This window comes from Macaca mulatta, chromosome 7, assembly GCF_049350105.2.
Source record: "Macaca mulatta isolate MMU2019108-1 chromosome 7, T2T-MMU8v2.0, whole genome shotgun sequence".
NCBI lineage: Eukaryota > Metazoa > Chordata > Mammalia > Primates > Cercopithecidae > Macaca > Macaca mulatta.
In genome coordinates, this window is record NC_133412.1 from 37,227,212 (window position 1) to 37,371,390 (window position 144,179).

Below are 144,179 nucleotides of genomic sequence, written 5' to 3' on the forward strand. Positions count from 1 at the left end.
TAGTGCACCATTAATCAATATGACACAAAAAATAAAATTGTTTTAATTGGTATCATTTTATTGTGTCTAAATATTACTACAGTTGGTTTAGTTTGTGTAGAATTAATCTAGTTAGTCGGTGCCTGTTTTATGGAAACATAAATCCAGTTTATATCCATAAACATCTAATGGCAGGACAACTTGACCTTTTTTTTTGTAACATTACTGTTTACAGATAATTACACCAACTCTTTAAAAGGTTATTTAATAGCTTTGCATTCATCACAGTAAAATGAAAAACATGCAATATTCTTTAACTCCAGTGTGTTCTAAGGAGGTCTCTGAGACCCTCATTTACCCCTGCTGAAAAGTAAGCAATATTAATGTGTGGGTTTTTAGGAAATGTCTGAGAGCATTCTTTGAATGTGTACAAACAGATTTACATGTTTGGGTCTGGATCTTTAATGTCTAATTTGTAATTGACATGGGGGTGCGGTAAGGAAGAAAATATTTCCCTTTGTCACAACTTTTCATTGCTGGAAAACGAGAGGGTGGAGGCTTTATGATTCTGGATCTCAGAAATGGTATTAATTTCCCTACAAAACCCAGTAAACAAACATTACAAAACTGGAGAAATTACTATGATGAAGCCTAATTGGTTGCGATATTGACTGTAGACACGTTTTTTTCTCTTCCATTTCTAAGTGTTGTTTGGGAATCTACATTTATAATGGAGAAAGTCCCTATCTGTAGGCAAGTTTAGGACAAGAAAAGATCTACAATATTTAAATGGATAACATTAATCATTCAATTAGAACAGGTCATGAAATGTGTTGAAATCTCTGCTAAATTCAGGACAAGATGCTTTATGGAGACCATTTTGCAATATGCAAAATTAAATAGACGCAAGAAAAAACTCTTTTTGTCCTACAGGGGCATTTGGAAATTCTGAATCAGGGCAAATTTCAGTTCATTTTTCTAATCATTCAAACTAGTTGATTCATCAAAGTGAACCAACTCTATAACCATAAACCATGGGGGTAAGGATTCCCCTCAGCTACTTCTTGTCACTTTACTACAAACTGACAGGTTTGTAGGGCATTATTATTGGACCTGATGTGTATCAATTGCTCCCTTTTACTAAACCTTCAAAATCATTTTAACTTTTATTTTTTATCTGCTCTCTTAAACTAACATCTGAAAGCAATTTGTAGAGACCACTCACCATGAAATAGTTCATTGCTGCAGGTCAGAGTAAAGATGTCACAGGAAGTCCTGGGTCCCTGGTCCTGCCTTTTGTTTCTTTCACCTGAGAAAAACCATCTATGTGTGAAACCCTCTGTGAGTAGCAGAAAACCTCCCTGGGGACTGGGCAAAGTGTAGACCACAGAAATGACTGGCCCTGCTGGCAGAAATCTGGGGTACTTGTTCTAGAGAAATCTGCAGAGTCCTACCTCTTTTCCCTTTCATGACCAGGAGTGTGATGCACCTGCCCCACGGGGAGGACGTGGAGGAAAACGTTCATCACCAAAGAGACCCTCGCTAGCCTAAAGGACCCTATCATCTTCCTTTAGGGAAGCAGTCAGAGTGCCAGAAAAGGCTGGGGCTTGGAAGCCAAACACACCTAGGCTCTCATCTCCCTTGGCCTTAGTGAGTAGCTTATGTAGCTTCATCTCTCTGAACAGTAGTTTCCTTTTCTGACTGGGGATGATCATCTCCCCTTTGCAGATAGTTGTGAGAATTAGCCACACGTGCATAGAGCTTAGCATTGTGCCAGGCACAGGAGAGACCAGCACAAAAGGCCTGTAATTATTATCACTGTTATATCTCTCAAGGAAGAGCGTTGGAAGTTCTACCATTGGACAGTCATTCCTTTGAGATAAACACCACTGTCTCAAGGCTTTAAAAAATGCAAATTGTGTACTTTGAAAGGGATCCCGGATGAGGTCACTGTTATTCACAAAATTCTTAAGGTGAGTTATGTTCCAGTCCCCTTTTTCTGTAACAGGGTCATATAAGAGAATACTAGATAGGTGAATCAGAGTAGAGGGGGGTGGAGTGAAAGGGAAATGCTGAAATGGAAAAGGAGGATGTAGAAAGCCGAGGTGCAACTTGTGAGGAAAAAATGTTATATATGTCTGTACTGCTCAATCACCAATGTGTGGCACATGGAACTCCAAGGAAACAAAACCAAAACATGCTATGGATGTGGATTTCAAAGTTCTTGAATTTAAAACAAAAACTATTAAGGGCATGATGGCCGTGTGTCCCAATTTTTCTAGAACTGCTTAATTTTAGTTATTCTGCCCTGAATCTATCAGAATTTGGTTGGTTGAGGGAACAAGGTAGTCTATGTCATAGATTGTCATCATCTAAAGGTTCCTTTCATAATGGAGCTTCAGAAAGAAAGAGCACACTGTCTTCAGTAAACATTTAATGGGTGTCATCAGATATCTGGCTTAAATACCAAGTGCCCAAAGGATATACGTATAGCTTTTTCTCTCACCTCTCTTCTCCACGGTACATAGTAAATTGTCAGGAAAACACCCACATAGATCTTACCTATAGCCGTACTAGGTTGAAGTAGTTTGAGGAAAATTTTTGGTGTTTACATTCTCTGGTCCTTCTCTGGAAAGGTGTGGAAAAGAGAAACCTCAGATTGTGAGTTAAACAAATTCCATCACCTTCACTTTACCAGGTAACTTACCTGATCTTTCAGAGTCTCATGTAGAAAGGATGGAGACCACCATGCCCTCCAGGATGATGTTGAGGTTAAATTACATAAGGCTCGGGGGCACAGTAATTGTCCATAGCAATCCCTTTTCCCTATGCCAGAATCAAGCCAAAATCTCCTTCCGGCATGAGGACTAATTGCTGGAGAAGGGATTACATAGGTATTTCAAAGTTCTTGAGTCTAGTTCTGTAATATGACATTTACCATGGGTATTTGTGTGTGTGCTTTTTTTTTTTTAACCAGTCAATCCAGATTGTCGAGGTCAGTCCTTATTTCAATGCGGTAGACCAATAATCTGCCTAAATTGTTATAAAGATTAAATGAATTGGTATTTGTAAAACACAACAGAGTCTAGTACATAGCAAGTGGAAAAAAAATGGTTAGAGCCTATCCTCTAGAAACCAATCCATTCTCCTCTGGCATTCCTCCTTCATTTGCCCATCACACTCCATTAGTCATAAATGGCAGACAAATATGCTATTTCTCACCTTCGTGGCTTTGCAAATGCTGTTTTTTATTTGGTTGGTTTTGGTTATTTGCCACGAGTAACTTTCCCTTTCCACTTGGTGGCCTATTAAACTCTTACTGATCCTTCAAAACCCAGCTAAGCAAACACTTCTTCCGGAAAGTCTTCCCTCATGTCTCCTTTCCTCACCATTTTCTTTTCTGTGCTTCCTCATAGTGTGCCCACACTTCTATTACACCTTACACACAATGCTATAATCTATTTATGTTCCTACCAGGGAAAGACTGCACATTCTGTTTGGACTCCCAACTCCTAAGACCTGCAGGGCACATATTGGCCTCCCCAGGTGTTTGTTGAATCAAATGGAACTCAGGTGACAAACAGCAATTCTATCATTATATATTTACATACTTGAAAATCAGAATTTCAATATACCTCTCATCATAATGCAGTATTTAAGGAGCAAAGTGTTTTTCTTGGTTTTGCTTTCTTGTTTTTGTTTTTTTTTTTTTAATCAAGAGGCAAGAAAATGATGGTAATGAGATGAGAGTGGAAAAGTGAAAATGGAATGGATATAGGAAGAGATAGAGAAGAAAGTGATTTGTGAATTATAAATAGCAATTTCCTACAGGTTAGGATCAATTCAGAATGAACTATTCATTGGCATTATCGATGGTTATTCTGTAACAAATCTAAAATTCCTGTCTGAATTTTAATTAAAAGAGCCACTTAATGTTCCAATTCAGTTGGCACATAGGTACATTTTTTTTCACAGTTATAAAATTGTCTGTCAGGATGTTGAGAATTGCCTGAACTCAAGAGAGCTTCTGGGCTGAAATGTTGACATTCCAAGAACCAGAAGGGTGCTCGGTATGAAGTCAACAACCAGCAACATTTATAAATCAAAATACACAAAATGCACCATAAATATCAGGCAAAATGTCCAAAAGGTAGACAGGTGGGTTATGCCCAAAGCAACTGACCAACCACGCCATCTTCAGAGCACCTTCAGCATGCCTGACACGTCATACCAAGAGGTTGCTCCTCTTCCTGAAGGGGCGAGAGTCTTCAGCAGCAAAGGCTTGTGAAGTCAACAGCTACTGCTGGAGTTTAGAAGTGACAGGGCAAATCGCTGAGGATATAGTACTCTTTGTCATCTTTTCTCCTAAAAAGGTCTTCACTGACCACCTCCTTTGAATTTGTTCTTAGCCTTCTCTTCTGTCAGGAGCAGCTGTTCGTAGCAGTTAAGAGCTCAGACTCCAGAGCAATCTTCCTCAGTTCAAATCCCATTTACAAGCTGTATGATCAAGGTCAAGTTACTGCATCTCCTTGTCTCATATCTAAGATATGAATTGTTAAGAGAAAAAAGTTAGAGAGTAATATTTTAGTATATAACATTTTTTAAATTGGAAAAAATACCCCTATATTCTTGTGAGAATAGAGAAAGAGTGGTAAGATACAAATAATGTATTAACACGGATTATCTGGGTGGGGATGTAGGGGGAGGGAGGGAAGATATTTTCTTTACATCTAAAGAAAAAAGAATTTCTTTAAAGAACCCTAAAGAAAGGATTTATTAACATCCTTTAACTAGGTGTTAATATTTTCTTTATTTGCTTTGATGTTGCAAAAAATATCAAATAAAGTAAATACAAAGAATGGAAAGTTGATGGATTGATAGCTCTTCTCTTTCTAAGAAGGATTTTTGATAAACTAAAGGAAAAAATAGGAGTAGCATAGTGAAGTGAAGCTAGAGGCTAAATTAATACCAGGAATTTTCTGCAATAAACATGCATCACTCTCATAATATGAAAAAAATTGAAAGTGAATGAAAATTTCCTCCACCAAGTGATGCCACTCTCTACATTAATCTTATGTTTATTTTTAAGTCTGTATGAATTATAATAGCTATTTTTTTTCCTCAAAGAAAATCTGGGAAATTCACAGCCATGTAAAAACAAGGAAAAAACATTTCACCCATGTCGATATTTTCCAAAGGCAATCACTGTTGACATTAGAATGTTTTCCTGTCTTAGGGATGCCCTCTCTCACCACTCCCATCCAACATAGGGCTGGAAATTCTGGCCAGGACAATCAGGCAGGAGAAAGAAATAAAGCGTATTCAGTTACGAAAAGAGGAAGTCAAATTGTCCCTATTTGCAGGTGACATGATTGTATATTTAGAAAACCCCATTGTCTCAGCCCAAAATCTCCTTAAGCTGATAAGCAACTTCAGCAAAGTCTCAGGATACAAAATCAATGTGCAAAACTCACAAACATTCCTATACACCAATAACAGACAAACAGAACCAAATCATGAGTGAACTCCCGTTCACAATTGTTACAAAGAGAATAAAATACCTAGGAATCCAACTTACAAGGGATGCAAAGGACCTCTTCAAGGAGAACTACAAACCACTGCTCAACAAAATAAAAGAGAGCACAAACAAATGAAAGAATATTCCATGCTCATGGATAGGAAGAATCAATATTGTGAAAATGGCCATACTACCCAAGATAATTTATAGATTTAATGCCATCCCCATCAAGCTATCAATGACTTGCTTCACAGAATAGGGAAAAACTACTTTAAAGTTCACATGGAACCAAAAAAAAAGAGTCTGCATTGCCAAGACAATCCTAAGCAAAAAGAACAAAGCTGGAGGCATCATGCTCCCTAACTTCAAACTATACTACAAGGCTACAGTAACCAAAACAGGATTGTACTGGTACCAAAACCAATGGAACAGAACAATATAGACCAATGGAACAAAACAGAGCCCTCAGAAATAATACCACACATCTACAACCATCTGATCTTTGACAAACCTGACAAAAACAAGAAATGGGGAAATGATTCCGTATTTAATAAATGGCGCTGGGAAAACTGGCTAGCCATACGTAGAAAGCCAAAACTGGATCCCTTCCTTACACCTTATACAAAAATTAATTCAAGATGGATTAAAGACTTAAATGTCAGACCTAAAACCATAAAAACCCTAGAAGAGAACCTAGGCAATACCATTCAGGACATAAGCATGGGCAAGGACTTCATGACTAACCCACCAAAAGCAACAAAAGCCAAAATAGAGAAATGGGATCTAATTAAACTAAAGAGCTTCTGCACAGCAAAAGAAACTACCATCAGAGTGAACAGGCAACCTACAGAATAGGAGAAAAATTTTTACAAGCTACCCATCTGACAAAGGGCTAATATCCAGAATCTACAAAGAACTCAAACAAATTTACAAGAAAAAACAACCCCATCAAAAAGTGGGCAAAGGATATGAACAGACACTTCTCAAAAGAAGACATTTATGCAGCCAACAGACACATGAAAAAATGCTCATCATCACTGGCCATCAGAGAAATGCAAATCAAAACCAAACCATCTCACACCTGTTAGAATGGCGATCATTAATAAGTCAGGAAACAACAGGTGCTGGAGAGGATGTGGAGAAATAGGAACACTTTTACACTGTTGGTGGGACTGTAAACTAGTTCAATCATTGGGGAAGACAGTGTGGCGATTCCTCAAGGATCTAGAACTAGAAATACCATTTGACCCAGCCATCTCATTACTGGGTATATACCCAACGGATTATAAATCATGCTGCTATAAAGACACATGCACATGTATGTTGACTGCAGCACTATTCACAATAGCAAAGACTTGGAACCAATCCAAATGTCCATCAATGATAGACTGGATTAAGCAAATATGACACATGTATACCATGGAATACTATGCAGCCATAAAAAAGGATGAGTTCATGTCCTTTGCAGGGACATGGATGCAGCTAGAAACCATCATTCTGAGCAAACTAACACAAGGACAGAAAACCAAACACCCCACGTTCTCACTCATGGGTGGCAATTGAGCAATGAGAACACCTAGACACAGGGTGGGGAACATCACACACCGGGGCCTGTCATGGGGTGGGGGGAGAGGGGAGGGACAGCATTAGGAGATACACCTAATGTAAATGATGAGTTAATGGGTGCAGCACACCAACATGGCACATGTATACATATGTAACAAACCTGCTGGTTGTGCACATGTACCCTAGAACTTAAAGTATAATAATAATTTAAAAAAATGTTTTCCTGTCTTTTCTTTTTCCTGGATGTACGTGGTTTTGATAATAATACTGTGACTTACATCGTACCAGTTAACTCCTGGTTCTTGGCTGTCTTTCTTTTCCAAGCAGCCTCAGCCCTCCTGGGGAATGGGAAGAAAAGGAAGATCAATCCATTCAATAGGCTGTTACAATTGCTACAACCCCTGCCAGCTTATGTGGGAGGGGGCTTTTACAAAAGGTGCCTTCCAGGTGACAATTCCATGCATCTGACCAGTAAGGCCAGGTGCAGGGGAAAATATCTGATATGTTGCAACTAAACTAAGGGAGAAATGAAACAAAAGGTCTGCAGTCTCCTGGCACATATGTACACACTGTGTTCCGAGTTATAAAACTGTGTGTATGATGTTGGGAATCACCTGAACCCAGAAGTATCCTCATGTTCTTCTTAAGCAAGTAACCTCTGGAGCCTCAGTTTCCTCATCCATAAAGATAAGTGAATCTACGTTGCCCAATTCATAGAATTGTACAGAAGAATAAATTATATAACGTATGTAAAAGTACTAGGCAATTAGGAACTATTATTACTGTATTGTCATGATTTGCAAAATGAACAAGGAGCATGATTTCTTTGGACCTGGAAAATTAAGAATACCAAAGACAGGACCATTCTGAGAATTTAATCTTAGACTTATAAGTACTTTTTTGGGTAGAGAAGTAAATTAAAAAAAAAAAAAAACCATCCTCTGAAAAAGCAGGCATTGTCAGTTTTCCAGAAAACTTTTTCGAGCCTAAATTTACCTTTCCAGGTAAAAGAAGTAGAAAAGAAACTTGAGTGTGATGAAGCATTGGCCCAAAAGTCTTTCTTAAGAGTGACTTTATTAATTAAGTTAATTAGTTATAACAAATTGAACATTCTTAGTTGCTAATTACAAAAGCAGAGAGGGCTGTACTTGAAGATGGAGGAGCTGAGTAAAGCCTGGTTTAAGGACTCAAAGATCGTTAGCACTGGATGGGATCTCAGAGAAGACTAAATGAAAAAGAAGGATCAGTAAAGGCGTAAAGTCGCTCACCCATAACTTTATTGCTCGTAGCAGCCCCTGACGATGCTTTCCTAAGGCTCATGCTTTGGTGTCCCGGTTTTGATTTCTGAGCAGGATCAGAAGAGAAAATAAGGTAAGGAGGAAAAAAAAGGGAAAAGTAGAAAAAAAGTCTGTTGACTGAAAAGACATCATTTCCATTACCCACCCCCACCAAATAATCTAACACATGCATAAATATGTCTCCCTTACACTCCTCCCAGGACCCAAGGTGGCTTTACTTTTAATTACCATTCACCAAGTTTGCACATGGTATTTCTCATCATAAAGCGAGTATCTCTTTGTCCAAGCCACCGGGAGTGGGCAGCACTCAGCACGGCCTATCTGGAAACTGTAACCCTATTCAGGTAGCCCCTGTGCTGTTCTTAGCTTTCTCACTCCTGAGGTCAAAAAAATACAAACTATTCCAGCTCTGCACATGTCTCCTTAATGTGTCTGTCTCTTTATAAAGACTTCTTGGAATTCACATCTTTTTATAATTTACTAATTAAATTCATTTTATATCTATAAATCTACTTTTCTTTCCCTTCTCGAGAACAATAGATGACTACTTGAAATCTTCTCTCTGATCAATACTGTGCCCCCAACACCATCTTCCCTCCGTTATTTGCTTATTGTATTTCACAATCATGGTGAAACCATCCGTACTGGTTGTATAATGTTTGGTAGGCTTTGTCATAATTTACTTAAACATCCTCTTGTTTACGGAACACTGCGGTTATTCTGATTATTCCCTGTCGGGAATGGTGCTGTAATAAACATTTTGGAACATGAAAGTTTTTTTACCTTTTAGTACTTTTTTCCCCTTAGAGTAGAGTTAAAATAGTGGCCATTTCCATGTGATACCCTCCATTAAAAAGCAAGCATTTCCCACACATATTTTTGCATGTGTTAGATTCTTTGGTGGAGGTGGGTAATGGAAATGATGTCTTTTCAGTCAATAGACTTTTTTTCTACTTTTCCCTTCTTTTTCTTCCTTATCTTATTTTCTCTTCTCATCCTGCTCAGAAATCAAAACCAGGACACCAAAGCATGAGCCTTGGGAGAGCATCGCCAGGGCTGCTACGAGCAATAAAGTCATGGGTGAGCAACTTTACACCTTTACTGATCCTTCTTTTTCATTTAGTCTTCTCTGAGATCCCATCCAGTGCTAACGATCTTTGAGTCCTTAAACCAGGCTTTACTCAGCTCCTCCATCTTCAAGTGCAGCCCTCTCTGCTTTTGTAATTAGCAACTAAGAATGTTCAATTTGTTATAACTAATTAACTTAATTAATAAAGTCACTCTTAAGAAAGCCTTTTGGGCCAATGCTTCATCACACTCAAGTTCCTTTTCTACTTCTTTTACCTGGAAAGGTAAATTCAGGCTCGAAAAAGTTTTCTGGAAAACTGACGATGCCTGCTTTTTCAGAGGATGGTTGTTTTTTTTTTTTAATTTACTTCTCTACCCTAAAAAGTACTTATAAGTCTAAGATTAAATTCTCAGAATGGTCCTGTCTTTGGTATTCTTAGTTTTCCAGGTCCAAAGAAATCATGCTCCTTGTTCATTTTGCAAATCATGACAATACAATAATAATAGTTCCTAATTGCCTAGTACTTTTACATACGTTATATAATTTATTCTTCTGTACAATTCTATGAATTGGGCAACGTAGATTCACTTATCTTTATGGATGAGGAAACTGAGACTCCAGAGGTTACTTGCTTAAGACATGACAAGCCTCTTGGACTTGGATCCAATGGCTTCACATTCAGTATTCTTTTTCAGACATTTACCTGGGAAGCAACCACATATTCCAAATAAACTGTATAAACTGATATGTATAAACCTCAGAAGGTTTAGGAAATAAGATATTCTAATTCAGAGACATTTATGGTTTTCTCCAAGATTACGTAGGAAATATTTTTGCTCCATCCTGTTAAGAATGAATCTATACAATAAGACAAGAATAATTTACGTAATTTAACTTAAAATACCTATTCAGAATTTACAATGTACCACTGTGTGTCAAGCACATTATACGACCTACAGCACTTTGAGGAAGAGACCAACGCTATTCCTATTGTACAGATAAGGATACTGGGATCTGCAGAGGTTTAAAAATTGTCCTGAGTCAGGGAGCCAAAGGTAGTGGAGACAGGATTGAAACCTGGGTCTGTTCGACTTGATAGCTGGGGTTCACAGGCACGGTTCTACATCGCCTCTCCTGGTCTCTCATGACTGAAAATCACAAGTCAGGGATCAAATGACAAACTTGGATATTCTCTGATTAGGGAGTGATGGGCTGGAAAATGGTGTTAGGCACCACACTGCCCCCATCAACTATCTGTCTCCTTTCTCACTATTTCCACCAGGCCCTCCAACATCTATTGGAACCAAATAGGTCCCTGGAATCTCCACACTAAGTCATTTTATACCACTCTTGGCAAGCTCTGATAGTTCGCAATGCCTTCCTTATTTTGGGCTAAACCTCTCTCCCGAGGTGACTTCTACCCACTCACTTGTCCTGGTTTTAGCTTTGAGACTCCATAGAAAAAGTCTAAGTTTTGCTTCCATGTGACATGAAATTTGGGGACAATTATAGTGTGTCCTTTGGGTCTGCTCTTCTTCAAAACAAATAAGTATAGTTCCTTCAGCTATTTCTCCAGTGGCATGATTTCAACCTCATTACCTTGGTGAACATGCTTGTTTTAAACTGAACGTGATTCTCCAGTTAGGGTCGACATACAGAAGAGCAGGATAATCTCCCCTCCTCTTCTAAAAGCTCTAGACCTGCCTAAGCTACCCATTAGCTTTCTTGCCCCTATAGCATTAGATTATATTCAGTTTACAATCTACAAAAATCCTCTACCTATTTCCTCCTGCCCTCCTTCCCTCCCTTCTTCCTCCCTTCCCTTCCCTTCTCTTCCCTTCCCTACCCTTCCTTCTTTTTTTGTTTTTGTTTTTGAGACAGAGTCTCTCCCTATTGTTCATGCTGGAGTTCAGCTGCATGACCTACCAGGTTCAACAGACTCTCCTACTTTAGCCTCCCAGGTAGCAGAGATTACAAGTGTGTGCCACCATCCCAGGCTAATTTTTGTATTATTATCTCTCTCTCTCTCTTTTTTTTTTTTTTCAGTAGAGACGGGGTTTCGCCATGTTGGCCAGGCTGGTCTCAAATTCCTGGCCTCAAGTGATCTGCCTGCCTCGGCCTCCCAGTGCTAGGATTACAGGAGTGAGCTACCATGCCCTTACCCATTTCATACAAGGTGCTATTGAGTTATGTCGCCCCAGTATTGAGCTCGTGCCAATGTCTTTTTGGATCAACTACAAACACATGTTTTCACTTTTCCCTATATTACTTCACCTTTCATTAAAGTAGATTTGGTTCCCAAATTCTAAGCTGTTAAGATTTGAAGACAATTCAATTCAGATTATTGTAGAGAAATCTAATTCATCCTTTGTAATAGGCACATAATGGCTTCTACAATCAATGAGTCTCAATTTATACAAGTATCCTTTTATTGATATATATAAGGGCATTGTCTTGATTTGAATTTGTTTTGCCAACTGTAAGCAATGCTACAAGAAATGTACTTCCATATATACACTGGTGTTTTATTTCAAAAAAATTGTCTTAAAAGCTGGGTCAGAGGGTGTGTGCATTTGTAATCCTAACGGCTATGAAAAGATTATTTTACCAAAGGTTTTAACAGTACAGAGTAATGCTGGCAGTGTGTGAGGTAGCAAGAAGAGTTAGAAATAGATTAGAAAACAAAAGAGTAAAAGATAAAAGAGTAAAATAAAGCTAAGAGTAAAGTATAAGTGTATGAATTTTTTCCATATCATACATGTATTCCTTTGATAAGCAGGAAAAAAAGGTTTAAAAAAGCTAGTGAAAAATTCCCTCCTGAAGCTTTTTGTTATTAAGCCTGTGAAAATAATGGTCTTTTTCTCTGCACTGCTGAAGTATTTACTATTTGCAAAACTCACTATTTGTTCCACTCATGAGGCAATTAATCACAGAGGATCCCTGACCATCAAGCCTTCTATTGTTATAAAGAGCTGTCATTCAAAACTTTCATTGCCACCCACATCTTCATGACTTAAGAGGTCAGGCTTGGAGTCAAACACACCAGGGTTCAAATTCCAGCCATTTACCCACTTACCAAGTGTGTGGTTTTGAGGCATTACTTAGAAGCCTTAAGTTTCAGCTTCATCTGTAAAATGGGTATAATACTTCTTTACTTTCAAGTATTCAGAATTAATAATGTAATGTATACAAAGCCCCTGGAAAAGCACCTGGAACACACTACTACTGGATGATTAATATTTGTACTTACTACTACTATTGAATAGTTAGGTGCCAGGCTTTGCAAAGCACTTTACATACACTGTCTTTCTTAAAACCAGAACTATGGCAGGGCACAGTGGCTCCTGTCTGTAATCCCAACACCTTACGAGGCTGAGGCGGGTGGATCACTTGAGTCAGGAGTTCGAGACCAGCCTGACCAACATGCGAAACCCCATCTCTACTAAATATACAAAATTAGCTGGGTGTGGTAGCGCTTGCCTGTAGTCCCAGCTACTTGGAAGGCTTAGGCATGAGAATCACTTGAATCCAAGAGGGAGAGGTTGCGGTGAGCTGAGATCATGCCCCTGCACTCCAGCCTGGGTGACAGAGTGAGACTCCGTCTCAAAAAAACAAAACAAACAAATTAAAACAGAACTATAATTCACACATGTAGCCACTCAACTAATAATTTCAGAATAAAGTAGGTACTATTATGACTCCCATTTTATAGATGAGAAAATGAGGATCACAGAGGTAAAAGTAACTTGTCTAAGGTCAAACAGCCAAAATTAAGCCTTCATTCAACGAATGTTAATTATAGTAATTACTACTAATCTTGAGATTGCCTCAATATATGCAGCTTTGAACATGGGACTTGATAAAACTTTAGGGTAGCTACTGGGAGAATGAGTGAGTGAAGGAGCTAACCCTACTTTAGGCTGCAACCAGCGCCTACGTCCCAAAGGGCTAGAGCGGCGTGGGCAGGCATTATATCTCTCTGCAGAGTGTAGCCATAAAGTGGAGAGGGTGGGGCCAGAGCCGGCTGAGAGTGAACGTATCTGAAATGCCAGAAGGTGGCAGTGTGTGGTGGTACCTGGAGAGGTATGACGGGGGTCAGTGAGATGGCTGGGCCTCACAGGGAAGGGTTTGGGAAGGATTCAGCTGTATTCATGATGGGACTTCAGTCTCTCTGGGACTGGGGTTCAAATCAGAAACAGGATAAAGGTCAGTAGTGACAACACAGTCGCAGCATGGGGACAGAGGGGATCACAGCTCTCAGGGTCCTAGAGTGCCCTGGGGGCTCACCCCACAGGCTTATGGCCCGAGGACCCCCAATATCTGGCCAAGGGACTAGGGGCTGCTAAGCCAACAGCTCCTGGGCCTCTGTGCCTGCTGCCAAGGGAAATTGCATGGGGAAGGAACCTGCATTCATTGGGTGGATTCAAAGCTTATGTTAGTCCATATTTAGGTCCCGAGAACACACTGACATTTCAAACTTAGGGTTCCTTCCCCTGTGTTTTGTGTTCTAGCATAAGTTTTTTGCTTTTTAAAACCTTCCCATAGCTCTTTTGATTCAAATGAATACATCATTTAGAAGTTAAAACCAAAGGACATAGATGAACAGCAAGGACGCATCTTTGAGGTCTGCTGTTTCGATAGCGGTTTTGCCTCTGTTCTCTGCACCAAAATCTGGTCCGTTCCTCATCTCATACATTCTCTCTTTGCTTTTACAGTTCAGAAAACTGCAGCAAGTGACCCTTAGTGTGTGTCTCTCCATAAAGCATTCACTCACATAACTTTTCCTACTATTATCTAAAAATATGTCAGCGCACTTGGCTTGAGAATGGTTTTTAGACTTAAATTTACACTCAACACTTCAAAAGTATCACAGTAAGCCTGTTGAAACTTCCAGTGTGAAAGCCTAGAAATTCTGATAAGCACAAGACTACGCTCACAAATAAAAAAACATTCCTTCCAATCCTCCCCTGAAGGATTCAGGGAGAATAATTAGAACAATAGAGATAATACTCTCTGAAATTAAACCAATTTCAGCTCTCTCCAAAGGTTTTCATTAAATGAAGGGGAAAGCCAGAAATGTGAGCTGGAATCTTTTCCTAGCCACTTGCTAGCTGTGTAATGTGGGATCACTTGGCTGATCTTCCTGACTCTTTGTTTCCTTATTTGTAAAATGGGAGCATTTGAAAACTCATGGAGTCATTGAGAAGATCAAATTCGATTATGTACCTGCAGGCTACAAAGCTGTTGTACACCTGACAACTGAGCGCCTTCTTTTCCTTTTCCTTCTTTTTTTGTAATTTATGTATTTATTTCAAATTTTTAAAAGTAGAAATGGGGTCTTACTACATTACCCAGACTGCTTTTGAACTCCTGGGCTCAAGCGATCCTCCTGCCTCAGCCTTCCAAAGTGCTGGGATTACAGGCGTGAGCCACAGCACCCAGCTTTCTTTTTCCTTTTATCTTAATTGTGCTGTGGTTAGTTTTTGAGACTGGGACATTTGACAGGGCTTTGGGATGGGCTGCATGGGGAAGACCAGGAACTGAGACTCTAGTGTGGCTCCACCTCTCACTGCGTTGCCTCGGGGGAGCAACCTTCATCTCTGCATCTGTTTCCTTTTATCTGAGAGATGTGGATCTTGACCAGATAATCATCAATGTCTCCTCTCAATCTACGATCTAAGGTTTAACCTTTACATTCAGCAGCACCCTTTCATGAATGATCTGAGCCAATGACGAGACAGCAGCATTTCTTTTTTGGTACTGGCAGATTAGAGGTCTCGCTGGTGGGTTTTGACTCATACTTGTTTTTCTTCCTGCTTTGCTCTATGCTTTCCACAGTGGTGATCTCATTCAATTCTCACAAGAACTCATGAGTCAGGTAAGGCAGATATGACTGTCTGCATTTTACAGATGATGAAAATGAAGCCCTGGGAGGGTGGTAAGATCTGCCCAGATCACCCAAGTAGTTGGAAAAAGTCAGTTCTCCAGAGGTTGAAAGGGCAGCAACTCTCCAGGGAATGGGGAAACCCACAGAGCCACTTCTCACCATTCCCCTGCATCCGGCCTTGTCTGAGCCCCCATCCTCTCTTGCCTGGGGTGTTGTAATAGCATCATAACCAATCTCCCTCCTTACGCCCTTCCCCTACTCACAGTTGTTTCTCAACACAGCAGCCAGAGTGGAGCTTTAAAAATGTAAGTGGGGGGGGGGGGGGCGCGGAGCAAGATGGCCGAATAGGAACAGCTCCAGTCTCCAACTCCCAGCGCGAGCGACACAGAAGACCGGTGATTTCTGCATTTTCAACTGAGGTACTGGGTTCATCTCACTGGGGAGTGCCGGACGATCGGTGCTGGTCAGCTTCTGCAGCCCGACCAGCGAGAGCTGAAGCAGGGCTAGGCATCGCCTCACCTGGGAAGCGCAAGGGGGAAGGGAATCCCTTTTCCTAGCCAGGGGAACTGAGACACACAACACCTGGAAAATCGGGTAACTCCCACCCCAATACTGCGCTTTAAGCAAACAGGCACACCAGGAGATCATATCCCACACCTGGCCGGGAGGGTCCCACACCCACGGAGCCTCCCTCATTGCTAGCACAGCAGTCTGTGATCTACCCGCAAGGCAGCAGCGAGGCTGGGGGAGGGGCGCCCGCCATTGCTGAGGCTTAAGTAGGTAAACAAAGTTGCTGGGAAGCTCGAACTGGGTGGAGCTCACAGCAGCTCAAGGAAACCTGCCTGTCTCTGTAGACTCCACCTCTGGGGACAGGGCAATAACAAACACAGCCGAAACCTCTGCAGACGCAAAGGACTCTGTCTGACAGCTTTGAAGAGAGCAGTGGATCTCCCAACACGGAGGTTGAGATCTGAGAAGGGACAGACTCCCTGCTCAAGTGGGTCCCTGACCCCTGAGTAGCCTAACTGGGAGACATCCCCCACTAGGGGCAGTCTGACACCCCACACCTCACAGGGTGGAGTACACCCCTGAGAGGAAGCTTCCAAAGCAAGAATCAGACAGGTACACTCGCTGTTCAGAAATATTCTATCTTCTGCAGCCTCTGCTGCTGATACCCAGGCAAACAGGGTCTGGAGTGGACCTCAAGCAATCTCCAACAGACCTACAGCTGAGGGTCCTGACTGTTAGAAGGAAAACTATCAAACAGGAAGGACACCTACACCAAAACCCCATCAGTACATCACCATCATCAAGACCAGAGGCAGATAAAACCACAAAGATGGGGAAAAAGCAGGGCAGAAAAGCTGGAAATACAAAAAATAAGAGCGCATCTCCCCCGGCAAAGGAGCGCAGCTCATCGCCAGCAACAGATCAAAGCTGGACAGAGAATGACTTTGACGAGATGAGAGAAGAAGGCTTCAGTCCATCAAATTTCTCAGAGCTAAAGGAGGAATTACGTACCCAGCGCAAAGAAACTAAAAATCTTGAAAAAAAAGTGGAAGAATTGATGGCTAGAGTAATTAATGCAGACAAGGTCATAAACGAAATGAAAGAGATGAAAACCATGACACGAGAAATACATGACAAATGCACAAGCTTCAGTAACCGACTCGATCAACTGGAAGAAAGAGTATCTGCGATTGAGGATCAAATGAATGAAATGAAGCGAGAAGAGAAACCAAAAGAAAAAAGAAGAAAAAGAAATGAACAAAGCCTGCAAGAACTATGGGATTATGTAAAAAGACCAAATCTATGTCTGATTGGGGTGCCTGAAAGTGAGGGGGAAAATGGAACCAAGTTGGAAAACACTCTTCAAGATATCATCCAGGAGAACTTCCCCAACCTAGTAGGGCAGGCCAACATTCAAATCCAGGAAATACAGAGAACGCCACAAAGATACTCCTCGAGAAGAGCAACTCCAAGACACATAATTGCCAGATTCACCAAAGTTGAAATGAAGGAAAAAATCTTAAGGGCAGCCAGAGAGAAAGGTCGGGTTACCCACAAAGGGAAGCCCATCAGACTAACAGCAGATCTCTCGGCAGAAACTCTCCAAGCCAGAAGAGAGTGGGGGCCAATATTCAACATTCTTAAAGAAAAGAATTTTAAACCCAGAATTTCATATCCAGCCAAACTAAGTTTCATAAGTGAAGGAGAAATAAAATCCTTTACAGATAAGCAAATGCTTAGAGATTTTGTCACCACTAGGCCTGCCTTACAAGAGACCCTGAAGGAAGCACTAAACATGGAAAGGAACAACCGGTACCAGCCATTGCAAAAACATGCCAAAATGTAAAGACCATCGAGGCTAGGAAGAAACTGCATCAACTAACGAGCAAAATAACCAGTTAATATCATAACGGCAGGCTCAAGTTCACACATAACAATCTTAACCTTAAATGTAAATGGACTAAATGCTCCAATTAAAAGACACAGACTGGCAAACTGGATAAAGAGTCAAGACCCATCAGTCTGCTGCATTCAGGAGACCCATCTCACAAGCAGAGACATACATAGGCTCAAAATAAAGGGATGGAGGAAGATTTACCAAGCAAATGGAGAACAAAAAAAAGCGGGGGTTGCAATACTAGTCTCTGATAAAACAGACTTTAAACCATCAAAGATCAAAAGAGACAAAGAAGGCCATTACATAATGGTAAAGGGATCAATTCAACAGGAAGAGCTAACTATCCTAAATATATATGCACCCAATACAGGAGCACCCAGATTCATAAAGCAAGTCCTTAGAGACTTACAAAGAGACTTAGACTCCCATACAATAATAATGGGAGACTTCAACACTCCACTGTCAACATTAGACAGATCAATGAGACAGAAAGTTAACAAGGATATCCAGAAATTGAACTCATCTCTGCAGCAAGCAGACCTAATAGACATCTATAGAACTCTCCACCCCAAATCAACAGAATATACATTCTTCTCAGCACCACATTGTACTTACTCCAAAATCGACCACGTAATTGGAAGTAAAGCACTCCTCAGCAAATGTACAAGAACAGAAATTATAACAAACTGTCTCTCAGACCACAGTGCAATCAAACTAGAACTCAGGACTAAGAAACTCAATCAAAACCGCTCAACTACATGGAAACTGAACAACCTGCTCCTGAATGACTACTGGGTACATAACGAAATGAAGGCAGAAATAAAGATGTTCTTTGAAACCAATGAGAACAAAGATACAACATACCAGAATCTCTGGGACACATTTAAAGCAGTGTGTAGAGGGAAATTTATAGCACTAAATGCCCACAAGAGAAAGCAGGAAAGATCTAAAATTGACACTCTAACATCGCAATTAAAAGAACTAGAGAAGCAAGAGCAAACACATTTGAAAGCTAGCAGAAGGCAAGAAATAACTAAGATCAGAGCAGAACTGAAGGAGATAGGGACACAAAAAACTCTCCAAAAAATCAATGAATCCAGGAGTTGGTTTTTTGAAAAGATCAACAAAATTGACAGACCACTAGCAAGACTAATAAAGAAGAAAAGAGAGAAGAATCAAATCGACGCAATTAAAAATGATAAAGGGGATATCACCACCGATCCCACAGAAATACAAACTACCATCAGAGAATACTATAAACACCTCTACGCAAATAAACTGGAAAATCTAGAAGAAATGGATAATTTCCTGGACACTTACACTCTTCCAAGACTAAACCAGGAAGAAGTTGAATCCCTGAATAGATCAATAGTAGGCTCTGAAATTGAGGCAATAATTAATAGCCTACCAACCAAAAAAAGTCCAGGACCAGATGGATTCACAGCTGAATTCTACCAGAGGTACAAGGAGGAGTTGGTACCATTCCTTCTGAAACTATTCCAATCAATAGAAAAAGAGGGAATCCTCCCTAACTCATTTTATGAGGCCAACATCATCCTGATACCAAAGCCTGGCAGAGACACAACAAAAAAAGAGAATTTTAGACCAATATCCCTGATGAACATTGATGCAAAAATCCTCAATAAAATACTGGCAAACCGGATTCAGCAACACATCAAAAAGCTTATCCACCATGATCAAGTGGGCTTCAACCCTGGGATGCAAGGCTGGTTCAACATTCGCAAATCAATAAACATAATCCAGCATATAAACAGAACCAAAGACAAGAACCACATGATTATCTCAATAGATGCAGAAAAGGCTTTTGACAAAATTCAACAGCCCTTCATGCTAAAAACGCTCAATAAATTCGGTATTGATGGAACGTACCTCAAAATAATAAGAGCTATTTATGACAAACCCACAGCCAATATCATACTGAATGGGCAAAAACTGGAAAAATTCCCTTTGAAAACTGGCACAAGACAGGGATGCCCTCTCTCACCACTCCTATTCAACATAGTGTTGGAAGTTCTGGCTAGGGCAATTAGGCAAGAGAAAGAAATCAAGGGTATTCAGTTAGGAAAAGAAGAAGTCAAATTGTCCCTGTTTGCAGATGACATGATTGTATATTTAGAAAACCCCATTGTCTCAGCCCAAAATCTCCTTAAGCTGATAAGCAACTTCAGCAAAGTCTCAGGATACAAAATTAATGTGCAAAAATCACAAGCATTCTTATACATCAGTAACAGACAAACAGAGAGCCAAATCAGGAATGAACTTCCATTCACAATTGCTTCAAAGAGAATAAAATACCTAGGAATCCAACTTACAAGGGATGTAAAGGACCTCTTCAAGGAGAACTACAAACCACTGCTCAGTGAAATAAAAGAGGACACAAACAAATGGAAGAACATACCATGCTCATGGATAGGAAGAATCAATATCGTGAAAATGGCCATACTGCCCAAGGTAATTTATAGATTCAATGCCATCCCCATCAAGCTACCAATGAGTTTCTTCACAGAATTGGAAAAAACTGCTTTAAAGTTCATATGGAACCAAAAAAGAGCCCGCATCTCCAAGACAATCCTAAGTCAAAAGAACAAAGCTGGAGGCATCACGCTACCTGACTTCAAACTATACTACAAGGCTACAGTAACCAAAACAGCATGGTACTGGTACCAAAACAGAGATATAGACCAATGGAACAGAACAGAGTCCTCAGAAATAATACCACACATCTACAGCCATCTGATCTTTGACAAACCTGAGAGAAACAAGAAATGGGGAAAGGATTCCCTATTTAATAAATGATGCTGGGAAAATTGGCTAGCCATAAGTAGAAAGCTGAAACTGGATCCTTTCCTTACTCCTTATACAAAAATTAATTCAAGATGGATTAGAGACTTAAATGTTAGACCTAATACCATAAAAATCCTAGAGGAAAACCTAGGTAGTACCATTCAGGACATAGGCATGGGCAAAGACTTCATGTCTAAAACACCAAAAGCAACGGCAGCAAAAGCCAAAATTGACAAATGGGATCTCATTAAACTAAAGAGCTTCTGCACAGCAAAAGAAACTACCATCAGAGTGAACAGGCAACCTACAGAATGGGAGAAAATTTTTGCAATCTACTCATCTGACAAAGGGCTAATATCCAGAACCTACAAAGAACTCAAACAAATTTACAAGAAAAAAACAAACAACCCCATCAAAAAGTGGGCAAAGGATATGAACAGACATTTCTCAAAAGAAGACATTCATACAGCCAACAGACACATGAAAAAATGCTCATCATCACTGGCCATCAGAGAAATGCAAATCAAAACCACAATGAGATACCATCTCATACCAGTTAGAATGGCGATCATTAAAAAGTCAGGAAACAACAGGTGCTGGAGAGGATGTGGAGAAATAGGAACACTTTTACACTGTTGGTGGGATTGTAAACTAGTTCAACCATTATGGAAAACAGTATGGCGATTCCTCAAGGATCTAGAACTAGATGTACCATATGACCCAGCCATCCCATTACTGGGTATATACCCAAAGGATTATAAATTATGCTGCTATAAAGACACATGCACACGTATGTTTATTGCGGCACTATTCACAATAGCAAAGACTTGGAATCAACCCAAATGTCCATCAGTGACAGATTGGATTAAGAAAATGTGGCACATATACACCATGGAATACTATGCAGCCATCAAAAAGGATGAGTTTGTGTCCTTTGTAGGGACATGGATGCAGCTGAAAACCATCATTCTTAGCAAACTATCACAAGAACAGAAAACCAAACACCGCATGTTCTCACTCATAGGTGGGAACTGAACAATGAGATCACTTGGACTCAGGAAGGGGAACATCACACACAGGGGCCTATCATGGGGAGGGGGGAGGGGGGAGGGATTGCATTGGGAGTTATACCTGATGTAAATGACGAGTTGATGGGTGCAGCACACCAACATGGCACAAGTATACATATGTAACAAACCTGCACGTTATGCACATGTACCCTACAACTTAAAGTATAATAATAATAAATAAATTTAAAAAAAAAAATGTAAGTCAGGGCCGGCACAGTGGCTCACACCTATAATCCCAGCACTTTGGGAGGCCGAGGTGGGTGGATCACCTGAGACAGGGAGTTCAAGACCAGCCTGACCAATATGGAGAAACCCTGTCTCTACTAAAAATACAAAATTCCAAGCGTGGTGGCACATGCCTGTAATCCCAGCTACTCTGGAGGCTGAGGCAGGAGAATCACTTGAACCCAGGAGGCGAAGGTTGCGTGAGCCGAGATCGCTCGGGCAGCAAGAGCGAAACTCCATCCCCCCCCAAAAAAAGAAATATTTACTGCTCATTGTCTATTTCCCTTTCTAGAATGTATGCTCTGTGAGGGAAGGGGTGGGTGGGTGTTTGCTGACATATTGTAAGTGCTTAGAACCATTCCGGCGCACAAGTATAGGATAAGTATTTGTATTTGTCGAACAGATGAATGAACCAAAACAGGGCACAGAAATATGGCCAGATAAACATCCAGGAACAAGTCATGAAAACTTTTTGTTTGCCAAGCTATGAGAAACGGCTATGAGAAAATAGGTATGTTGCCAGAGTTACAGGATGGGGTTTTATTCACTCACTTGAGGTAGCCTGAGCTTTATTCCGGGGGAAAAAGCTTTTCCAGTGAATCAGTATGTGCAGATTCCTGAACTTTGTTGCATTCAGAACAGAGCAGTTAGGGTGTCTGCATGTGCATGTATCTTCGTACTTTCACATCCGCTTTTCCCTCTGCCTTCAATGTTCCTCTTCTTCATCTCATCCTCCAGCTTGGTGAAGGTCTATCCAGCCTCCAAGGCCAGATTTAGCCTCATTTTTTCCTAATCCCTCGGGATGAATTAGCTGGTTGCTTGTGTTAGGCCATTTTTGCATTGCTATGTAAGGAAATACCTGAGGCTGGGTAATTTATAAAGAAAAGAGTTTTAGGCTAGGCACAATGGCTCATGCCTGTAATCCCAGCACTTTGGGAGGCCAAGTCGGGCAGATCATGAGGTCAGGAGTTCAAGATCAGCCTGGCCAATATGGTGAAACCCGCCTCTACTAAAAAAATGCAAAAATTAGCCGGGTGTGGTGGCACACACCTGTAGTCCCAGCTACTCGGGAGGCTGAAGCAGAAGAATTGCTTGAACCCAGGAGGTGGAGGTTGCAGTGAGCTGAGATCATGCTACTGCACTCCATCCTGGGCAACAGAGTGAGACTCCATCTCAAAAAAAAAAAGGAAAGAAAGAAGAAAGAATGAAAGAGAAAGAAAAAGAAAGAAGGAAAGAAGGAAAGAAAGAAAAAGAAAGAGAAAGAAAGAAAGAAAGAAAGAAAGAAAAGAAAGAAAGAAAGAAGAAAGAAAGAAAGAAGAAAGAAAAGAGTTTTAACTGGCTCATGGTTCTGCAATCTGTACAGGAAGCATAGCTATAGCATCTGCTCGCCTTCTCGTGAGGGCCTCAGGAAACTTACAATCATGGCAGAAGGTGAAAGGAGAGTCAGCATATCACATGGCAAAAGTGTAGAAAGAGAGAGAGAGAAGAGAGAGAGAGAAGGAGAAGGTGTCACACATTTTTAAACAGCCAGATCTCATGACAGATCACTCAGTATCTCAAAGACAGCACAAAGAAATTCGTGGGGGAGCTGCTCCCCCCATGACCCAAACACTTCCCACTAAGCCCCACCTCCAACATCGTGGATTACATTTCGACATGAGGTTTGGAGAGGACAAATATTCAAGCCATCTCACTCCTCCTCTGCCCTCACTAGTTGTATATGGTTATTGGTCTACATGTCTTTCCTCCCTGATAAAGTGTGACTGCTAAGGTCACACTTGCAGTTCTGGGAGAACCAGGATGATGGTTCACCCTCACTGCGAGCTCCATAAGAGATCCTGTCTCACTTTTCTTTGTCTTTCCAGAGTCTAGCTGGGACCTGGAGCACCAAAGTGTTAATTAAATGAAAAATGTGCACATGCATACTCCAGCTTTTAGGGGCTGGACTGTGTTCACTTTGAACTACTTTAAAATGAACTCTAGGTTGGGTGCGGTGGCTCATGCCAGTAATCCCAGCATTTTGAGAGGCCGAGGCAGGCAGATCACGTGAGGTCAGGAGTTGGAGACCAGCCTGGCCAACATGGTAAAACTCTGTCTCTAGGAAAGATAAAAATAAAATAAAGTAAAATAAGCTCTACACATCTTGGAAAAAAGTGAGAAATATCACTATGAATAAATCCTATTAGAAACAAGTCTCTTTATGCTCCCTGGCAGGTTGGTTGGCCCATTCAGAAACACCTTAAAATGTACAAATCAAATACACAGGGTGGCCCTCAGCCTGTAGTGTCTTCCTGCTCAAAGCATGGTCCATGCACTAGCAGCAGTGGCATTGCCTCAGAGCTTGTTAGAAATTCAGAATCTCAGGCCTTACCCTAAAACTGCTGAATCGGAATCTACATTTTAAGAAGATCCCAGCTCATTCATATACACAGTAAATGTCAAGAATCATTGCTTTAGGGTCCATCAGAAACACCTGTGGATCCACATCTACTTTGCCAGCCTTACCCCTGCAAATGTTGCTTTGGAAGATTGCCGGGTAGTAACAGGCATCTGATTTGGGGGGAAAAAAGTGTTTATTTTGACATGCAGCAAAGATTGAGAATGGGTAGAAGTGTGTTTTTCTTATTGCCCTTATTTCTCAGAATATGGTACTTGGACCACCTGTATTTCATGCTTGCAGAAAGGACTGATTTCCAGACAATACCTCAGAATATGGAATCAGAATCTTAGAAGTAGGGTAAGGCCCTGAGATCGGTATTTTCAATAAATTTTGTGGGGGATTCCTATGTATACCAAAGTTTATAAACCTCTGCCCTAGGAAGAGAAATGATGGACAAGTGATATGAGAGCTCCTGGATTTTTTCCTGTCTAGAATTCCTTCACTACCACCAACACCCCCATTTTGTAACATTATTCTTTTAGAGACCCACTTCTCCTGTTTTCAGTCCACCTGGCTTAGATATGACTGATCCCGCCTCCTTCCAGAAGTGAACATGTAATCTAGGCCTGACCAGTGAGAGAATTCCTTACTCCTGCACACAGCCATTGCTTGAAGATTGAGCACAATCAGGGTTTATCAGTGAGATTGGCACCACTTCTAGAATTATTGGGGAAGAGACGCTCTTTCTGCTGGATTCCTAAGCAGAAGTCTGGGGCTGCTGGAGGTCATCTTTGCCAACCTTTGGGGGACCCTGTCAACACAGAAGAGGGCTGAGGCAGATAGAGGTGGCAAGAAGGGGACCCTGCCCCTCACAAAGCCCTGAGAATGAGTTGTGTGGATTCAGGTCTTTAAAGCTGACTGCAGCACAACTTGACGTTAGGTATTAAATGAAAAATGAGCCTGGGCAACATGGCGAAACCCTGTCTCTACCAAACAAAAAATACAAAAATTCACTGGGCACGGTGGTACATACCTGTAGTACCAGCTGCTTGAGAGGCTGAGGTGGGAGGATCACTTGAGCCTGGGAGGTGGAGGTTGCAGTGAGCCAAGATCATGCCACTGCATTCCAGCCACGGCAACAAAGCAAGACCCCATCTCAACAACAACAACAAAAACAAATCTGTGGTCAAATAGCTTGTGAAACATTGCATTGAACACAGTTCCACAGAATTTATTTCTCAGGACCTCTCAGATTATTTATTTATTTATTTATTTTTAGAGACAGGGTTTCACTCTGTCACCCAGGCTAGAATGCAGTGGCATGATCATAGCTCACTGCAGCCTTGGACTCCTGGGCTCAAGGGATCCTCCTGCCGCAGTCTCCTGAGTAGCTGGGACTGCAGGCACATGCCACCACACCTGGCTCATTTTTTTATTTTTATAGAGACAGGGTTTCACTATGTTGCCCAGGCTAGTCTCGAACTCCTGGGCTCAAGTAATTGTCCTGCTTTGGCCTCCCAAAGTGTTGGGATTACAGATGTGACCCATTATGTCCGGGCTCAGAATCTTTAATATGTCAAAGTATATTGTAAGTTTCTAAGATGTGGCATTTAACAAGCGTAGATTTTTTTAAAAAAAAGATATAGCGGGTTATGGTATAGTGTCCCTTGGGGAAAAAGGGCAGGAAGCATGGGTTAAATGGTTTACAAAATAATTTCACACATATCATTTTATTTAATGCTTCCAAGAGTTTCTGAGGGGAGCAGTTTTGGCACAGATGAAGAATATAAGTCTCAAGGAGTTGGGTGAATTGCCTAAGGCTGCCCAGCCAGCTGGTGGCTGCCCTAAATCCCTAGGGGTCAGTGGCAGAGTATGATAAGGGAGACTTGGCAGCTCCTGACCCCAGCACTGGTCATTCTGATGTTCCCCTCTGCCGCCCGAGATGGCATTTCCTGGAATGAAAGGGAGCCAGGGAGAGTTGGTTTCTGAGGCTACAGCAAGATTACAATGAATTATGCATGTGTTAATTGATGCCGATGTGGTACAAATAAACTCATGTCCCCTATTGTAGGTGGTTCTTCAAAAAAATCTTTGCAGAGACCATTGCTGTCGGAAATTAGAAGCAAGAAAGGAGTTGCCCCAAGAACAATACAAGGGAGTCCTAACCTTTATTTCCAATTAAATCAAGGCTCCCTTGAGATTAAAGAAACGTAGGTGCATAGGCTTGGAGAAGCTCCTCTCTCTAGACAACATTAATCCCATTCCCTGGTGCTTCTACCTTCTGATGCTGTGCTAGTATAATCTGACAGTCTCAGGGATTGATTTTAAAAATAAAAATTTGGAAGTTTTAGCCAACTCAAACTTAAGAATGGCCTCAGATTCGTCATGTGCTGAGGCTAAATTTATCTATCAGTTCATGAAACATTCAAAATTATAAAACCAGAAAGTAAAACAGTGTTTTCTGATCTAAACATCATGTTCCTTCTTCTATACCACATGAGAATTTACAGAGAAAGGACAAGGTTGAAATACTATCTTCACTGAGATTTAGCTGCATGATTTTAGCCAAGACAAAAAACCACCTCTCGAGCGGTTTCCTCAGCTGTAAAATAGAGGAAATGATGTCTATTCTGCAGGAGTCTTGTGGGGATGAAAGGACACAATTTATGTGAACCGCACTTTGAAAATTCTAACATGCAAAGCAAATGTTACTTACAATACTTGACTAAGTATTACTACGGCCACTACTACTTGCCACTCACTGTTAGTACTTTTACTACTACTACTGTTCTACAATAATAATAATCTCACAATAGAAATAGTGGAGTATTAAATTGAGAGAAGGCAATAAAGAGAGAGATGATAACATTGAATCTCTTTCCCCTTTGTGTCGTCCCTCATCCAGATCTTGGAATAACAAAGTAATGTCTTTCTTAACTAAGACTTGATTTAGGAAAATGACAACAGACATTTCCACAGTGTTTCATCATTGACAGAGTGAGTTCATGCCCATTATGCTGTTTCGTGAATTCACACAGTGTTTCTAACTATGCGCCCTGTGTCAAGCCCCAGGTTGAGGACCTGTGGGTCCTTGCATCATCAAACACTCCCACAGTGAAGGACAAGGAGTGTGAGGCAGATCTCTGCCAGGCATCGGCCCTTAACGCGGCAGGAGCTTGCCTGCATGTCTACGCCCAGCACAGAACTGCACAGTAAAATCATTTTTTTGGAAAAGGGTAATTTTACAAACTAAAAGTACTGTTAGGGGACAATTCTGGTTCACATCTTTTCCCCCATTTTCTCACCATGGGCCTTTTAGGCTGAAAACACAGCATAATTTTCATCACTTTGAGATTTCTCCTATTTTTACAAATCTAATGTGGTATTAGCATCTGCCTTTCAGCTCTGAGAGTCGAGATGCAGATACAGGCTCTAAGATGAATTTACCAATTTAGTTCATCCAACATTTATTGAGTGCCTTTGAATGGGAGGCAAATTGTGAAGTGCCACGGCCTTTGCCACATGGGTCAACAACCACGTTTGGCCACACAGGTGCTGGAACACGGCCAAGTGAAACAGCCTTCTTTGCTGGAGATAACATACAACCTAAAGGGAAACTTCAATCCTTGTTATTACAGGTCTTTCTTTTCTGCTGGGCCATGTGCACAGAGAAACACAGGAATCTTTTTTATTTTAATTGTGAAACATTCCAGCTAAAAAACATCCTCATGGCTGGCATGTTTAATTGAGCTCCTGAGAGGCTGTGTCGGTGAGACTTCGGGATGAATCACCCGCAGTCCCATTGGTCTCACCAAGAACCCATTGATGTTTCATAAATCCAAGTCGGTACAAATCTAATTGAGTTACCATGCTGAATTAGCTTACATCTAAATGGCATTCATGTCTACAAATGGAATAATTAGAGTCTAGAAAATGGGATATATCAAGTGGCATCCCAAGTGACAACAGAGAGGCATTTGTATTCATTCAATCAACTGCTTTAAAAAAAAAAAAAAAAAAAAAAAAAGGCTGCTGTAAGACTTGACTTAGGCCGATGATTAGATGCGGTGTTTGGGCGTTTGGTTTCTTTCTCTTTTTTTTTTAATATTTATATTTACCTCCAAGAGGTCCCTTTACTCATTCTTCAGACATATGAAAGAGAAATGTCAGGCCTGAAGTTATTTTTGACCACATGGTTTAAAAAAACAAAAGAAAGAAAAGAGGGAGGGGACAGTCTCATTTCGACCTACAGATCTGTTTGTTTTCGTCGATTGGAAATGGCTTCCTTATTTTATTCCTTTTGAGCCTCATTTTTTCCCTTCTACATTTGCTTCTAAGTACACTAGCTAAGATGAATTCACACCCTGGGGGGCATATGGATTTGGACGTGAATGCCAGACCATCCTCTATTTGAGAAGTACCTAAGTACCCATCATAAAAAATAAAGCTTACTCTTTGGTCCGGAAAGGATCTGATTAAATGGCTTTATTTCCAAGTCATTTTAGTTCTGAAATTTTAGGATATCTGAATTTAACGCTCCTTCGATTAACAGTTCAACTCAGCAAATATTACAGAACAGGAAGAAGGCATTTTGACTAGGCAGGCTAATGGCCTCCTTCTAATTCACACAGTAGTCTTCAATCTAATTTACATGCTTAGTTTATTTATTACCCCAATTAAGTTTTGCAAATAGTTTGCAATGAGGTCCCCATGACCTCATAACTCACAATTACTCTTGGGATCTCCTGCCCACTTTGGCACGTTTTGAATAATACTGCAATATCTTCCAGGAAAAGATTGTACTCAGGAAATGATGGATGGTGATTGTGAACACCTTGTCCATAAAAGACAGAATCTGAAACGTTTCTTTGGTCTGCTACCTGGTGTCCAGGTCACAATCTTAAGCATTTGGACTTTGGGTTATCAACGCTCCCTGTGGCCACTGTTTTTCTCATAATTGCAGCTTCCTATGTCTGTTGACTTTCAAATCAAAGATGAGGATGCTTTGGTGTTAGTAGTCTGTATCTGCTGTAAGGCCAGCCGTACATACACATCTGTGCATAGTATTACTTGATGGGGGCCAGAAGACCTTATATCTATGACCCTATTCCAACTCAACAATTTACTCTAATTAGTCCATTAAAATTTGAACTGGTGAAATCCAAATTAAGTCTGTAGTTTAATATTATTATACCAATGTCAATTTCTTAGTTTTGACAAATGTACTATGGTTGTATAAGATGTTAACATTTAGGAGAAGCGGGGTAAGAGGTATACAGGAAATCTCTGTACTATTTTTGTAAATTTTCTGTAATAGAAAATTATTTCAGAAGAAAAAGTTTAAAAATATCTTTGTATGTGCAATTAATCCCAAATGTTAATTATGTCTTTACAAGAGTTTTTCTTTTAAAGTCTATTCAAGCGTGGACCTAATGAACACTGCAGCATGTTGGGGTGGAAAGATTTGTGTGTGTAGGGGGTGAGATAGGAAGAGGACCTGGGTATGAGTCCCAGCTCTGACACACACCAGATGGGAACCTTAGGCAAGCCCTTTACTCTCTTTATGTCCCAGTTTCCTCATCTGAATGGAGGTGTTATCAATAAGGGCATCATTTTAGGGCTCAGTAAGAAACAAATGGGTGCTATTTCTGAGGCCTCTGTTCTGTTACATTGGTCTATATATCTGTTTTGGTACCAATACCATGCTGTTTTGATTACTGTAGCCTAGCAGTATAGTTTGAAGTCAGTTAGCATGATGCCTCCAGCTTTGTTCTTTTTGCTTAAGATTGTCTTGGCTATATAGGCTCTTTTTAGGTTCCATATGAAATTTAAAATAGTTTACACCATGGAATACTATGAAACCATAAAAAAGAATGAGTTCATGTCCTTTGCAGGGACTTGATGAAGCTGGAAACCATCATCCTCAGCAAACTAACACAGGAACAGAAAACCAAACACTGCATGTTCTCAGTCATAAGGGGCAGTTGAACAATGAGAACACATGGGCACAGGAAGGGGAACATCACAACCGGGGCCTGTTGGGGAGTGAGGAGAAAGGGGAGGGAGAGCATTAGGACAAATGCATGTGGGGCTTAAAACCTAGACGATGGGTTGATAGGTGCAGCAAACCACCATGGCACATATATACCTATGTAACAAACTTGCACATTCAGCACATGTATCCCAGAACTTAAAGTAAAATTAAAAGAAACAAATAAGAAAATAATGATTATGTTTTGGGAAGCTAAAAAATTGTACAAATTTTTTAAAACACCTCTGATGGAGAGAGATGTCAAGGGTAAAATAAAGTTGGTGAGTGATCAACAATGTACAATAGAGATCATGGAAAGAAAGATCTACAAGAGTCTTTGTGATTAATGAGTCCTATCTACCTTTACAGATGAGAAAACAATATTGCAAAAAGACTAAGTGACTTTTCCAAGGGTCACATTACTGGTCAGAAAAAGAATTCGCATCTTCTGATATCCAAGCCAGTGAGCTTTCCACCGGGCTGTGGTGTTTCCCAATGTTGTGTTTAAAACTGGCCCAAACAAGGGGCAAGCAAAGTGATCTGCTGGGTGTTTCCTTCCAGTTTTGACTTGAAAAGCACCCCGTCACTCCTAATATTTTATTAGTATGTAGCTATAATGAATTTCTAAACAAAAAGGCTTATCTATTAAGGATGGTCTAGTTATTAATGTGAAGAAAACTCGTTAAAATAAATTCAACTGGAGTACTACGTAAAATTCAAACAGCCTCCATCCTGGCTAACAGGCTGAAACCCCATCTCTACTAAAAGTACAAAAAATTAGCCAGGCATGGTGGTGGGCGCCTGTAGTCCCAGCTACTTGGGAGGCTGAGGGAGGAGAATCGCTTGAACCTGGGAGGCGGAGGTTGCCGTGAGCCGAGATTGCACCACTGCACTCCAGCCTGGGCGACAAAGCAAGACTCCATCCCAAAAAAAAAAAAAAATTCTAATAGCCTCATGGTCTCCAGCTACGTAAAATATGTCTACAGATCGATCCTGCAACATCTGAAATTTAACACCCTAAGATCCAAGCTCATCTAAGGACAGAAACACCTCCCTCCCCATGGCCCTGTTTCCCTCAGTAGCGTCATGCCCCTCACATTTCTCAAGGAGCAACATCCTGGAGTCACTTTTCTCTTTTTCTGTCACTATTTTAAGTCAGTGTCTTATCTGGATCCTCGTGGAAGCAGAATCTAAGTCTAATGCATCTTCACAAACTCCTCAGCACCTGACAAAATGCCTGATGCCTCTCACATATGAGGTGTTCAAGATTGCTCCATGAGTGTATCTACATAAACTCTTAGGAAACCTTTCAAAAGCGTATGTCAGTCTTCCTCAAGGTCTCAAATTTCTCTCTGCTTCTTTTCACACCTGAAATCAAGCAATATTGAGGGACAAATTAATCCATTTCACTGCAAGTTGAGCTAATACATTGACTACTCTGCATAAGTTAGACCTCAAAAGAACACTCAGAAAAGAATCACCCCAACTTCCAGATTAGTTGAGACTGCACTCTTAATGTTAAATATTCCCACTGTAAGTTACTATAAATTTCATTAACTGGTTACATGCTTCTTATTCTAGTCTACGGATAAGTCCTTTTATCTCCATATTGTAAATTACATTGTGCTATTTACCTAGTTTATGGTAACATCTCATTGGTAATTCAATCCTTGAGTGGGTACTTTTTGAAATAATGAAATAATAAAATGCAAATTGGCTTAACATTTTAAATGCTACACCCAGCAAAAGTGCGGAGGTATGGAAAAGTGACCTGGGTGAAATCTTAAATAGGCTTTAATTCCAAACTTGGGCAGGGCAGGTAAAAGTTTGCATCTAAAGGAAATATATTTATTCTTTACTGGGACTCTCTGCATGAGAAGACAGATGTGGGAACACTGGCTCAATCCACTCAGCTTTTGGGAGAAAAGTTTTCCCAGGAACTATGATCCAGTTTTGGGGAAAAGGCCATCTTGGCTGACAATAATTGAGAGAGTTCTGGTACAGTTTTGTGTAACTACTAAGTTCTGGATTCATTTATTCAAGCCATTTATTCATCTGAAAAATAGAGACATGGAATCAACTGGCACGATGAAAATTCCAGTGTTCGTCCAGCACAAACGCAGGAAGTGTCCAAAGATCTGGGTTGCATAAGGAAAAAAAGTAGTCCCTTTGTCAAGAGGAAAAGCTCCTGTTTTTTTGTTTTTTGTTTTTTTGTTTTTTAGACAGAGTTTGAGTTTGGCTCTTTTTTTTTTTTTTTTTTTTTTTGAGACAGAGTCTTGCTCTGTCGCCCAGGCTGGAGTGCAATGACTTGATCTTGGCTCACTGCAACTTCCACCTCCTGGGTTCAAGTGATTCTCCTGCCTCAGCCTCCCAAGTAGCTGGGATTACAGGCACCCGCCACCACGCCCAGCTAATTTTTTGTATTTTTAGCAGAGATGGGGTTTCATCATGTTGGCCAGGCTTGTCTTGAAGTCCTGACCTCAGGTGATCCACCCGCCTTGGCCTCTCAAAGTGCTGGGTTTACAGGTGTGAGCTACTGCGCCCAGCTGTCCTGTTGCTTTCATCTGCACAGAACATGAACCTTAAGTCAAGTGGCTTAATTTAAAAAAAAAAAAAAAAAGTGTTACATGATGAGGAAATCCTGAGTTGGGCAGCTCCATCGGCAGCTGCTCAGTGTAGTCACGAAGTGCACAGGTCCCTTCCATCTCTTCCCATTGCCTTCAAGTTGATTTGGGATGCATTTCCAAAAGATGGACTAGGAGTGGGGTTATAGTTGATAAGTCATTAATTAATGTCATTGCATCCCGTTAGGAGGAAGAGGTATGTAGAGAAGGGTTTAGAAGAAATATAGAAAATTTCAAACAGAAGAATCGTGGCTGTTGTTGTCTGTGCCTATGGCCGTGAAGCCTTCTGTGAAAAGGCTATCCTTACAGTGGGAAGAGGGTCCCATGCCATCTTAACTGAGAAGTTCTCCCTAATATCGACAAGCATCTGATAATTGGGTAGTGTTAGCTTTTCCTACAGGAAATGAATGTACTGGGCAGGTCTGTGTGAGCATGCCGACCTCTAGACAAGTATCCTTCCCATTGTAAAGTATTAAACCAACTTCCTGAGAGTGTAACAGACACTAGGATTCCTGCTGTGTGTATCTGGGAGAGGAGAGCTATGTACTAGTACACACACCTGAATGCCTATAAATATATATATATATATTTCAGTCACTGTCATTTTGCCCTGAAAAGATAGATCCACTCCAGGTCAGTGGACAAAATCCAAATGTGCAGTCTCAGACCATGGTGAGTTCACGGAAGCAACTGTCACCTGCACACAGTCTCTCAGTTGATTATGCGGTCACTTGTTTTTGTCTTCTATAATTAGGAATTCTGTCAATCGCCAGTTGGTAATTAATAGAAATATTCTGATGATTTTTGCTAAGGCAAGAAAACTTTTCAATTTTTATGCTAAATTCCTTCAACTGATTCAACTTGACAAACTCTCCAAAGCCTGGCATCAATCACTCAAGTAGTTCTAGCCTATAATTTTTATTTATTTTTACTACTTTTAAGTTTTAGAAGAAAGAGGACAATCAGAGTTTCCTTTGTAAAGCTGTTTCTCTGGGATCTATAAGGACTCATTTCAACCTCCTGCACCTTCTCCATCTTCACCCACCAGATTCTGTGATGCTAGTTCACATCCAGACTGGGGAGCTGGCAGCTTGCAAATGTCTGTGAGCATACAGAAAAAATTCAAATACTTTCACAAGACTAACATGAAAAAGTAATCTAAGAAGCATGTCAACAAAAATTGCAACCAAAAGTGTTTCTGATGAACTTTTAGGCAACTTTTCAAAGCCCTGCGCAATCCGTTTCTAATGTAAAGCTGTTTTGTGTAGCCACGCTATTGTTGTTGTCGCACCAGATGGAAACTCTTCAGAAGGGCCTACCCTTTCTAGGAGCTCTGTCTTTATTAAAACACAGTCTGTGGTCCTAATTTGTTTAAATTTGCACTCTCTAGCCCCTGGCACACGGGGGGTACTACTTATCAAACGGCAATGAATAGTTATTGCTAAAGGTTGTGGGATTTCCTGTAGGGATAAGGTGTTTCTTGCTATGAACCCACAACACGCAGGAAACCAAATGTCAAGACAGGTTCATTGAGTAACTGAGAAAATTAACTTTTTCCCCCAATTTTTAAAGTGGAAGCAACACTGAAAATAACATGACAATAGCTGAAACATTGAAAATAACAGAAACACTGGAAATAACATGCCTACATCTTCTCCAGCATGGCTGCAAAAGGAAATTGCTTGCATCCCTTTAAATTTTGCATAAAAATCAACATCTCTCTCCTAGACCTAACTGTGTCTTTAGACAAAACCCAAAGCCTCTCTTTCATTATTGTAAATAACATCTCCCAAATTCAAAGCTAAGGCAAAACAGCAGAAAGCTCAGTGATATTTAATTCAGCCAAATGTAGACCACATGCTCAGCCACATTCACATTTTGTTAAAATGATATGCTTTAAAAACCAATTAGTAGAGTGCATTATGTATGGACATAAATAATCTGTTACTAACACACCTGCATGAGAAGACCATGAGAAAAGCCACCGATGAGGACTCATCAATAGGAGCCATTACTGAATCAGTTGATGCCGAGGCTACCTGCTCAGGCATTGCTACTGAAATTGGGTCAGGTTTCATCATCAGGGAATATAATGATAGCTTGGTCTCCATATCCCATCCTGAAGCATCAAAATCTAATTCTAACAGTTCAACAGTCCCTGCTTCAATGTATGTGCTTGTTGCTCAAAGTGTGGTCCAAGAACCAGCAGCATCAACATCACCTGGGAGCTTGATAGACAGGCAGCATCTTAGCACACATGCATACTCATATGCAGAGAGGCACACACACACACACTCGCATGAACACCTCCCATACTGTGCTTCCACTGCAACCCCAACTACCACTTCCACCCACATCATCATAAATTATAATCTGCCTTTTAGCAAGATCCTCAGGTGTTTCATATGCACATTAAAGTTTGACAGGCACTGGTGTTTATCACTCTAAAATAACTTTTCTTCAGCCTCCCTTATTTTACTGGTTGCACCACAAAATGCACATAACCCAAGTGATTGTTTATCAGTATACAAAACACAGAGAGAGGAAATTTTCCCCAAGGAGGAACAGACTGAATAGTATTAACAGTGCTTTAAACTGTAATGAATTCCCAGTCTAATTCACGATGAGGTTTCAATTTATACCACATTTAGAGTACTACAGGTTCAAGTAATCACTGCAGTAATTAGCTTACTTCCAGTCCTCCAAAATAAACCCACTAATTTTTGCAATCAGCCTTCATTTGGTTAATCACCAGTTTAATTGATTTAATTAGTTTGATCTGCAAAATTAGTCAAGTGTAAATACTGTTTTGTAAACAGAGTTTAGCTCCAAGCTGTAAGATAGGGAATTCTAATTCAAACCTAGAGTTAATAACAAACCCAGACATACAGGATTTTGTAGTGGAGTACAGCAGTTGCAAGTTTTTAACAGGAAGGCCTGTGGATGTTCTGGTGAATTGGAATTGTGCTGTTGTAATTACAGTATTGATTAAGCTAAGATACCTCCTCTTGCCAACCAACTCTAACACTATACAGTAATTGTGTTTTGAAGATTAAAAGGAATTGTCCTTTTTCTTTTCAAATGATCTGGCTCAAATGACCCTAACATTGAGAGAATTATCCAGATTTGAATTTCAAGTTATTTTTAGTATTTTCAGTCTTACCCATTAAACATTTCCTAAAACAAATGTTTTTGAATTTTTGAAGAGAACGTCTCTACTTATATTACATTAACAAGATGTAGTACACACCGTGTGATGTAAAATACATTTTTACTTTTTACTAGGTTTTTGATACAATAAATTTGACAAGATAAAAATTCCTTTTAAACCCCTCCCAGATGAATTCATTCTAAGTGCTAAATTCATTAGATTCTCTGTAGAATAAGACAGTCTTTCCATTTAAAATCTCTGCCTGGAATATTGTAAATGAGTGGGGAATTAAGCAGGGAGGTACTTGTTTATAGACTGTATTTTCCAGATTGTTTCTCATTACTGAGCCACTGTTAATGCTGTCTCCTTGGAATTTTCTACACCTTTGCTTGATCTCTTCTTTAAAATATTTAATTACCACTTGGATACTTTGGGATTCCTTTAGTTGTGCTACTAAGTGAAATATTTAACCTGGATTTAAAAGTATATTGGAAGAGTGGTGCCACAAATAATTTATCAAGTTATAATTAAGAAGACAAAGACAACGATATGAGTAAATAACCAAACTGGACCACCTACAATTTTTAAAATGCAGTGAATGCTGGCACAGAGGCTGAATGCTGGAACAGAGGGGCATGGAAGCATGTGAATTTACGCCCTGTTAACTGCCATCAACATTTTTAAAAATCTGTTTATCAGTTTAGAAAAAGGGTGTGGTCTTTTTTGTTCCAGAGAAAATGTTGAATTCATCTGTAAAGTATACATTTATCTTGTCACCAACCCTCATGGTGCTTCAGCAATGCTTTCTTCTAGCTCAGGATTTTTCTAGGATGAGTCAGATAGTAAATATTTTCGGTTTTGCAGATCATGACGTCTCATTCCAATTTCTCAACTCTGCAGGCATAGTCAAGATGGAAATGAATGGTGTGGTTATATTCCAATAAAACCTGATTGATGGATACTGACGTTTTAATTCCATATGATTTTCTCATATCACAAAATATTAATCTTCTTTTGATTTTTTTCAACCGCTTAAGAAGGTTAAAATCATTCTTAAACTCATAGGCTATACAAAAGTGGGGCAGCCAGATCGGCCCATAGTTTTCCCACCCCTTTCTAGCTGTTATAGGTCAGGTGGCTACTAAGTGTTCATAGAGACATTTCTGCCAGGCACAATAGCTCATTCCTGTAATCCCACCGCCTGGGGAGACCAAGGAGCAAGGATTACTTGAGGCTAGGAATTCAAGACCAGTCTGGCCAACATGGCGAACCTCCCGGCTCTACTAAAAATTAAAAAATTAGCTGGGCGTGGTGGTGCACACTTGTAATCCCACCTACTCAGGAGGCTGACACATGAGAACCACTTGAACCTAGGAGGCAGAGGTTATAGTGAGCCAAGATCACACTACTGCACTCCGGCCTGGGCAACAAAACGCGACTGTATTTAAAAAAAAAAAAAAATTAAATTTTGAAATGTTATTTCCAACTATACCACTTCACAGGCCATTTCATTACCTGCCATTTAAAATTTTATGTCCATATCAAAATATTGCTCCTTGCTTATAGAAGTTGATTCACGGCCGGGCGTGGTGGCTCAAGCCTGTAATCCCAGCACTTTGGGAGGCCGAGACGGGCGGATCACGAGGTCAGGAGATCGAGACCATCCTGGCTAACACAGTGAAACCCCATCTCTACTAAAAAATACAAAAAAACTAGCCGGGCGAGGTGGCGGGCGCCTGTAGTCCCAGCTACTCGGGAGGCTGAGGCAGGAGAATGGCGTGAATCCGGGAGGCGGAGCTTGCAGTGAGCCGAGATCGTGCCACTGCACTCCAGCCTGGGCGACAGAGCGAGACTCCGTCTCAAAAAAAAAAAAAAACAAAAAAAACAAAAAAAAGAAGTTGCTTCACATGCTAGATACAAACGGCACAGGGGCAACTGGGACTTAGACATGGGGGCTTAGCTGGTGTTAAAGAAAAAGGAAAAAGGCCTGGAAACTTGTATTCCAACATGAGGTCCCACCTGCATTCTTAAGAGACTCCAAGGCAAAGAAAGCTAGGACTACTCTTCCACTTCCAGGTGCATTTAATGTTCATTTAAACCCTTCTAGTGACATTTTCCTTCTTGAATATTTTTCTAAATTAGTTTTACATTTGTTTGATTTTACTTGAAGTAAAATACTGTGGGGAGTGGAATTTGTTGAAACACCACGATATGATGTGTCCATTTCTGTTCTTCCCTAGAATGACTCTGAAATATCTTCTGGAAGCTTTTGCAGATATATAATGTGGATATAATTTCTCATTTCCATTATCTCCAACAAGGCAGCTGCAACCATCACCAATGGGACTTGATGATTATGTTTCAATAAGCCCTTACTTTTCTACAAAAAGATGAGGATCCTAAAATGGTTTTATCTCAAATCATTTCACTAGTATTGCTAGGGAACTCCAAAAGACAGACAGCAGAGTTTTTTGTCTGTTTTAACAATTTAGCTGTTTCATGTCATCAGCCACGGTAGTGTGCTTGGAAGTTCTCACTGCATGTTAGTGGGCGCATGACTTTGGGGAGGTCCTTCCATTTTTCGGAACCACCTATTTTCTGTAGTCTTTTCACCGAATGTGCCTGCCTTGCTGACCTTGGGACACTTCCACATGGGAAAACTACAGGTAGAAAATGTTTGATAATAAGGAGTATGATTCAAAAAGATGGGGTGCCGTGGACACACATGGATTGAACGTCTTCTAAGCTTACAAGGCAGAAGAGAATAAGTGGAGATCCAACAGGCTAATTGATGAAGAGTAGTGCAAGCAAGTAGTCTGAGTTGGAACCCTGAGTCCACAGTGGTGTGTCGCTGCCAGGGAAGTCTTGAAGAAGGAAAGAGAACTATGTAAAAGGAGAGAAAGAGCATTCTAAGCATTGAGAAAGGCACTTGTTTCATTGTGACATTTTTTTTTTTTTTTTTTTTTTTTTTTAATGAAGCCTTCCTGTTTCAGTTTGGCATATCTAACTTGTCGGAAATTTCCCTCTGCAGGATTTATGTGATTAGCACCTTTTCCTAAATTCTTGCTGGACTTAGACAGAGGTGGCTGAAGAAGCAAACAAGTCAAAACCAGAGGCAACTGCTTTGAAAATCTCTTCTTGTTTCTCTAGGTTTGTTTAGATCCCATAAGATAGGCAATTGTTACATCTTATTACAGGGTTCCTGAGCTTTTTAGGTATAACTTGGTACCATGAAAGCTTCAAATTGTTTGTGTGGTGTCTACATTTCCTAACAAGGCAAAGGATCTACACTTGCAGGTTTTAAGCATCTTGGATATTTAAAACTTCTTAGGGTATTTGTGTGAAATTGGTAAGGGATTCTGTGGGGAAAAAGGAAAACTGCCTCATAGATGAATCTGCCCACCTGGGAGTTCCAAGTGCAAACAGCAGTAGGATTCAGAATCTTAACTTTTTTCCCCCCCCCCCCCCACTGCAAGAAGTCCCCAAATTTATATGCCAGAATGTATCTAGGTTAGTACATATATTTGGCCAAGCTACTCAGGGCCCTGCTAAATTCCCCAATGTTTTTACAGTCAGTAAACTTTTCAGATCTTGGGTGCTAATTTGTATCATTTGCAAAAACAACCGTGAACGCTATTTGGTGCTTGCAATGCAATTACTACTAAAGAGGTTTTGGGGTATTCTCATTAAACTGAGTCCCAGATGTTTGTGCCCTGTGATTTGTGTTGATCTGTTCTTTGTCGGTTCTAATTATCAATCAAGATGAATGAATTAGTCATCCACTCGGTGAAAAGCCTCTTTATGCATATGATCGAGACCCAAGCTAAAGGAGCCTTCAGAGGTATCTGTCTAACCTTGGAATGGACTATTTCCTCTGCATGTGTGCACAAACAGTGGAACGGCATTGCTGTCTTTTTCTCGAATACATTTGCTGGGGAAGTACATATAATTTGTGGTACGTGTGTGTGCACGTAAATAAGGATGCAGAAAGATATTTGCACATTTCTGGACTGACTGTACATCTATACGTAACCCCTTCCTCTTCTAGTACAATATTTTTTATTTGCAGGCTTTCATGTGAAATCATTTCCAGGGGGAAATCTCTAATCGCTGAGCTAGGAGAAAAACAGTGCCCTAGGAATCTGATTACAATATTTTAGTATGTTCACTTCCCTTGGAGTTGCCACCGGTATGCTCTTAACAGGGATACAAACTACCCAGTGGGCACTCAGTACACCTCACAAGGGATTAAGGCACCTTGTGAATATGCATTAAACCGTGGTCCTGTTTACCTCGGCTGCCTGCTGTGTCGGCGGGCATGCTGGCCAGCATTCACTAAAGCAATGCTTGCAGTATCACTCTGGCATGATGCCACCACATATGAAATGTGTGTCTTTTACTAGTTCCTTCCAACGTTCTTGGTAACACATTGGCCATCTAACAAAGATCCTTTGAACTGGGAGTTCAAATGGCTTCAGATAGGCAAAAAATGTCTGCCTAGGAGGCAGATGGAGGAGGAAATAGCACCAAACAGCAGGTATAGTAATTTGTTAGCAAATGCCGATGCTTCCATCCATCAGTGTATGTTACAAAGGGGGAGAGGAGCCTTTATTTCTGCAGTAACAGCAGGTGACATCACCTATCCTGTCTAAAGAAAATGTGACCGAAAATTGTGTGTGTTGAAAATGGAGAAATTAAGTCTCCTTCATTGAAGATATACGATAAGCATCTTTATTGTGTTCATTGGAGTCTGATTGTGTGTGTATGTGTGTTGTGTTTCTATACATCACACACACACACCACACACACACATACACACACACAAACATGCCTATTCTCCAGATATCTGGGACACTTAACAAAAGAATTGTCATTCATGAACACTGACGCTAATTTTTTAAAAAACTATTTTTAGCATTTGGAAGATAGCTCTGGGGGAATCTTGCAGTCCTACAAACACATCCTTGGGATGTTAATTGCCTTCAGGAATGGATGAAGCAGGCTGCACCTCTACATGAAGGCCACCACTGGTGAGCCATTTTTCAGTATATAAAAATGTTTGTTTGGTTTCCAGTCAGCTGAGAGGCAAACCCTTCCCCTGGGATCAGTGAGAGCCTCTGTGACTGCCACAAAACAGTTTTCTTACTGCCCCTTTAAAAAGGCCAGGAAACTTTGGCAATGACCCTCGGGAAGCCTTCAAAAGGGCCAGGTGCAATGACTCATGCAGGTAATCCCAGCACTTTGGCAGGTTGAGGCACGTGGATTGCCTGAGACCAGGAGTTCAAGACCAGCCTGGGCAACATGGCAAAACCGCATCTCTACTAAAAAGACAAAAAAACGACCCAGGCACGGTGGTGCAAGCCTTTGGTCCCAGCTACTCAGGAGGCTGAGGTGGGAGGAACACCTGAGTCCAGGATGGTGAGGCTGCTGTGAGCTGAGATCATAACACTGCACTCCAGCCTGGGCAATTGGAGTGAGAGCCTGTCTCAAGAAAAAAAAAAAAAAAAAAAGCCTTAAAAAATTTATACCCTTTGACCCATCTCTATCCCTACAGGAGCCTTTTGTAAAGAAACTAGCCTACATACCTAAAAATGTTTATGCATTTGTGTTTGTTACAGCCTTAATAATAACAGTGAAAAGTTGGAAAGAGATTCCCTAATTTTGACTCATTTAGGTTAAGTAAACTATGCTATATCCAGTGAATTATCATGCATCTGTTAAATACATTTACAAAGATATGAAATATATTTACAGCCTTATATTTGTAAATATATTTATAAATATATATATTTATATACTATAATTATTAATGTATTAATATGTTCATTATATAAATATAATAATAGTTATGTTAAATGCATTTACAAATTTATATTAACAAGAGAAATATGTATATTATAATGTTAAGTTAAAATCGCATCTCTGGTAATTAGGGGAAAGCAGTCTCTAGTATGTTAGAAAAAATTTACACCTCATATAAAGGAAGGACTGGAAGTCAGTGTACCAGTTTTGTCTCTAAGTGTGAAACTATGGTTGGGTTTCCCCCTTCCCTCTACTTTTCTACAGTGTCCAAATAATCTGTACACAATGAGTGGTGATTATAATCTGGAAGTAAAGTTTAATTTTGGAACTAAATGGGCAAGGATATTTGCCTCTGTTGTGAGAGATGGGCAGCAGACAGATTGGAGGAGTTCTGATCTATTATTTGGTAACTCCATATGAGTCACATTCCTTTTAGGGCTGGGTTTGGGTCTGGGTGTGGTGGCAGCTCAAGGAAATCATCTTTCTATTTCTAACCCTGAATTAATTTTCCATATGGGGTGAGGGATGGAGAACATCTAATCGGAGTGAAAATTCTCAGAGAGATGCCCATAGGTCATTCTATGAGATATGAACATAACAACGTTCTTGTCCAGTCATTTCAGAGCTCTGCTTATCTGTGGGTAAGAAGATGGTACCCAGGAGGAAGAGGCAGGCAGAGAGCTGGTAGGGAAGGAGGCCAAGCAGGGGACCAGCAGGGGACTAGTGGAGTGGTAGAGTTTGGGGCATGGCTAGGAAGCAGCTAGCCTGGACTTGAGAAGTTTGACAGTTTTATATGTTTCTTACACTTCTTGTCCATTTCCTTTTGGCTTTCCCTTGGCATCTGATAACTGGCTTTAAGGCCAGTCTGTCTTGAGCTATTGCCTGTGCTGTACCCAGAGTGTTGAGGCAGGACAGGTAGCAGGAACTGTAGACCAAATGTGCTTAGCCTCTGCCTGTCCTTTCGGAGGAAGCCAAAATTATTGGCTGTTCATATTGTCATCATTTGGTTAAGGCCAAAAGACCATTTTCAGATGCCTTTTAAGTTACTTTTTAATTTATACTTAAAATCACATAGCCATATTTTGCTAGAGAATGAAAAGTATATTCATAACTTGAAGTCTGAATTTTTGCTTAAGCTTGCATCAAACTTGCAGAAGTCACTTCATCAGTTCCTAATGGAAGTGTCCTAAAGGTCATGTCCTTAAGGGGTTGAATCCTTGGCTGACCCTTTGAGGTGTCACCTGCTCTGACACTGTTGTGGCCTCCTGATTCGGGCCAGGGCCTCACCTCCTCTTGTGGGCTCTACCTTTATATCTCCTCTTCTCTGGGTTAATTTCTGATGAATTCTCTCCAGCCTGCTGCTTGTCACCTGATTGTCAGAGTGGCAATGATTGGATAGAAGCACAAAATACAGGGGATCATGCAACCCCCTTCGATCAGGAGTCAGACCTCTCTCTCCCACCCCATCCTACCCTTGGAAAAAAAAGAGGCACACTGAGTAAGAAAATACATCAAGGCAATATAAAACAAGAGTGTGTGGGGGCAGGAGGGTAGTGATTTAAGCTTTTCAGAAACTATTTTTCAGAACAAAAGACTGGCAATAAGGAAAAAATTTAGTTGTACATGACAGTAAAAGCAAAATTAGCCAGATGTGGTGGCTCACACCTGTAATCCCAGCACTTTGGGAGGCCAAGGCGGGTGGATCACCTGAGGTCAGGAGTTCAACACCAGCCTGGCAAACTGGTAAAACCCCGTCTTCACTAAAAATGCAAAAATTAGCTGGGCGTTGGTGGTGCACGCTTGTAATCCCAGGTACTCCGGAGGCTGGGGCAGGAGAATCACTTGAACCTGGGAGGCAGAGATTGCAGTGAGCCAAGATCGTGCCACTGCACTCTAGCCTGGGCAACAGTGAGACTCTGTCTCAAGAAAAAAAATAAAAGCAAATTATGCTGTTTCTGTTAAGCAATTTTACTTTTACATTTTAGAAATAATCCATAATTTATAAATGAAAAGGGAATTTATAAAATTACATGTATGTGTGTCTATATATTTATATTTATTTATTTATTTATAGGTGTGACTCCACAATTCAGCAACTGCTGTGTTGCCTACTACAAATCACAGCTCCTTTTAAAGCCTTAACTTAGTGTTAAATAAGAGGCGAGAGTTAATTTAGGGAGCGATTACAGTGGAGGCGTCTTAGAGCAACAGTCATTGCAGCACAATTAGTCTTCAATTTGTAATTGAGAGTAACTCCCACAGGACTAACTCACTGATGAATTTCAAATAAGGAGACTTCAAAACTATGAGGAAAAATGGCTAATTACAAGCTAAGGGAAAAGGGAAGGTGGTGAAAGAAAAGAAGTTGAATCTATAGGATTTGGCTGGTGGTTCCTTAAAATCCGGAATTGCCAGAAGGCTTTGCAATCACAGTCAGGAGAGCCACATGCAGAGTAGAAATAGGAAAAAAAAAAAGCCGATATAGGAATTGGGGATTGGCAGAATACACACTGCGGCCCACTGATGATGGGAAAGGCTTTGGTCTAAACATGGACAAAGACCAGGCATTATGGGTGCCACTGGCCTAAAAAGTACTTTGGCTTTGGTTAAAGGTACGTGGCAAGGATCAAAGAGAGACGCTTCAGCTTTGCACATTCTGGAGCTAAGCAAGCCCACATACAGCTGTGGGCTAAGCCAGTGGGGAAACAGCCTCTTGAAACAGCCAGCACACTGTTGAGGGGGGTCTCAGCTCTGAGGCTTCCCAACCAGCATCATACAGGCTATTCACAGACAGCCCTGCCACAGGCTTTTGTCAGCTGCTCCTCTGGCATCCAAGGCTGAGGACCGATTTGCAGCTCCTCTTTCTGCTTCCCGACATTTTACAGGGTTGGGGAAGCTGCCTTTGCTTCCAACTCAGTGGCAGAGAGCAGAGGGCATTTTTCACTCAAGAATGCGCCCAAGAATGAAGGTCTTACTGCTGGAGAAGCCACCCCATGGCTCCCTCTTCTGATTTTCCAGTGGCTCCAGTCATGGATAGCCTTATTAGGAAAGACTCTGACATCTCATTTACCCCTAGAGTGCCCGCCCTTCAGAGTGGGTGCAGGACCTGTGCCTTGACCAGAGCATCTGTAGAAGACCCCATAGTAATACCCAGAGCTCCAGAAAGTACAACCTGAGGCAGCCTCTTTTTTGCTTTGGGTAAATCCAAATAAATCAATACCTGCTCTCCACCCAAGAATCTCATTTTGCTCGGAGACACCCACTCCCAAAGAAAACAGGAAAACACTTCTTGCTGTAGCCTTGGGATCTATAAAGGGCTGTGCTTCACTCTAGTGTGCTGTCAGCCTGCTGTGACTATTTTGTGTTTTGCTTGTAGTAGCAGAGCCCGTTTCACTAATAATGAGGTTTACCCCTTCCAGTGAGTGATGGGCATGACTCAGCCCTACAAGAATTCCCCATTCCCTTGGTCACGGTGATTGTTTCAGGGATAAGCACATAATCCAAGCAGGGCCATATTGTCTCTATAAGACCTTTTTACATGGACGCTAGGAAAAAGAGGACATCTCCTTTGCTGGGGTCATGAGATGTAAGGACTGTGTAAACCAAGACCCACTGGGAGCCATTTTTTTCTCTCATGTGAAAAAAACCTGACCTAGAGTGAAGCCCAAACAAAGGAATCAGAAGTGAGAGTTGAAGACAGAGAAAACCCTGAAAACATTATTGAGACTCAAGATCCACCCATGCCTGAAGCCAGTGAATGCATTCCTCGACTTCCAGTTAATTTAGCTAATATCTTACTTTTTGGCTCAAGCTACTTTGAATTGAATTTCCGTCACTTATAAAGAATGAGAGTCTAGGCTTACATCAAAGAGAGAATGAGGTCCACCTTAGATTTTTCATCAGGCCCAGTTTGTATAGCTCTATAACCCACTGGGTCATATATTCCTACAGAAAATCACATGTAGTTTGGAGAAAGGGAATAATGGAGATCTTTAACCAAATTGTCTTGTTCTATAGTCAGGCTTGTGAAAAGCAGTTCATTTGACAGGCTCTGTGTTCCTTGATGTCAGGAATCACATTTATCTTGTGAATTTAGTTTTCCCAGAACCTAGAAGCTGCTCAGAAATTTGACTGGCTTGATTTTACTTCTGACAGGTGACACCATGATGTTAGAGATGATGAAGCAATAACTACAGTAAATTTAGTTCTTTCTACTGAGTTTCCTCTGTGTGAAGGCAGTCCAGAATTTTCAGTGTGTCTTAGACTGGTTTTCTCTGAAAGCAAACCCTGTAATAAGGACTTGGGTGCAGATAGTTTGTTTGGAAGGAGAGAATGAAAAGAGAGAGGAGCCAACCAAGGGGTTGTTAATGTGCTAGTTACTGCTGCAGGCAACTGGGCTCACACCACTGCAGACCTTCTGAGGATCATGCAGAGCAAGCCTCAGAAACACACCACCCTAAGATGCGATGCTGGGGCATTCACCAACAGACATATGATCCACATTGACTGAGGGGTATCTTCCAGAGTACTAACCTTTCATCCCCCAACACACACACACACACTGTGGATTACACCTGTGCGTGACCGAGTGGCCTTCTGCACATTAGAGAATTTGAGCAGAAATTGCAGTACGTATAATGGTGTACGGAAGAGTCTGCTACAAATATGTGAAACCAGATAACCCAAGGGATACAGCGTGGTGAGCAAGCATCAACTATAGGTAGTCAATATTCCTTATAACATTTGGAGTTCAGATACCTAGCAAGGTATATGGCGTTATTGGTGGTATTCTTGGAAGAAAGACATTCGGCTATTTCTTGGCACTAGAAAGGCCATTTGTATACTAAATCTTGAGACGTGTCCACATGAGCATGTGTGACTGCATGCACTCAAGTGTTCAAATGGTGCAAGTTTCAAGAGAACAAGGCCTCTGTCAGTTTTAGCTCACTGGTGTATCTCATCATAGAATACAGTTCCTAGAACACAGTATATGCTGAATAGAACTTACAGTCTCGTGGGGAGATTTGTTGTGAATGTTAAAATAAGTATTGCTTGGGGACAATGTATTATTTCTAAATAATTTCGAGTTGGAAATTGCAGTTTGGCAATTTCCACAAAAATCTGACCTAAAAAATCAATTTCTAGGAAAATATCTTGTAACTGTGAGAATATCCTGCAATTCTATGCAGCATTGTATGTAACTGCAAAGAATTAAAAGCAACTGAAGGGCCCACAATAGAGGTTTGGTTAAGTAAATTAAGATAAAACCACACTACGTAACACTATGCAGGTGTTAAGAAAATTGAGGTAGGTTATAGTACTAATATGGAACACTCATAAGATAAGTTGCTAACCTTTTAGGTGCTGAAGAGTGTTGATAGTATTATGTTGTTTGTGGGGTGTGTATATGTGCTTGTATGTGAGTGGAATACCTCTGGAGGGACACAGAAGAATCTAGTAACAGTAGCCTCTGGAGAGAGGAGCTGGGGTCTAGGGACAGAGGTAAAAGGGAGACCACCCGTTTGGTAGTGTTTTAGATTTTTTTTTTTTTTACCATGTATATATATTACTAATTGGATAAGTAGAGGATAGATGATTGAATGAATGGACAGATGAATGGATGGAGAGAGAGATCAAACAAAGCCAGTAGCGAATGATGGTTACATGAAATAAGAGCAAAAACAATTTGGTCAGCCTTCATATACAACCTATAATCAAAATTACATTTATTCAATACAATCTGTGTACGCCTTACAAATCAGCAGTAAAAACAATAGAAGCTATCCTGTTGGCTGGGTGCAGTGGCTCATGCCTATAATCCCAGCACTTTGGGAGGCCTAGATGGGAGGATTTCTTGACCCCAGGAATTCAAGGCAATCCTGGGCAAGATGGCTAGACCCTGTCTCTACAAAAAATGAAAAAAATTAGCCGGGCATGGTGGCACGTGCCTGTTGTCCCAGCTACTCGGGAGGCTAAAGTGGGAGGATCACTTGAGTTGGGAATTTGAGGCTGCAGTGAGCTATGATTGCACCACTGCACTTCAGCCTGGGTGGCAAAAGAGAGACCTTGTCTCTAAACAAATCAAAAACAAAAACACTTTGTATCTTATGTACATTACTTCATTTATTCTACACGCCACCACCACAGAGCAACATGTTATTGTACCTAAACCTATACCTTACTCACAGATGAATAAATTGAAGTTCAGAGAGGGGGAGTAACTCACCCAAGGACACACAATTTATAAGACACAGTCATCCAGTTTTGAATTCAGGCTTGCTGATTACAAAGCCAATTAGTTATCACTGACTACAATCAATGGTGATATTGCAAAAAATTACAATTTTATACAAAGTAGACTTCGGCTATTGGCAAACTTTGAAAACATGTGTCCAACAGCGTTCTCTCCAGGTTTTGTTTTTCACTAAATAAAAGTGGTCGGTTCATTTCAGACTTGTTTTGAAGGTCAGGAAAATTGTTCATTCATTGTCCCTAAAGGTCCAGATCCACAATACACAAAATAAACTTCTTCAATAAAGTTTGCCCTGCTCCCCATTAATTCCACTCCAATTTCACCTTCCGGGAAAGACTGGAGACTGGCTGGTTAGGAGGCTGGTCCCTCTCTGCTGTGGAGGTCCTATGCTGATCCTGACACAACGCTAAGGCCCCACACTGCTGAAAGTGGTTGCTTCCAGCCAGATGGCTAATCATCATTATTTCCTGGAAAGGCCCTTTGAGACCTTGAGCATAAAAGAGCCTATTTGAAACCGGAGGATGCTCTCTGGTCCATACGGTACCCACAGGGACGCAGCAGTAGTTGCAGTATCAAGAAGCTACTGACATGGATCTGAAATGACTTTGATAACAGCGGAACAAAAAAGCCCTCAGCTGCTTCTAGGAATGCACGTAACAACATCACACCATCACCCTCGGCATCGACACTAGCTCAATTACTGGGCTCACCTGAGCTCTGCAGTGGGCAGCTGCATCTTGGGGCTCCTGCTCTCGCTTCCCCCTCTTTCTGTATTTTGGATGCCCTAAATTGCTTTGCAGCAAGTTAGCTAGCTGCGCCAGATAAACATTGTTCTTCAGGACTGGGTTACTTTTAACATAAGCTACCCAAACCTGCCTAAATGTTACTCCAAGCAAGTAACTCAGTACAATGCTTTTGAAGAAAAAACAATTTTTTTGGCTTAGCAACAGTACATGTTCTTGGGAAGCAACTGTGAATATTCAAATACTGTAATTGGAGATGATTTACCTTGTTTTGAATTAACTAAAATTCCATTGTTAAGCACAAATACTGCTCCAGTAAATCATCATGCTTTAATAGGTCCACGTGAGCAGGTTACCGAGCGCATTAGGATTTATAACGCTCCTGGGGAGCTGACCACTGTATTATGCTTCCTGCTGCTAGGTAATATGCATGACACATTTCTGGACACTAATTCATTTATTTAATAGTAACAGTATGCAAAAACAGAGTTCAAAATGAGGCTGACAAAGGAGGTATAAAAGTTTTATTAATCCATAGCTAATCAAAGGCCAGTGGAAGGCATACAATGGTGGCATTTACAGACCATATCGAATGTGAACAAATTAAATTTTTGTTTCCTAAAATCTTACTAATAGGATGTATTCGACTTGAAACATTTATACTTTTAATTACAGAGGCAGGCAATTTGGAGCTGGTTTCTAGCTGCACTTTTCTTAAAAGCTACAACTTTGCATCATGGATCAACACAAATCTTGTCATCAGCTATCGTCTCAAACATGATCAATTCCAACACAAGCGGCCTCATGCCAAAAATTGCAATGTTGTTTATTTCATTGCTGGTTTAATCATATTCTGTCAACCATTAGAAAGTTATTTTTCTCTGAAAGACAAGGAGTATCTACTTTATTGTTATCCTATTACCCTGGTTACTACACAAAGCACATAAACAGGTAGCATAATGCCTCTTATGGGAAACCTTTTTTTACAGTTTGATGGCTCAGTTATTCAACAAATCAGAGCAAAGCAAAAAAGAGTTTGAAGTACAACCAAAGGAGACCATTAGGAAAGACCAAGAAACCCTGAAGTATGTGGGAAGAATCCTTCTCTTGGTTTAGTTCAATGGCATACATTGGGAGAATATTTGCTCATCATTTCTAAGTCAAAACAAAAGGAAATGAAGGCATCTGAAATATAAACCTCTCTGTATTCCAGAATTCTAAGCACATTCTATTGCTCAGAGCATTTTGTAGTGATCAGATAGCTCTAACATAATAACCTTGTGTGAATATTTTTCTCATACTGAAGGTGAGAAAGAGATCACAGAATTTTTCATGGCAATGTTTTCCTGAGTGTATTTTGCAGCAGATAAGCTAAAGAGGTTTTGGAGATTAGGAGGTTTAATATTAAAGAAGGGTTCCATGGTCAAATGAGTTTGGGGAATGCTGGATTAAACAAAGCTGTGTAAACATGTATCTTTAAGTAGGTTTCCTCAGTGTCTTTAATATGCTAATGCACATTGTAAAACTACAAGAGGAGAATATGGTATGAAGCATTTCCCATATTTATTTGATTGTGGAATTTTTGCTGAAAAGAATAAAGACCGATATATCCCAAAATACAATTTAGGAAATACCAACATAAGGCATATTATCTTACGTTGACAATCAGGGTATACCAATGGATCTCACATCTTCCCTGGTAGGTCTCCAGATGTTGCCCCCACCATTCCTCTCTGGTACCTGTTGATAGAAGCCCACCCCACATCTTTCCCTCAGGGACTTCACAGTCAGCTTGAAAATCCACACACAATCTTCTAACACTGATACCATAGCCTTTAACCCAGAAGATTCTGGAAATACCTGTTAATCTTCTGTACTTTATCTCTAATAAAGCACAGAAGATGGGCATTTGGATGTATTTTATGTACTCAGGACAATAGGCCTGAAAAGGTGATAAATATTTTTTGGTCATTGCAAGGTTTACAAAAATCTCTAACATTGTTTAACCAGACACATATGGGAATCAGACAAAAAATTAATGGCCCCCACCCCTAGGATCACAGTTGTATTTTCACACAGTTGGATATTATTCATTCAGAAGAGCACTGGGGCTTACTAAAAAACTACTAGAACTGTTAAGTAAGTTTAGTAAAGTCACAAAATACAAGGTCAACATTCAAACATCAATTGTATTTCTATATACTAACAATAAACTCCTGGAAATTAAGTTTTTAAAACTACAATTTACAATTAGAATTAAAAGTAAACCATTTATGTATAAACCTAACCAAATAAGTGTAAGAGTTGCATCATGAAAACTACCAAACATTAATAAGAAAAAAAGACAACTAAATAGAGAGCTGTAATGTGGTCATAGATTGGAAAACTCAGTATTGTTAAGACCAAAGTGATCTGTATAGTCAACAAAATCTTAGTAAAAGCATCAGCACAAGTTTGCAGCAGATAGAAATTGACAAATGATTCTAACATTTATACGGAAAAGCAGAGAATCTAGAATAGCCAAAATTATTTTGAAAAGAAGAACAAAATTGGAACACCTACACTAATTGATCTCAAGACTTACTCTAAAACTACAGTAATCAATACAGTGTAGCACCAGCATAGAATAGACACATAGATCAATGGAATAGAACAGAAAGTTCAGAAAAATGCCACACAAAAATGGGCAAGTGACAATCAACAAAGGTGCCAGAGTAATTCAATGGAGAAATAAGTCTTTTCCAATAATGGTGTTAGAACAATTGGATTCAATTAAATGCCAAAAAATGAATCTTAATCTTTTCTTCACATACCATATAAAAATTAACTTGAGATAAGTCATAGATATAAATGTAAAATCTGAAACTATATAGCTTCTAGAAGAAACATATGACCTTAGGTTGGTAAAGATTTCTTAGTTATAACACAAAAAGTGCAAACCATAAATGAAAAAAAATTGATAAATTAGGCTTTATTAAAATTGAAAACTTTTTCTCTTCTAGAGAAAAAGACTCTAGAGAAAGAGTCTTCTAGACTAGAAGTCTCTAGTCTTCTGAAGACTAAATTATGAAAACGAAATGACAAACTATAGACTAGGAAGAATATTTGCAAAGCAAATATCTGATAATGCAAAAATTGCCTTGCAAGTATCAGATATTTGCTCTGCATGCATCTATCTAAATGAGTATATCCAGAATATATTTAAAAACTCTTACAACTCAATAATTAGAACAGAAAGACTCTATTTTTTCAATGGTCAAAAATTTGAACAGATTTTACCAAATAAAAGGATGTGATGGCAAATAAACACATAAATCATTAGAAAATGCAAACTTAAAACATGAGATACCACTACATAAACACCAGAATGGCTAAACATGAAAAAGTCCAAAAATACAAAGGACTTATGAATAAATCAATCAACTCAAACTCTCTTACTTTACTTGTGGGAATGCAAAATGGTACAGTTTGGAAAAATGGCTGCTAGTTTCTTGTAGTATAAATACATATTTACCATACAACCCAGGAATCCCACTCCTATGTATTTATTCAAAAGAAATGCAAATGCGTATCTACACAAAATCTGTATGCTAATGTTTGTAGCAACTTATACAGAATTGCCACAAACTGGAAACCTCTCAAATATCTTTTAAAGGATGAAAGGATAATAAATTATGGTACATTCATACAATGGAATAATACTGAGCAATGAACAAGAACATACTGATACATGCAACAACATGGATGAATTTCAGAAATGCTGCTAACAGAATGATGACAGATACAAATGTTTATATATTGTATGGTTCTATTTACATAATAACCTTGAAAAGAAAATACAGGGACAAAAATATGATCAGTGATTGCCAGGGGATAGGAGTTGTGGTAGAGGATTGACTACAAAAGGGATATAAGGATGCCTTTTGTAAAAGGTGGGGGTAATAGAAATATTCTATATCTTGAGTGTGAAGTGGTAAAAGCACTATACATTTAATGCAAAGTCAGTGAACTGTACAACTCAAAAAGGTGGAATTTTACTATGTGTAAATTATACTTCAATAAACATGATTTTTAAAAGAAGACATAAATTCATACTTTGGTTCATCTTATATTTTACCTAACATATCCACATGAAAGATCATTCTACAATTTAGGGGTATTAAGCCTTTTAAATACGACTTTAAAATTTTTCATGTGGAGGGTTCAGTTTGCTGGATTCTTGGTGTTAAAAATTATGTTTGACATAGGTACCAGCCCACAGTGAAATTTCCCTACATAAAGAGGTGAAATACATTGGTGTTACTATGAGAATTCTTAATGGAAGGAAGTGGCCAGCCAAAACACCACAAATAAACGGAAAGTATCACATGTTGTGACTTTGCCTTCTTGGTCTGAAACTGCTCAGCCCCTACTTTAACCAGGGAATTTGGAGCACCTTGTCTAGCCTAGTAGTTAGAAAGCCTAGTAATCGAGGAAATGAATGATTGTACTTTGTAACTCCTGACTTACATACTACACAGTGCTCTGATTAGCTGCTTCAACAAGTGTTCCCATTAGTTAACTTACTGCCTCTGGTATTATCTCCATTTCCTTCTCTTTGCATTCATGCTAGCATGCTCATTTAGAAAGCCAGCATTCCTTAAGCGTAGAATTATAAGAAAATATTATGAGCCATCTGTGGATGCAGTTGAAAACCTGGAGGAAATGAATATTTTCTTTTTTTAAAAAATGACTAAAATTGACCTACATTACTAAAAGTCATAGAATTATATACTTAAAAATTGCACATTACCAAAAGTCATTGAATTTTGTGACATGTAAATTATGCCTCAATAAAGCTGTTTAAAAAGAATTTATTTAAAAAACTGATTTACATACCAGGACAAAACTTGAATAGATCAATTATCATAGAAGGTATGTAAAAATAATTGAAGATCAGTCATTTCAAAAAGAATCAGAATTAAAGAGTGTCACAGCTGAGTTCTGTTTCATCTGTAAGGAAAGGTCATTCCTTTATAATTCAAAATATTATAGACCGTATTAAAAGTTAGAAATTGCCCCAACTCATTGCATTATTCCAACACAACGTTAATACCAAAACCTGACAAAAATTGTACAAAAATGGAAAATGATAGCCTGATCTCACTTAGGAATTAAAATGCAAAATATCAAATAAGTATTAACAAAGAAAATCCAGTAGCATATCCAAACAATGCTCTATGACCAGGTAGGGTTTGCTGCAAAAATGTAAGGAAATTCAAGATTATGGAGTCTCTCAACATAATGGATGACATCAACAAATTAAAGGAGAAAAATAATATGATCATATCATTAAATGCCAACAAAGCTTTTGTTTTTCTCAGAAATAGTTGCACTCCTCAGATGTTTGTTTTGGTCCATGATAATAGTCTGGATATGTGTCCCCACTGGATCTCAGGTTGAAATTTGATCCCCGGCTAGGTGCACTGTCTCAAGCCTGAAATGAGACAGTGGGAGGCTTTGGGAGTCTGAGGCAGGAGGATCGAATGAGCCCAGGAGTTAGAGAGCAGGCTGGTCAACATAGTGAGGCCCCCGTCTCTACAAAAGAAAAACTTAAAAATTAGCTGGTGTGGTGGTACATACCTGTAGTTCCAGCTACTGGGGAGTCTGAGGCAGGAGGATTGCTTGACCCCAGAGTTCAAGGCTGCTGTAAGCCATGATTGTACCACTGCACTCTATCGTGGGTTAAAGAGTAAGACCTTGAAAAAAAGAAGACAGAAAGAAAGGAAGGAAGGAAGAAAGGAAGGAAAAAAGAAAAGAAAAGAAAAGAAAGGAAAGGAAAAGAAAAGAAAAGAAAAAAGAAAAAAGAGAAAAGAGTGTTATTCCCAGTGTCAGAGATGGGGCCTAGTGGGAAGTATTTGGCAGATCCCTCATGAATGGCTTGGTGCAGTCCTGCAGTTGAGTAAGTCTGTGTTCTGTTAGTTCCCCGCAAGAGCTGGTTATTGAAAAGATCCTGATACCTCCCTGCCTTGACTTGCCTCCTTTCTTACCAAGAGATCTCTGCACATGCCATCTCTCCTTTGCCTTCCATCATGAGCGGAGGTAGCCTGAGGCCCTCACCAGAAGGTGTGCTGGCACCATGCTTCATGAACAGCCCTCAGAACCATGAGCCAAATGAACAACTTTTTTTTTTTTTTTAAATAAATTACCCAGCCTCAGGTATTCCTTTACAGCAACACAAATGGACTAAGGCAACCCATGAACTCATTCCCTGGGTATCAGCCACCCTGTCCAGGTAATGCTAACCTGGGAAAGTAAGAGGATCTCATCACAATCTGTCAGAGCCTATAGCTTCAGGAAGTGGGGGATTCATTTTTCCTCACTTTTCGGGGAAAGTTTCTTCAAGTGACATTTCTGGTGAACGCAGCACAGACAAATATGGGGGAAGTAACTGAGAAGGCTCCAGCTTGAAGATTAAGCTGTCATAAAGAGGAGGACAAAATCAGAGAGAAGTATAGGAAGACTAAGCCAATGTCCAGACGCTGACACAAATCAATTTGTGGCTTTTGCTCACTTCTCCAGCTTTTCTAGGCCTCCGTTTGCTTACCTGTGAAATGTGGAGCTCTTTAGATGCCTTGGTTAGGTTCTTGTCTGCTCCAGAATTATATGATTGCTCTGCTTGACTAACTTTGAAAGACATGCAGGGAAGAATTAACCTAACTCAATTAACATTGAGTAAGGTCTGTGAATACTGAACTTTAATATGAAGGTTAGAATTCTTCCCCGGTATTTATTTTTAAATTTAATTAACTTAATTTAAACATTTCTTATGGGTAATACTTGTACAAATTTCCTGATATTTTGATCATGTCTTATTATCAATTCTTTTCTTCTATAAGAAGTGACAGCCAGAGGCCGGGCGCGGTGGCTCAAGCCTGTAATCCCAGCACTTTGGGAGGCCGAGACGGGCGGATCACAAGGTCAGGAGATCCAGACCATCCTGGCTAACACGGTGAAACCCCATCTCTACTAAAAATACAAAAAAAAAAAAAAAATAGCCAGGCGAGGTGGCGGGCGCCTGTAGTCCCAGCTACTCGGGAGGCTGAGGCAGGAGAATGGCGTGAACCCGGGAGGCGGAGCTTGCAGTGAGCCGAGATCACGCCACTGCACTCCAGCCTGGTCGACAGGGCGAGACTCCGTCTCAAAAAATAAAATAAAATAAAATAAAGAAGTGACAGCCAGGCACGGTGGCTCATGCCTGTAATACCAACACTTTGGGAGGCCAAGGCGGGCAGATAACTTGAGGTCAGGAGTTCAAGACCAGCCTGATTAACATGGTGAAACCCCATCTCTACCAGGCATGGTGGTACATGCCTGTAATCCCAACTACTTGGGAGACTGAGGCAGGATAATATCTTGAACCTGGGAGGAGGAGGTTGCAGTGAGCCGAGATTGTACCATTGCACTCCAGCCTGGGCAACAATAGTGAAACTCCATCTCAAAAAAAAAAAAAGTGCCTGACTGCTTGGCTGTTTATGGGATAAATTAATGGTAAAGAGCATTCAATAGGCAAAGTTGTGTTTTGCACACATTTTAAAGCAGTGTACCTAAGGCAGTATTTATCAAATAGTAGAACAGATGTAACTTGTATTTTAAAAGTGGGTTGGGACAGTAAAATATGAATGGAAAAATCCTTTATGTTTTAGTCCATTTGGGCTGCTCTAACGAAATATCCTGACTAGGTGGCTTATAAATAATAGGATTTTTTTTGTAAGCCACCAATCAAGATTAAGGTGTCAGCAGATTTGGTGACTGGGGAGGGACTGCTTTGTCATAGACCAATGTCTTCTTACTCTAACCTCAAATGGCAGAAGGGACCAGAGGTCTCTTTGGAGACTCTTTTATAAGGAAATTAATCCCATTAATGAGGGCTCCTCCCTTATAACTTAATCGCCCCCAAAGGTCCCACCTCCTAATACATCATCCTGGGGGTTAGTATTTCATCATGTAAATTTTGGGGGACACAAACATTTAGACCATAACATTGGTCTTAAATAAAACACATCTCACACTGAGTCTCCAAAGGAGGTATCCTATGCCCCAAACAGGGTTAACCTCAGCTAGCTCTCCTCCCTCCTTCCCTTTCTTTCCAGCAGAGTCTCAGAGGACTAGCATTTCTCAGAACACCTTTGGAAAATGCTAAAAATCACAAAGTGTAAACTTGCCAACTGAGAAATAAAAACAAAAGTCATCAAGACTTCATGTTTGCCTTTTGTGGGCTGTTTAAAGCATTAAAAGCTAAATTAAACCATTTCTTTTTCTCATGATCATGTGATAAACCCTGTTTTCCAAAGGTGACCGTTCTCTCTGTCTCAGGAGGTAGATGTGAAATGAGAGAGTCGTGGGCTACTCAGAAAAGCCCAGGCGGCAGCCACGGAGATGGATTTGTTCACCATTCCTGGGTAAGAGCAGCAAGCGTCAGGGAGATCAAGTCATCACTGCCCTAAATCCCCAATCATGTCGGCGTCCACTCCATAAACCAGTGGGGCAGCCAGCCACGCAAAAGCCTAAAGGTTAAGCACATACCATTGACCTCAGAGAAACGAGTTTTCTCACATCATTAAATACAGCCTTGCCTGATCACACCAAAAAGTGCCCTGGGAGCATTATTTAAGGCTTAGATGTTCCACCTACATTTGTGTGACACAAAATCAATATCTGTCCCCTGCCTTTGTTTGCCTGGATTATGTTTAACTACTAAATGGCTTTTAGGACACCAATTAGATTTATCATCTTGCATTTTAGACAAGCAGGTGCATGAACAAGAAAAATAGGAATATGTCTTCATTTCCTTTCCCTCTGGGTTGTTAGCACAAGAAACATGAAACAGCTTATCTGGAGTATGCTTCTATGTCACAGATACACGATTTGTAATCCTTATAGCAGAAATCTTTTCCCTTGACCTAGAAGATTTCCTTGACAATGGTGCTTTTAGAGAACACTGTAAGAATAAATTATTTAATAAATGCATGGGAACAACTGACTCTTCACTTGGGGGAAATATTAAATCTCAAGTTACACATATATAAACAAATTTCCAGGTGCTTTAATTTGTTGATGCAAGAAGTAGAGGTACTAGACAAAATAACAGAAAATAATTATTAATAAAATAATAAAGGAAAAGATTAATGTATTTGACTATAAAACTTCTGAAGGGCAAAAATAATTCAAGTAAAGTTAATGTTACCTAACCTTTATTCAATATTTATTATATGATAGGAACTAAGCTAAATCTTCACATATATTGACTTCTTTTATATATATATGGATTATAAGAAACTGGCTCACATGATTATGGAGGCTGAGAAGCCCCAAAGTCTATAGTCAGGGAGCTAGAGACACAGGAGAGCCATTGTGTAGTTCCAGTTTGAGTCCAAAGACTTGAGAACCAGGAGAGCCAACAGTGTAAGTTCAGGTCAAAAAGCTAGCAGCTCAAGATCTAAGAAGAGCTGATGTTTCAGTTCAAGTCTGAAGGCTAGAGAAGACCAGCTCAAGCAGTCAGACAGGAGGACTTTTCTCTTACTCAACCTTTTGTTCTATTAATGTCTTCAATTGTTTGGATGAAGCCCACCTACATTAGAGAGGAAATCTGTGTTACTCAGTCTACCAACTCAAATGTTCATCTGATCCAGAATCACCCTTTCAGACACATCTAGGAAAATGTTTGGCCAATATCTGGAAACCCTATGACCCAGTCAAGTTGACACATTAAATTAATTGTCATATTGATATTGTCCTCCTTCAGATTGCTTAACCAGAAACACACAGCCAGAGTGGTAGAGTGAAACCTTGTAACCAGCTCTGTCTGAAACCAAACAAGTTCTGTCTTAGAAATTGATGGAAATACTTATAAAATATAGGACAAAGGAAAAAAATTATAACAATAACAAGAGGTTTTATCAATCAATAATATTGATGAGTACCCCATATCAATATTGGCAAAGAAAATTTTAAAAACATACAAACAAAACAGGCAAATACAGAGGAAATGTATGTTAATAAAAATAAATAATGCTCAATCTCTTTAATGATCAAAGAAATACAATTTAAAAGAATGAGGTATCATTACAGATATCGTATTAGACTTGAAAATTACTTAGAATGATTATTCTCAGTGTGGGCTAGGAGAAAAGAAAGTGGCACATTTATACACAAGTAGTACAAAGTTTTAGGTAGGTCAATTTGGAGAAATATATCAAAATTTAAACATATTATTTTTGACACAAATCTCTTTTAGGTAGTTCTCTGACAGACATACACATTGATGCAGATATATTTACAAAAATATTTATTACAGTATTGTTAGTGAGAACAAAGTATTACAAACCAATTAAATGTCCATCAGATAAGAGTTAGGTTAAGTTATATATTCATATAGAAAAATTCTATGCAGTTGTTAACAGAATTTTTTAAAAGGAAGAAATGTACACAATATAATTTGGATAAAAACAAGGTACACAATCATATGCATATTATGGTCTTGCTCTTATGTGAACATATAAAGTTCATAGGAGAGTTTTTACTGAAAGATGTAGATAGTTGTTGGGGGAGGGAGCAGATGCAGTCAGGCCCTGAGCCATTACTTTAAAACTTTCGTTTTCTTATTCCCTGAGTCAGATTTACCATAACGTTAATGAAGTCTAAGCTTCAGTTTCTCTCACTTGTATGAATCTCTCTCAAGGACCTGGGAGGGGCCTTAGCAATGTGTTCACATAGCCATGTGTTTTTGCAAATTTGCAGAAGTAAAATAATGCAACTTCAATCAGTTAAGGTAACTAACTCAATTTCAATTGAGACTTCACTGTCACATGTTCTTTCATGTTGGGTGCTTAGAGTTATTTTTCTACCAAAGTCTTCTCCTAAGGCAAAGCTTTTAGCATACTTTGACTTCCATTCAAACTTCCCATCTCCTGTCTCTTTATTATTACTGTCTATTATAGGTCCTCATCCTCTGTCTGCAATTTCAAAGTCCAAAACAAGCTATGAACAGTTTTATCAGTATTCCTTTGGCAGCAAAACTTTATTTGATTGAAGTTTAGTTAGCGGGAAAACCTCACTTGAACTGACATGAGACTATTAAAGATTCTCTTTATCCCACTTAGAATGAACATCATGTTTTGCTGCAGAAATAATTATGCCTTTGATAATGGGTGTTGCCCAGTGCCCAAGGATTTTTTAAGTAACAAATGCTGACAAATGAAATGCACAAAGGATGAGAGAAAACAAAAGATTAGGTACTGACCCTTCTGAAATAGACTTTTCAGAAATAATCTAGGAAATGGTTTAAAAAAGAATCAAATCTTTCCCGTTTGGACACAAAGGAACATCTCTCTGGCAAAATAGGCAAGTCGTCAAGAGCTGAATTATCTTATGTGACAGTGAGACTAAGTGTGTCTTATTTTGTTTTTTTGTTTATTTAATTAATTTATTTGATTTTTTGGTCAATGTTAACCAGATCACTAAGTAGGTTGCCTTAATTTCTAATGAAGTCCAAACCTTTATAGTTCCTGATCGAGGTTCCAAGAGTGTCAAAACTATGTTGATTATAGCCTGTCCCTTAAAGGTGGGTTTCAGATGGAGAGCACCAGCCTGTGAGAACACATATTGACATAACCAGTATAGGTTTGCCTGTGTGTGGAGAAGAACTCGGGAAGAGAGGAGAAGAATCATCTGTTAATCCAGTTCTTCCCTCTTGTATTCTACAACAAAGCATCTGGTATATAGAACATTGAGCATGGTGACAGAAAGCCTGGTTTATGAGTGCTGAGTAGTACTGGTCATAAGGAAAATCCATTGTACTGTAGGATCAAAATGACTTACATTTAGCCATAGAAAGCAATTATGCTGTAAACAGACTCAAAGTCATTAGTAGGAGATGCAAGTTAGAATAACAAGGATACGCTACTTTTTACTCATTGTGTAGGCAAACATTAGAGTGATATGATGCCTGGTGCCAGTGATGGTGTAGATACTCAGGAACACTAGCACATTACAGGTGGTAATGATGCCTAGAGAGTCCATTCTGGAAAGCAATCTGGCAGCAAATCTCAACATACCACAGCAGTTGTACTTTGGTTGGGGTGTGGAGAGAAGAGAGTAGCTTTGTACAGGCTGATAACAAGTAGGTTGTGCACTTACGAGTCAAAGAATTTAAGAAAAGAAGCAAAACATACTGAATCAGTATAAATTTTGCCCAGTATTTCAGCAAACTATTGGGAGACTAAGGTGAAACAAGGAGGAGGAAAACATAGAGGTGAACTAAGAAAACTACTGAAATCCAAACACACAAAACAGAGGTTTCATCTGACTGAACTGCAGGGAAAACAATAATAACAGTAATAAGAATAAAAATAAATACTATGTGAACTGCATTATCATTCTAAACTTTGAAAATTCTCAATTCCTAAACACAGCAGTTCCTTCAGTCTTAGAAAGAGGATTGTGAACCTTTATTTCAGTTTCACATGAAAAGATGTCTTTCTAAAATTTTGTTCTCAATATTTAGCTTTCCAACATGTTAAACCAAACCTGATAAAGGCGACCTGCAAAAAATCCCACTACTAACATCATACTAATGATGACAGACTGAGTTATTTCCAATATCAGATAGGACTCAGTATGTCCACTCTGACCACTTCTATTCAACATTATACTGGCAGATTATCTCCAATAAAGCCTTGAGATAACAACAACACTGGTCAATAGCTTGATTTCAGCCTTGTGAGAATCTCTGAGCCAGAGAATCTAGCTGAGCTACATCCAGACTCTTGAACCACAAAAACTGAGATAATAAAATTGTTTTGAGCCACTTACGTTTTGGGCTTATTTGTTATGCAACATTAGACACATAATATTACTACGCTCTATTAAACGCTACTGGATCTAAGAACTGAGTTTATCAAGGTCACATAATACAAGGTCAATATAGAAAAATCCATTGTATTTCTATATTCTAGCTATAAACAATTGCAAGTTGAATTTTAAATATGCTATTTACTTTGGCACCTCAAAAAACCTATTAAATACTTGAGATAAACTTAGCAAAATACGTGCAAGACTTGTTTGTTGAAAACCACAAAATGTTCCTGACAGGGATTTTACAAGACCTGAATAAAAGGAGAGACATACCATGTTCATAGATGGTAGGCTTCAGTATTGTTAAGATACCAATCATCATCAAATTGATTTATAGATAAAATGCAATTTCAATCTAAATCCGAACAAGGAATTTTGTAGAAACAGACAAGCTCATTTTCAAATTTACATGGAAATTCAAAGAGCCTGGAATAGCCAGAAGAATTTTGAAAAAGAACAAAGTTAAGTCTTTAAACTACAGTAGTTCCTCCTTATCCGTGGTTTCATTTTCTGGTTTCAGTTACCCATGGTTCAACCACAATCTAAAAATAGGTGAGTGCAGTATAATAAGATATTTTGAGGGAGAGTGAGAAAGAAAGAGACCACATTCACATAAATCCTGTTACTGTATATTGTCACAATTGTTCTATCTTATTATTAGTTATTGTTAGTTCTATCTTATTATTAGTTATTGTTAATCTCTTACTGTACCTAATTTAGAAATTAAACTTTATCTTACTGGTATAAGTGTAAGAAAAAACACAGTGTATATAGGGTTCAGTACTATCTGCAGTTTCAGGCATTCACTGGGGGGTCTCAGAACATATCCCCTAGGATAAGGGGGAACTACCATACCTGGTTTCAAAACTTACGCTAAAGACACACTAATAAAGATAATGCACTGTCATAAGAATGTCTACATAGCTCAGTTGAACTGAAGAAGGTTTAGATATAGATATAGATATACAAGGTAAATTTATTTTCAACAAATATGCCAAAGTTATTCACTGTGGAAAAGGCAGTCTCATCAAAAAATAGTGCTGGAGCATTTGGATATCTAAAGGTAAAAACAAAAACAAAAATCTGAACCTCAATTCTAACTTTAAACTATAAATAAAATACATGTATGATAAAAAACTTTTATCCCAAAATATAAAGAATTCTTGCAATTCAATAATATGAATGTAAATAACCTAATTTAAAAGTGGTTAAAAAGAACATCAGCAAGATGGCAGAGTAGGAATCCTGAACTCTCCTTCCCCTGACAAACATTCCAATTTGGCAACAATTCACAGATAAATAAATTCCCTTTGTAAGAAATCGAAAAAGTGACTGAAAGGCTCTTGCATCATGGATTAATGCAAAATCAGACTATTGAAACTGGTAGAGAGGTTTAAGACATCTCCTTACCAGAATCCCTAACCCTGGCACAGTGGCCTACGATCAGGAAAAGACCCCCTAACTTTCAGCTTCTTTCAGGGAAGGGAAAAGGTTGGTTCACATGTCCAGTGCCTCAATTTTTTTGAGATGGTACCCCAGACGACTGGTTTCTGTTTTGCCAAATTTGAGCTTTGGTGGATCAGCACAATCTAGCTGCTTGAGGGGAAGAGAGACGGCAGCTTGGGCTCATAGACAACATAGATCCTTCTTCTTGCAGTAAGCAGACAAAAATGTCAACTCTCAGCTACTCCCTAGAGTGGGAAGAAGTTGATCTATGTCTCCAGCACCCCAGCTTCTCCAGTGCTACCTAAAGAAAAGGCATCTGTCTTTCCAGTCTTGGAACACTCATGGGTCCAGCACAGTGTACAGACCTTGGGGAAAAATGGAGATGGTGGTTTAAACTGGTAAATGCCTCCTGGCTCAGCATAGAGCAAATAGGGGAAAAAAAAAAAAAAAAAAAAACCCATAGTTGTCTGCTTTACCTGTCTAGTGTGCAGACATCAACACAGAGAGTCAAGGAAAATAAAGAAACTGGCAAAGATGTTCCAAACAAAGGAACATAATAAATTCCCAGAAGCCAACCATAATGAAACAGAATTATATGATTTATCTGACAGAGAGATACCTGTTATAAAGATGCTGACCAACGTCAAGAGAGTAATGCATGAACAATGTGAGAATTTCAACAAAGAGATAAAAAATATTAAGTACCCAATGAAAATCATAGCACTCAGGAACATAACTGAAATAAAAATTTACTAGTGGATTAGATTAAATGAAGAAGAAGGATCAGTAAACTTGAACACAGATCACTGGAAGTAATTCAGTCAGACAAACAAAAAGAAAAAAGAATGAAAAAGAGTGAAGAAAGTTTATGGACTTATGGAACACCATCAACTGGGCCAACACCTATACACATTATAGGAGTCTCTGAAGGAGATGAGAAAAAGAAAGGACCAGAAAAGTTATTCAAAGGAATAATGGTGTAAATTTTCCCAATTTGGGGAAGGAAACAAGCATTCAGTTCCAGGAGACCCAAAGGACACCAAATAAGATGAACCTAAAGAAATCCACACTGAGACGTTAGTCAAACTGTCAAAAGTCAAAGACAAAGAGAGAATTGTGAAAGTGGCAAGAGAAAAGTAACTTGTTACATACAAGAGAATTACCGTAAGACTATCAGCAGAATTTTCAGGACAAACTTTGCAGTCCAGAAATGAATGGGATGATATATTTAAAGTGCTGAAACAAAAGAACTCCCTATCAAGAATATTATGCCTGGCAAATCATCCTTCAAAAAGAAAAAGGCCAGGCGTGGTGGCGCAAGACTGTAATCCCAGCACTTTGGGAGGCCGAGACAGGTGGATCACGAGGTCAGGAGATCAAGACCATCCTGGCTAACATGGTGAAACCCCCGTCTCTACTAAAAATTACAAAAAAAAAAAAAAACTAGCCGGGCGAGGTGGCGGGCATCTGTAGTCCCAGCTACTCAGGAGGCTGAGGCAGGAGAATGGTGTAAACCCAGGAGGCGGCGCTTGCAGTGAGCCGAGATTGTGCCACTACACTCCAGTCTGGGCAACAGAGCGAGACTCCATCTCAAAAAAAAAAAAAAAGGAAAGAAAAAATAAAAGATTTTCTCAGATAAAAGTGGAAAAAGTTTATCAACATTAGACTTGCCTTAGTAAAAATCTAAAGGGAGTTCTTCAAGTTGAAATGAAAGAATGCCAAACAGCAAAACAATAGTTTAAGAAAATAAAAGATTTATTGGTAAAGATAAACATATAGATAAACACAGAATACTATATTACTGTAATGGTTATAGGTAAACCATTTTTTATTTGAATATAAAAGTGAAAAACAGAAGTATTAAAAATAACTATAACTTTAAAATATGTTAAAGGATACACAGTATGAATAGATGTAAATTGTGACAACAATAACATAAAGTGTGTGAGGATTAAAGTGTAGAATTCCTGTCTGCAATTGAATTGAAGCTATTATCAGCTTAAAATAGACTGTTATAAATATAAGGCATTTTATGTATGCACCAAGAAAACAAAAGTGAAAAAAAAAACCTATAGGAGTCACACAAAACAAAAAGGAGAGGAATGAAAGCATATTAGTACCAAAAAAAAAAAAAAAAAAAATCAACAAACATAGAGAAAGATAATAAGAGAGAAGAAGACAAAGGAACTGCAAGACTAACAGAAAACAATTTACAGGCATGGTGGCTTATGCCTGTAATCCCAGCACTTTGGGAGGCTGAAGTGGGTGGATCACCTGAGGTCAAAAGTTTGAGAGCAGCCTGGCCAACATGGCAAAAACCCATCTCTACTAAAAATACAAAATTTAGCTGGGTGTGGTAGTGAATGCCTGTTATCCCAGCTACTTGGGAGGCTGAGGTGGGAGGATCACTTGAACCCCGGAGGTGGAGGTTGCAGTAAGCCATGATCGTGCCATTGCACTCCAGCCTGGGCAATAGAACAAGACTCTGTCTAAAAAAAAAATGGTGCCACAGAAATACCTGAACTCCATCTCAAAAAATAAATAGATAAAGTGGGGCTACATAAAACTAAAAAGCCTTTTGCACACCCAGCAAAGAAAACAATCAACGAAGTGAAAAGGTGACCTACAGAATGGGAGAAAATATTTGTAAACCACATATCTGATAAGAGTTTAGTCTCTAAAGTATATAAGGAAATCCTCCAAGTCAATAACAATAAAACTACTAACCTGATTTTAAAATGGGCTAAGTAATTGACTAGACATTTCCGCAGAGAAGACATACCAACAGGTATTAACCTGATTTTAAAATTGGCTAAGAAATTGAATAGACATCTCTCCAGAGAAGACATATTATACCAACATATTATACCAACGGCCATAGGTATATTAAAAATGTTCCACATCACTAGCCATCAGATAAATGCAAATCAAAACATATGTCCACACAGAGACTTGTACACAAAGGTTCATAATTGCTTCAGTCACAAGAGCCAAAAATCTAGAAACAACCCAAATGGCTATCAATAGGAAAAGGGACTACCAAAATGTAGACTATCCATTGAGTAGACTACTGCTCCAAAATAAAATGGTAAAAACTACTGATACACATGACACCATGTATGAATCTTAAAAACATTTTGCTAAGTGAAAGAGCCCAATACAAAAGAGTACATATTATACGATTCCTAAAATCATATATAAAATCTTATTTTATATAAAATCATTTCTATAAAATCCTAAAATGGAAAAAGGTAACTTATAGTTACAGAAAGCGGACTAGTAGTTGCCAGGGATCAAGATTAGAGCAGGTGGAGAACAGATCCAAAGAGGCAAGAGAAAACTTTTGTGGTTGTGAAAATGGTTAATATTCTTATTTTGGGTGGCAATTGCACAGGCAAATGTATATGTCAAAAAACATCAAATTGGCTCTCTCTCACCTACTGTTGTCTAAGACATGCCTTGCTTCCCTTTCACCTTCTGCGATGACTGTAAATTTCCTGAGGCCTCCCCAGCTATGTGGAACTACAAGAGAGATGTCACAGTTTTCCACTTAGATCAACAACTTCAAGTTCTTAACACGGAAAATTCAGAAAAGACTGAAGTGGTTCTCCTTGCTTGCGGTTCCTTTAATCCTGTCATCAACATGCACCTCAGATTGTTTGAGCTGGCAAAGGCTACATCAATGGAACAGGAAGATACAGAGTTGTCAAAGGCTTTATCTCTCCTGTTGGCAATGCATATTAGAAGAAAAGACTCATTCCTGGGGCCGGGCGCGATGGCTCACGCCTGTAATCCCAGCACTTTGGGAGGCCGAGGCAGGCAGATCACGACGTCAGGAGATCGACACCATCCTGGCTAACACAGTGAAACCCCGTCTCTACTAAAAACACAAAAAATTAGCCGGGCATAGTAGTAGGCGCCCGTAGTCCCAGCTACTCGGGAGGTTGAGGCAGGAGAATGGCGTGAACTTGGGAGGCGGAGTTTGCAGTGAGCCAAGATCGCACCACTGCACTCCAGCCTGGAGGACAGAGTGAGACTCCGTCTCAAAAGAAAAAAAACAAAAAAACCCCCAGCATCACTGTAAGCAAACTCACAAACTCACAATGTTTACTTCTGAGAGAAGTATCTCACCGACAGTGTTTTTTTTTTTGTCATTTTCTGTTCCTTTTACTTAAGACCGTAAACTGCATGAAGGCAGAGGCTCTTGTTTCTTGTTCACTAGAGTAGTGCCTGACCCATAGGGGACAATATATATTTGTTGACTGTTCAAACTTTCACTCATACAAGATTGTTAAAACAACTAGAGACTTGTGAATTTCAAAAGGGATCCAGGCGTGAGGGAGATAAGGGAAAAGCATCCTGTTTTCTGGTTCAGTTATGTATATGATTACACCAAAGCAAGGGGCCCCACACCATCACAGCACACACAGCATGGGCTTCGGGTTCAAACTAACAGCTGCATTCCAGCTGCTTCACTGATTAATTGTATGGCCTTGGACAAGTCACTAAATCTCACTGAGTCTCAGTTTTTCATGTACAATATGGGTAACGATAGATAGGACTGTTCTGAGGAATAATTGAGATCCTTTCTTTGAGATCCAACTATCTAACAAAACGCCTGGCACCCTAACAATTGGTTCTCATTCTCCTACAGTCCAAGTTGTGGTGTACAATAAAGTGGCCACTAGACACATGTGGCTATGGAGCACTTGAATGAGACTACCGCAGCTGAGGAATTACAATTTGAATTGTATTTAATTTTAATTAAATTTAAACACTGAAGAATTGTAAAAAATTTTTTCCTCTTCAATACCATTTTATCCTATTTTAATAAGACAGCATTTCACCTTACCCATTGCATTGCGTAAGACATCGTTATGATGTTGTAGTGCATGTATGGGACACCAGCATTGTTTCTAGTATTATTCACAAACACATCACTGATGCAGTCAGTGGACAGACTGACTCCTTTCAGATGATTTTCTTCTATGCACTAATGTAACATTATAATGCATTTATTTGGATATTTCATGCAGACAGCTCCAGTTATAGCAATTTCTATGTAAACTGTAATTGATAATTAAATCGAAATACTTATTTTAATTATAATATAATTAAATTATGCTTCTAGTTAGAAAAAATAAGTATGGGCAAATTTTCAAATTTAAAATGAAGGCGTCCTACGGATATGGAATTGAGTGGCAATGCAGAAACTAGTCCCAAGACCCGAACAGTAAAGAATAAAAGAGACTGGAAGAAGGTGTGTTCCAAATCTCACAACATATGGCAATTGCAGTTGGCTGCCACAGAGCCAAACAAAAAAGTTGTCTGAATAATGTTACCCCCCTCCAAAGATAGCTGCCTTTGAATCCCTGGAACCTATGAATATTTTCTTACATGGCCAAAAAAGGACTTTGGTGATGTGATTAGATTAAGGATCTTCAAATGGGGAGATTATTCTGGATTATCTACCTGGGCTCTAAATGCAATAACATCATAGCCTATAAGAGGGAGGTGGAGGGAGATTTGACAGAAGAGGAGAAGGTAACATGACCATGAAAGCAAAGAATGAAGTGATACAGCCATCAGTAAAGAAATTCTCAGTCATCCAAAGACAGAAGTTTCAAGAAATGGATTCCCCTGCAGAGCCTCCGGAGGGTAGCCCAGCTCTATTGGTACCTTGATTTCAGCCTAGTGATACTGCTTTCAGACTTCTGGGCCCAGGAACTGTGAAATAATACATTTCTGTTGTTTTTAAGTAGTTTGCTGTTTTTAGTCACCATGTTGCAGTAATTTGCTATAGCAATCACCAGAAATTAATACAGTGAGCTATTACCGAAATATTTCACTGGAAATTGTAGATGAAGTACAGGAAAATTTACACCTTATCTATAACAATTCAGAGGTTACTAGAAAGACTAACTCAGTGTTTCAAAGCCAAGCAAAGATATAAACATCCCAAGATTCAAAGCAGCTTAAAGTAAATCTAATATTAAATTAGTAACATACATTAACAACTTATACAAATGGTGACAGTACAGATTTTAATCAACAGTAGTTTATTCTTTGAGAATTTTCTATTTGAATCAGCCTTCTCTTAGTATTTTTACTTTATTTTATTTTATTTATATTTGAGACAAGGTCTCACTCTGTCACCCAGGCTGAAAGTACAATGATCTGATCACAGTTCACTGCAGCCTCGACCTCCCGGGCTCAGATGATCCTCCTACCTCAGCCTCCCTGATACCTGGGACTACAGGTGCATGCCACCACACCTGGCTAATTTTTGTATTTTTTGTAGAGATGGAGTTTCGCCATGTTGCCCTGGCTGGTCTCAAATTCTTGGGCTCAAGCAATCTGCCTGCCTCAGCCTCCCAAAGTGCTGGGATAACAGGTATGAACTACCACACCATGCCTGTGTTAGTATTTTAAAGCTATCTGATATCCACACCAGCATCTACAACAGAATTATTCCCAAAAATCCTTTTTTTTAGGAGCTCACTGCTCTAATCTTCACATTTAGTGAGGTGGAGTAATAGCCAAATATCACAACACAACTTCAGATCATAAATATATTACTAGTAAATTCAACTACCCTCACTCCTTAAACATTTTGAATTTTCTTTCCTTTATATAAATTCAATACAGCAGTAGCCACTACCATTTCTCTGTAAGGCACACACACACTGGAACTCACAATAAATGCTCCTTTAGCAAAAGGCATCATGATCACATAGTAATGGTGATTTACTAGTGACCCCATTGTATGGATGCGTAAATCAACCAAACCATCATTTCACAGGATGCCACTGTACTTGCAATATACTATTCCCCATCTTTACAGATCCCTCTTTAATTAATTGACCAGATATATTAGGATAACCAGAAAACAAACTATAGATTTTTAAATGAACATTAAGCATATCCCCAGCATTGTAGTATGTACTAGAGAATACATAAAATAGCAAAAAGTTTTTAAAAATTAATTAATTAATTAATTTTAAAAAGTCCTTGCCATCTTCTTGGGGAAAGAAGATGCCACACAAAACAACTGGAAAACTATGTTAAAGAATACCTGATGAAATGCTAAAGCTTCTCTGGGGCTTCATTTTACTTCTTCCCAAAGAAATGAATGCAGCCAAATACAGGGACTACAGCTGACCTTTTTACAACTGAAACTCATTAACTGATTTTATTCATTTTTTTACAACTTGTTGCCAATGGATTAATTTGTATAACGAAAAACATACTTGTTGTATATATTAACTAGGGCATCACTTGGACATCCCATTGGTTTGTCTGCCTTATATGCCATTTGGAGATAAGACTACTTGTAAAGCACAGCTGAAATTGGAAGGTTGCTTTGGGAGAATGAACTCAGTGTCAGGGGAGTTTGTGAATGATGTAAAAGTTTAACAGTGTCAATCACGGCAGTCTTTCCAGGTGACTCTGTGAATGCCTCGCCAAGCTTTACACAACTGAAGAAAATTGCCTTCCATGAAGTGGTACCCACAACTCCAGCCCGAGTGAGCGCATCTAATTCAGTAAAGCTTTGTCCTCTTAAGCTTTGCTATCACTCTGCTAGCCACAGATTAGCATCTAGGTAGTGCAGGTGTTTTAGCGCCACCCTAGAATCAAGCAATATGCATAAAGCAGTCTTAAACACAGGCCCAGAAAGAAGCAGGTATTTCTTACAACAGTAATAGCCAGAAATAGTTTTTTCTAGATGTCTTTCCATTCCAGGTCTAAACTAATGTCACCCTTGCGTGTTGGCAGGACCATTTAGCCCACATGGTGGAGAGCAGTATATATTTCTTTCTCTAGAACACGCCATTATTTATTGACTATCTGCCTCACTTGCATCTGTGAGATGTAGAAACTCACCAGGGGTTTCCAAGACCATGAGTTTTAAACAGCACCATCCATCACAAAATGGAAAGGAGTGATCAACATTCCCTGAACTGCAATGCATTATACGAGGGTCAGCAAGTGGGAGTCATGGTTGGCGACACAATTGCTGGCCTCAGGTAGCAAATCCATCCTTCCAGCTGTTCTGATCCATATGGGTTCAATGAACTGTGGAGAGTGCAGGACTCTTCTCATTGAGAGTATCTGCCGTAAGTCTTTCATCCAAACCTCATCATAAACAAGTGTAAGGGAAGCTGACAACCATTTATCTAAACTTCATCTGGTAGCCAACTGCTGACAAAGAGGAAAACATGCACATGAGTGAGCAAACAGATGTGATAAGGGAAATTAAGGTGTTCTTATCTTGAAGAAACCAAAGATTTTAAATATAGGAAAAAAAAATTAGTCATTACGTCAATGCCAGATAGAAAGCCACTAGTGCTGTTTTCCCTGCTAAGTAAACTCCAGGGCTGTCCCCAATAGTCCCAACACTCAATTTCTTATAACATATAGCTATTAGGATAACATTGTACAACTCTTCAGTTACCAAAATCAAGATTATTGCTTTAATTTCTAGGGTCTAGAAATGGATTTCAAAATAGGAAATAGTGCCTTTTTTCCTTATATTTTGGGTCCCAGTTTTAACTTTGCCCCAGATCAGCAAATTTTTCACCCCAATAATTTCTTATTGATATTTGACTTATAGCCCATGTAAAAAGTTAAAATATATGATGGCATGTAAGGAAGAAGTCCCTGGAATGCTTCCTTAACATCTCTGACCATCATATTTTCATCTGTACAATGTGGATCACAATAATTGTACTCCTCTTAACACAGTGGTTCTCAAAGAAGGATGATTTTCATCCCTCACAGGACAATTGACAAAGCCTGGCGACATTTTTGGTAGTCACAAGTAGGGGGAGGGGAGTGCCACTGTGCCACTGGCATCCAGTGAATAGAGTTCAGGGAGGCTGCTAAATATTCCACAGTGCACAGGACAACCCACCACGAAGAACTGTCCGGCCCAAAATGACAGTAGTGCCAATGGTGGGAAACTGCCTTAACGTCATGTGGTGGTTGTAGAAATCAAAGCAGATGCCTAGTGAAAAATGTTACGAATAGTAATAATAATAACAAGATGTCTTAATTTGTAGCTTGTCTGTATGTTGCAATGCAAATTAGATTCTTATGAATGAAGCATAAAATGTGAAGGACAATAACTGCCAAAGAAAAAAATCTTCATTGAAAAATATAAGGGTAGAATTGTGGTGACGCAGAGGCTGCCCTAATCACACCACTAAAAAGCTGGAAGTTGGCCTGGGTCATCAAGATCACATAGCTGTCTCCACCAGGAGCTCAGGAAAATCATCCACCATCTCTGGGCGTGAAATCAGCTGAGAGGCTGGCGGATGAGTTCTGGAGCAAGGTCCACTGGGCTGGATTCCTCTGTACTGGGTGCTTGAGCAGCATGTAAAGTGCGGCGCCAGCTACCGGATCTTGGATTGCGCCTCATGAAGGGCTCTCAGGATCAAAGGATGCTGGGGAAGTATCACTGGTGAGGCCACACTGGGATAGGAGTTACTAGGCAGAGTGACCAGCAGGCAGGAACATGTCAGAAGGGAATAGAAAGCACAAAATTGTCAAACATATTATTCCAAAATATTATTATTATTATTCCCAAATATCTTCCTTTGGTGGTGGATCAGATCATGGCCTGTTTACTCTCAGATCTATTCTTTGTCCTTCCCTGCTCTGCTCAGTCTAGGGGACTGGGGAGGAGTGCAGGCTGCTTTCCCTATGCCCCCATGTCAACGGGCATTTTACAGGGTTTGGCTAATGAGAAATAGGAGGGTAGAAGGAAGACAGAAGCCAGAGGACCTCTTCCGTTCTCTGCTTCTGGTGCCTGTCAGGTATCACATTCTTGCATCACCTTTTTAGTATCAGTGTCTATCAGAATGGTCTTCTGTGGTTTCAGCTTCCATTAGGTGCCCCCAGCCTCTGAGCTGTGGTAACATGACTTCCTCCACTCCACTTCCTCCCTTTGTCCCTCCAGTCTAGTGGTGTAGCTTCCTGCTACTGCTAATCTCTGGGTTGCTTTCTTGTGCTCTTTTCATCTTCTCAGCTCTTTCTGCACCTGTGTAACCAGTTCTTTGCACTAAATAAATTTCCTCTAATTTAAGAAGAGTGATTCCTTCTTTCTGGTTGGACCTTGAACGAAGGTCCTATTTTGATATTTTTAAGAGTAGAAGGTGGGGTGCAATAGCGTGACACCTGGAACTCACAGGTGTGCAGGTACAGTAAGAGCAAGGAATCAGAAGAATACAGAGGCAGCTGATATTCATCTACTTAATAGGTATTTGTTGAGCACCTACTATAAACTGGAAATTGTGCTGGGTATAGAAATTTGTTGTGAAACAAAAAATACACTGCTTCTAACTTTCAACAAGTAATAACATAAATAAATACAAAATTAGTATATAATAGTGAATTGCTCTACTTAAGATATTTAAAAGCCAGTTAAGAAGTCTGGCAACTCAAACGCAGAAAACAGCACAAACCTTTCCATCAAAATAGCAGTTGAACCAAAGTTCAGACTTAATGTATTGGAGACAGAAGTTATAACTCTCCAGGCTTATCATTTCTAATATGAATATCATTACGCTGCTTTTCCAAACCCCCAAATAATAGCCAACCCAGCTACATTCTGTTCCTTAGAGTGATGCTTGGGGAGCAATGCATTTTGGAAAAGATTATTTTCCCATTTAAAGTCATATATCAGAACCAAGAAATATGAATAGGCCTTGGATTTGAGGTTTCCTGGATGGCTAAGCGAGCTTGTTAGGCAACCAGCTACATCGGAATATTTATGTAAAGAAAGAAAGAGCAGTTTTAAGACCGGTTGATGATTCAAGACATAAAATACATTTATTCTGGGAGCTGTTTAGGGGATATAGATATAACTACATAAATATAACCGAAAATGTAAATTGTTGAGCCAACTGAAGAGACTCAGAATCAAATTCTATTCATATACATTTGCATGGCTTCCCTTGAAATCAACAGACACTACCTAAGGGCATTACAGTTACATATTTTGCCCATTGCTGGCTTGGAGTAATTTTTTCTATCATAAGAATAGAATAGAAGTTTATAGTTCAGTCGCTGTTTTCATCTGTTTGTTCCAATGTATTTCACTAAATACACAGGGGTCTCACTAAATTTTTATTGCTATTGAAAAAGTAAATTGAGGCACTCATAAAGTAAATTGTCCCCAAATTGTCTTATAAATCAGTGGCTGATTAAGAAATCCAAAATTTTAATTTGACACGATGCCACCCTTTCTGAAGATACAAGAATAGTCAGATTTTCTCTGTGTAATAATACTTGTGGGCTTAGACAGCACAATACTTCTTCATTAAATTCCTTTTCTAGATGTAGACACAAAATAGAATTCTTTTTTTTTTTGAGACGGAGTCTCGCTCTGTCACCCAGGCTGGAGTGCAGTGGCACGATCTCGGCTCATTGCAAGCTCCATCTCCCGGATTCACGCCATTCTCCTGCCTCAGCCTCCGAGCAGCTGGGACTACAGGCGTCCGCCACCAAGCCCGGCTAATTTTTTGTATTTTTAGTAGAGACGGGGTTTCCCCATGTTGGCCAGGATGGTCTTGATCTCCTGACCTCGTGATCTGCCCGCCTTGGCCTCTCAAAGTGCTGAGATTACAGGCGTGAGCCACCGCGCCCGGCCACAAGATAGAATTCTTAAGAAAAAAAATAATAAAACCTTTGGTGTGGAATAAATTTTGTTTAAAATGCAATTTATTTAAACAGAGATAGTTAACATCAGTGGCTGCTTAGCAGTTGAGTAATTACATTAAATATATTCACCTTAGTGAAGACTGTAAACAAAGAGATAGTAAGTAATTTTTTTACAAGTACTCTGCTGTCATACCAGCTGATCAGGTTTAATAGCAACCCGTATTTCCACTAATTTTGCAAGAGAGATATGTTGGAGATAATTTCCTCTTCTAGAGCAACTGTAAATAATCTTCTCAGAAGTGAGTTTACAGTGACACCATGTAGCATAACCACCAGTGATCAACTTGGAAATGTAATATTTAGAACTGTAGTATTTGCAAATTAAAGGATTAATGTTAACTTCAGTCAATAGGGAAAATAAACTTGATGAGTAGCATACATTAATATCTAATCAGGTTTGTAGATAACATGTACGTTTCAGCTATATCCCAAGGTGTCTGGGTGTCACACTTTCTTTCTCAAGAGAACCTCAAAGGAAAACACTTTTCATTCTAATTGTGTCATCTTAATATTCATCTTGTAAACAATGCAACATTTTTGCATGAAGTTAAAAAAATTCAGGTCACTTTTTAAAATAAATCTTCAAGGAACTGGGGAATTAGAAAATCTAGTTTATTTTTTAATTGATAACAAAGAACATCAGAGGACCACAGGCATCATGACATCTTGGTTTTCTTTTTATCATTAAATACAATTATGTAAAGGGGAAAACTCTGCAGTTATTCCCCTAAGTAATATACAAACTCTAAAATGCAGGGTGTTCACATAGTATAAACAAAATGAAAATTAAAAGCTATGAATTTTTTAAAGTTTGGCCTATTGTGTAGATGTCAGTTATGTTATTTTGATAATTAAGAAGCAAAAATAGGGCCAGAAAAGCATAAGAATTTCAATAGTCCAAAACATGATGACAACCAGCAGAATTCAAACTTTTTTTTCAGATATAAGAATAATGGCCCAATACAGTATTAAAAGAAATGTAACCATCCCTTCCTATAGGTGCTTTACAATTTCTTAATCATGATCATAATTTCCACTGATTATCTTATGCTTCATTATTAGGATATAAAAACACAAAACAATGGAGGAGTTGCCAAGTAATAGTGTCTCCAAATGTATCTGTTTTTAAAGGTGAAGGGTATACAACCATAAGACATGACAGGTATTTTAGGCAAGCTTGTTTCTATTCAGGGATAATAGAATATATAAGAAAAAATTTTTATCTCTGGAAAATGAAAATGAAAGTAATTGTTTTGTTTGTTTCTATAGATATTCTGCTTATGTAGAAAGTAATTTTTTTTTTTTCAGACAGGGTCTCGCTCTGCCGCCCAGGCTGGAGTGCAGTGGCACGATGTCGGCTCACTGCAGCCTCCGCCTCCCAGGTTCAAGTGATTCTCCTGCCTCAGCCTTCCGAGTTGCTGGGATTACAGGCACGTGCAACCACACCCAGCTAACTTTTTGTATTGTTAGCAGAGACTGGGTTTCACCGTGTTAACCAGGATAGTCTCGATCTCCTGAACTCGTGATCTGCCCACCTCAGCCTCCCAAAGTGCTGGGATTACAGGCATGAGCCACCGCGCCCAGGCGAGAAAGTAATTATTTTTGCAAAGTATTTAACACATAAGCAGAAGGAAATATTAGAACACAGTTAATTTATAATTCCTCAAATCCGTATCCTTTAAGTTAGTCTTCAAAGACTCTGCAAAACACAGAAACTCAATGTATTACAAAGAATTAGACTAATTCAAAAAGGAATATCACAAATATTTATAACCTGTTCAGGAAGAGCTATAAGAGAATAGAATTTGCTTGCTAAGAGGTACCAAATGTTCTCTATTGAAGTGGGAAGTGCACATGTTATTAAATAATACTACCCATAAATAGATATTTCTTATTCTCCTTATGCACTGAGTTTTGATCCTGATAAATAACTTGTCAACACTTTATATAAAGCAACTGATGTTTTACCATTTTTAAATTTTTAAGAGACCAAATATACAAAATGCCATATAAATTGTTACTTGTATAATTATTAAAGCCCAACTGGTAACTAGGAAGAAAAAAAATGATTTTAGTAAGGGCTAAATGAACAGAAAAGTAGTGCATTTTCTAGAAAATACAATCTCAAGTATCCCAATAATACTTATGTCCTTACAACATTTTATGTGTATAACTGATTTTTAAAACCTGACTTGTATGGCAAAAACTGACATCATATAAGAAAAACAAAGTGCTGCTCTTCTTCCTGTTAGGTCAAAAATGTTGGGAATTGAAGACTTTCAGTTTGTTTTAAATGTAAGAGGCTTTGTGACACTTTAAAATGGAAAAATAAAAAATTTTCTATTAAATACCTAGAAAAGGAGATATTTTACTCAGAAAAAATCTATTTTTACATTAAATTATATTCATAGACAGACTTCTGTTTTGCCCATGAAAATTTAACTCCTGTGGGAATTGCCTTTCCTTCATAAACAATTAGAAATCCATCCAAAAATATACTTTAAAACTGCTTCAGACAGAGGAGAACTATAGTCCTTGATCAATGTAAGACAAATGAGGCACACTCTATAATTACCCCTCCTTACTGCCTAGAGATAGTTTCTAGTGCACAGAGCAAAGCGAGAGAATCCAAGCAAAATTCTGCAGTGCCACTGAACTCAGGAGATAGAGTTTGGGAAGGATTAGGCATTTAGAATTTGCAGGCTAGATTACTAGAGATCTGCAGAGCCATCTCCTGAAATCTTTACCTGAGTACCAATCTATCCAGGAGGTCACAAAAATAACCACTGAAAACCAGTAAGCAGAACAATTACTGGAGCTTACATAGAGTTAAGAGTAGTTTCCTTTCTCACCAGAGTGGAGAGACCTTGTAATACATAGGGCAGTAGGTAGAGTTCTCACTTTAGGATTGGGACTAAAATAGCTCTACAGTGAAAGTTGCTATGAACCAGCCACAAAAAAATCTTAACATCAAGATTCAAAAAGATCAAACTGATTCAAACAACTAAATTTCATGCCAAAAAATAAAGTCCTGCACTTTTTCAGTTATCTTTTAGCACTCAGTAACTTAAAATTCACAATGACCAACATTACATCAAAAATTACCTGGCATGTATAAAAGCAAAAATGTAACTCATATAGAAGAAAAATCAATCAATAGAAACAGATGCAGAAATGACAGAGATAATTAACTAGTATATGTGGGCCAAAAAAGACCCAAATGAAACTTCTAGACATAGAAAACATAATATCAGAAGTGAAAATATACCAGATGGGATTAATAGCGGATTAGACACTGTGGAAGAAACTACCAAAATGAGAAGATATAGGAATAGAAACAGTCAAAATAAGGCAGAAAGAGAAAAAATGACTGATAGTCAGTGATCTATGGGACAATGTAAAGCAACCTAACATACATATAGAGTTCCAGAAGGAAAAAGGGAGGGACAAAACAATTGTAGAATAATGGCCAAAATTTTTCCAAATTTGTTGAAAAATATAACTCCCAGATTTAAAGAGCTCAATGAACCTCTGCTAGAATAATCACACACATACAAAAGCTTAATGTAGCACGAGATAATCACATTAACTGAAGTCAGCGATGAAGAGAAAATCTTAAAACCAGCCAGAGAAAAAACATGCATTATGTACAAAGGAACAAAAAATAAGAATCATCAGACTTCTTGTAAGAGGCCATGCAAACCAGAGACAATGCAACAAAATCTTTAGAGTGCTGGAAGAAAAAACCTAATTATCTAAAATTCAACACCAAGTGAAAACATCATTCAAAATTTAAGTAAAAATAATACTTTCTCAGACAAAGAAAAGTTGAGAGATTTTGTCACCAGCAGATCTGAACTATAATAAATGTTAAAGTTCTCCAGAAGAAAGAAAATAATAACAGATAAAGATTTGGATCTACATGAAGCAATAAAGAGTAATAAAATGGCATGTATTGGGGTAAATATAGGACATTTGTTGTCATTTTTCAATTTCCTTAAATATAATTGGCTATTGTAGCATAAATAATAGCACCGTATTAGAGTTCAGATCATATGCAGAAGTAAAATGCATTGTAACAATAGTACAAAAGACAGGAGGGGAAACAGGAGTATGCTATGAAGATTTTTACACATGAAGTACTATAATGTTATTTGAAAGTAGACTGTGATAAGTTAAAATTATATATTGTGAATTCTAGAGTAACCGCAAAAGAAAAAAAAAGGAAAGAAAGAACAAAAAGAATAGCTAATAAGCGAATAGAGATAAAAATAGAGTCATAAAAAATACCCAAAAAGAAGACAATAAAAGGTGAGAGAGAACAATGAACAGGTGGTACAAATACAAAACGAAAAGCAAGATAGTGTTCTATCCAATTGTATAAATAGAAATATATTAATAAATGGCTAGGCATTCTAATTAAAGAGCAGTAATTATGAAATTAGATTAAAATGCAAGACCCAAAGATATGCTGTCTATAAGAAACCCACTTTAAATATAAAAATACAAATAGCTTGAAAAGTAAAAGGATGGAAACCTTAATTAGAATAAAGCTGAAATGGCTATCTTAAAATCAGATAATGCAGACTTCAAAACAAGGTATAAACATAGGATAAAGATGGATATTTCATAAGTAAAGGGGATCAATTCATAAAGAAAGAATAGTAATCCTAAATGTATATGCAAGTAAAACAGAAGTTCAAAATACATGAAGCAAAGACTGATGGTACTAAAAGAAGAAATAGAAAAATCCACAATTTTAGTTGGAGACCTTAGCATTCCTCTCTCTGTAATTGGTAGAATGAGTAAACAGGAAATCACAGTAAGAATACGGAAGACTTGAACCACACTCTCAGCCAACTTGACCTAATTGACACTAATGGGACACTCTACCCAATAACAAAATAAACATTTTTTTCAAGTGTACTTGGAATATTTGTCAAAATAAATCATACACTATGCTATTAAAAACTCTTAGTGAGCAGCGGCTCACCCCTGTAGTCCCAGCCCTTTGGGAGGCCAAGGTGGGCAGATCACTTGAAGTCAAGAGGTCAAGACCAGCCTGGCCAACAGGGTGAAAACTCCATCTCTACTGAAAATACAAAAATTGGCTGGGCATGGTGGCGAGAGCTTGCGATCCCAGCTACTTGGGAGGCTGAGACAGAAGAATTGCTTAAGCCCGGGAGGCAGAGGTTGCAATGAGCTGAGATCACACCACTGCACTCCAGTCTGCATGGCAGAACAAGACTTCATCTAAAAAAAGAATAAAAAAGAACGTGAACTAAACCTCCATTCTGTATTAAACAAAAAGAAAAACAAAAAACCTCTTAGTAAATGTAATAGGATTAATCTTACAAAACATGGTCTGCAACAAAAATGAATTTAAACTAGAGATCAATTATAAATAAAAAATCTGGAATTCCAACTAATTGAAAATTAAGCAACACACTTCTAAATAACAAATGGGTCAAAGAAGAAATCACAAAGAAAGTTAAACATTTTGAACTGAATGAAAATAAAAATATAACATATCAAAATTTGTGGATGAAGCTAAAGCAGTTTAAAAGCAAAACGATACCACTAAATGCCAATATGGTGGGGAGCTCTCAATTCAATAATCCGAGCTTCTTTCTTCAGTAAAAAAGCAGTAGAAAGGAAGGGAAATCAAACCAAAGGAAGCTGGAGGAAGGAAATGATGAGCTCAGAGCAGAAATCAGTGAAATAGAAAACAGAATAATAATAGAGACGGATGAAACCGAAAGCTAATCCTTTGAAAAGAGCAATAAGATTGATATACTTCTAACCAGACTGATCAAGAAAAGGTGAGAAAAGACCAAAAATAAAAAAGAAATATTATAACCAATTTTTTAGCAACAAATTCATCAACTTAAATGAAATGATAAATTTCTTTAAAGACACGAACTACCAAAGCCCCCTCAGAAAAATACAGAAAACCTGAATAGCATGATATCAATAACAAAATAATTGTTTTAGATAACAACCTTTCCACAAAGAAAATTCCAGGGCTAGAGGGCTTCACTGGTAAATTCTTCCAAACATTTAAGGAAGAAATAACACTAATTCTATACAAATTATTTCATAAAATGGAAAAGAAGGAGACATATTCCAAATCATCTCGTGAGACCAACATTACTTTGACTCCAAAATCAGAAAAAGATTTAAAAAACTGCAAACCATGTTTTTTCAACAAATGGAATCCAGCAATATAAAAAGAGTAATGCACAATGACTAAGCAGGCTGATTTAATATTCAAATATCAACCAATAAAATTAATCATGTTAACAGGCAGAAAAATCATACTATGTCATCTCATAGATACAAAGTATTTGATAAAATTTAATATGCATTCATTATTTTTAAAAAACTCTCAAAAAACTAGAAGCATAAGGGAACTTTCTCAAGTGGATAAATAGCATCTATTAAAAAATGAACAGTAAGCATAATACCTAACGATAAGATACTAAATGTTTTCCTCAAAAAATCATGAACTAAGTGGGGGTGTTCACTTTCATTATTTCTATTTGGCATTGTACTGGGGATCCTAAATAATGCTATGGAGATACTGACTGAAAAAGAAGAAGTAAAGCTACATTTATGCATAGATGACATGATAGTATGTGTCAAAAACCTAGGAAATCTATATAAAAGCACTAGAACTAAGGTGGGACTTTAGCAAGTTTGCAGGATACAAAGTCAATATAGATCTATTGTCTTTCTGTGTACTAGCAGCAAATAATTGGAAATTGTAAAAAGTAATACCATTTATAACAGAATAAATAACATTAATTTCTTAAGGATAAATTTAGTAAAATATGCAAAATCTGTTTACTAAAAATGATAAAATATTTACTGGAAAATATCAAATTATCAAATAATTATCAATTCTCAAAATTTATCAATAAAATTAAAGATGTAAAAAATGGAGCAAGGGGCCAGGTGCAATAGCTCACAGCTGTAATCCTAGCATTTTGGGAGGCCATGGCAGGAGGATCACTTGATCCCAGGAGTTCAAGACCAGCCTATACAACATAGTGAGACCCCATCTCTCAAAAAAAAAAAAAGAAGAAGAAGAAGAAGAAGAAGAAGTAGAAGTGGAAAACTTAGCAGGTTTGGTGGTTCATGTCTGTAGTCCCGGGTACTTGGGAGTCTGAGGCAGGAGGATTGATTGAGTCCTGGAGGTGGAGGCTGCAATGAGCTGTGATCATGACACTGTACTCCACAGCCTGGGTGACAGAGTGACACCCTGAGAAGAAAGAAACAGAAAGAGAGAGAAAGAGGGAGGGAAGGAGGGAGGGAGGGAGAGAGGGAGGGAGGGAGGGAGGGAGAAAGGAAAGAAGGAAGGAAGGAAGGAAGGAAGGAAGGAAGGAAGGAAGGAAAAGAGAGAGAGAGAAAGAAAAAGAAAGAAAAAAAGAAAGAAAGAAAGAAAGAAAAGAGAAAAAGAAAAGAAAGGAAAAAAAAGACCATGTTTTGAAGACTCAATATTGTTAAGACGTTAAGTCTCCCCAAAAGTGATATTTCAAAACAATCTCATTCAAAACTCCAGAAAATATTTGTAGAAAGTGACAGCCTAGTTCTAAAATTTATGTGGAAAATCCAAGTACCTAGATAACCAAAACGATTTTGAAAAAAAACCCAGTGTTTGAGGACTAATCGCCCCGATATCAAGACTTACTATAAAGCTATAGTAATCAAAACAATGTGGCAGTATTGTAACTCTAGACATGTGAAACAGGTAAGAGAAACTCCAGAAATAAACATTGCCAATGGGTAAGTATAGTCTTTTCAAGTGGTGCTGGAAAAACTGGGCATCCACATGCAAAGAAACAAATCTAGACGTGGATCTTAAACTTTTCACACACACACACACACGCCAAAATTCAAAATGGATCATATACCTAAATATAAAATGCTAAACTACAAAACATTTAAAAGGAGAAAATCTAGATGACCTTGGATTTTGTGATGACTTTTTTAGATACGACACCAAAAGTATGATCCCTAAAGAAAAAACTGATAAGTTGGACCTTTATTAAAACTTAAAATTTCTGCTCTGTGAAAACACTGTTAAGAGAATAACGGGCCCAGCACAGTGGCTCATGCCTGTAATCCAAGCACTTTGAGAGGCCAGAGGTCGGTGAATTGCTTGAGCTCAGGAGTTTGAAATGAGCCTTGGCAACACGGCAAAACCCCATCTCTACAAAAAGTACAAAAAATTAGCTGGATATGGTGGCGTGCACCTTTAGTTCCAGCTACTCAGGAGGCTAAGGTGGGAAGATCACTTGAGTCTGGGAAGCAGAGGTTGCAGTGAGTCAAGATCACACCACTGCACTCCAGCCTGGGCAACAGAGCCAGACCCTGTCTCAAAAACAAAACAGACAAACAAAACAAAAACAGAGAGAGAGAGAATAATGGCTTAAAACTAGAAACAAGTCAAGCATTCATCAATAGGAAAATGGGTAACAAGTTGTAGGCATATCCGCATGTATTAGTCCATTCTCACATTGCTATAAACAACTACCTGAAACTGGGTAGTTTATAAAGAAAAGAGGTTTAATTGACTCACAGTTTTACAGGCTGTACGGCAGGCATGGCTGAGGAGACCTCGGGAAACTTACAGTCATAGCAGAAGGGGAAGGGGAAGCAGGAACATCTTTACCTGGTTGGCAAGAGGGAGCAAGATAAGGGGAGCAGTATTATGCACTTTCAAACAACCAGATCTCTTGAGAACTCTATCAGGAGGCAGAATTTGGGGAATGGCACCAAACAATTAGAATCCATCTCCATGATCCAATCATCTCCCATTAGGCCCCATCTCCAACACTGGCAGCTACAATGCAACAAGAGATTTGGGTGGGAACACAGAGTCAAACCATATCACCATACAATGAAATATTACTCAGTAATAAAAAAGAATGAAATGGCCGGGTGCGGTGGCTCACACCTGTAATCCCAGCACTTTGGGAGGCTGAGGTGGGCGGATCACCTGAGGTCAGGAGTTCGAGACCAGCTTCAACATGGAGAAACCCCATCTCTACTAAAAATTCAAAATTAGCCAGGCATGGTGGTGCATGCCTGTAATCCTAGCTACTCGGGAGGCTGAGGCACGAGAATTGCTTAAACTTGGGAGGCGGAGGTTGCAGTGAGCTGAGATTGTGCCATTGTACTCCAGCCTGGGCAACAAGAGTGAAACTCTGTCTCAAAAAAAAAAAAAAAAAAAGAATGAACTAAGGATACAGAGAACAACATGGATGAACCTCAAAGCACTACATTAAGTAAAGGAAGCCAGATGAAACAAGACTCCATGCTTTCTGGTTTCACTTATATGTAACTCTGAAAAGGTGAAACTACAGTAGAAGATAGCAGATCAATAGTGGCTACAGGTTAAGGGTGGGGAAAGAGGATTGACTACAAAGAAAGCACAAAAAAAGCTTTTGGGTGCTAGCAATGTTCTATACTATATATTGATTACTCATATTTGCCAGGGTTCACTGCACTTAGGCTGAGTGAATTTTATGTTAGTTATACCTCAACAAAACAGATTATTTAAAAATACATCTGCAAATCCTATTCCCGCCATTGATCAACAGTGTCCTCTTTCCATTGCCTAAAATATCCAGAATTTCATTTGAAGTTTTGATGCCATATAAAGTGAGTCATGGAAGCCAGCTTTTATTCATCCATCCGTGCAGCCAGATAGCCAAGTAGAATAAGAATAAAATACAGTTTGGTTTTTAGAAATCTTACAATCTAAAAATAAAACTATCATGTTTAACATTTATGGTGTGAATGTTTTATGCTGCTATTCTAAGCACTTTGTATATATTAACTTATTTAATTATTTCAATAATGCTATTATATGAATTGCATTATTAACTCCATTTGAGGAAGAGAAAAACTGAGAAACAGAGAAGCTAGGTTAGCTTCCTGGCTGGTAAATGATAAAGTTGGAATTTGAACCCAGGGAGACTGACTCTATACCTGCTCTGCCCAATATAGTAGCCACTAGCCACACATGCCACCTGAGTACTTGCAATGTAGTTAGAATAAACTGAGACATAAGTATAAAAATGTACCGCAGAGTTCAAAGAATTACTAAAAAAAGTAAAATATTACATTAATAATTTTAATATTGATTATATATTGAAATATTTTAGATATTTTGAGTTAAAATGAAATATATTATTGAATTACACTTACCTTAATTCAATAATTTATTTACTTTTCAAAATGTGGCTATGAGAACATTCAAAATTATCTATGTGTCTAACGTTATATATCTATTGGACAGCACTGCTGTAGATGTTGAGAATTTAACTATCACATTCTACTGCTTTGGTGACAGACCTAAGAGCAATTATGAGATGATGCATAAGTGGCGAAATAGAGGTATGGAAAAAGGATCATGGGAGTGTTAAAAGAAAATTATCAGTTTTGTTCTGACCAGAGATAAAGAACCTAAGGAAGGGCCGTGTGCAATGGCTCACACCTGTAATCCCAGCACTTTGGGAGGCCAAGGTGGGTGGATCACCTGAGGTCAGGAGTTCAAGACCAGCCTGACCAACATGGTGAAACCCCGTCTCTACTAAAATACAAAAAAGTAGCCGGGCATCGTGGCTCATGCCTGTAATCCCAGCTACTTGGTAGGCTAAGGCAGGAGAATCGCTTAAACCCAGGAAGCAGAGGTTGCAGTGAGCTGAGATCGCGCCATTGCACTCCAGCCTGGGCAACAAGAGTGAAACTCCACTGAAGAAGAAGGAGAAGGAGAAGGAGAAGGAGAAGGAGAAGGAGAAGTCAAATCTCAAATCCTGCAGGCAGAGAGCTTTGAGCTCTCATCCTGCCTCCACCGCCTATTATCATGAAACCTTGGAGTTTCCTAAGCTCTCTCTTAGCCTTTGTTTCCTTACCTGTAAAAGAAAGATGACAGCAGAGCCTATTCCTAAGGCTTTTCTTTATTGGAGTTATATCTATAGATATTTAATGTATTAGGTATTAAAATAAATAAATGTTAAAATATTAATTTGCTTAAAAATGTAAACTCATAAAATGTTAATGCAAATAACATATTTTAATTTGTAAAAGCCTATATTTTCCAAAACAAAACAAAAACTTAATGAGAATAGTATCATTGTTTTACATTTTTGCAAGTCTCTTTAATGTCTGGCTTAATAGAAGACAACTGGATTCTCCTATCTGTTATATCTCTATCTCATATCAAAGAATGCCAAGGTCCCAGAACTACGCTTTCAGAACTACTGGCCTAATACAAAGCTCTCAATGGCTGTTAGCCATTTTTATTCACAGATTCCATTCCCCTATGAGTTACTGTGAGGATCAAATGAGAGCATGTATTTTTAAAAGACTGTGAAATCATGACAAGCTTACAATGCGAAAAACTCCAGTCTGAGACATTGGTGGCTATTCTTGAGTATTTATATTTTTTCAACAATTGAAATTTAAACTCTTGAAATGAATTTATCAGAGCCCTGCTTTGCTATTTTATGACCTCAAATGGAATTGGTCCTCAGAAATGCGTATAGAAGAAAGAAAAGGAAAAAGAAAGAAAATGAAGAAAGAAAGGGAGAGGAAGGATTGGAGAGAGGGAGGGCATGCAGGAAGGCTGTCTGACATTCTAAGATGTCTTAAAATGTTTAGGGATCTGCTGATGGAGACATTGTCTTAGCTACTTCATCCTAAGACTCACAGACTCTAGAAGCCCTGATAAGTATCTTCACAAGTGGACAATCACCAAAGCAATATATAGTGCCCATCAGAAGATGACTCAATTCCTTTGAACAGAAAGCCCAAGAGCTGGGTCGAGCGCGGTGACTCACGCCTGTAATCCCAGCACTTTGGGATGCCCAGGAGGGCGGATCACGAGGTCAGGAGATCCGGGCCATCCTGGCTAACACGGTGAAACCCCGTCTCTACTAAAAATACAAAAAATTAGCCAGGTGTGGTGGTGAGCGCCTGTAGTCCCAGCTACTCGGGAGGCTGAGGCAGGAGAATGGCATGAATCTGGGAGGCAGAACTTGGCAGTGAGCCGAGATCGCACCACTGTACTCCAGCCTGGGCGACAGAGCAAGACTCCGTCTCAAAGAAAAAAAAAAAAGGAAGAAAGAAAGCCCAAGAGCTACCCAGTTGGCCCTTCAAGGGTAAGGGATGAATTTGAGTTGCTCCTGCTGATGAGAAGAAATGGAAGGAACATAGTATTGCCCTTTACCCACAGTTTCAGTTACTAGTGGTCAACGGAGTGAGGTCTGCAAATAGGTGAGTACGATATCATAAGATATTTTGAGAGAGACCACATTCACATAAGTGTATTACCATATATTATCATACTTGCTCTATTTTATTATTGTCATTAATCTGTTACTGTGCCTAAATTATAAATTAAACTTTATCATATGTATGTATGCACAGGACAAAAACATGGTATATATAGGGTTTGGTACTATCTACAGTTTCAGGCATCCACTGATGATCTTGGACCATATCCCCCATGGATAATGAGGAGAACTAATGTAGGCAAAAGATTCAGCATGAAAGTTGCTGTGGATCTCATGACACTAAGGAAAGTATATTAGTCATAATCACTTCAGAACTTAGCTCAAACAGGCTTAAGGCAAAAGAAAAAGTATTGGTTCACATAAAAACCAGGTCTCACATAAAGAGAGCTCTCGCTCTCTCGCTCTCTCTCTCTCCCCCACCCCTTCTCTCTCTCTTTCTCTCTCGGTCTCCTTCACAGACTACTTTGCTTTTACCACAGACTCTGCTCTGTTTTTGTCTTAGAAGCTCCTAGAGACCGTTCTTAACTGCGAGTAGTCCCAAAAGAAAGCTCTTCCCAGCAGCCGAAAGAAGTTTCGGTTTGCATCTTATTCATCGGGCTTATGTTTCTATATCCATCCATACAATAGTATAACAGCACTGAATTTAATTCAGTTGTTAGTGACCTAAAAGTATTTCTAGCTACCTTAGGCTTATTGCTTTTAGCTTTATGGGGCATTATATTAAAATATACAGACTTTCCATTTATAGGCTGCTATAAATCAATCCATCCACGATATCCATCCAAAGCAATTGATCAATATGTCTGCAGCTCTAATTTGCACAAACATGATTAGCAAAGTTTGTTAGAAAGATATTGGCCTGTTCATCCTCTAGTCTAGCAGGATAGAGGCCTAAAAACAAAACGAAACAAAGCACTTCTTGTACACAAGCCACACTGTGCCTTGAAAGATATATGTCCTGTTTCATTAAAATTTATTATGTTGGACAATCATAAGATGTTTACTGGAGTCTGGCCTCTGCAATTCATTAGAGCTCCAGGGAATAGAAATGCTCTCCTGCAAACCGAAGTATCACAATGGCATGCGATAGCTTTGTTTGACATCATCAGTTTGGGTTTATCACATCTGGCTTATTTTGAAAATTATTTCACATTAAATGATTTACTTTTTAAAGGGGAATGAAGGGAAAGAGGAAGAGTAAGCTAATAAAAGAAATTTAAAACTCGGTTAATTAGGACAAAAATGTTTTTAATCCAGCTCTATAGATTTGGGGGAAAAAAATAAAAAAAGACACCAGCTGGAAAGCAATAAAGCATATCTACTTCTCATCCACACCGCTGCCAGCTGCTGCTTCAAGGGTTTGGCAAAACAAGCCTTTGTACAATAAGTCCACTTCTTTTATTCCTAGAAACTACAGCCTTTTTTGAACTTGGATGGTGACTTCATAAAGAGTGCTGTTGTTTTATTTACTCTCAATTAATCATGCTCGACTGTAAACAAAGTGTCTGTTTTAGTTCTGCTGACAATTATCCACTTGTCAACAGCTCCCTCAAGTACCTTCAGCATCTGGCTACGGCAGGAAACCTCTACATCAAAATGAATGTTTCAGTAAACCCAGGATTTCATCAGCAGTCAGGATTACATTGTAACAAATGTCACCAAGCCTCCTTGATGAGAATACATAGCATCAGTTGATAAAGTGTTTTTCAGGATATCCCTTCGTTCTCTCTGTTTGCTTTGGCAAAAACAAAAACAAAAACCAAACAAAAAAAGAAGAAGAAGAAAATTTCAGCTAAGGACTCTTGGAAGACCAGGCTGAGGAGGTGGTGGGGGGTGGGCAGCGGACAGGGAGGGATGGGACTGTGACTTGCGATATTTTTACAAACAACCAAGCACATGAAGACAGCTTCAGAAGTCTTCAACTATGGACAGCAAACGTCCTCATTAGTTACATTCCATGAGATCAACAGAGCCAAACTGTTATAATTCGTGGTAATTTGTGTGAGGAATTCATAGTAAGTTTTAATGCTATTTCACTAAGGCTTGAAAGTGGCACGACTTTATCCAATGTTCAAATACCCGCTTTCCCTTGGGAATTTTCCTCCCATTTAAGATGTGTATAGAACGTAGGGGAAAGTCAGTGCCAAGGTCATTAATATTTTGACAACAATAGAACTGTTATAAAGACAAAACAAATGTTACATTTGGTGGTTTGTTGAGGGGGAATTACTAAGGTGTGTTCCCTGGAGCTCCCCTTGGAGAAGCGAGCCATAGAAAATTAAACCGAACATCCATACTATATCCCATTTCTGTTCTTCCAGCCCTAAGAAAGGAGAAAAATCATATACATCATGTGGGAAGGAGAGCTGAGTGGGGGCTCTGACAAACCAGTCCTCAGGGACAATGTATGGATTATTTACTTAGACATTTTATCTCCTCGGGATTAATTTACACCCACTTCAAAACCGAAGAGATTCAAATAATTTGGCACCACTCCCTCAAAGTTGGACTTCTGAGTGAGGAATCAGTTGTTGGGAGCCCGAGAGGATTATAAACCATCAAGAGATATCAAGCACCCAGCACCGCCAGACCGGCGTTCCCATGGACCCTAAGCGGCCTAGAACCAACGCCTAATCCAGAAACCTTGCCATCCTTCGCGACAGGAACGGAGGGCCAGGACAGAGAGACCCGCTCAGCGAGGCCCCTCCCCCACGACCCCCCATCTCTACAGTTACCAGCTAAGGTGGATTGGCGGGGTAGGGGGAGGCGGACCAGTGAAGAGTCTGCTTCTCTCCTCTTTCTGACAAAAGCTAATCAATCTAACTGCACATAATTGATTTTAATGAGGGGGAGCGGGGTTCTTCGTTTTAACGATTGCCCGTGGTCCTCAGCTTGCGCAGGCAGCGGCTGCGGGTGCTGATCTCCGTCTTTCTTCGCCGGCCGGCCTGCGCGACCCGTGAGCCAGCCACACCGCCTAGCTTTGGGGCCCTAAAGAGCAAAGAGGTCTGAGAACGGGGATCCTGTCCGGACCGCTGCCCCGTTTCACCTGGTAATTTATGCACAATTAATTGAGATATCTTTTATACTTGATGTGTTGCAAAATTAATGCCTAATTTATGTAATTAGTCAATTAACTCTAATTCCAGCATATGTTCCCAATGCCCAGAAGGTGTTCTGTTTCCCAGGTACTTATTTTGATGTCACGAAATGCAGCTAATTAATTTTACATGCATATTAATTTGGGATCTCTTTAGCAGTTCCCTTTGTGCAAGTAATTTTAATATTTGTCTTTCTAACCTTTTGGGGTAGGGTGAGGGAGGTGCAGGTGGGTATGAGCAGCACGTGGGGGCGAGCGTGGATGGTGCCTGAGGGTGGCCCAGGTGGTGGGGCGGTGTTCCCGCAGAGGCTCCAAGTGGCAGGGAGTGTAGGCGCTGCGCTCAGCAGGCCCTTAGGGGGCGTTACTGTTGCTGACCCCACGTAGCGCATTTTGCTCGCCTTTGGGAAACAGAGAGCCTTCAGGGCAGGGAGGCGGAGGCGCCCGGGTTGGCTGATCGTTACCCCTGGGGCATTTCCCGGGTCCCTAGACAAATCGCTCCTCGCCCAGTGGCCCTCACTCCTGGGAGCCAGTGACTATTTATTTATTCATTTATTTGCGCCCTGAAGGACGACTCGGATTTCCAGGCCAGTCGGAGGAGGCAGAAAGCGAACAGGCTGCTCAGAGGTAGTGGCCCTTCCTTCCAGACGTCGTGCTGATCCCCAAGTGCCCGGAGCCCGAGTCCCTGAGCTCCCCAAAGCTGAGGGGTGGAGCAAGAGGGGAAGCGAGCCTCCATCTCGGGCTGCGCGAGCCTCCATGGGGCGAAGACTAAGCAGGGCGAAAGTCTACTTTCCAAGTTATTGGGTGGCACATTAAAACTTTTATCCATTTTGGACAAATTAATGAGCAATTTAATTAATAAAATCAGAGAGTAGTGTAAGTGCTATGATAATGAAGTTAAATGAGTGCACAGTAAAATATTCACTAATCCAGCGCATTGCCAAATACCCCCTTAATTCTGCTTAACACTAAAAGGGTTTTGAGCACCATAATGAGATTCTTCTGCCTGCTAATTAATTGACACGCTCTTGAATATTCATATGAGCTAGCACCAATACGTTCCTAATTGCACCGTGGAATAGATCTCAGAGGAAAGTAAATCGCCATAGACTTAATTAAAATAATGTATTCCAGATCCAGGACGGGAAAGATGAGACATTTGCCTTCGAGCGCGCTAAGAAAGTGGCACCTGGTTGGTGGAGGGGAGAGATATCAAACGTCGGCGCCCAGCCTGAAATAAGTGGCGTGGGACGCTCAGGGAGGGCGTTCAACTTCAGAAAGCAGCGGCTACGCTCGGTCCAAACACGGCGGCTCGAGAGGCCATAGCTCTTAGGTGCGTCCGTGTTCCTGCTACCCTGCGCGATGTTGTCCTAATGGAGGAAGTGGCCGATGGACAGTCTAGGATCCCGGCCCCTGACCCAGGGCCCTCTCTTTCCTCCCTGCGATCCTGGTCCCGATCATGGTCCCGGGGCTGGTCTGAAGTGATGTCTACAGAGGCACTGGGGGAAACATCATAGGTCCGGAAATTCCTAGGGAAACTTTTTCGAGGATTTGTGGACGCCACAGCAGCCCCAACTCTCCCAACCCAGCTTGCGACATGAGAGAAGTCACTCACACTTCTCTTTGGGGGAGATCGACAGCTCCGGGGAGGATGCTTGGATCCTGAAAATGACGGGATCCAGGTCCCACATCCCTCAGGAAGCGCTGCGGTCCTCAAAACTGCGCAGCTAAATTCCTGGGCACATTCTCCCTTCCTTGGCCAGTCCAGTGACCGTGCCAAGGAGCATTCCAGCCGAGCTTACCTCAGCAGGTAGAAAGCACAGCAGCAAGGCTGCAGACCCTACATCTGGGCTCCACATCACGGCCATTTTTACCAGATAATGCAAGAGAAATAAACTCTCCTCCCTTGGAAACACAAGTCCCCCACCCCCTTCTTTTTGGGGGGAAAAATCACCACAGGTTAGAAACTGAAAAGAGTTTATTTGAAGGCATACAAATGCATATTTATTATACACATGTAGGCATTAACAATGTAAATTACACCGCCAGCAGTTGCTGGTTGTTTATTCATTAGATCTTTAGAAAATCTACATTGCCTCCAGACAGCGCGATGATAATGTGAAATACACAAGCAGTTTACATAACCAACTTCAACGCAGAGCTTCGCGCTCCGCCACTCGGAGTCATCAACAGGTCGCAGGGAAGCGGACGCGAAGGAAAACCTAAGTTTCTAACAACTACGGAAAATCTGGGAAACCTATGAGGCCCACAGTTCCCTCTGTCCTTTTGGGAAGCTATAAAAGACCTGGAGAAAAAGAAGCAACTGTCTCACTATGTTTGGTTCATATATTTTACCCCGTTTGTGTGTAACTTTTTTTTTCTTTGCAATTAAAAAAAATCGGTAAAAAGGGAATGGATGGGCGGAACGGAAAGATCAATGTCCTCCCCAAACTCCTGGTATTCTGGAGTTTTCCTTAAAGACTGTGAACCCAAACTGCTTTCAGGGGTGAAGTAAGTGACGAGGTTTCCTTTACTGCCTGCGCGGGAAGAAAAGACAGCCAATCTACCTTGGCTAAGGGAGGCCATGGGCTCCACCAATCAAATCGCTATGGCTATAACAAATGGTTATCCACTCCAAAGAAAATCACTTGCTGGATCAGCCTTCTTGGAATTAAATCCTCCGTGGTTCTAGATTTATCCAAAAGATGGAGATGAGGTGACACTTTAAGAGAAAAGTAGCAGTGCAGACTTAATGGTTATTTTAAGTACATAAATATTGTATGTCAATATATTTACAAGATTCTTTCCCAGTAAAAATATTAAGTAAAACTAAATGAGGAGGCGGGTGCCAACTAGGGTCTCCTGCGTTGGGCCAGTGAACGACGTCAGCCACAACTCTTAAGTGGTAACGTTTTCGAAAAACCGCGCCGATCCTCTGAAGGTCGGGTTAATGATTTACCCCATTTGCCAACCACCTGGCGTAGCCTACCGCTACGCCGCGGAGGTGTGCCAGTGATGCGCTGCAGGGGCGATGCTGGGGCTCTGTTTTCTGCTTCCTTCTTTTCCTCCCTTCTTTACCTCCTTTCTTTTGGTTAGGCCAGCTGAGCACAGAAGAAAATGCCCTGTCAATCCTGGAAAGCTTGCGCTACTGGGAATGCCTCGAGTCAGTTTGCAGACCTAAAATCTGGTGTTCATACCTGCGCTTGGAACTGTAGGCTGAGAAAAAGGGCGGGAGAAGGAGGGTAGAGAGGGAAAGGTTAGCGGCAATAAGAAGGGGTGGGGAGAGGGAGGGAGAAAGTGGGGGAGAGGGAGGGAAAGGAACGCAGGAAGCAGGGATCTATTTTGGGGGCGTCGGTAAGTCCTTGGGGCAACCTGGTTTTCCCCTGCTGACAAGCTGTGTCAGTTAACTGCAACCCACCAGAAGTCAGCCAACAGTCCCCGCGCTGCTAGAGCGCCCCAAGCAGAGGCCGCGAGGGCCAGGGTGCACCACGAGGGGCTTGGCACCGTGCGCCAACCCGCGAAGCGGCGCGCTAGTCCCAGGTGAGCCAGAAATGAGCGGAAGGACTGCCGCGGCGGGGCGGCGAGCGCCTGGCAGCACTGCAGGCCCCACCAAGCCCCGCCCCCTAGCCATTCTTAGCTGGGGGAGGCCAGTACGGATCAGCCGCTTTCTTCCTTTTCTCTCTTTTTCAAACCCGCTTTGTGGGTGGCAACTCAGCGGGGGACCCATGGAGACAAGAAAAGAAAAAGCAGAGAGAAAGAGGGAGAGAGGGAGAGAAGGAGAAAGGGAGAGAGGGAGCGGGAGAGACAGAGAGAGATCAACAAATAGTTTTTAACCTTCCTAGGAACACAGCGAGTTATTACATCTGAAAGCTGTTGTGGTCTTCAGCTAAACCTGCTTCTGCCATTAAGAAAACACATACTACACACGTTTACCCTGGTTAAGCTCTCCTCCCTGGTCAGCCTGAACAAACAAAGCAGAAGCGCAGGGTTTAAAGGCTGAAGATCTATAGGTTGTCCGGTTTCAAAACAAATTAAAGCAGAGGGATCCACCAAAAATATATATATTATAGATGCCGAATATTCTTCATTTCACATATCTGCAGTTGCCCCCCAATCGATTTTATTCCAATTTATTAGCAAAGCACATTTTAGCCTACTGTCCAGGATTTACGTTAATATTCTATTCAATCAGTAACTTATTTTTCCCAAATCGTACATTCAAAGGAGCTTAAAACCGTTTTCCCACTTATTGGAAGCTTTAAAACATTTTATAAAGCTAAAAATCACTTTCCTGTTGCAGCTCTTCCAAAATTCCTCCCCCAAAACTAACATTTTAAGAGTGGGTGCCCAGCCAGAAATACAATTTTTTTTTAAAAAAAAGGAGCAAACCAATAATTTTTGACAAAGAAAATTAATATGAACAGTATAGGATGATTTTTCTCTCCCTCCCCACTTTAAAAAAAAAAAAAACACCCTTTGCTCCACCCCGCTATTAAACAAAACACAATACCTTTCTCTGGGTGGTACTGCACAGAAGTTGATTCAGTTTTGACAATGTTGTTTAGCTATCATTTGCTATTTTGAATGAATGGGAGCAATCCCCCCCTTTTACAACATTTGTTTCCTATTATGGAGAGGTGCAGCAGTTGAGGGCAGACATGTGAAAGTGGCTGTTTGATTCTCTTTTTCATCTCCCTGACCCTGCTTTTGTCCCTTCTCACCCTGGGAATGTCACGCCTCGCTACTTCACTTTGAGATGCTCCAGAAAGTGGCTTTGTTATTCCCTTTTAGACATACACGAAATTGTTCTCATTCCCCCTGCTGTAAAAGATACTTCACATCGGGACTCGGTTCACAAGTGCAATGCAATTTGGCTTAGTCCAACCTTTGTTCTGCTTGTACAAATGAGCGAACAGTGCACACATTATACAGTTGATCTACTGCTGTCTTAACCCCAGAGTTAGGGGCTGGGAGAAAAGCAAGTTAATCCCTTCAATACCAAGGTGGCTTTAGCAATATTTCCTCCAATAATAATAATAGATTTGAATTGCTTCTTCTGTTTCACACAGTACAGAGCAAAACTTATGGGGAGGGTTTAGCAACAACACAAAAAGCCTTCCACCAACCTTTTGCAAATAACTTTTTAGACAAATACACTTGTGTGCATGGTAGTGCCCAATTTAAAGCTATGCAACTGTTTGTGCAAAGGAGGGATTTGATTTGGAAACAAAGATTTTAAAGCCTTGAAGTCTCAGAACAAATCACAGCCAAGCAAACATCAAATGGTATTTAGCAAAGCAATTCCAAAGAGAGGGCATTGGGCTGGGCAGGGAGAGAGTTGTTTTCACAGGCAGGCATTGAAATTGCTTGCTCACTATGATGGGGGAGGGGGAGGAGGAGAGCGGGTGGCACCTCTTGGGGGTGGGGATCAAGCTGCACCAGCACCTAATTCTGGCTACTCTTTATTTTATGCTTGAGGTGGAGGGGAAACTGGGCCTTCCATGCTCTCCAAACTGCAGCAGTTGCTTGGGATATACTATTAAAATGTGTGGGGTGTTGCCTCTCCCTTTACCTCACTCCTAAGTGAAGCACAGATTTAACTCTAGGTGCCCCAGCCACAGCCAGAGGCCCTATTCACCGCTGGACAAGTTATTCTGGTGGCGGCTAAAAATTGACACCCTTGAAGTTGAGCCTCCCAGTTTGAATAGGAGTAAAGGGTGAACAGGAGGTGGAGACTCTTGTCTTAGAACCCCGCAAGATTGGGCCCGGAGGGGAGATCTAATTATGGCCAATATACTACTTGTCAAAGGTTTTTTTGTTTTGTTTTGTTTTTTTCCTCTCTATGATGAGTTAAGGTCCAAACCCCCTGTAGCCCAATCACCAACGGATGAAATAGCTGGCTGCAAAGTTCCCCGGCAGATATTCTTCCCCACTACTTGGAAAAAGTATGCTCCTGCGGCAGCACAGTGCAGGGGTCGCTGGCAAGGATAGGGAGTGTGGGTGGGTACGGAGTCCTTTCACTGCCCGTCCGCAGTTGGCACCAGAGCGGAAAGTGTGTCCCCTCCCCCGCCTCTTTCCTTTGGGCAGTTTGATTTCCCGCCAGACTCAGTCGGAGTGGCCTGAAAGAGCGGGCTCAAACTCCCGGGGCAGTCGTGGGAGAGTCGTAGCGGATAGGTTTCCCCTGACACGCGCCGCGTGCTCGTCTCTGCCCCCCCACCCCCGCCCCCAACCCGAACCTGCAAGTCGATGTTGTCCGGTGAACCCGGGAGAGGAGAACTTTCTGAGCTAGTTCCCTCTGGTCCCAAAATCCAGCAAGTTAAAGCCAGGCCTTGCGGTGTTGGGGGGTTGGCGAGGGAGGCGCACAGATACCGAGGACAAACAGCCCCCAGGACACTCAGGATGGCAATTTTTTTAAATTGACCACTGACAGGCTGAGCGAGTTTGTTTTAGTGCTGAATACCCCGGGAATGAAATCCTTTTAAAAGGGAGGCTAAGTCGTTTCACGCCACCAAAGTGCAGATTTGAAGAATGACTGATGGGACAAAGAGGCGCGATGCGTTAGCGCGGGTTCCCAGAGGGAGCGCAGCACTGGGGCAAATTCGGGAGGCGGCCTGGAGAAGTGGGGCGGGGCAGGGGAGACTCTCAAGGCCCTAAAACCTGAAATCGACGGCGCACCAGCCTTCGACCCTCTCCCTCAGCACATTTCACTGTCAATTTGGTAAAGAAGATGCAAAAAGGAGAAGGGAGAGAAGAAAAGTGTAGCGAAGAGGAGTGAAGGACCGGAGTGCTGTAGGAGAGGGGAAAGAAGGAGAGGGAGGGAGAGACTCAGATTGAGGAAACGTAAAGGAGTTCAGGGAGACTCAGGGAGAAAGAAGAGGACCGCGCAAAGGAAGGCTTAGCCGAAATGCTCCAGGCAGCGCAGAGTTCATTTTCCAAGTGGGGACGACGGGTATTGTTTTTGGCACCTAGGAAACCTTCGGAAGCTGCCGGGTACTTTCCCTCCGCCTCCCGTCTATGTTTGGTAAATATTAACAAACCAGGGCGCGTTATTTTCTGGAGTGTGCATGGAGGGGCTGGCGGGGACTAGGGACAGATTTCCTCTCCTGGAGCCCCCGCCCCCCAAGCTGCAGCCCCACCCTTCACGCACACACACACCTGCTTGACAACAGAAGGAATCAAAATCAATATTGTATTTGTCACCCCTCTGTCTCCTTTTTACTCCCTCAGCAACCCGGGTGCCACTGAAGCGAATTGTGGATTTATGGAGGGAAATTAGCATAAATTATTACGAAATCTGTAGCCGTGTGTGGTCCAGCTTGTGGGAAAAGCAGCTATTGCGAACTCTCCAAGCAGAAAGGTGGTCGGTGGTGGGCTCTGCGGAGGCGATGAATGGCTATTGCACGAAAGAGATTTCCATTTGGTTTGCACATGGGTATAATTGACTTATGTGTATTTTATACAGTTTTCCCAACAACTCGCTAAGCCTCCGGGTCGGATGTGCCTCCCCCCAACCCCCACCCCCTGTTTGCTTTGGGTTCTGCACAATAGACTCTGATGCACTTTTCAAGATTTCTGGAAAGTGCTCCTTCCCTCCTCCTTTTCATAATACCAGTCTTAAAATGCTGTCAATAACATGCAAATCCTCCCTCCCCGCCCTGGGCTTTGTAGACCTCCAGCAGAACCAAGATAAAACTTTGTAGCAAAGCCCAAGTTTTAAATGTGTATCTCACAACTTCTCTCCTCATCCAAGGCAAACTTGTGCTATTAGGCTCGGTTTACTTAAGTAACCCTGGTCGTGTGCAATGTGCGTCAAACTCCTATCTCCACACTAGCCAAACTTTAAAGATTCATCAGACACAAATTCCTACTTGTATCCTCGCATGTTCCAAACTTGGGGATGACAACTTTCCCGGGGAGATAGACAAAGATTTATTCCAACTTCGGTCTTTTTTTTTTTTTTTTTTTTTTAACCCGAACGTTTTTACTCTTAGAATTTAGTTAATCTCCTGTTTACTCTGAGCAATGATTTCGACAGGCATACAATGGCCTCTTTGCAGGGCAACAAAATGCCAATTGTTAAAAATAAAACACTTCTCTCTCCTTATTCCCCACCCTCAACACGCACCCATGCCGGATAGAAAGGAATCTTCTGGCTGTCACTGGGCGAACCGAGGAGAGCTTTCACTCCTGTCTACATCCCGAATCCAGCCGCTCATGATATTTTGTCAGTCTACATATCAGTATGAACAGATGCACATATTTACTGACAGGATCCTAAAAATTCTTGGGGGTGTCTACACTGGTACCCTTCCACCGCAGAAGCGCTCCTGCCTTGCCCACAGTAACTGTTTTGTACTGAGGCCAGCCGTACTCGCGAGCAGGAAAGCCGTGGACCAGCGCCTTTCCATTCTGGGAAACACAAGCCTTGCCCACTATTCCTCCTCACGGATCCCCCAGGCTCCCAGGCTCTTTGGACTTCCCAGCTCCTTCCTCCCCCGGACCTTCGATTCCAATCTGGCCGAACCAAGTAACCCCCCAAACGCCGCACCTCGTTATGACCTGAAGCGCGAGCAGCTGGGACGAGTACGGCTGCCTCCGGCCAAAGCTTGGCGGAGGTTCCACCCGAGTCCAAGTGGTTTATCTGCTGAGAAGGGCAATACATTTATCTGCCCTTCTCGAGTCATACCCCCAGAGACAGGTCAACATTCCTCCCCCAAGCCCCTCGCACCCATCTCCTCCTCCCGGTTATTTTTTCCGAATTAAGAAGGTGACATTATTCTTTTCTTCAAGCACTTCTGTTAATATTGAAAAACGTGCGCTTGCATCTCAAGCGAGGCAGCCCAGAGCCAGAGCCATTTCAATATTAATGAAATTGTTTAATCTCCTAAATTCATCGTGTTTAAGTTACGTTTTGGTGAGTTATTGACCGCCTCCGAAACTATACTTAATGAAGTTGTGTGTGTGTGTGTGTGTGTGTGTGCATGCGCGCGCTGAAAGATCTTTTTTATGCTAACCCAAAACAGCTCCACTAATAATGCTCTAATATCACTTAAAATGTTGAAACTTAACACCCAGAATTCTCTACGACCACCACTTCTAGGAAAAAAAAGTTCTCACATTTCTGGACTTTGAAGATGATTCTGTGTGGTCTGTAGGTATTGAGTTTTTAACAACCCAGTAAAATGAATGTCTTTAAAAAACCTTAAAGGTCGGAGAACGTGCAGAAACCGGTGGGAACTCCTGGTGTGTACTCATAGAGTGCGTGCATGCAGGCGGGGTCGACTCACTATTTACTTCATAGTAATTTGATGATGATGATGATGACGACGGCAGCGACGACGATGAGGATAATGACAATAATAATGATTCATTTAACCCTCCCAAGGCGAATCTGAGCCGAAGGGAGCCTGCTGCTCGCACCAGGCGGAGTGACCCGAGGCACATTGCCCCCTTCCCAAAAAGGAAAAATCTATGGTTCTTTCTCCAAGTTGTAGAAGATACTGCTGTTTTAGTGGGATCGCAGGCAGCTTTTGCTACACTCTAAATCCTAAGTAAGTTCTCCATACAAAAAAAAAGCGGGGGTTGGGGAGTGAGAGGGGTGGGAGGGTTGGGGAGGGGAGTTCCGGCTGTAAAATGAAAACTTCCAGGATATGCCTGAGTTCTAAAGTTTCAAACCACCTGGGAAAAGCGAGAGCCCCTGAGGCTTACCTGGTGATAAACTGTATCAAACTCAGGCCCTCCCCAGGTACGCACAACATTTGCCCCAACAGCCCCTGAGCCTCCGTCCTGTGTCCAACCAAATTCCTGGAAGGACTTTCAAAGCAAATACCTGGACTTTTCGCCCACATACACTATTTTAATTTTTAAAAATTTGATCGATACAGTTACATCCAAAATGGGCTCTTACATGGGGATGTCCAATCACATTTTGAAAGTATTTTGTAAATTCCATCGCTTTTTCAAAGCTACACACCTAACTAAACAGAGCTGAAGCAGCTTCATAGGAAGGTCAAGTCAAACTTCGACCTAACTCCTGGGGTACTAGGGGGCAAGGGTGTGTTTTCATTATTACAACCCATGCAAACAACCCCGGGTAGTGCTAAGCGCAGGAAAAGGGTCGGTTTCAGGGGAAAGCCGTGCCTAAAGTTACCTAACAGATACAAACCGGATACAACGCAGAGGAAACAGAATACCCCAGCCAAGCAATTTCCATGTCAAACATCATCTGCGCGGCTGCTCCATCTGTGAATGTGAGTGGTCGCCTGGCTCCCTGCTCCGCGGCGGCCGCCTCCTCATACCTTCACACGGCGCACACCGGCCGGCGCGTCCTGCTTGCTGCCAGTGGCGAGGCTCTTGCCCCTCGCCCAGTCTTGAGCTGGAAGTAATTCCTATTGGCCAAGGTGTCCATGTAAATAGGTGTGAAAGAAACCAGAGCTGGCCGGGCTCTCCCTTCTCGCTCAGTCCCCTCCCTCTGCAGCCCCCGCTCCCCCTCCTCTTCCTCCTCCTCCCAAGGCGATTGTCATATGATAGCTAAGAAGTGGCACATTAATGAAGCGCCGCTACAGGGGTCTTTTCTGCTCCTGTCACCGCTTAAAACTATCAGATGGTTCGAGGGAGGGCATGGAGGCAGCCACCTAGCTCAGCCGAGACACGGAGCCCACAGTAGCGCCCTCCGGAGCCCTAAGACCTTCGCTGCCACCATCCGCGCCGAGAGTCCTCAGCCGAGCTCGGCCGCCCGCAGGACGCTCCAGGAGCGTCGCGGACCGGGCGGCGCGGGACGCTGCGGGGCTGAGCTCAAGAGCCCAGGTTCGCGCCGAGTCCAACCGGACACGGACGCTGCGCGCGGAGAGCGCGCCCTCCCGGATGCGGACGCGCAACTTGAAGCAACTTTAAGGTGAGCAGCTCTCTGTTCCGTCCCTGCACCCGGTTCTTGCCCCAGGCCGGACTGACTTCCCGGCTATCCTAGCGCCGTTCGGCCGCTTCCCCTCCTGCGCCCCCTGGCTGGGTCCCACTAAGCCCGCAAAGTTGCTGGCTCAAGAGCGCGGGCGCCGGCTGATCGAGCGCCGCAGCCCCCACCCCCGACCCCCGAAGTCTGTTACTCGGCCTGGCTGACCCCGCCGGTGTCTCTGTGCACCCATGCTACCTCCTCTTATTACCTCCCCCTTCCCAGATCCGAGTAGTCCGCCGGCCCGCGCGGATCCAGAGCAAGAAGAGGGCGAGGAAGAAGATGCCTCGGCCCGGCCGTAACACGTACAGCGACCAGAAGCCGCCCTACTCGTACATCTCGCTGACCGCTATGGCCATCCAGAGCTCTCCCGAGAAGATGCTGCCGCTGAGCGAGATCTACAAGTTCATCATGGACCGCTTCCCCTACTACAGGGAGAACACGCAGCGCTGGCAGAACAGCCTGCGCCACAACCTCTCCTTCAACGACTGCTTCATCAAGATCCCGCGGCGGCCAGACCAGCCAGGCAAGGGCAGCTTCTGGGCGCTGCACCCCAGCTGCGGGGACATGTTCGAGAACGGCAGCTTCCTGAGGCGCCGCAAGCGCTTCAAGGTGCTTAAGTCCGACCACCTGGCGCCCAGCAAGCCAGCCGACGCGGCGCAGTACCTGCAGCAGCAGGCCAAGCTGCGGCTCAGCGCGCTGGCGGCCTCGGGCACGCACCTGCCACAGATGCCCGCTGCCGCCTACAACTTGGGCGGCGTGGCGCAGCCCTCGGGCTTCAAGCACCCCTTCGCCATCGAGAACATCATCGCGCGGGAATACAAGATGCCTGGGGGACTGGCCTTCTCCGCCATGCAGCCGGTGCCCGCTGCCTACCCGCTCCCCAACCAGTTGACTACCATGGGCAGCTCTCTGGGCACCGGCTGGCCACACGTGTATGGCTCCGCCGGCATGATCGACTCGGCCACCCCCATCTCCATGGCGAGTGGCGACTACAGCGCCTACGGCGTGCCGTTGAAGCCGCTGTGCCACGCGGCGGGCCAGACGCTGCCCGCCATCCCCGTGCCCATTAAGCCCACGCCGGCCGCCGTGCCCGCGCTCCCTGCGCTGCCAGCGCCCATCCCCACCTTGCTCTCGAACTCGCCGCCCTCGCTCAGCCCAACGTCGTCACAAACAGCCACCAGCCAAAGCAGCCCCGCCACCCCCAGCGAAACGCTCACCAGCCCGGCCTCCGCCTTGCACTCGGTGGCTGTGCACTGACCCGCAGGAGCCGACGCCCCCTCTCGTTCTCCTCCCCACCACCTCACTCGCCTTCCCTGGCTCCCAGCCCTGCCCGCCGCAACCTGGAACCGCCACCCTAACTTATCCCTTTCGCCTTCGGCCAACCCGTCTTGCCCCAAGAGAACTTTGTTTTGGACCCAGGAGACAAAACACAAACTTGCAGATGGGCCGGGAGGCGCGTAGGAGTTGTCCTAGTCCTCACGTCAGGGAAGGCCGGGGCCACCTGAGCCGAGCCATCCCCTCCCTGAGGCCCCGAAACCCCCTCCCATTTGACTGGCGGGGGAAATCCTGTCACCCTCTCTTCGCCGAGAAAACCGCGTCTTCCCTCCGCCCAGATCGGCGGAGCCCCGAACTCTGCGCAGTTTCGAGACTAGAGAAACTGCCTCAGATGTTTCCAGGAACAGATCCCCCCCACACCCCCTCCCCGCGAGGGCTGCAACCGCGCAGGGGAGGGCCGGATCTCTTTACGTCTTGGAAATCTGCAGCAAAAAGGAGCCACTAATCTTCCTACCCCACTCGCCTCCGCCCATCCGGCAGGGGCTGGGCAGACCACAACTTCCCGGGGTTGCGGCCCTGCCTCCTGGGCTTCTGCGGAGATTTTGTTGTTGTTGTTTGGGGTTTTGTTTCCTTCCAGAGGCTCCAGGCGCTGGGAGTTAGGAAAGAGGCTGCCAAGCTGAGAAGGCGACGCTTGTCCTCACACAGCAAAACAAAACTAAAAGTAACCTTGTATTGTTTACAAAGCGCCCAGTAATATGTAAACAATGACCTTGAATCTGCCTTGCTAGGCGGACGAATGGGCAAAGCCCACATTATAAGTACCTGTTGTAATGTGAATGTTTACTCTTCATTTCTGGCCAGGTTTAGGGGAGGGAAGTGGGGATGGGAAAGTTAATTGGGATGTTAACTTTCCGATTACTTAGAGACCTTTTTAGCTATTTATTTTATTGTTGGAAAAAAAGAAAGAAAGAAAATGAAATAAGCCCAAACCAAGAAAGCATCAAGGGCAACCCGGGAAGAACTTAGATAAGCTGACTGATAACATGAAGGGATGTCACCGGATAGCTCTCCCACGGACAAGTCTTTCTGTTTGCTACCAGAACTTTTCCAAGAAGCTAAAGGGCTGCAAAGAGATGTAAATACTTGTGAATAGGAATGATTATACACTGTGTAAAATGCACTTTTGTTTGTCGTATTCCTTTAGACTCTTAGATAATTGGCTGGAAAACGAACTGTTGTTCTGGTGTGACCTGCTTAAGTTAAAAAAAAAAAAAGTTGTAGTGTCATCAGAGCTGTAAAATTTTTACCTATCATTTTTCCCTCCCTGTACAGAATTAGCATGGCATTTTAAATATTGATGTTCTTGTTCCCAGCATGCCTGTTTTAAAACAAAGGATTAAAAAAAAAGGGGGGGGGCGTCTACATTAAATTATGACCTAGTCCAAATAATATTTTCTCATTAAAATATGTAAATTCAAATTTTAGTTTTGTGTGTTTTTGAAGAGTTGCTACAAATAATAATTTTGCAAAAGATGGATGTAATGCTCCCCTAAGCATGCTTTCTGCAATACACCGAGTAATTTGCCTTTTTCATATCATATTGTGAAAACAGCCAAACCTTTTATGCACTTGCAGATTGTGGGAGAAATTATTCAGACAGAATTTTGAAGGTATTTGTGTATAGGGAAAAAGGAAACAGACTATTTCTATTACAGATCAGGTGCACAGGTGCAGTGTTGAAAGAAAACCTGTTTTTGAAACAATAAGTACTTTATATGTATTTTGTCTATATTAAAATATACATTTTATGAAATATAGCACTTATAACGCTTATGTAGAAATCAGGTAGAAAATATGGAGACTTAAAAAGTAAAAACAGACTTGCTTACTCAATGCTTATATTCTGATGCATCTTATTTAGTGTGAGTATTCAGTTCCTTGCTCCTTTAAATTATTGCAGTTGTTAAAATTTTTTAAATAGAAATTACCTAAAGGTTCACCTTCATGTCAAGATACCTGTTCACTTTGAACTGAACAGATTTCTTTCACTCCTTCCTCTGAGAAAATAATGCTTGATGCACTTATTTTAAAGACATGAATGAATTTACTTCAAACGCCTGACTTGAAGCATTTGCTTTTCTTCATATTTTTGCAGAGAATTAACATTTGCCAAGAATTTATGGCTCAAGGCTAAGTGACACTTTATTGAAAGGGTCACAATATTTCTGGAATGAGATGTGTATTCACCTAATGAACTTACAAGGCAAAGAGAAACTTAAATGGTGATTAACACTTTACTGTGTAAAATGATTAAACAAGAGACCCTTGTGCAACACAGAGAAACCCACATAGAAACCACAATCACTGTACTTCATAGAAGGATCCTTAGCACCTGCAACCATTATATATTTAGAGGACTACCTGAGAAACAACTTAGGATTAATGCAAAAGGTAATTAATCCTGTTCCAACCATTTTTTAAAAAGAAGGATCCCACACACAGCCAAAAAAAAAAAGGTGGAAAATAAATGAATCATTGGACTGATTAAAATGCATGAAGCTACTAAAGCTCGTCAAAGAGGGGACAACTAAACTCATTCATCAAGCCCAATTCACAATTATATCAACAAGATCAGCTAAAGAAAGCCTGGAAAACTTAACCACCCCAGGCTAGGAAACTCTTAAAAACTTTGTTCTCAACAAGAAATCATATACTTTAAAAAAAAAAAATTAAATATGTTTTCAGTTGCCTGCAAAAGAAAATTAAGGCCATCTCTGGAATACGCTAATCTCATCGAATTTGGTAACACTGAATTCAAGCTGGGGATGAAGGAAGTATAAAGGCCTAACATGGGTCTCAAACAGTTTATAAATCTTCAGCTTAGATAAATGTTCCTCTTATAACAGGCACTAGAATTCAGAGATAAGTGATGTGTACATACACACAATACCTAGAGGTAAATAAGATACAGATCTATTTCTGATTTTTTGCAAAGGAGAGATTTCAACTCAGTATTTGAAAATGCTCTTTTCAGCTGGTAAGTTCGTCATGGTGTATTGCAAAGAATGAAATAACTTGGGCATTGTGAGCCCTCCTTTCACAAATGCAGGCATCTTTTCTCTGACAAAGTTGAATGAGTAAAGTAAAAAAAAAAAATCCATTGATGATATTTTGACCTTGATCAGAAATCCAAAGGCAGTCCAAACACACATGCCTCCACGCCACTCCATCCCTGCCTCACCCCCCCAGCTTTGAGACTTATGCCCTGTTTAGCTGAAGTGCCCCACAAATAAGGAAGTTTATAACTATGATACCTTCAATGGCTCTCTTTGTCATGTTAAATCTTTTCACCTGGCTCAAGTCCAAAGTCAATACACACAGCTTTAAAATAAAACTGGAAGAGACAACGCCATGGAGTGGGAAGGTGTCTGTGTGGGGTTTGTCCTGAGAACTGAGATAAGTGATAATATTTTCTATTTTGTAAATTCAAGCAGTATTGATTTCTTAGTTTTGGATTTTGTATTTGGAAACTTGGCTATTCTGTTACTTTTGGTTTTTTACATGATTCTGCATTTGACTGAGTTTTTAAACAGGATTCTCTGTGATTTGAGGAAGCGCTGACACAATGAATGAATTTCATGCACTTTCTCAAGAGAGAAGCTACAGAAATTCTCACTGTTTCTATTATCTGATTTGGGAGTTTTGAAAAACCTGAGTGAGGAGTAGCACTAGTAAATGATCATCAAAATGGCCTAAATACTATAGCAGTGAGTTTAATTCCTTTAAAGAGATGAGAACATTGAGGGTCTTGCAAGCATAAATATGGCCAGGTGCTCAAGAAGGATGAGGTGGGAAGTAGGAGGGAGGAAGAGTCCAAGCCGGTGCTGCAGACGGTAAGATTTACATTCGTTTATGCAAGACTAGGGGCACTGGGGGATTGCAGAGTGTAGGGGTGAGGAGTGGGTTTATACTTTTACAAATGAAAATTCCCTTTGTAAAAGGTATTCAACTAAGAAACAGAAAGGATCAGGATCTATTCTTAAATTCTTAATATAAATGTCAATTAATTTTTTTCTCCTAAAAGCCACATATGCACAGAGACACCCAAACAAAAACAAAACAAAAACCACCCAACCCACCGGCTGTGAAGCCTCAAAGGGGATGCATTTGTTTCGTTTAAACTAACAACAAATTATCTAATTAATATGTTTCAATTACAGCATGAAAGGCACAGCCCCTGGACCGCCCGCCGTGGAGGCACAATAGCCCCAGAGCCCACTCTAGGAATTTACAATAACTTCACATCTGTTTCTTTATTTTCCACTTTTTGAGTCTAAAACTCCTCTCAAGATTACTTCAAACCACGGCCTCAGTTATGAAATATGTCCCAGTGTTAAAGGGGGATGAAACTTTGCCCACGGATGCTTCATTTGCAAGCAAAAAAAGGTGAAAGCCCATTGAAGAGCATTAAACAAATATATTAGAATTCTGTCACTTTATGCAATTGAGTAGATCAAATGAAGGGTCCCGGCCACTTCATTCACTCTCATTCACTCGAATAGAAAATGCAAAGAATAGCAATCCGAGACTGGGCCACCGATGTAGATTTAGCTTCTTTTTACTGGGAGACAAAAAGGCTGAATTTTCACAAACACATTGCTGACTCGGGGACTAGGAAACCGGCACTGGAACCCCTTTGGAATTTAAATTCATTTTATCTTCCTCTCTCTTTGGGGGAATCTGTTTGCACTACAGTGCAAGATGCAGCAGGCATCCTCTGGCTTCTGAAAAAATGGGGGAGGGGAAGAAAGTGAGTGGGGGCAGGCAATGTGGGACTTGGGATTCTCAAGGAACTCTTGGTGATCAACAGTCAGGTCTGAGATAATAAGTTTAATTTAAACATATCTTTTTTATATATACTTTATGTTCTAGGTAGACAAATCTTTACCTATGTCAATATAAACATCATTACATTTCTAAATCTACCTCTTTGCTAGGCTTGGATCGCATAAACCGCTTGTTTTCAAAAACCAGAATCACATCCGGGTCATCAAATTTTCTTCTTTCAACTAATATATCTGGTCTTTGGTGTCATAACAGGCTAGATAGCTGAGCTTGCAACCTCACCTGTTCTATCTCTCTTAGTCTCTTGTCTTCTCTTATCTCTCTTGCACACGCACGCGCGCACACACACACACACACACACACTACTTTCTGCTAGCTACCCTATCTGAGCACTGATAGTTAAACAGGTTATGTCAAAATCAGGAGAGAGGATACTCTTTGGTTAGAATTTCCAAGTCAGAATTCTCTTACATTTTCATTTTTCATGCCCGGAGTGGGGAAAACAAGCCACATGTATCAGGGTAATTGAGATAATCTTGCTCAATTTTCGGAAACTTTTATCTTTTGCCTTCAATGCTTGATGTTTTTGTTTTGGTAAACTTTGTAGACTTTTATTGGCCAACATTGTAGAAAGGTTACAGTGACTATTAGAGGTATTTCTAGAGACAGTGTAAGAAAAACTAAAGTAGACTTATCAGCTTTCAAGATGTGATTGCAGACGAATAAACCAATTTTTCTCAAACTTGAAATCAAATTGAGATCTGATCTAAAGGAGAATATATTTGGAGGGTTTTCTATTGTGTTTTAAAATTTTGTCTGGTATTATTTCCAGGTACCTTTAACATTTTTCAGTTAGCTTTAAGAATTATAAGATCATATTCGACGCTATTCTTCATTTAATTCTTGGGATTGTGCCTGGAGCTGGGAATAGGACTTTGAAGGGGAAGTAGCTCAGACCTCCAGATATATTAAAAAAAAAAAAAAAAAAATGTTGAAAACATAGTTGGTTGCATATAGCCATAGGCTATCAAACTCACTGGAACTAATAAACTAATCAGAGATTAACTATGAAAAATTGTCGTTGGCTAACTAAAATCTTCCCTGGAAGATTGTCCTTCTAGAACATCTTCAAGAATATTTGGACAAAGCGTTCTTTGGAGGCAGCCTCCTTTTGCCTGTGTCTGCAAATAACTGATGTCAAATCAGTTGCAGTCTTTTGAAGGAACAAACTCTTGGAGCATTAATTAGAGCAGATTAAGCTCAGAGATAAAACACATTCTTTAAGTATCTGTTGTTTGCAGACATTGTGATTCTAATTCATGCTTTGCAGCCTGTATATTTTTATTTACTCAGTTAATTTCTCTCCATGAGCGTTCCCTGTTAACTGGGTTTACTAAGTATACAGTACCGCAAGAGTTGTTGGTTAGCAGAAATAATTGTTTTCAAACTCTGCTTTTGCTACAGATTTCTCTCTTCTTCATGAAATACAACATATTGGTAATTCCAGCACGTGATAGCATATAGAGACAGCAAAGGATTTTAATTTTGTGCCACTTAGAAGAAGCTTAGTATTTATTAAGTAATATCTAGAGTGTTTTGCATTAATTAGAGCAGCTCCTTGGAGAGACATTACAGCCAAGAATGGTTTCACATAACAGGAAAACTCTGAGCATCTGAACTTCCCTACTAAACCTGCTACAGTAAAACCAGAGCTGCAAAGGTCTGGCTTGCTTGGAAATATCAACACATATTTTATTTATTTACATATGTTTGATAGACTGAAAGTCTGTGTATAACAATAAAGTGATCATTGACAAGTTCCACACCACTCTGGGTGCCAGGTGAGCTACAAAAAAAAAAAAAAAAAAAGGCTGAAATAATGGTTCGTCTCAAGATTCTTTGCTTGATTTCATATTGCAGAAAACCCCTCCACATTCAATGTATTCTTCAGACTGAACCAAGTATTTCTATGACTGCCTAGAAGATGAAAAGTTGGGTTTCCATTCTTGTGTGTTGGTAAACAGGGGAAGGGCAGGGGAGAATGAGGGAGAACAGGCAAGGATAACATCTTCTATCAGATTAGTCCAGATTATGTTTAACACAGTGGTTCCTGTGCCTAACACAGAACAATTGATGACTGAATGATTGAGCATTCTGAAAATAGTCCTATTGGTTTAGCTTAGGTAAGAACACTATGCTTTTGCTCCAGGTGTCAGTAATTAAGAGTGTTGACTGAGATTACGTTTCTGCTGTGATATTAAGTTTGTAAAATTAAAACATGTGAAATGCATTTAAGTTTACTTGTGGATGTTATTGGCTTCAGTAAAAGAGAACCCCTTACATAAAACAAGGAAATGAAAATGATTAACTTTGACATAGAAATATAAACAGCAATTTGATTAATTATAGTGCTAATTATTCTTTGCTGTGTAGCCAAACATTATCCAATTCTTAAAATGACAGGTGCTGAATAAATCATGTAAAATAATTACTTGGAATTTCACTGCAATGAGAAATGGTGCAGTTTAGAGAGAGGTTTATATTGATTTCTAAACATGTAATAGGTTCTATTCTATTTCATTTAGAAATTTAGTTGGTACTGTAAAAATACTTTGTTATAGGAATATTTTATATATTTCGCATATGCATATTTTAAATCATTCATTTCTTCTTTCAATATTTTCCATAGTTATTTCTGTATAATACATTTTTATATCCTGCTTTTCTCCAGCATATCATAGACATTTTCCCATCTAACTATATACTTTGAATAACCATTGATTTTAAAGGTTGTATAGTATGCCACTAAGTGAATTCCTTCTGTTTGGGCATTTAGAATGCTTTTAGGTTTTGTTTATTTTTGCTAATACAAAGAATGTTGCAGTGAACATATTTTATGCCTAACCAAATGCTAGTTCCAATTATATAAAATAAATTAGCTTTTGGCATACTGAATTCCTTAGCAGCTTCCTGCAAATTCAATAATGTAATTGAACTTAAGATTTCAGCTTTTGCTCTTGTATTTCCATTGCTATTTACCCTGCACCCAGGAACCCAGAGCAATATCGGCTTGACTTAGAATCATGAAAGCACTGAATGTTAGTGTTAGAAAGGTCCTGAGAGATTCCAGGTAAACCAATATCTTTATTTTACTTACTTGTGAATCCCTCTGATACATTATCTTATCTGCAGCCCAATGACTTAACAATACCAGAATCAGGTTCTAAAAATAAAGAAGAAAACTTCAGTCCTACCACAGATGCCAGACAAATGCAACTAACAATAAAAAATTATGCAGGAGGCCGGGCGCGGTGGCTCACACCTGTAATCCCAGCACTTTGGGAGGCTGAGGCGGGTGGATCACCTGAGGTCGGGAGTTCAAGACCAGCCTGCCCAACATAGAGAAACCCCGTCTCTACTAAAAATACAAAATTAGCCAGGCATGGTGGCGCATGCCTGTAATCCCAGCTACTCAGGAGGCTGAGGCAGGAGAATCGCTTGAACCCAGGAGGCGGAGGTTGCAGTGAGCCGAGATCGCGCCATTGCACTCCAGCCTGGGCAAAAAGAGCGAAACTCCGTCTCAACAAAACAAAACAAAACAAAACAAAACAAAACAAAAAATTTGCAGGTATTCAAATTGACAAAATGAAGTCTTTATCTGATCATGTGAGTGAGCATGATTTCAAGGCAGCTCATGATGCATGGCACACCATACCCTTTTGAAGTGGGTGTACTGGGCAGTTTGAGCGACTAGAGGGAATGGTCATTGCTTAACACCGGATCTCAAGAGAAAGAGATCCACCTTGAATTGGAATCATTTCTTAAGTTTCTCATATCCTTCCCCAAATTACAAACAGTCTTCCAGACAGACTGCCTTGAGTCCAAAGGGTTCAGGCCCACAACAGATATTGACCAATTTGTTTCTTTGACTGCTTTGAAATGACTAATTCCCAAGATGGGAGATTGAGAGGAAGGGGATGGCAAAGCAGGCAAGGAATCTGAACTTCAGGCTTCATCTCCTTGTTGTAGCATTTTGTTTTGACCTTTCTTATCTGACACTTTTGTGTCAGACTTCCCCATTCCAGGTTCTTGAGACCTTATTTGTTTTTAATAAGATGACTTTGGCCGGGCACGGTGGCTCACGCCTGTAATCCCAGCACTTTGGGAGGCCAAGGTGGGCAGATCACGTGGTCAAGAGTTCGAGACCAGCCTGGCCAACATGATGAAACACCGTCTCTACTAAGAGTACAAAAATTAGCCAGGTGTGGTGGTGCGTGCCTGAAATCCCAGCTACTGGGGAGGGTGAAGCAGGAGAATCACTTGAACCCAGGAGGTGGAGGTTGCAGTGCCTGTAATCCCAGCTACTGGGGAAGGTGAAGCAGGAGAATTACTTGAACCCAGGAGGTGGAGGTTGCAGTGAGCTGAGATTGCGCCACTGCACTCAGCCTGGATGACAGAGAAAGACTTCATCTCGAAAAATAACAATAATAATAATGATGATAAGGTGGCTACACAGTGCGTGAGGCATGACACTGGCACCCATCAGTGCTTGTCAGTTGGAACAGACAGAAGAGAATAAAGAAGGATAAGCATGAGGTCCGCACCTCATGCTATAACTAGTCACTGAGATTGAAATCATTCTCCTGAATTGGGATCAATGTTTTTTGTTGGGAGAAAAAATCATAAAACCAAAGTAATATTTTCACAAACTACTTTTCCATAGTCTTCAAACAACGAGCCACCATCTTCTGAGCTGATCATTTCCACTGTTCTAAGTTCTTTAAAAAAAATTTACTCATTTTATCCCATTAACAGCTTTATGAAATAGGTACTTTTTTATTATGCCCATTGTACAGATGGGAATATTGAGGCACAGAGCATTTAACTAACTTGCCCAAGGTTACCCAGCTAATAAGTATTATCTACACCTATGGATACTCAATAAAAGTTGGTTTAATATAAAGACACTGACACTAAACTGCATTTTCTTCCTAAACTGTCTTCTATTTAACTTATTTGGGGGAAAGAAAACCTTCTATATAACCAAACATAGTCCTGTATTCTAGCTTACAGCAATTTTTGATATTTGATCTCGGTCAGATCATGTACCAAAAAAGTCACACTGAAATATCTCCATCGCATCCTTGAAAATGGACCTCCGCATATAGCCAACCAACCTGGATCCATACATCATGATTAACTTAAATCTTCCAGAATTGAGGGCAGCCACATGAAATCTAAGCAGGAATGCATTCTTATATTTAGAAGAAAATTACCAATCTGAGTGCCTTTTTCTTCCCTGACAGCCTCTATCAGATCATAAAACACATCAGAAGCAGGAAAAAGTACGATTTTTGCACTTTTTTTTTTTCTTTTTAGATGGGGTCTCACTCTGTCACCCAGGCTGGAGTGCAGTGGCCTGATCTCGGCTCACTGCAACCTCTGCTTCCTGGGTTCAAGCGATTCTCCTGCCTCAGCCTCCTGAGTAGCTGGGATTACAGGCGTGCAACACCACGCGTGGCTAATTTTTGTATTTTTAGTGGAGACAGGGTTTCACCATGTTGGTCAGGCTGGTTTCGAACTCTGGACCTTGTGATCCACCCGCCTTGGCCTCTCAAAGTGCTGGGATTACAGGCGTGAGCCACCGCGCCTGGCCCATTTTTGCACTTTTGATTTTAAAAAGAAGAAAAATGGAAAGAAGGAAGAATGATGTAACTTTCTAACTCAGTAAATATAATTTCATCTGTTGTCGATGGAACCAAATATTGAGGAAATCAGCATTTGGTGTTTTCTCTTAATGCTCAGCTTTCTAAAGTATGCTTTCTAAAGTACGCTTGGGCACTCCCATAGCTTTTTCAATGCAACTCTCAAAAGGCTGGCATTTATTTGTTTTTGTAAGCATGCATTTTAAGAAGGTTGTATGTCTTTGTGTTGACTGTCCTAACTCTAGCCTCCATTTTGACCATTGGTCTCAGTTCTGAGTGACTCCTGAGAAACAGTTTATGCTCCCAACTTGAGTTATGGGCTGCCAGTTTGCTGTGTGTCTGGGAAGTTTGTCAACCTTTCCCTAATAGAGCTGTGCTTTGGTAAATGTGTTTCGGCTGGATAAGGCTAGCGAGGTTCACCCGGGTTTCTTGTTTGTCTCATGCTGGTTTGGTGGTTGAACTTGCCAAATAAGGGTTTATACCTGGTACTGCACATGATCGCTCACTACAGGAAGTCCTGGAGCTATTACTCCAGTGGCCAAGCTTAGCCTTTGGAGTCATTACAGCCCCCATGCCATTTTTAAAGATGTATACAGTTGCAAAGACTGGGGTTCTTGTTGTCCCTCTCTCCCTATTCTGTTCTGAATTTTTGTTTTTTTAAAATTTTTTAGGAGGCGTTTTCCTGTTGTCACTCAGGCTGGAGTGCAATGGTGCAATCTCAGCTCATTGCAACCTCTGCCTCCCAGGCTCAAGCAATTCTCCTGCCTCAGCCTCCCAAGGAGCTGGGATTACAGGTGCCCACCATGAGGCCCGACTAATTTTTGTATTTTTAGTAGAGACAAGGTTTCACCATGTTGACTAGGCTGATCTCGAACTCCTGACCTCAGGTGTTCCATCTGCCTTGGCCTCTCAAAGTGCTGGGATTATAGGCATGAGCCACCGTGGCCGGCCTACAAATATAAAAATATCTGGTCACAGCAGTGCATGCCAGTATTCCCAGCTACTAGGGAGGCTGAGGTGGGAGAATCACTTGAAGTCCAGGACTTTGAGGCTGCAGTGAGCTATGATCATTCCGCTGCACTCTAGCTTGGGCAACAAAGAGACCCTGCCTCTTAAAAATATAAGTAAATAAATTTAAAAATAAAATCTCTAGTGTTAGTTCTGTTTTCCCAACTGAATCTTGACTAATAGAGTGTTTATGAGCCTGGATCACTTAATCCTTCAGCACCATAAAAGTCTACTCAACTGATGCATACTGAACAATGGACACGGATGCTCTACTGTGCTAGAAATTGGCAACAGGGACATAGTTACGAATACATACCCAACAAATCCTGATTTCCAGGAACTTACCATCTAGTAAAGAAGACACACATGGAGAGTATGCCTCAATAAAAGAATCGGTTCTTTGAAAATTCTGAGAAGGAAGAAGAGAAACAGGAGGAACAGAAGGCCTTGAGAGGATTTGGGGTTTAGGACTGGGTGAAGACTAATATTTCAAATTCAAGTTTACTAGCATAAGGACTTTGGGTGGCATATCTGGCAGATAGTGACTTTTCCCACTTGGTGGAAAGAGACCTGATGGTTGAGACAGAGGGAGGTCAGATTGAGTGTGTTACAGTACCAACAGATTCATATGCCTGCTGTGTAGCAACAGGCTAATACGCAGAGACAGCAAGGGTTGTAGCAGAGAAGGAATTTAATAATTTCAGGGTGGCCAAGCAAGGTGATAAGAGGGGTAAGAGGAGACACTCAAATCCATCTCCCCAAGGAGCTCTGGGCTGAGTTTTTAAGGGGCTCATGGAGTACAAGGGGCTGGAAAATTGGGTTGTTGATTGGACAGGGTAAGTGATAAAATTGTCAGGATGTAGAAACCACATTCTTTGGTGAGTCATCTTCTCTTGGGGTGCTTCAGACCAGCTGACATCAGTAGTTTCATTGGCATGCAGGATCTGAAAGAATATCTCAAATGGAAAACTTAACATTTCACAATGCTCAAGTTGTCATCTGTAGAGCAGTTAAGGGGAACTATAATCTAGGGTCTATGTGATTTTAGGGCAGCAGGCAAAGAATTGTAAGGAAGCAAGTCAGAGTGTAAGCTGACCTAATGATTAATGTTGAACGTGCTACAAGCATGGTGTATTTTCATTTCTCCCCCCTTCTTCCCTGATTAATTTTTATAATGTTTATAGGGATAATTTCAGGTCAAGAGAGCAGAAGGACGTTCTGGAGGCCAGAGTGAAGAGTCTGTGGAGCCAGTGTAGGCCTTAGGAGATTTATGAGCAATGAGGCTGCATACAGAAATGGCCTCACATAGCAGGAAGATAAGAAGTAATGAGAAGATGGATGGAGAGGTGAAAGCCCCATGAGAAAGACACCTGAATGTTCTTCAAGGATGAGAGTTGGGGCTTTCACAGTTCCTTTCATCCAGTACTAAGAACTCTAATTTCTTAGATGCCCACTGTGTATGTATATGGTCTGATTCATATGTCACTCTTTTTTAATCCTCATATCAACCCTAAAAGCTACTCCTATGACACACACGGGGAAACTAATACCTAAAGGAGCCAATACATTTCCTGATGAGGGGCTGACTGAGATTCAAACCCAGATTCTACCTGACTCTAAATCAATCCAGTGCTCTTGCCAGTTTAGTCCACTGCCATTGTAACATACAGCAGCATGTCCTTCAAAAAGTATCTATTGAATAGGATACCATTGAGGCTAATGTGACAAATAGAAGGAGGTAATGGTGAAGTAATTAAGAATTGAAGGAAATGGATGAATTTGGAAGACATATCCCACAAATCAGAGGACATGGTAACTGACTAGAGAGTGGGGGAAAAGATACTGGGCAGGAGAGGTAAGGATTAAAATAACTGAATGGCAATTCATTTAGTCAGCACTACTTGGGTTGCAAGTAACAGAAACTCAACTCAACCTGATAGTTCTAGCAAAAGTCCCATGGAGGAGTCTGATTCTTTCTCTCTGGATCATCACTGTAGCTAAAGAGAAAAAGTTCTCTGATTGGCCACATATGGGTCAAGTTCCATCCCTGGGACCTAGGGAGGCAGGTCCACTACACAGAAGTCCTGAGGCTGAGCAGGATTCCTTTGGAATGCTCACTATACAGTAACACGAATTTTCAAGGCTGGTTAACTAGAAATGAGGTACCGTGGATGGAAAATAGCAACGGTGGGGAGCAAGTGGCTTTGGGATAAAATGTTGAGTTTGGGTGAGGACCTGCTGAGCTTGCACCAACTCCAACAAAGATGTAGCCCAATCTGGTAGGTGTCCAGCTGTAACCTGAAATCACTCTCATGTTTTCTCAAAAACTTTAAATCTTTTTACCTTTTAAGGTAAAAGTGTGAATTCTAGAAATTTTGGACCATCCATTGATTTCAAAAGTAGAGTGAAAGGGACAAAAAATAATGAATGAACTTATAGAACCTACATGCAAAGTAGAGTGAGATTTTTTCTTTGTGAATGCACAAATTATTGGTTCAGGTAATACCATTTTCATCCCCTCTCCATAAACTTTATGGGTTTGTGGCATTGAGCAAAAACAGGAGTTGACAAATTTCAGCCCATGAGCCAAATTCAGCTTGCTGTACAGCCTGTGTACTAAGAATGATTTTTATTTTATTTTATTTTGAGATAAAGTCTCGCCCTGTCGCCCAGGCTGGAGTGTAATGACGCTACCTCGGCTCACTGCAACCCCTGCCTCCTAGGTTCAAGTGATTCTCCTGCCCCAGCCTCCTGAGTAGCTGAGATTACAGGCATATGCCACCACACCCAGCTAATTTTTTGTATCTTTAGTAGAGACAGAGTTTCACCACGTTGGCCAGGCTGGTCTCGGTCTCCTGACCTCGTGATCTGCCTGCCTCGGCCTCCCAAAATACTGGGATTACAGGCGTGAGCCACTGTACCAGGTCTAGTTTTTACATTTCTAAATGCTTGAAATAAGTCAAAGGAATAATACATGACTTATTGACACATGAAAATTATATGATATTCAACCTTCAGTGACCATAACTAAAGTTTTATTAGAATATAGGCATATTCATTAATTTACTTATTTTCTGTGGCTGTTTTGGGCTACTAAAGCAGAGTTAAGTTGTGCCAGAGACCACATGACTCGCAAAGCCTAAAATATTTATTATCTGACTCTTTAGTGAAAAAGCTTGCCAACATCTGAGCTAGAAACGTGGAGTATGAATTGGTCTGTGACAGGCCGACCAATATTTATTGGATGGTTACTGAGCTACAAATCTGGTAAAAAGCCAAGATGAAGTCTAGATTTTTATCAAGTAATCCATTTGATTGTAAATGTGGGAGCTATTAATAAATTTATTCATAGCCTGTTACAGAAGTTGGATCGGAAAGCAAAAGCTAGTCACAACTCTTAGTATATCCTTATATTTCTCTAGTTGCTCATGGGACCATCTCATATTTTTACAGACTGTGTAGTTTACAAAGTACTATCAAACACGCCATTGGTTTGAGCCAATATGTAAAACACTTCATAGTTATCTTATGATAAGACCTGACTTCTCCTGAATATAACATTTGCTAGGGATTGGTTGGTTAAAATATGTCATAATATGCTAGCATACAAACAAATGGATCAATTTAAGAAACACATTACTTGTTAGATCAAATAAGCACATCCCAGGTAGAATGAAGATTAGCTGGATGCCTTCCCAGCATCATTCTCACCTTTCCAAAACCTGCAGTTTCAGTTTGGGAGTGCATGAAGTAATAAGAAAGCTGCTTCTACCAAGAAACCTATACTAAGACAAGCGGTCCATTCTCAGGCACCATCACTGGTCAGACAGATATGTGGTCCTTAGTTGATCCTATCAGAGTGATTATAAGAAATGTGCCAGGGCCGGGTGCAGTGGCTCACGCCTGTAATCCCAGCACTTTGGGAGGCTGAGGCGGGCGGATCACGAGGTCAGGAAATCGAGACCACCCTGGCTAACACGGTGAAACCCCGTCTCTACTAAAAAATACAAAAAATTAGCCGGGCGTGGTGGCGGGCGCCTGTCATCCCAGCTACTCGGGAGGCTGAGGCAGGAGAATGGCGTGAACCCAGGAAGCGAAGCTTGCAGTGAGCACTGAAGCCTGGGTGACAGCGAGACTCCGTTCCCCCCTTCCCCCCACAAAAAAAAAAGTGCCAGAAATTCTTCAAAGTCAGTCGTTCTTTCCTGATAGAATTGAGTGAGGAGTGGATGGGAGTGGCTGGCTGCCCTCGTAGGAACCCCAGATAAACTGCTAAGATGAAGCTGGCATTGCAGAAGCAACAGTGGAGAGAAAAAGAAACAAATGGAGAAAAAAAAAAAAATGCTTGGGACATTATTGAGTCACTCTCTAGGGTGCTACCTGATGTATATCAAGTTCTGCCTTGAACATTTGAAGTGTCATGAACCAGTAAGTGCCGTTTACTCTCCTAGTTTGAATTGGATTTTCATTTATATGTGGCTAAAACACATCAGGTAACAAAGATTCTTTGATTTATTCATTCATTCATAAAATGGTGTGTGTGTGTGTGTGTGTGTGTGTGTATGTGTGTGTGTTTCTGACCCCAAATGTTAGTCTTTTCCAAACAACAACCACAACTGTTACCGGATATGAGTCCTGATCCAGACCCCAAGAGAGGGTTCTTGGATCCCTCACAAGAAAGAATTTGGGATGACTCCATAGAGTAAAGCGAAAGCAAGTTTATCAAGAAAGTAAAGAAATCAAAGAATGGCTACTCCATAGGCAGAGCAGCACTGAGGACTGCTAGTTGTTTTTTTGTTTTTTTTTTTGTTTTTTTTTTTTTTGAGACGGAGTCTCAGTCTCGCTCTGTCGCCCAGGCTGGAGAGCAGTGGCCGGATCTCAGCTCACTGCAAGCTCCGCCTCCCGGGTTCACGCCATTCTCCTGCCTCAGCCTCCCGAGTAGCTGGGACTACAGGCGCCCGCCACCTCGCCCGGCTAGTTTTTTGTATTTTTTAGTAGAGACGGGGTTTCACCATGTTAGCCAGGATGGTCTCGATTTCCTGACCTCGTGATCCGCCCGTCTCGGCCTTCCAAAGTGCTGGGATTACAGGCGTGAGCCACCGCGCCCGGCTGGTTGGTTATTTTTATGCTTATTTCTTGATTATATGCTCAACAAGGGGTGGATTATTCACGAGTTTTCCAGAAAAGGGGCAGGGATTTCCCAGAAATAAGGGCTCCTCCTCTTTTTAGACCATATAGGGTAACTTCCCAAAGCTGCCATGACATTTGCAACTGTCAGAGCACTGGTGGGAGTGTCTTTTAGCATGCTAATGCATTATAACTAGCATGTAATGAGCAGTGAGGACCACCAGAGGTCACTTTCATTGTCATCTTGGCTTTGGTGGGTCTGGGCCAACTTCTTCACCACATCCTGTTTTATCAGCAGGGTCTTTAGAACCTGTATCTTGTGATACCAGCCCTGCCAGTGTGACTAAGAATGCCTAACCTACTTGGAATGCAGCCCCAGTAGGTCTCAGCCTTATTTTACCCAGCCCCTACTCAAGATGGTGTCGCTCCAGTTCAAATGCCTCTGACACAACCAATTCTTACATTTTCCTACACCAACTCTAATATTACCCAGAGGTAGTGTAGAACCCACATGTCAAGGGATCAGTCCCACAAGACTGCCCCACTTCAGACACCAGCCACAAATGAGGTCCTCAGGTTACCTGCACTTGTTACTGGCTGACTGCAAATTCAGAGTCTCCTTGCCCCCATTCTGTAATTAACTAGAACAACTGCCCGGTTTATTATAAAGGACACAGCTCAGGATAGTCAAATAGAAAGGATGCACAGGGCAACATATTTGGAGGTGGGGGGTGGGGGTGCAGGGCTTCCATGCCTTCTTTGGACATGCTACCTTCACAGTGCATCCATGAGTTCACCAAACTGAAAGCCACCCAACAATGTTATTTAGGGGTTTTAATGGAGGCAGTAGGCAAATTGAGTAAATCATTGGTCATGGGTGACTGAATGTGATCTCCAGCCCCTCTTCCTTCCCCAGAGGTCAGGAGGTGAGGCTGAAAGTTCTAACCTTGTAATCACTTCGTTTTCTGGTGATCAGCTGCCTTCCAGAAGCTGTATAGCCCGCCCACCGTCCCCTGAGTCACCTTGTTAGCATACAAAAGACAGTAAATTCCAAGTGGTTTAGGAACTCTGTGTCAGGAACTAGGGACAAAACCCGAATATTATTATTATTATTATTATTATTATTATTATTATTATTTTTGCACAACACAGGAAGCTTTATTCATCCACTACTGCTCCGGAGAAAAGCAGGCTCAAAGAGATCGTTTTCTTTAATCTGCTGCAATCTTGGGCTTCTGCCAGTCCTCAAAATCCACTTCAGTTCGTCTAGCTTCTTTTTCTCTTTCACCTCTGTCCTCCTCTCCTTTTTGGCTTTTCTCCTCTTTTAGGTAACAGTAGCCTGTGGCTCCATAGGCCATGCTGAGGAACAGGGTATTTTTGAAAGAACAGCCAAACTCAAGGAGGCAGAGAGACCTACACTGGTAGCACCATTTTCTATTTTTTATTATACCAAAATTACCTACACTTATCCTGCTCATATGTTATGCTCGGCTCTGGAAACTACTCAATCTGTGCCTTCAAATAACTCATGGAGCTGGGCGTGGTGCCTCACGCCTGTAATCCTAGCACTTTGGGAGGCCGACACAGGCGAATCACTGAGGTCAGGAGTTCAAAACCAGCCAGGCCAACATGGTGAAACCCCGTCATTACTAAAAATACCAAAAATTAGCCGGGCATGGTGGTGGGTGCCTATAATCCCAGTTACTCGGGAGGATGAGGCAGGAGAATCGCTTGACCCTGGGAAACAGAGGTTGTAGTGAGCCGAGATTGCACCACTGCCCTCCAGCCTTGATGACAGAGTGAGACTCCTCCAAGAAAAAAAAAAAAAAAAAAAAAAAAACAGAAAAATAACCAGTCACTGGATGGGGAGAGGGAACAGGGTTGAGGAGGGATAGCAATGCACAGAAACATGGAGTTTAAAGCAATGAGCTGTAAATTGTATCCGTCAGAATAACTAGTGTCCTAGACACTTTTAGTCATTTCCAGTAGTGACTTCACAAATACGGGAAAGACTTTAGTTTGTACTTTGTATCCCTTTCCTCACATAATCCTTAGATGTCATTAATTAATGATAAATTAATAACAACAAATCTGTTCAACAAGATTCTTCTCTTAAGGTTGTAGTGTCTCCCTTCAATACTCAATTCACCACACTGTATATTTTACAGATTTTGAGATAAGCTCAAATTCTATTTCTCCAATGCATCTAGGGATCTCTTTACAGGTATTTTTTTTCTTAAGCAAAAAATTTCTCAGTTTTGTAGGGTGCAGTTGCTCATGCCTGTAATCCCAGCGCTTTGGGAGGTCAAGGCAGGCAGATCATTTGAGGTCAGGTGTTTGAGATCAGCCTTACCAACACAGTGAAACCCCATCTCTACTAAAAATACAAAAAAATTGGCTGGCTGTAGTGACACATGCCTGTAGTCCCAGCTACTCAGGAGGCTGAGGCAGGAGAATCACTTGAACTCGGGAGGTGGAGGTTGCAGTGTGCCAAGATCGCACCGCTGCACTCCAGCCTTGGCGGCAGAGGGAAATTTTCCTAGTTTTATTACTTTTTAAACTTTTACTAGAGTGTCCATTTACTAGAATATGCAGCCTTCTGCATCAGAAAGCTGACTTCCAGGAAATCTTCAGCTTTGTCACTTGAAAGAGTTTTTATTAGTTCCACTTTGCCAATAACCCCTTGGATGTATGGGAGTTTAGGGGATGCCAGTTTCCAGCTGTCATGGCTGGGCCAGCTTAGATGCTAAACTGCAAAAGACTCAAATGCTTGGGGTGGGGTGGTGTCAGCTCAGTATTGACTGGGATATCCACGAGACAAAAAAAGGATGGAGTAACAGAAGTTTAACAATGGTGATGGCAAAGGATGTGTGGCTTAGTGAAAGGAGCCAAGTCTTAGAGCCAGACAGGTGCAAGTTCACTTACTGGGTGTGTCACCCTGGCCCAACTACTGAGCATTTTGGAGTCTTAGTTTCTCCCCCTGCAAAATGGGGGTAAGACTTTTCTCTTTGCTGAGATGTGTGTAGTAAAGGAGCTAATGTCTGCATGGTGTTTGGCCCCTGATTGGAGCCTGATAAATGACTGCCATATTTATTTATAATAAATGCCACACAATTCTATACTTGGTTATTGCTTCAAAACGTTTCAAAAAGTGATAGCTTATTTAGCATCCTAGACTGCTGAGTGCTCGGCCTTTGCTCTGTTCGAGCACCGACTATATACAAGTCCTGCAGAGCACACAAATCATGCCAAGATGTAGCTCCTGACCTCAAGGCAGGGCCATGGAACACTTAAATAACAGCAAAGGATAAAAATGATCATTCAACACAGCAGTAGGAAAATTTGAAAAATAGAATCCAGGATGAATTACCAAACACATTAAACCAAGTGTTATATAACTAAGAAGAAAGAGGAGTTGCAAGTCAAGCTGCTTCAGGCAATTTTAGTTTTCACCCCACTTTGGAACTTGTAGAATTCTTCCAATTTTTTTTTTTAAGGTGGAAAAAGAGCTATTTGGATTTACTGACATCCTGTTTCCTAATGAATGGTCTTTCTGATTCAGAAGTTCTATCAACACTCTGATGTTATGTCTCAGGGATGCAAAATCAAGGGGAAAATTCTCCACACAAAACAAACCTCAGATGTCCTAGAACAACCCTTCTGTTCCAAATCTGGTTCTTATTTTCAATTCCAAAAACAACACACAAGGCCTTAGAAGGCACAAACTACTTCATGTTTATGCATGCGGCCCTGGAGAAGCAAGAATTTCAGATGCCTTTGATTATGAATCGGCTGAAGAAAACATCTACCTAAAGTTACTTACTGAAGAATCAGTTCTCCCTGCCCCCACCTCACCTCAACCCTAAAGAACCTCCATCCGGCATCAATTTACAACAGAGCACTTGACATGACTTTATTGGTATATCTTTCTTATGCATTTGACCAATCAAAATGATAATTTAGACAAACTGGGGATGGCAGAGTGCATTATCCAGCAATATCTCATTATTATGCAAAAAATCAGATATTCACGGCAACTGTCTCATCTATTTATTGTTTGGTTACTCATCTGGAAATTTTAATACTTTCTTCAGGGGCAGGGACTGGCAATAAAAAAATAGACCTATATATCAAACCTTTAACTTCCAGCCATCATTGTGTGCCATAATACAGATGGAGTGGCTATCAGCAAGCTTTACTGTGTTGGTTTATTTTCTTTAGCAGAGAATGTGGGTTTAAATGCGATAAAGCAACAAAGTCGACTTAGGGCCGGAGAGCCCGTCGGAACCTTCCACTTTGTTTGCAAGCAGAGATAACTGGCTACAGTCAGCCTCCCCGGGATCTGATGCCAATGGATACCTGCAATATCAGAAGGATGAGTATGAGGGGAGGGAAAGGAGATTGTTTAGGGGGACGAATGAGGCCTCTGCATCTCAGAAGGGCTGTTCTTCCTCATCCTTCATATTTCTATGGGTTCCTTCTCACAAGCACAAAGCTTGCTGTGTGCCAGGCACTGCTCTAATTACTTTACAAACAATTAGTCATTTCATCTTCATCATAGGCCTGTATGGTAGATACTAGTAGTATCCCTGTTGTATAGACAGGGAAACTGAGGCACAGGGTGGTTACATAATTTGCCCAATTAGCAAGTGATGAAAGCAGAATTTAAAAGCAGGTAAGCTGGCTCCAGAATTTGTGTTCATAACCACTCTACTCCGCATGCCAGTTATACAGAAGTGTAGTAGCTCTCTGCTTCTGCTTTTTATGTTCTGCCCCAGAAAAATAAATTGGTGCCGGGTGCGGTGGCTCAAGCCTGTAATCCCAGCACTTTGGGAGGCCGAGACGGGCGGATCACGAGGTCAGGAGTTCGAGACCATCCTGGCTAACACGGTGAAACCCCGTCTCTGCTAAAAAATACAAAAAACTAGCCGGGCGAGGTGGCGGGCGCCTGTAGTCCCAGCTACTCGGGAGGCTGAGGCACGAGAATGGCGTGAACCCGGGAGGCGGAGCTTGCAGTGAGCTGAGATCCGGCCACTGCACTCCAGCCTGGGCGACAGAGCCAGATTCCGTCTCAAAAAAAGAAAGAAAAATAAATTGGTGGGGAACAAATTGCAGGCTATCTGAAAGAGAATTATATGAAATACTTGTTAAAGACCAGATTCTTAGACACAGATCAACTGATTTAGAAACTCTTCCGGTGAGATTCAGGAACCTGCATTTTCAACAAGTTCCCTAAATGATTTTTAATCACATCAAAGTTTGAGAACCATCAAAATAGATTTTCTGGGCTAGGAATCAGAAATTAATCTGTATTTAGGTACCAGCTCTGCTGTTTATGAGCTTTATAATTTTGAAGAAATCTCTGAGCTTCCTGGGCCTAGAGTTTCTCATTTGTAAAATGAGAACAAAAAAATATCCGTGCTACACATACTACATAGAGTTGTTTGTAAGAATGAAATGAGATAAAGTGTGTAAGAGAAATCAGCAAATTGAAAAGTGCTTTCAAGGCTGGGTGCAGTGACTCACACTTGTAATCCCAGCACTTTGGGAGGCCAATGTGGGAGGATCACTTGAGCCCAGGAGTTTGAGATCAGCCTGGGCAACACTGTGATTTCCACAAAAAAAATTAAAAAATTAGCCGGGGGTGGTGGCATGCACTTGTAGTCCCAGCTACTTGGAGGCTGAGGTGGGAGGATCGCGTGAGCCCAGAAAGTCAAGGCTGCCGTGAGCCATTATTGTGCCAGTGTACTCCAACCTGGGTGACACAGCAAGACCCTGTCTCAAACAAAACAAAACAAAAACAAACAAAGTAGAAAAGTGCTTCCAAATATGAACTATTGTTGGTATCTCATTATTTTACATGTACAAGACTTGTCTCCCTGCTAAAATTATAATCTCCTGGGTTAACTATAGTTTTTTTCTACCTCATAATACTATGTACTATGTTGTAGCTATCCGATAAATGCGGGCTTAGTTAAATACATTTTTAAAAATATGTAAGCAGGAAACATAAAAAATAAAAACATATAAGCAGATCCACAAAGTCAGCCCTATCTATTTTTTGCAATTCTAGTGACCAAGGTTTATACACTGGGCTCCAGAGTCCATACAATGTCATTACACACATTTCACATTTGATTCTCACAAGTCTTATGATAGATAGGGTAGTTAACGGCGGTATCTCTGTTTTGCTGGAAAATATGGAACTCAGGTTTAAGTATTTGCCCAAAGTAACCTAGTTAGTAATCAAATAACATCCACAGCTTCTTGCAACCCTGTACAACACATTCACATGACTTCCAGAGTTTTATTGTTGTTGTTTTGTAAACAAAGACAGAATCTCGCGATGTTGCCCAGGCTATCCTCAAACTTCTGGGCTCAAGGGATCCTCCTGCCTCAGCCTCTCAAAGTGCTGGGAGTATAGGTGTGCACCACTACACCCAGTCTTCAGCATCTTTTATTTTGGGGAAGTGTTCCCTGGGTTCGGTAATACTCCCTGCAGCATTAAATAATTTGTCAAAGGCAGTCATAAGTCAGTTTCATCTGCTGGACCTAGTCCAAATGTATTTAACATTCTAATATTCTTAAATTTTCTGTGAAATATCTTTCGGTGACACAGTATGTTGAAATTTATTTGAGAACCCTTGCTAATAAGATGACGCTTGTTTACTTTTCATTTGACCCACTGGATTGAGATATCCTTATATAATGGTTAGTCAAGTCTAGTCTACCCAGTAGCTTTGATATTGAGCAAGTCACAGCCACCAGAGTGATCCTTGTAAAATTTAAGTCAGTTCATGCTATTCTTTTTTTTGTTTGTTTTTGAGACAGAGTCTCGCTCTGTTGCCCAGGCTGGAATGCAGTGGTGCGATCTCGGCTCACTGCAAGCTCTGCCTCCCGGGTTCACGTCATTCTCCTGCCTCAGCCTCCCAAGCGCCTGGGACTACAGGCGCCCGCCACCATGCTCAGCTAATTTTTTGTGTGTGTTTTTAGTAGAGACGGGGTTTCACTGTGTTAGCCAGGATGGTCTTGATCTCCTGACCTTGTGATCCGCCCGCGTTGGCCTCCCAAAATGCTGGCATGACAGGCCTGAGCCACTGTGCCCGGCTCAGTTCATGCTATTCTTTTACTCAAAACTCTCTAAAGGGTTTTGTTGTAATTGATAAGCTGGTTATAAAACTGTTGTGGAACTCTAAAAGACCTAAAATACACAAAACAATTTTGGAAAAGAAGAACCCAATTGGAGCGCTTACACTATCTGATTTCAAGTCTTACCAGTAAGCTGAATTAACCAAGATATGTGGTGTTGGCATAAAGATAGACATAAATCAGAAATAGACCCATATATGTATGGTTACTTGCCTTTCAACAAAGATGCCTAGGTAATTCAATGGCTAAAAGATGTCTGTTCAGCAAAGAATGCTAGAAAAACTGAACACTTGTATGACAAAAATCTTAACTACTATCCTATACCATTCACAAGACTAACAAATTGGATCATAGACTTAAATCAAAAGCCTAAAACTCTAAAAAGTCCAGGAGTAAAAGCAGGAAAAAAAATCTTTGTGTCCTTGGGTTTGGTAGAGATTTCTTAGAGAGGATACAAAAGCTTGAGCCATTAAAAAAAAAAAAAAATTAATGGATATGCTGGAATTAAGAAAAATGACAAGCCACAAGACTTGTCACTCTGTATATCTGATAAAGGACTTATACCAAAACATATATAAAGAACTTTTACAACTCAATAATAAGAGACTAAAAAAATGAGCAGAAGATTTGAACAGACGCTTCATTAAGGAAAATATTGTGAATGGCAAATAAGCACTTAAAAGACATGTGCTAAAAAACATTACCCATTAGGGAAATGCAAATTAGAAATTGCTTGATTTCAAGATTTACCATTAAGCCACATTAATTAACATGGCTAAAACCTGACAATACCAAGTATTGATGAGGATACAGGACTACTGGAACTCTCATACAGCACTGATGGGAATAGGAAATGGACATCCACTGACTGGGTGCGGTGGTTCACGCTTGTAACCCCAGCACATTGGGAGGCCAAGGCAGGCAGATCACCTGAGGTGAGGAGTTCGAGACCAGCCTGACCAATATGGTGAAACCCTGTGTCTACTAAAAATACAAAGTTAGTCAGGCACGGTGGTGCATGCCTGTAATCCCAGCTACTTGAGAGGCTGAGGCAGGAGAATCACTTGAACCCAGGAGACAGAGGTTGCAGTGAGCCGAGATCGTGCCATTTCACTCCAGCCTGGGTAACAAGAGCGAAACTCTGTCTCAAAAAAACAATGGACATCCATTTTGTAAAATAATTGGGTAGTTTCTTAAGAAGTTTAATATACCCTTACCAAATGACCAAAAATTCCACTCCTTGGAATTTACCCGAGAAAAATAATAACCATATAATATCCCATATATAAGTGTTTATAGCAGCTTTATTTATAATGGTCCCAAACTGGAAATAGTCCAAATGTTCTTCAACTAGTGAATGGGTAAATAAATTGGTACAGCTTTTAAACAGAATACTTCTCAGCAATAAAAAAAAAAAATGAACTACTGATATATGCAACACTTGGATGAGTCTTAGAAGCTTCTTTCTAAGTAACAGAAACCAGCTACAAAAGGTTACACGTCTGTGATTTCATTTATATGACATTTTGTGAAAGGCAAATATAGGAACAGAAATCAGATCAGTAGTTGCCAAGAGCTGGAAGTGGAGACAGGGATGACCTCAAAGGGGCCCTTGGGAACTTTTGAAGGTGATGTGGGTGTTCTATATCTTGATTGTGGTGGTGATGGTCACTCAATTCAATGCAGTCGTTAAAATCTGTCAAATTATTCACTTTAAACTGGTGAATTTTACTCTATGTAAATTACACCTTAGTAAAGCTGATTTTTAAACAATCCTTGCAATGGTTCGCATTTCCCTCCGCGTGAATGACTCTGTGCAAGCCAACAGGCCCTTCAGGATCTGAACCCACCACCACCCTCTCTCTGACCTTATCCCTGGTCACTCTCCTTACACTTTGCTGCAGCTACCAGAGCCGCCTAGATATGAAGCCTTCTCAGACTATGCAGGTACAAGTCCTCTCTGAGCATTGCGCTAACTCCCTCTACCTCCTTTAAGTCTGTGGTTAATTGTCACCACTTCAGAAAGGCCTAATCTCTCACTGAATGTTCCTTGAATGGGCCTCAGTTTCCCCATCTGTAAATGGAGGAAGCAAAACCACAGGATCTCTCTGAGAGCTTTCTAGTCTGACATCCTACAGTTCTGACATATAGCTTTTAGGTATGTAAGAAGGCATCGAATAACAAACTACAGGTGAGGGAAACAGAGTTCTGGAGTATTCTAAGGGCAAATGACCACTTCCAGCTGCCAGAATCAGAAGATACTTAATGGAGGAGTCGGCTCCTAAAGAACAGGTAGGATTTCTTTATACAAAAACAATTAACTCAACAATTGGGAACACTGTTCTAGTTTCTTTTAGAGTAAAGTTCTGGCTTCTGCTTGGTTTGCATAGTTAACATTTTGCCCAGCTTTGACAACATCCTTGAATACTGTCATGCTACCCATTCTGAATCTTTCCCACATGTTTTCTTGCTTGCCATCCTGCTGGGGTCATTGGTAATTAACTGGCCAAGGTGTACATTATGTCAATGCTGTGCTAAACTTCAGGAAAACTGACAAGATCGCTACCTTGTTGCAGTATATCTGTTCACATTCTTTTTTGTACTAGATTCTGATCTCCTGCGGGGCTGAGTTTGTGTCTCTCTCAGCTTTGGATCCACAATGATAAAGCATGGCAAACTCAAAGAATGAATGTTCCTGAGAATTCTCAACATTCTGCTTGTATTAGTGTGCACATCAGGAAGAACAATTATTTGATTGTCAAAGCTAATTGCCTATTAAGGTAAAGCAGGACTTATTTCCTTAATCAGACGGATTACAACCTGAGCATGCTGGCAAATTTTGAGATGCTGCTGTGAAAGACAAAATAAAAGAAATTCAAGCACAAAGCTGAAATCCGAAGGTCTTTTCATTTACTCTTGTTTACTGGTGATCTACAGTCAAGGTTGAATCCTCCCTCTGCGGAAGTAATTAAGGCGAAATGAGATCATAACGATGGGGCCCTGATCTGATAGGATTAGTGTCCTTATAAAAAGAGACATCAGAGAGCTGGCTCTTTCTCTCACTTTCCAGACACACATATTGAGGAAAGGCCGTGTGAGCACACAGAGAGAAGGTGGCTGTCTACAAGCTAGGAAGAGAGCCCTCTCTAACAACTGAATAGGCTATCACCTTGATCACAGGCTTCCAGTCAGAACTGTACGAAAATAAGTATCTGTTGTTCAAGCCACCCTGCCTGTGGTATTTTGCTATAGCAGCCTGAGCAGACTAAGACAACGATGGCACACTTTGTCCCAAATAGGTCCAACCTAAAATTCTCTGCTATATTGATTTACAGCCTCTTCTGTCCCAAGATGTGAATTAGCCTAGGGCTTTCCAGAAATTTCTCATTCCCAAACTGACCCGCTCTCTCTTAGTACTTTCCCTGCTACCTTTCAACTAATACATGACATTGAGAATTTCTCCTTCTGCTGTATACTTTCAGTTGTCAGCGACTTTCATTTTCTATAGCCATCATTTAGATTTGAAAATAACATTTTCTAGCAATTTTGGATAGTGGAAATTTTTAGAGTAACCCAATGGAGAGTGTAGGCATTACCTCTGTGTATGCATGCCCAGGAAGGAAAGCTGGAACCAGCAAAAGGCTGTCCACAATCTATTTCCTGACGTCACATAATACTCTCTGTATTAGTTAGGGTTCTCCAAAGAAACAGATTCAACAGGATATACACATACACACACACACACACACACACACACACACACATATAAAATCTCCAATTGTGTGTGTGTGTGGCAAGAGAGAGAGAAAGAGACAGAGAGAGAGAGGGAGACAGATTTACAAGGAGGAATTAGTTCACGCGATTATGGAGGCTGAGAAATTCCATGATGTGCCACCTGCTATCTGCAAACTGGAGACCCAGGAAGCCTGGTGGTCTAATTCCAGTCAGATTAAGAAGGTCAAAGAACCCGGGAAACTCCAGTTCAAGGGTGGTAGAAGACCGACATCCCAGCTCATGCAGATAGAGAGAAGAAAAAAGGGTGGGGGAGTAACATTCCTTATTCCTCCACTTTTTTGTCCTACTCGGTCCCTCCATGGATTGGATGATGCCAGCCCACCTTGGGCGGGGCTATCTACTTTATTGAGTCTACCAATTCAAATGCTAATTGTATTTGGAAACAACCTCACAGACACACTCAGAAATACTGTTGAATCTAAACATCTTGCGGCACAGTCAAGTCGACACTATTAAATTAACCATCACATTCTAAAACAGTCTTTGGGGATATTTATGAATATCGTTATAGAAGACTTTTTGGCCGGGCCTGGTGGCTCACGCCTGTAATCCCAGCACTTTGGGAGGCTGAAGGGGGCAGATCACTTGAGGTCAGGAGTTCGAGACCAACCTAGCCCACACGGCAAAACTCTGTCTATACTAAAAAATACAAAAATTAGTTGTGCATGGTGGTATGCACCTATAATCCCAGATACTCAGAAGGCTGAGGCAGGAGAATGGCTTGAATCCGGGAGGCAGAGGTTGCAGTGAGCCGAAATTGTGCCACTGCACTCCAGCCTGGGTGATAGAGCGAGACTCTATCTCAAAAAAATAAAATAAAATAAAATAAAAGAAGAAGAAGATGACTTTTTGGCATTACATAGAATTAATCCAAATTTTAGTTCATGATATCGAACAACATATGGCTGATACTCATCCTTGCATTCATCCAAAATCGCTAAAATGTTATAAGGCTAATGTCCCCCATCTCCCCAGAATGTGCAAAGAATTTTTATTCTTAATGTTTGTCTTTTATCACAATGAAAATGCCATCTTGAGCGCCAGTGCTCTCAGTTGGGAGCTGGGGATGTTTTCTTTAATCTATTCTGATGGCTGATTTTTCAGATATTATGACAATGTTCTTTTGCTGTAAGCTCCCCTCTTACTTTGGAAGCCAACGCAATATTGTATTGGCAGAAAGAGTACAGGTGTTGAAGTTAGATTGTGACATGGTTTGGATCTGTGTGTCCACCCAAATCTCATGTTCATTTGGAATCCCCAATGTTGGAGGTGGGGCCTGGTGGGAGGTAATTGGATCAGGTGGGTGGATCCTTCATGAATGGTTTAGCACCATCTCTTTGGTGCTGTTCTCATGATAGAGTTCTCAGGAGATCTGGTTGTTTAAAAGTGTGTGGCATCTGCCCTCTTGCTCTCTATTCCTTCTGCTCGGGCTATGCAAGATATGCCTGCTTCCCCTTTGCCTTCTGCCATAACTGTATGTTTCCTGAGGCCTCCCCAGAAGCTGAGCAGGAGCTAGCCTGCAGAGCCATGAGCCAATTAAACCTCTTTTCTTTATAAATCATCCAGTCTTAAGTATTTTTTTATAGCAGTGTGAGAATGGACTAATACAGAGAGATTCTCAGCCTTGATGCTTACTTTCTTTGTAGAACCCACTTTCTTACTTACAAAGTGGAGATACTGATGCCTAGGTATTCTGTGCTCTTAGCAATGATAAGACTAAGACATGTCTCTGGACATGTTGGGGAAGTATATCAAACAGAATTAAACTAGAGAAATGGAAACACTGTGGGACCTATAGAAGAAAGCATTGATTATGGGGATTAGACCTCATGCAATTGTAGGAGCAAGTACAGAAGTCTATTCAAGATTGTGACCACTATGATGTTGGGTCTGAAGCTGACATATTCAGCTAGGTTGGCAATTGGGAAAGAAGTCTTGGTATGAAGTAGAGGAGAAAAGGGCAAGTTGGAACCCAGGAAGATGTATTGGAACCTGTATCTGTCTTGCTGGACCTCCATCCTCCATAATGTGGGTGACTTGCAGGGAAAGCTAGTATATTTTGCCATGGAGTTACACACATACCTGGCCCAGGACATGGAAAAATTGAGAGATGAAATCTGGTGGGAGCCAGAGGAGCTGTGAGTCCAATTACAATCCACATCCACACCCACAAGGTGAGCCAGCAGATCAGTGACAACTTGTGCAAGTCACTACAGTGCATGGCACCCTAAACCAACCCTCAAAGACTGAAAATTAGTGCTGCCTCACTGCTGCCTCCAAATTTCAGGCAAGTTTCTCTTGTGGCTCATGCAAACCTACAGCCCTATAGGGAAAGGAATCCTGGGAAATGAGTTTTGGTTTAGTTACATTTACACAGTGCAATGCCACTACAGTAAAGATTTTCATATTTCTTAGAGAAGTGGAAATGAATTTATCACAAGAAACTCTATGGTTAAATGTGTGTATTTTGTGTGTGTATGAGAGAGAGACAGAAAGAGAGAGAACATGAATATCTGTGATTCTACTAGTTCGTAAATAGCAGCATCTTGATCGTTGTCCTCATGCCCTTGTGTATTGTTAGAAAAGCAAAGCAGTTTAACATGCAGGCACCAAATGATATTCTTTCTGGACAAATCAGAGAAGTAAATAATCTGTCAGAAAAGTTTCTGAACCAAACCTATTGCTGTCTGGATATACCATGCATTATCCTACACATACAGAGCTTCACACAGTGAAAACTGGATTCTAGAGCAAATTATCAACAGCACAAGACACTTGTTCAAGAAATGTTAGTTGATTCAAAGAAAAAAGGACAAAGGCTTACTGCTGCCTTCTAGTTATTAGCACATAACTACTTTTAAACCTGGAATTTGTTAATTAATGCAACTCATATTTAGTTTCCTAACATAAAAATGCTCAGTGTGAAAATGCAATGTGTGAGTTACTCTATCATATGATAATAAGTTATGGAGAATATTATTAGCAATCAAATGGCTTTAATCATGTGGAGAGAGGCCGGGCGCGGTGGCTCAAGCCTGTAATCCCAGCACTTTGGGAGGCCGAGACGGGCGGATCACGAGGTCAGGAGTTCGAGACCATCCTGGCTAACACGGTGAAACCCCGTCTCTACTAAAAAATACAAAAAACTAGCCGGGCGAGGTGGTGGGCGCCTGTAGTCCCGGCTACTCGGGAGGCTGAGGCAGGAGAATGGCGTAAAAACCCGGGAGGCGGAGCTTGCAGTGAGCTGAGATCCGGCCACTGCACTCCACCCTGGGCAACATAGCGAGACTCTGCCTCAAAAAAAAAAAAAAAAAAAAAAAATCATGTGGAGAGATGTGCGCAGAAACTAATAAAAATGTATTTCTAAATCTACTAGTATGCAATCTCCACTGGCTTGTCAATATTTTACAATGTCACCTTGAAAACTTTTAAACACATTCAAATTTATTTAATTTTAAAAGGGACAATACATTTTAAAATTAGGTTAAATTATAGTCATGCACAGCATAACCATCTTTTGGTCAATGTTGGATCACGTGTAAGACAGTGGTCCCATGAGAGTATAATGGAGCTGACAAATTCCCTTTGCCTAGTGATGCTGTAGCCATCATAACCTCATAGCACAATGCATTACTCATGTGTTTGTAGCAAAGCTTGTGTAAACACACTGACTATACTGCCAATTGAATAAACATATAGCACACACAATTATGTACAACACATAGTACCTTATAGTGCTAATAAATGACTATGACACTGGTTTATATATTTACTATAGTTTCTATTGTCACTTTAGAATACACTCCTTCTACTTACATATTAAAAAGTTTAACTGTAAAACAGCTCAGGCAGGTCCTTTTGCAGGTGTTCCAGAAGAAGGCATTGTTATAACAGGAGAGGACAGCTCCATGTGTGTTATTGTCCCTGAAGACCTTCTAGTGTGACAAGATGTAGAGGTGGAAGACAGTGATATTGATGATCCTGAACTGGTGTAGGCCTAGTCTAATGTGTATGTTTGTGTCTCTGTTTTTCCTAAAAAAGTTTACAAAGTAAAAATTAAGAAATTTTTAAACATAGTAAAAAAGCTTATAGAACAAGGATATAAAAAAAGAAAATACTTTGTACAGCTATACAAAGCGTTTGTGTTTTAAGCTAAATGTTGTTACAAGAGAGTCAGAAAGTTTAAAACAATTGAGTGGTTTGTTTTGTTTTGTTTTTTAGAGATGGGTCTTGCCATGTTGTGCAGGTTGGACTCAAACTCCTGGATTCAAGTGATCTTCCTTTGGACTCAGGTGATCCTTCTGTCTCAGCCTCCTGAGTAGTTGGGGTAAAGCTTATAAAGTAAAAACCTTTAGTAGGCTAAAATCAATTTATGATTGAAAAAATATTTTTAGTAAATGTAGTGTAGCCTAAGTGTACAGTGTTTATAGAGTCTACAGTAATGTACAGTAATGTCCTAGGCCTTCACGTTCACCCACTATTTACTCATTGACTCACCCAGAGCAATTTCCACTCTTGAGACAGAGTCTCTCTCTGTTGCCAGGCTGGAGTGCAATGGCATCATCTTGGCTCACTGCAGCCTCCATCTCCCAGGTTCAAGTGATTCTCCAGCCTCAGTCAGCTGGGACTACAGGCACGCACCACCACGCCCAGTTAATTTTTGAATTTTTAGTAGAGACAGGGTTTCACCATGTTGGCCAGGATGGTCTTGATCTCTTGACTTCGTGGTCTGCCCACCTCGACCTCCCAAAGTGCTGGGATTACAGGCGTGAGCCACTGCGCCCGGCCACAACTTCCACTCTTGCAAGCTTCATTCATGATAAGTGCCCTATCCAGGTACCTCCTGTTGTGCAGCCCAGTTCCTAAGAGGCCATGGACTGGTAGCGGCTATAGAGGTAACATGCTATAGAGGTTTGTAGCCTAAAAGCAGTAGGCTATACTGTATAGCCCAGGTGTGTAGTAGGCTATGCCATCTAGGTTTGTGTAAGTTCACTCTATGATGTTTGCACAGCCAAATACCCTAGCAACACCTTTCTCAGAAGGTATCTTTGTCATTAAGCGATGCATGACTGTATATAAACGTATACAGTAAAAATTCCCATGCAATTCCCCATCTGCTCATGTTCTTCCTGTCTTCCCAACATAGATAACCACCATTATTAGCTATTCGTATATCCTTCCAGACACTCTTATCCATATATGAGCCAGTACAAACATAACCATCTCACCCCCAACCTTATCAACCTTATTATGCAAATAGCAGAAGAGGTTTATTATTTATTTATTTATTTCATTTAACCCATTTTAGGGTTCTTTCCATATCAGTAAGTAAAGAATTTCCCCAGCCTTTTCTTTAGCTGCCTAGAATTCTATTGAATGTATATTCAGTGATTTATACATTCAAATTTCATCTTTTAGTTTCAACTCTCTGGAGATGGATTTTGGCGTCTCCTTTCATACCTTCTGGAAATAACTGCCATGCAGCAACTGGTAATTCTTTCTCTGTTCAAAGAGCAACAACATAAATAATGCTGACACCTGGATTTGAGCAGTTCTGGTGTTCTGCCCATTGCGTAGAGCCAAGACACACACACACACACACACACACACTCATCAGCAAGCTGCCTGTGCTCCCCTCAGCCAGGCTCTGGCTGTCAGTGAGTGTGACAATGCTCCAAGCTTCCATCTAGAGCTGAGCCTTGAGCCTGTGCAATGGCCACTGTGTTTAGCTGTAAATGAGTGTCCCAGGCCCACTGCCACAGACACTCCATTTGCCCTGGAGCCCAAGGCTGGGCCCGCCCCAAGCAGTTCCTTTTCCAAGGTAGAGCTCCCTTCCTGGTCATAATGGACTCCTAAGTCCATATGCTTGATTGAGTTCTTCTTAATTACATCCATTGATGTTGAAAAACACTCAGACCAAGAAAGAGACCAAAGAGACTGCGGGCACTTGTAGCTGCCAAACAGGCAGGTTTTCATACCATTGCCACTGGAGAGCTGCATAAAGGCCAGATGGTAAGTCACAGCATATGTTCCTGCAGAGGACAGCCTGAAGACACTCTGTGTGTAGAAAGCCTGGGGCAGAAACACCACCTGGGAAGCCCTGGGAACACAAAAGGATCAAAGCAGAGTGCACTGGCGCTGAGTGCTGGAGTCACTCCAGGGGAGCGGACAGCCCCAGGTGGCTGCCTCCACAGGGCCTTCCTGGGCCTTTTTCTCCAGTGCTGCTGCTCTTGCTATTTGAGATATACCCTCTACTCACGGGCACACCTGAACACAAGCATGCACTCACCTTCTGTGTGAAATACACGTCATTTCTGAGGAAAGGGGTAGAAAGGACTGACACTCTCTGCTTTTAAGTAAGTCAATAAAAGTAGCATTTGGTTGTTTAAGGATTCATCCCAGGTCTTTCACGTAGGTCCTCAGTAATAGTAATTTGGTTTCTAAACCGAAATAAGTGTGTGTGTGTGTGGCGTGTGTGTGTGTGTGTGTGTAGTTTTTGCAGTTTCACATGCCCATGTAAATGGAGACCATCCTGGCTAACATGGTGAAACCCCATCTCTACTAAAAAAAACACAAAAAACTAGCCGGGCGAGGTGGCAGGCGCCTGTAGTCCCAGCTACTTGGGAGGCTGAGGCAGGAGAATGGCGTAAACCTGGGAGGCGGAGCTTGCAGTGAGCTGAGATGGCGCCACTGCACTCCAGCCTGGGCGACAGAGCGAGACTCCGTCTCAAAAAAAAAAAAAAAAAAAAAAAAAGAAATGCTCTTGTTTAGCATTCTAGGATGTAGTTGCCTTACTCATACTAATTATTATGACAGTTAACACTTACTGATTACTCACTTGAGGCCTATCACTTTGCTAAGCACCTTACATCCACTATCTCATGTAATCCCTATCAACAACCCTGTGATGTAGGTTCTATTATTGTTCAAGTTTTACAGATGAGGAAGCTGAGAATCAGAGACGCTACATGTTTAGCCAATGTCACACAGCACATCCAAAGGCGACCTGAGCTGTCTGTCTCAGGAGCCACTGTTGTCACCATAAAAAATTCACTCTGGAGCCTAGTTTTTGTCATAGATTATTTAACAAACTGTGGAGCTTCCTGAATTTGCTGAGTGTCGGGGGAGAGAAACATTTTTCTTTGGGTTTAGCCATCTATCCATTGTAGAACTCTGCCTTTACATTATATTCTACCTATGCATATCGGCCTTTCTTCTGCTTCTTTGGTCTAAAATAATGAAAACGTCAGTTAAGCCTTTGAATAGATTCCATTTTAAAGGTATATTTGCACTGTACTCAGGAGTCTTCAGGCTCTCTGAGAAATATTCCCAGTTTCATGGGGAAGAGTCCTGGTTCCCAGTTCTGTGTTTGGCTTTGAACAGAGAAATACATTCATTCCTCTGTATTACAGTGGATTGTCTGTGACCCTTTTTTCTCTGTGAGCTATTGGAGAGCAGGAACCATGCGACATCCATCTTTGCATTTTCTGCATCTGGCACACAGCCCTGGCTCAGTAAATAACTGAAAGGTATTGATCATACCAGCATCAGGGTGGAGATGAGATAAATCACCTTGCCTCTTCCCCTGGTTGTTGCATATGCGCATGGGGTCTCTAAGAGGCCGAGAGCCCAGCGAAGTTCTACCAAATCCCTCTTTCTAGGACTTGTTGCTCTGTGCTTGGGAGGCTGGGTTCCTTTGCCTGACTTGGAACCACCCAGTTTATATCAGGGGATCCTTAATAGCCTCATCATAAGGAAATTTGGTGCCCCAAAAAACTCCATCAACGGCAAAATACGGAATTTGAGACCACCATGGTCTTTACTTTCCCTATTCTTCCTCTATTGTGGCTACGAGGTGAAGGCGGGGATACCATTTCCAAATGTAATGAAAGGTTTTAATAGCTAGGCTTTGCTGATTTTAAAAACACCATATTTTCTTTATCTTTCTCAGCAAAATGAAGATCAGTTATATCCTACCTCCAGGTTAGTTGCTTTTGTACACATTTTAGGTTAAGTTAGGGCTTGGTGAAAATTTTTCAGGAACTTTTGGAAAAACTCTGAAGTTTGGATTTCAGGCATGTCCAATTATTTTGCAGAGTGAACGAAATTTTTGAGATTATCTACAATGTATCATTCCCACTTTCTTATCAGAAATCAGAATGATTCAAATGCTAGTTTTATTTATTTTATTTTTAATATTTGTGGGTCCATAGTAGGTATATCTATTTATGGGGTATATGAGATGTGTTGATACAGGCATGCAATGTAAAATAAGTAGATCAGTACATCATGGAGAACGGGGCATCCATCCCCTTAAGCATTTATCCACTGAGTTGCAAACAATCTAGTTACACTCTTTATTTAAAAATGTAAAGTTACATTATTATTGACTATAGTCACCCTGTTGTACTATGATACAGTAGTTATTATTCATTCTTTCTAACTTTTTTGTACCATTCAAATGCTACATGTCACCAGGAAAGCCCTAGAGTAGCATATCTACTAACAGGATTTCTAAGGAGAACAATCTTAGGTGAGTGGAATCATCTTATGCTATCTTCCTCTTCCCATTACTCAATGGCTGAGTCTTAACCTGAAAAACTCTCACACTCATGCTTCAAAACCCAATTTACATGCCACCTCCTCTGAGGAGTCTTCCCTGACTCCACCAGACACTATTAGATGATCCCGCCTCTGCGTTTGCAGAAGAGTTTGTGTGTTCATGTTTCACAGCACTTGCTATTAATATATTACATTGTATGTGCTTTTCTCCCTCACTGAACTATGAACTCCCTAGTTATGTTTATTATTTCAAAGTTTTAAATGGCAAAGGATTACATGCTCATGGTAAAAAAAAAAAAAAAAAAAAAAAAAAAAAAAAAAAAAAAAAAGGGAAGAGGATAAGGAGAAAGATACAGAATAAGTGCTTTTCCCTCCCAACAAAGACCTTTAATATTTCTCAGAAGCAAACCCTCTCAAGAGTTTTTTGTGCGCCTTCCTGAATTCATCTACATAAGTACAAATATAAATACACAAATGTATTCCTTTTTCTTTAAAAAATAACACAAATAGAACAATTCTCAATCATCATGATATTCCGTCTCAGACACAGGGCTAAAACTACAATAGGTGCTCAATTAACATATTGACTTGAACTGGGGCCTCTGTTCTCCCAGCTGAACTACCCAAGGGAGTGAAGGTTCCTGGGATCTAGATAGTACCTCAACTGTTTCCTCTCCCCACAACCCCCAATCAGATACCAGGGAGGTAAAACTCAAGGCAGTCAATTTTCCTACCTAGAAGCAGGAGCTTAGTAAAAAGACAAGAGAAGATGTATACTCATGGCTAAAATATGCACTGGTTTCAATCTTCTCTACTGCTGTATCCACCAAGTGTTCCAGATAATAGAGAACTGATTGTATCCTTGAAAACTGGACTCATGGCAAGGATTATTTGCTGTAAACTCAGGAATATACAGATGGCAAAGTGAAGGATGCTCTTTGCTTAGTTTACATATTAATAAGAACATTGTTAATTCCTTTTATTATTTCTACGTTAAAGACTGCAGGGCTGTGCTGGTTGATTCTGTCATTTCAGTTTTTCTTTGTTTTATCTTTTTCTTTTCCATCTCAGTATCCCCAGCAGAATCATAACTTTTCACAGAGGCATCTAATTTCTTAACCTCAAAGCAGAAGAGAAACATCTTTCAAATTTTCCTATGATAGTCAAGGAGTGGGGGTTGTGGAATGTATATACTTAGATGAATTAAACTCAGACCTTCTCCGGTTGGACGTGTGAGCCGCCCAGACAAAGATGAAGGTTAACATAGTTTAAGGATGAAATATAGACCATCCTGTGCAAAACCACTGTGTTGCAGTTTAATTAAAAGAATTCATTAAAGTGGTGCCCCATCCAGGGTAATTAGTATGCGTAATTTATGCGTTGCCTAATACACAAGGGCAGTAGCCTGAATAATAAACTCAAGTTAACCTTAAGTGAAAGAGATTGAATGGTCAGATGTTTATTTAGCTCAGGTTTGCTCACGAGTTAAGGTTAAAGAGGTGAAATTCAGTTACAGTTAATTAATTAATTTCTCAGATTTTCTTCATGAAAATCTTGCTGGCTCAATTGGGTAAAAGTTTTGTCAAAGGCAGACAGCAATATTTTTATTCATCAGCTATTTTCTACCCTGTCCTCCAGCAAGTTAGAAACCATTTGAAACAACAAATGTAAGGGAACTGCAAAGAGAGAGAAAATACGACCAAATCAAACCAACCCAAACAAATCCCAAGATAGGAGCAGATCTGTGATCTGTGCTTACAGACAAAAAACAAAACCAGGACAGATTTTAGGCCATCATTAACATTATCAAAATGTTGGGACCGACTAGGAGAACGTCCACGTTTTTTTCAATTGTGAACCACATATTTGAGAAATCATTTAAGTATTTGAGCTACATGAGTTTTTGTTAACAACAATGGAGAACGTCCATGCCTGGCATGGGCATAACATGTCACAAATATGAACCAGTGGTTATGCAAGTTCCCTCTATTCCTTTGGTTAGAAATACTTTATCATGCCCCAATTCTGTGATGTAATTTTCATGGAATTAAACTTGAAGAGTTCAAAATTATGCAATTAATTGTATTCAGCGTCAATTATAACGACTTATTAATCAAGTCCTTTGACAAGACACCTGGCACCCCACACAGTGGTTGTGATGGGAAACAGCCAGGCCTGAGGAACTTATTGGTTCATGTGAGCAAGCTAATTAGGTGAATTGTTGTTGATTGATTGCTTTATTGGTGGCTGCATGTAGGTAAGAGTGCTGAGGTTTAGAAGCTGGGATAAGTCAGGAAAGATCTAACTTAATTTGTACTGGAAAGACTGAAGGCTGTAATAAAATCATCTGATACTTATTGAGCACCAATTATGGGCAAGGCAGTGGGTTCGTCTCTGGGCTTCCATATTAAATTTAAGCATAAGACAGAGGTGTCCTTCCCTTGCTCTCACCCTGACCTTCCAAGATATGCTAAGACAGAAGCACAAGGAAATACAAACAGCCACACAGAGTTACATGAGCACTAAGTAATGAACTCCATTTATTGGAGAGCATTTCTACATTGTAGAACTGCCTTTCCTCCATTCCATATCGTTCCAGTGGGCTGCCAACCACCCCCGCCCATCTGCCCACATGGTGGGCACCTGGCCCAGGCTAGCTCAATCAGATCCTCTGTAAACTTGGATCTTGAGTGAAAAGAGACAGACAAGGTTAAGGGAGACAGTTGGCACTGTCACCCAATGGCCGCCCCCAAGGAGCTGCTGCAATTCCCGGGGCTGCCATGGTTCCTTCCCAAAAAGTGATTTTTCAGCTTTTCTCTTTTGTGATCTTAACAGTGTCTTGGCAAAATCCTATTTGCTGTTTGTCAGCCAGAGTTAGTTCCTGAAGCATGAAATCAAAGACGCCTGATAAAGACAATGAATGCTCCCTAAGTTCAGAAATGGAAGCCCTTCCTTATTAACATAATAGTTGGAGTGGTGTTGAGGAATAGCGTAGAGAAATGGCAAGATGCACTGGATTCTGGTCTGGCTTGCTGAATACTTGCTGTCTACAAAGTCTGCGCATTCAGAATATGCAACCTTGCAGATACACAACAAATATCTCCATTTTATAGATGGAGGAACTGAGGCTCAGGAAAGCTCTGAAACTGACCTGAGGCCGCAATGCTAGCAAGTGGCAAAGCTGAGATGTGAACACAGGACTTTCTGACCTCAAAGCCTGGGGTTTTCTAGCTTGTGGCCTTGGGCAAGTCATTTAGCCCCTATGGCTTCAGCTTCCTTAGTGGTAAAATTTGGATGATAACAGCTGCCCTGACTCCCCCACAGAGCTGTTGTGAGGATCAAAGGGGAGAATGTCGGTGAAAGCGCTTGAAAGCCTGTCACACTCTCCAAATACTTGTAAAGGCTTCTAATTGTTAGGTGGAGCTCCAGCTAGGATGGGCAAGATTCTGAGAGGTGACAAAGGAGAAATGGGTACAGGGTATGATGACAGAAACAGGATGCTGGGGAGAACTGGGGACATCTTGGTACACAAAGAGTCACTGGGGAGGTTGGGGCCAGCAGATGGAGGGCAGTAGAATTTGATCTACCCATCCAGAAAACTTAATACTGGAGCCTGGAGAGCTCGAAGTTTGAAATAGATGGTTTGAAGCCCAACAAAAGGAAGTCCTACTTTGCAGATAGTGAGTAAAGGAAAGTTCTCACCTTGAAGAGGTCAAGGTGTTTGCACATTAGCCCGTCATTTCATCAAGTCTTTACCAAAACCTTAGGAAGTTTATGTCATCCCCATTTCACAGCTGAGATTCTGAAGCTCAGCAGAATGAAGAAACCTGGCTAACATGAGAGCCGAAAATACAGGAGCAGACTTTAAACCCTAGCCTTTACTGAGCTTTCCACACAGTCTCTAGCTTCTTCTGATTCTCCCTCCCACCTCCTCTCCTCACCCACAACTCATTAGCTGGAAAGCAAATGTAGACATCCTAGTCTCACTGAATGAATGTGCTGGGTGGCTTTAGATTAATCACTTAAACTCTCTGAACTTTAGGTTTCCCCAACTGTACAAGGATCTGGTTGAACTCTGAAATATTCTACAAGGGTTATCTCCCCTGAGACTTTACTCAGTGGAAAAACACAAACAAACAAACAAAAACAAAAAACAAAAACTTTTGTACGTGTAAATCTCTACCCTGGAAGATCCAGCCGCCCCCGGTGCTCCTCAGCTGCATCCTAAACCACAGGTGGTAGAGTTTTATAGAGCTGGTTGCACCACCCAAAGGAAACTTCGTGCAGTAGCCCGAAAAGAAACCATAGGTCTGAAACGTTGCTTTTACAGATCATAGTTTTACTGATCACATCAGTACCTTAGTATGGGGTGCTCTGAATGTGTTTCCCTTATTAGGAAACAATAAGTCTCCTAATCCATCTGACGTTCTTCATCTGAGGACATTGCTCTTTTTTTTTTTTTTTTTTTTCCAGACAGAGTTTCGCTCTTGTCACCCAGGCCGGAATGCAGTTGCAACCTCCGCCTCCCAGGTTCAAGTCATTCTCCTGCCTCAGCCTCCTAAGTAGCTGGAATTACAGGCACTTACCACCATGCCTGGCTAATTTTTCTATTTTGAGTAGAGACGGGGTTTCACCATGTTGGCCAGGCTGGTCTCAAACTCCCAAGCTGAGGCGATCTGCCCTCCTCAGCCTCCCAAAATGCTGGGATTACAGGTGTAAGCCACCGTGCCCAGCCTGACATTGCCCTTCTAGTTTTACCATTTGTCCCTTTGACCTGTTGCCCATTTCTCCTTAGAGACTAGAACATGTTAGCCCCCCAAGGATAATAATGGACAAATGGACAGGAATGAAAATAATTACCCAAAATTGGAGATGATAACTTCATGTTCAATAGCAAAAGCGCCTACTAAGGACCTATTTGCACAACCACGCTTGGCAGAGTTACTGCATGCTGAGATGATTTTATCCCATCCTAAGATCACAAAAAGCAGTGTCACCATAAAGATCATCGCTCTGGGTCGGGCGCGGTGGCTCACGCCTGTAATCCCAGCACTTTGGGAGACCGAGGCGGGCAGATCACCTGAGATCAGGAGTTCGAGATCAGCCTCAACATGGATAAACCCTGTCTCTACTAAAAATACAAAATTAGCTGAGCATGGTGGTGCACGCCTCTAATCCCAGCTACTCCGGAGGCTGAGGCAGGAGAATTGGTTGAACCTGGAAGGCGGAGGTTGCAGTGAGCCGAGATTGCGCCATTGCACTCCAGCCTGGGCAACAAGAGTGAAACTCCATCTCAAAAAAAAAAAAAAAAAAAAGAGCATCACTGTGGCCGGGTGCGGTGTCTCACACCTGTAATCCCAGAACTTTGGGAGGCCAAGGCAGGCAGATCACGAGGTCAGGAGATTGAGACCATCCTGGCTAACACGGTGAAATCCCATCTCTACTAAAAACACAGAAGATAAGCCGGGCATGGTAGCGGGGGCCCGTAGTCCCA

At 40.9% G+C, this 144,179-nt stretch overlaps 1 protein-coding gene and 1 long non-coding RNA gene across 3 annotated transcripts; one reads left to right on the forward strand and one right to left on the reverse strand.

The window, feature by feature from the left end:
• Nucleotides 1-3,672: 3,672 nt before the first annotated feature.
• LOC144329901 (uncharacterized) lies at nt 3,673-102,408 on the reverse strand. Of its 2 annotated transcripts, XR_013395638.1 has the most exons (5): nt 102,347-102,408; nt 83,457-83,549; nt 50,466-50,548; nt 7,342-7,401; nt 3,673-4,519 (listed from the first exon to the last, which is right to left on the reverse strand). It is a non-coding gene; the product is annotated as an uncharacterized LOC144329901 (long non-coding RNA). The 2 variants fall into 2 exon arrangements; XR_013395639.1 differs by lacking the exons at nt 50,466-50,548; nt 102,347-102,408 and adding an exon at nt 100,573-100,724.
• On the forward strand, nt 100,716-103,471 carry FOXB1 (forkhead box B1). Its single transcript, XM_077939509.1, has 2 exons — nt 100,716-101,168; nt 101,445-103,471. Exon 2 carries the CDS (start codon nt 101,502-101,504, stop codon nt 102,477-102,479), a length of 978 nt encoding a protein of 325 aa, XP_077795635.1. The 5' UTR covers nt 100,716-101,168; nt 101,445-101,501; the 3' UTR covers nt 102,480-103,471.
• Nucleotides 103,472-144,179: the final 40,708 nt, after the last annotated feature.

What these genes read in the sequence shown, in the direction of transcription:
- FOXB1 (XM_077939509.1), top strand. Translation starts at nt 101,502, where the DNA reads ATGCCTCGGCCCGGCCGTAACACGTACAGCGACCAGAAGCCGCCCTAC.